General features: G+C 43.7%; 2 protein-coding genes across 17 annotated transcripts; both read right to left on the bottom strand.

Moving 5' to 3' along the window:
* Positions 1 to 44463: 44463 nt before the first annotated feature.
* Positions 44464 to 47189, bottom strand: RPL37A (ribosomal protein L37a). Its single transcript, XM_516077.6, has 4 exons — positions 47058 to 47189; positions 46533 to 46661; positions 45900 to 45982; positions 44464 to 44590 (listed from the first exon to the last, which is right to left on the bottom strand). Exons 1-4 carry the CDS (start codon positions 47058 to 47060, stop codon positions 44527 to 44529), a joined length of 279 nt encoding a protein of 92 aa, XP_516077.2. The 5' UTR covers positions 47061 to 47189; the 3' UTR covers positions 44464 to 44526.
* A 15684-nt stretch (positions 47190 to 62873) lies between these two features.
* SMARCAL1 (SWI/SNF related, matrix associated, actin dependent regulator of chromatin, subfamily a like 1) lies at positions 62874 to 133877 on the bottom strand. 16 transcript variants are annotated; one of them, XM_001153124.5, is made up of 18 exons: positions 133562 to 133877; positions 132317 to 132353; positions 130694 to 131562; positions 129901 to 129951; positions 125680 to 125913; positions 122515 to 122565; positions 117454 to 117640; positions 113362 to 113512; positions 110424 to 110582; positions 107430 to 107495; positions 98780 to 98920; positions 94897 to 95115; positions 81297 to 81367; positions 77904 to 78006; positions 70470 to 70652; positions 68712 to 68812; positions 67630 to 67726; positions 62874 to 63189 (listed from the first exon to the last, which is right to left on the bottom strand). In XM_001153124.5, the coding sequence occupies exons 3-18, from the start codon at positions 131502 to 131504 to the stop codon at positions 62950 to 62952; spliced, it is 2865 nt and encodes a 954-aa protein (XP_001153124.1). In that variant the 5' UTR covers positions 131505 to 131562; positions 132317 to 132353; positions 133562 to 133877; the 3' UTR covers positions 62874 to 62949. The 16 variants fall into 16 exon arrangements, 13 of the variants coding, with proteins under 13 accessions (XP_001153124.1, XP_009442518.1, XP_009442517.1 ...); XM_009444243.4 differs by having other exon boundaries at positions 133607 to 133811; XM_009444242.5 differs by having other exon boundaries at positions 133476 to 133775.
* Between the last annotated feature and the right edge of the window lie 10302 nt (positions 133878 to 144179).

Below are 144179 nucleotides of genomic sequence, written 5' to 3'. Positions count from 1 at the left end.
AAACATATTGCCCAACTGGATTAGGCCAATTTACATTCCTGTAAGCAATCTATAAACACATCGGGTTGTTCACAGTCTTCTAAACCTCTTCTTTTAAAATACCCAAAACATTTACTGTAAGCAACCTGGACTTCTCTGTAGTGGTAGGATTTAGCACTATTGATCCCTTTTTCTTGAAATTCTTGACTCCCTAGTTTTCTTCCCCTGCCTTCTGAGTTCCCCTTTTACATCTCTGATCTTCCCTCCACTTCATTGCCTCCCCTTTCCTGAGACCTCAAGATGCTGGATGTTTCCTGAGGTCCAGACCGCAGCGGTCTTCTCTCCTTTCTCTACATCCCATTTCTCAGAGGTCTTATCTACTCCAGCCATCCCCTCAGCTTCCTAACACCTCTAGTTCTCATTCATCACAAGTGTTGCAACCCTAGTCTCCAATTACTAATTAATTCCATGTGACTGTCCCATGGTTTCAAATCTCCCAATCCAACACCAAATCTACCACATCTGGTTCCCTCCCCTCCACCTTCACAGGCAAGCTCCCAGTTTCCGTATTTCTATTACCAAAGCTTGAAACTTCAAAGTCACCTTGGATGCCACACTCTGACATCTAAGCAGTCATCAGATCCAACATGTTATTTTTTTCTCAGTATCTCCTGGACTGTCTCTTCCTTTCCATTTCTAATACTGTCGCCCTTATTCACACTTTTATCATAAGGTAAGTCCTCTTGCCAACCAGCTCTCCCTGGCACACTCCTTCCTTTGATGGGCTTGAAGATGGATCTCTATAAATGCCCCACCACTTCCCTACTCAAGGCTCCTCTGCAGACCTCATCACCTGAACAAAGCCCATACTCCTCCCTCTGGCATCAAGAACTTCAAAGACCTGACCCCATTCTATATTTCCAGCCCTATCTTCTGGACCTGACCTGTATTTCTCTTAGCCTGTAATGTCCATTTGCTCTAAATCCTATCTATTCTCCAAATAATTCTCCTCCCAGAAGGTTTTTCTGGCCACTCCCACTTACAATAACCAGTTGTACTTAGGACAGTTGGGCTACAAATAATAGTTTGAGAAACACTCAAATTGGCCTCAACCATAGGGATATTTGTTAGCTCGCATCACAGAAAATCTACACACAGAAGAGCTGAAGGGCGAGGCTATAGCAAACACTGCTGCTCAACAGCATTTATTTTCCCCTTCCTCTTTCCTAACGGAAGTTCAGTTTTGCTCAAATCTCCCACTCCTCTTTTTGTTCAAGTCTACATAGTCTCGTGCTTCTGGGAGACTGACCTCATTCTTAGCTCTAGTGAGTACTTAAGGGCTTGGGTGCTGGAGCCTGAGTTCAAAACTTAGTTCTGCCACTTTCTAGCTGTGTGGTCCCTGAGCAAATTATTTAAACTCTGTGCATCCCAGCACTTTGGGAGGCCAAGGCAGGAAGGTCACTTGAGCTCAGGAGTTCAAGACCAGCCTGGGCAACATAGTGAAACTTCATCTGTGCTAAAAAATTTTTTTTAATTAGTCAGGTGTAGCGGTGCACACCGGTAGCCCCAGCTACTCTGGAGGCTGAGGTGAGAGGATTGCTTGAGCTGGAGAGATCAAGGCTGCAGTGAGCTATGATCGCACCACTGCACTCCAGCCTGGGTGACAGAGTGAGACCTTGTCTCTCTAAAAAAGCAAGCAAACGGCTGGGCACAATGGCTCACACCTGTAATCCCAGCACTTTGGGAGGCCAGGTAGGTGGATCACTTAAGCTCTGCAGTTCAAGACCAGCCTGGGCAATGTGGTAAAACTCCGTCCCTACTAAAAATAGAAAAATTAGCCAGGTGTGGTGATGCACTCCTGTAATCGCAACTACTCAGGAAGCTGAGGCACAAGAATCACTTGAGGCCAGGCACGGTGGCTCACGCCTGTAATCCCAGCACTTTGGGAGGCCGAGATGGGCGGATCACGAGGTCAGGAGATCGAGACCATCCTGGCTAGCGTGGTGAAATCCCGTCTCTACTAAAAATACGAAAAAAAAAAAAAAGAAAGAAAGAAAAATTAGCCGGGCGTGGTGGCGGGTGCCTGTGGTCCCAACTACTCAGGAGGCTAAGGCAGGAGAATGGCATGAACCTGGGAGGCAGAGCATGCAGTGAGCCGAGATTGCGCCCCTGCGCTCCAGCCCAAGACACAGAGTGAGACTCCGTCTCCAAAAAAAAAAAAAAAAGAATCACTTGAACCCAGGAGGAAGTGGTCGCAGTGAGCCGAGATCACGCCACTGCACTCCAGCCTGGGTGACAGAGTGAGGCTCCATCTCAAACAAACAAAAACTGTGCTTCAATTTTCTCATGTATAAAATGAGGATATTAGCAGTACTCCTAGAGCATTAAGGTTGTTAAGTGAGATAATACATGTAAAGCACTTAGAACAGTGCCCGGGCACATAATAACAGTTGTGTTTACAGAGCACTTGCTGTTTTTACCCTGACTGGGGTAAAACAATAATGGCACTCCCATGCTCTTTGCTATTGCCTGGTTTGGAGTAGCCATGGGATCCAGAGCTGGCCAGAAAGCCATGAGGGGAGTCCACTGAGGACCCTCTGAGGATATTGTCTTAACTCTTAAGGAGGAGACTTGAGATTGTCTGACTCTTTTATTTTCCATACCGTGCCATGTCGGAAGTCTGAGCATGCTGCCTGGCCCGTGCAGCCTGGGCAGCTGGGGCCTCAGTGTTGGCTGGGTGATGCCGTCAGAGACCTGGACGCTCATCTCCTTGTGCATCCCTCTTCCGTGTGCTGGCTTCTTCCAAGTGGCAAGTTGGTGACAGCAGTCCCAGTCCTCATGTTCTAGGCACAACAATCAGAGAAGTAGAGACTGCCCTTTCCTGTGGCTCTCTTTAGGAGCGAGAGAGGCTTTCCCATAGGCTCTTCAGCAGACCCCATTCTTACCTTATCAGATAGAACTGTGTCATGTGGCCTTTCTTAAAATGAGTGCCAAAGTAAATAGAGTTTTGTATAGTCCAGTCAGGGCAAGCCTAGAGTTGTGATGGGGTCACATCCCTGGAGACAACGAGGCAACTTCTAGCAGCATCTCTACTGGTTCCTTTGTCCATGGACAGTTGTGTCAAGATAAAGGATTTCCATGTAGGACTCAAGAGACCTAGGTTCCGGCCTTGGCACTGCTGCTAGCCAGCTGGGTGACTTTGAGCAAGTCACTTAACTTCTCTGAGTCAGTGTTTTCATCTAAAGTGAGAATGATAACTTTGCCTTCATATTGTAAGAATCCAATGAGAAGACGAGGCAGCACCTTGCAAGCTGGAAGTTGCTGTGCAAATGGAAGATGCTATGGATTTTAAGGGCTGCTTTCCTCCTTTAGGAATCCACTTTTAGGCAAGTGAACTCTAAAGCCAGCAGCCAACCAGCAAAGTGAGTCAAGAATCTTCGTCTCCTTCCTCTGGACTGCTCTTTTGGGCTGCCGCAGCTCAAACCTACTCTTGGGTTAGTAGCCCCACCACAGGTCCTCTGTCCACCCGGTAACCACACCCCGTAACCACAGGCCTCTTTTGGACTGAAGAATTTTCAGGGAAGAAAAATGCCTCACTTCCTTGAGATGCCCACACCTACCTGCCTCAAGTCTCACTGTCAGGAGAGCTGGGATGTTGCATTTTTATCTAGAAATTCAAGGCCATTTATCTATCTATCTTTTTTTTTTTTTTTGATAGAGTCTCACTCTCTTGCCCAGGCTGGAGTGCAGTGGCATGATATCAGCTCACTGCAACCTCCGCCTCCCAGGTTCAAGCGATTTCCCTGCCTCAGCCTCCTGAGTAGCTGGGATTACAGGCATATGACACCACACCTGGCTCATTTTTGTATTTTTGGTAGAGACAGGGTTTCACCACGTTTGCCAGGCTGATCTTGAACTCCTGACCTCAGGTGATCCACCTGCCTTGGCCTCCCAAAGTGCTGGGATAACAGGCGTGAGCCACCATGCCTGGCCAAGGCCATCTATCTTTTGACATAGACTCTTGAGATCTGTAAAGGCCAGGTAAGACAGGTTTCAGAAAATCATTGTTAAAAGCTTGAGCTCCAGAATGAGTCTCTGCATTAGAATCTGGGCCTCACTGCTCAGTGGCTGGTTGATCCAAGGCAAATCATTTAGCCTCTGAACCTCGGTTTCCCCATCATTAAGGTGGAGATAAGGATGTCTACTTCATAAAGCTGCTCTGAGATAAGATAAACCATGTAAACTACTTAACGCTATGCCTGACATAGAGCAAGAACCCACCAAGCAGAAGTTAGGCAATCTATTACATTTATAACACCTGTTGGGTGTTATGAAATTGGCCTAATTCTAGCTCCTCTCGAGCCCTTGAGGGGCTGAGAGCCTTGGAAAGAGAACAGGAGACCTGGGTTCCAGTCCTGGTGCTACCACCATGAGCTGTGTGGTCTTGGTCACCTCTAAGATTCCGCTTTCTTGTCTATAAAGTGGTAAGGCTGCATAAGGTGGTTTCTGAGGCCCCTCCCTATACTAACAAGCTCATGTTTGTGGTGTCCTAGTTCTTCCATGACAAGACTTCCAGAGTCTCCTCCTGTCTATCTGCTTTGCAGAAGTGGCTCCTGGAACTGTTCATGTCCAGGCATTTACTCCAGGGGACTCCTGGTCATTTTCAGGCATAGACACTGCATCTCCACATCTGTCCTGCTGCTGCCCTTTCCCTTTCATCTGGGGGTCCTCCTGGACTTCTGGGAATGCCATCCCTCCCTGCCCCCATCGTATTCCCCCAAGGCGTCTGTGTCCTCTCACTTTCTTGTCTTCTACCCAAATTCCTAGCTCCCTAAGCCAGGTAAAAAAGCGGTTTAGTTCGACCTACACTGGCACTTTCTCAAAACCTCCCCTGCCTCTGGCACATTCCTTGTGTTTCCGCAGGACCCAGAGAGCTGGAGAATTCCTCTCCCTCCTTAGCGTGGGTCCCCGTGTTGGCATGCCAACAGCCCCAATATTTAAAGCAATCATAAAAATGAGCTCAGAGTCCCATGCCAGAGCCTTGAAAGGAATTAGGCTAAAAACAGGACAAAGGAAGAGGTGAGGCCAAACAGAAAATGCCATGAAAGGCACTGCCCAGCATGGCCGGATCCCAGAGCCCTCCTCTCTGGCTTCACTCACCTATAGCCAGGCACTGTGCTAGGCACTGGGGATGCAAAGTTGAATGAATCATCCCTGCCCTTGAGGAGCTCCCAGGCCAGCTGAGAAAGCTATACAAACGGACAATCACAGTACAGTATGGTAAGCATAGACAAGATGCCACCGAAGGCACAAGGGAGCCATCAAAGCAGAGGGTCCTGGCTGTGCCTGGGGTCAATGATGCATCTCCTAGAGCCTTGATCTAGGCCTTAGGACAGGCATTCACACAGGGACAAGGCAGAAGAGGTGCTTCCAGAGAAATGCAGATGCAAAGGCACAGAAGCATGAAACAGGATGAAGGAGGGAGAGAAAGTGCACAAGTGTGACTGCTTGGTAAACTTGGTAATGATCCAGCCTCTCCATTGGGCATGTTTATGTACATGTAATGTACGGAGAATGAAATTAGACTCAGCCTTATAATTGAAGATTTTTTAAAAATGTTAAACTAGATGGACACATGGATGCTTGTGGGTGCAAGGAAATTACTGGGCAGAATGCCTTTATCAGAAGGTGCCTGGAGTGCATGCCGAGCACGGATGTGTATAGCGAGAGGGTGACATAGCTATGTGCCCACAGCACCTTTCCTGTGATCAGTCCCGGGAGACTCCCTGCTGGAGGGGAGATGGGGTTTCCCCAGTCACTTGAGTGAAGGAAGAGAATCAGCTTGGCAGGCTGGGAGAACTGGCAGTGCCCCAGACACCTGGCATAATGCAGGGGAAGGTGTCAAGGTCAAAAACGATGCCTGAGTGAGTTGTGACTAAGCGAGCCCCAGGGCTTCCTGGTTACCAAGAGGAGATGGGAGTGGTGGGCAGGCCCAGGGCCTCTCCTGCCAGAGCGCTTTCAAGTCCTCACAGCAGGCACAGAGAGTAGCTTTGGCTTGAGTCTTGGGGAGCTGGGCAGCCGCACTCAAGCCTCTTTTGGAAAGAAAGAAGTAAAATGAAAGTGACACAAGCAAAATGATCATCAGGTGCTATTAAAAGAAATTCGTTATGACTAAGACATCTGCAAATAATAATGGTGCTCATTTTCATCATCATCACCATCATTATCATCACCATTTTTATTTACTTAAGTGGTTCTAACATTTACTAAGCACTTATGAGCCAGGCTATATTAAACTTCACATGCACTTAACCTTCATAACAATCGGAAGAGATCAGTATTCTTGCTCACATGTTACTGAAGAGGAAATATCCCCTAGGAAGGCTATATTAAGGCTCAGGGTGCCCTAAAACCAGGCAGTGTGTATTTAAAAAGCAGAAAATGTTATGGGCTGAACTGCATTTTCCCCCCAAAATTCTTATGTTGAAGTTCTAACCTCCAGCACTTCAGAATGTGAATGTATTTAGAGATAGGGTCTTTAAAGAGGTGATTAAGTTAAAATGAGGTCATTAGGGTGGCTTTTAACCCACTATGACTGGTGTCCTTGTAAGAAGAGGGAATTTGGACACAGACATGTATACAGGAAAAGACCATGTGAAGACACAGGGAGAAGACAGCCATCTATAAGGCAGGGAGGGAGGCCTTAGAAGAAACCAACCCTGCTGACACCTTGATCTCGGACTTCCAGCCTCCAGAACTGTGAGAAAATAAATTTCTGTTGTTCAGCCCCCAGTCCATGGTGCTTTATTATGGCAGCCCTTGCAAATAAATCGAGAGAGCAATGACCCAGGAGTGCCTTAGAGAAACTAGGAGAAACAAGGCTGCAGGGACCACATGGCACCCATGCAGGGGAGCTGACTGCCTGCACGCCTTTGCCTTGCCCTCAGCTGTAGGACACCTGAGGACCCCTTAGCATCCTCAGCTCAGCTCTGAGAGCGATAAGCCCCAGAAGGTTTGGAGTTGTACAGCAACAGTGCAATTGATGGTGTCTTCCTTGACAAGATCAGGACTTGAAAGCAATAGGATTAAAAACTGGGGTTTAAAGAGATTAAAACACAAAACCTAAAACAAAGCAAAGCCAGCATAATCTTTCTACTCTATAGACCTTTAACCACCAAACCACTATGAGAAGTAGGGTCAAGGGGGTAGGCCAATATTTCCACCTGGCTTCAGAAGCAAAACCAGTGCCCAATAGGAGTTCACTTTCTCACACGAAATGGGCCAGAGCCCGGAGGATGAACCTCTGGGAGAGGCGTCATTAGGATGGGTCAGTAACTAGGTCAGCAGTCACTGTGTCTGGGTTCTCTTGGATTCCTCGAAGCAAGTTAATTATTAAAGGGAACAGGTGAAAATATAGTCTTGAGGTTTGATTAAACTAAAATTGGTCTAGTCAGAGAGTGGGGTGGGGAAGAGAGTTTCAAGAATTCCAATCAGCCCCCAATGATACTGCAGAGAACCAAGTTGCCTTGGAATCTGCAATCAATGCGGAAATCACCAGAAGGATAGAGGAGTGACGGCTCCGGGCTCCAGTGCAGCAGGGCCTAGAGAACGAGAAAGGCATCCTGAAACTTTAAGAAAGTTGCATCTCTGTGTTGACAGCAGACTTTAAAACAGGTACAGGCCACCAGGGCAAATAGAAGCCTGACCAAAGATGGGGAAAATAAGGAGGACTTTCTGGAGGAGGTGCTCTGGAAACTGGGCTCTGGAGGAGGAAGGAGATAGAGCTCAAAGGACAGAGGAGGGTGCTTTGTCCCATGGAAAGTATGAAAGAGAAACTCCAGTGGCTGGGTGCAGTGGCTCATGCTTGTAATCCCAGCACTTTGGGGGACAGAGGTGGGTGGATCACCTGAGGTCAGGAGTTCAAGACCAGCCTGGCCAACATGGTGAAAACCCATCTCTACTAAATACACAAAAATTAGCCAGGCGTGGTGGCACTCACCTGTAATCCCAGCTACTCAGGAGGCTGAGGCAGAAGAATCGCTTGAACCTGGGAGGCGGAGGTTGCAGTGAGCCAAGATAACACCACTGTGCTCCAGCCTGGGTGGCAGAGCCAGACTCAGTCTCAAAAAAAAAAAGAAAGAAAAGAAAGAGAAACTCTAAAGGTTCAGGGGACAGCAGAAAATTCTCCATGAAGAGTTTAAAGCTAGAAGGGGAGTCCTGGGTAGCACCTAAAAGGCATGTGTGTTTGTGTGTGGGGATGTATGTGTGGTGTGTGTGTGTGTGCATACATGCAGGTATGATGTATGTATGTGTGGTATATGTGGTATGTGTGCATGCATGTGTGTGGTGTGTGACGCATGTAATTTTGTATGTGCATGCATGTATATGGTGTGTGGTGTGTGATGTATGGTATGCATGTGGTATATGCTTATGTGTATGCATGTGTGTGTGCAGTGTGTGCATGTACAGATGTGGCATGTGCATATGTGCACACGTGTGGTGCATGTGTGTGGTATGTGCGCACATATGTGATGTGTGGTGTGTGTGCACTTATGTGCACGCATGTGTGTGGTGCATATGTGGTGTGTGTGTGTGTGCTCATGCACACACATCCTGGGACTTTAATGGTAAGGATCATCTGGCCGAATATCTCTGGTGAGGAGAAAGCAGGTGGCCCAGGCCAGAGCTAACAATAGCAGGATTTAGGGAGAACTGGGCAAGTTTGTCAGGGGCCTCCTGAAGCAAACGAGGAGCCACAGTAAAGGGTCTTGAAAGAGGCCTGCTGGATTTTCAATCAGACCTGCAGTGTCAAGTTTCAGCTCAAGTGATATCCAAATGTCTCATATTTCTATTTTATCATTTCCATATTTTCAGTGAGCAGAGCTTACCATCTGCACAATGTTGGGCCAAAGAAATAAAAACCAAGAGGAAATTGCACTACAGTGAGGCATAATCAGTCTGATCCGCCTGGGATGTTAGTGGAGACATGTGTGTCTTCACTCATCTGAGTATTAATGTCCTGACTGTTTCTAAGCAGGAAGTTTCCCATTTGGCCAGGCTGAAAGGCAGCTCCAAAATGGAGCAGCAGTTTTCTGTTCTCCACGAGCTCCCCTCCCCTACTCCTAAATCACGTCACTCCCCAGTCGCTGCAAATGATTCTCATGTGTTGACAGGTTACACAGTTCAAGACAAGACATCAGCAGGAGTCTGGGTTGCAGCAAGAACCAGATAGCAGAGCAGGGAAGCCATGTGAGCTGGCTATTAGGTGACAGGGGCAGGCAGTGACCTGCCCGCTCTTTCCAGCCTCTCCCTCCTGGGCCCTGCTGATGTGTCTGGTTGTCCTCTGCAGCCTAGTCCATGGCACATCTCAGAAAAGGCATGTCAACTCTTCAATCCTTCGTTTCTTCATACGAAAAGCAGGCTCATAACACCTACCTTGTAAGGCAGTAGGGAAGAGTGCTATGTTTCACAGAAAAAGATGCTAACAGAGCATCCAGCACACACTATTACTTAAAACATGCTTCAAATATAACAATAATAGTACACACTTATATCATGCTTACTACATGCCATGAGTGGTTTTAAGCACTTGATATTTTATTTATGTGTGTGTGTGCACACATGAACCAATTTAATCCTCACAACCCTGTAAGGCAGATTCTACTGTTATCCCTGTCTTACAGAAGAAGAAACTAAGGCACAGAGAGGTTCTGTAACTTGACCATGGTCACAGAGCTAGTAGAGCCAGGATTCAAACTCAGGCAGTCTGGCTCCAGGGACTAGGTGTAGATAAATAAATGAATTAATTAAAAGTTGATGTGTTGGTGGATGGATGGGCAAAGAACATGGATTCCCATGAACTCCAGTAAGGAGCAAGTTATCTAAGCAGCACATTGACAAGTTAAAGGCTCGAAATTCTAATCCCAGCCCCCATCAAGTCCAGGAACTGCAGTTGTTTAATGTTGCTACAAAGTGGCATCACCTACTCTAAGCTAGAGGTGAAGGCTGCTTCCCTTACTGAGACAGGCTTAGTATGCCATAATTTGGAAGGTTATCACTGGAAAGCACTCAGGTTATCACCTAACTCCTAATTTTATGTTTGCAGGAACTGAGGCAAGAGAGGGAAAGTGACCAGCCTAGGGTCACACAGTGCCTGTTCAGACGCGTGCCACTTCTATGCCCAGCACTGTTTTTATGACATAATTTGGCATCTCCTTCACACTAGGAAAGCAGAATCCGGAAGTTGGGGGAGGAGTTATGGACAGAAAAGCAAGATTGAAGAGTGGAATACACTGCCTGGCAAATTGTTTTAAAATGAGAAAGTCATACTTTGTTGCAAGGAAGTTCCTGTTTATGTAAGTCTGGTGAAGTCATCAGACCTTTTGCCTCTCCCCCGCCCCTCCCTGAGGCATCCGGAGGTCCACGGAGGGAAAGGACACTGGTACGGAATGCACCCTACACTCCCACGCTGCTTGCTGTTCCCCCAATACGCCTGAGAGCATTCCACATTCCCACCACAGCATATTTGCTCACGCTGTTCTGGGACTGAATCCTCCCATCCCTACTCCCATCCATGCCTGGAGTAACCCTCCCCAGGCTTCAGGGACAGCTCGAAAACCCCTTCTGTGACTCTTTCCCAGCCGTCAGAGCCAGGATGGACTTCCTGAGCTCCAGGGGCACTTGAAGCCAGTGAGGAAAGTTCTGGCTCCTGCATCAGCCAGGTCTGGATCTCTGTTCTGATTCTCTGTTCTCTGCTCACTTAAGTGTGACCTTTGGCAAGGACCTTCATGATCTCCCTGTCTCCATTCTCCCACTTATCAAATGGGAATAATAACAGTCCCCTCCTCATGAGGTTATATAATAAGATCAACATACATAAAGAAAGCATTTAGTACAGTGCCGGGTACTTAGTAAATGGGAGACATGATTGCCACTCTTGGAGGTCTTATTCCACATGCTTTTTTGATTTATGGTTGTTTGGATTTGTATCTTATGTCCCCTTCTAGAGAGATACCTATCTTTTGGCAGGAACTGTGTCAAGTTCAACTTTCCAATCCTGCTGCACTCTGAGCCTTGTGCAAAGTTGTGCTTTGTGAGCATGTGTTAAGTTGAAGTGAATTGGAACAAAAAAGATGAGTTAATTGTGGCAAAAAGCAGGGCGTTATAGTTTTTGTAAAAAGCCTATGATGACTGCCTTTATAAATAGACTTCAGAGGTTCTGGGTAGATGTGCAGAGTAGAATATTGCTTTCAGCTGTCATTACTAGTGTTCTTAAGGATGAGGTTGAGAGAAGCAATAATAATAACATCCTCCTATCAAGGACTTCAAATGGTCCATGTTAGGTTCTTTGTAACTTCACTTATTGCCTACTAACAACCTCTAAGGTAGACGTTATTATCCCTATATATGGATAGGAAATTGTCCCTATATATGGATAGATTCAGAGAGATTAAGTCACCCAACAAGGTTGGATAGCAAGCATAGAGCTGAGGCCGGGTTTGAATCCAAGCCTGTCTGACTCCCAAGGCCATGCTGTACCCTGAACAGGTCTGCAGTCCGCCTTCTGCCATCTGACCTAGGGCTTGTTTTGGTATGGCCATCAAGCCAAGGTGGGTTTTTACACTTCTAAATAGTTGAAAAAAATGAAAAGATTAATATTTTGTGACACATGAAAGTTATATGGAATTTAAATTTTAGTGTCCATAAATAAAGTTCTACTGGAACACAGCCACATCTGTTCATCTATACATTATATAATGTATAGTCCTGCCAACTATACATTGGCTGCTATAACAGAAGTGTTGAAATATTTGCAGGAGACACTGCATGCCCCTTAAAGCCTATATTCCCTATCTAATTTTTTCAGAAAAAGTTTGCCAGCCCCTGCCGTAGGTCATACTGACTCTTACAGACAAACTTAATGCAAAGAAAACTGCCCTTTCCATAAAAGTCATGCTACAAAAAGGGCACCCATCTCTGCAGCAATAAATCTTGGTCTCCAGATTCTGACTTGCCTTTATGCGTGCTGAGCCGCCTTGGTTCTTGCTTTCATCCAGCTCGCAATGTGATGTGAAATGAGAGCAGCCACCAGACTCTGCCAGGCAGAGACAACAGGCCACAGCAAGCCTGGAAGCAAAGGGAAAGGAATTTAGAGCCAGAAGTCAGCTCAGCTTCATTAATGCCTTCACCCCCTTGATTCAGGGTTTCCTGCCGCATCTTGTTCAGCTGTGAACGTGCCCAGGCCCCAAGCAGGGGCAGGAGGCTGGAAATGATGAAAGCACAGGGGCTTCAGGCTCCCCGATTCTTTATCCAGTCTCCACCCTGACCACTGGGCAGAGGCCTGGCTCAGCATATCTCTCCCTGGGAAGCCTCAGGCAATCCCTCTCCCTGAAGAGTACTCAGTCTGAATGTAGAATGAGCGCTTGGCCCAGCTGTTCCATCGCCCATCTGCCTCACTCACCTGTTTTCCTTCTCCTTCACACTGCACAAACACCTTTTGCCCCTCCATTGTCTCCCTATGGGGTGAGCTTTGTGGCATTCCTTCATCCAGCAAGGGCTTTTGAACATCTGTTGTGTGTCCAGTTTTGTAGAGACACAAAGGAAGTAAAAGTAACCCAGGAGGTTTCTATTTGTTTCAGGATACCAGGTATACACATGGGAAGCCACAGAATGATCCTTGAAGAAATGCTGAGCACCAGTTATGTGCTTGGTATGCTCCAGGTGCCTTCATAACCATGCTTTTGCTTAAGCCATAAAACACACCTGTGGCCCAGGCATCCTTATGCCCATTTTACAGATAAGAAAACTGAGAATCTGAGAGATTGCCTGGAGATCAGATGGCTGTTAAGGGATGGAGCTAGGCTTTCAATTCAGGTCTCACTGGTCCAAAATGCATGCATCTTTGAAAAACTGGGCTGCTCCCTCTACCAGGATGTCATTGGGTGCCTCGGGGTTACAGGATGGGGATTTTAAGACAAATTTCTTAGGGAAAACAATCTTAAGTCCTTACACAGCAGCAGAAAGCACACTGGAACACCAATAAAGAAATTCTAGACACAGCCTGGCCGATCCTATAGTTAAAAAAAAAATTCTTCTAGACCCAACTCTTCCTTTAATGAGTTATATGAGTTATATGTCTCTGGGTATGATTTCTTCCCTTCCCTGGGTCTTAGTTTCCACATCTGTAAAACTAAAGTAGATAGTCTGGACAAAGTGATCTCAAAGCATTGCCCACCTTCACTGCTTCTCTCTGTTCCTGCTGCTTCACAAATATAGTGCTTGGGCACAGGATTCAAAGTTCAGCTCTGGCCGTGAGTCACAAAACTCAATCCAGGTGCTTCCATCTGAATCTTGAAAAGACAAAAAAAAAAAAAAAAAAAAGCCCTAATAAAACTGATAGTCTGGCTATCTGGGTTCAAACCACAAAACTCAATTTTAAAAAAATAGAGACAAAAGATATTATATAGCTGCTATATTCCTTTCTAAATTCCTTCCTGCTTGGTTTTCATGGAACTGTTTCCAAGAATAAATCAGGCTTCTGTTGCATTTGCATTGCTGGAGCCTCCTGAAGCAGGAGATAAGAGGCAGCAATGTCAAAAAGGAAACTGGGGTGGTAGGGTGGGAGGTGGTGGCAGAAGGAGGCCTAAAGCTTGAAGGACAGGAAGGATTTAAACAAAGTGAGGACAAATCTTAAAAAACAAACAAACAAAAAGAGTAAAACCTCAAGGGCTTTTGGGGAAACTGTGAGGAGACCAGTTAGTTTTAATAGGAATTATCAGGGAATTAAGGAGAGACTAGAAATATAGGCAATCTTAAATGCTTTCAGCAAATTAAAAATGTGACTTAACATCCCAGTAGCTATAAGTACACTTAGCATCCAGATCTTGGTTTCTAGTAACACTGTCCAATATAAAAAGAACTAGCGTTCTTTGAAGAAATGTCTGATTCTAGTAGGACTGTAGCAAGAAATATACAAAATGAGTTTGGAATATCTTGAAATACCAGAAAATAAAGAAGTGATCAAAAATGAATTTTTTAAAAAACCTACAATACAGCTGGGCACGGTGGTACATGCCTGTAATCCCAGCACTTTGGGAGGCCAAGGTGGGAAGACCACTTGAGCCCAGGAGTTTGAGATCTGCTGGGCAACAAAGCAAGACCACACTAAATTATGTATAATTTTCCCCCTGCAATTTTCTTTTTTCTTTTTCTTTTCTTTGTTTTTGTTTTTGAGACAGGGTCTCACTCTGTTACCCAGGCTGGAGAGCAGTGGCTCAATCTCAGCTCACTGCAACATCTGCCTCCTAAGCTCAAGCAATCTTCCCACCTCAGCCTCCCAAGTAGCTGGTACTATAGGGATGTGCCACCACGCCCAGCTAATTTTTTTGTATTTTGGGTAGAGACAAGGTTTTGTCATGTTGCCCAGGCTGGTCTCAAATTCCTGGTCTCAAGCGATCCATCTTCTTTGGCCTCCCAAAGTGCTGGGATTACAGGCATAAGCCACCATGCCCGGCCCCCAATTTTTTTTTTAATTAGCCAGGTGCGGTGGTGCATGCCTGTAGTCCCAGCTACTCAGGAGGCTGAGGAACGAGGGTTCACTTGAGCACAGGACTTTGAGGTTGCAGTGAGCTATGATTGTGCCACTGCATTTCAGCCTGGGCAACAGATGTATGCTGTCTTAAAAAACAAAACAAAATGGGCCGGGCGCTGTGGCTCACGCCTATAATCCCAACACTTTGGGAGGCCGAGGCGGGCGGATCATGATGTCAGGAGATCAAGACCATCCTGGCTAACACGGTGAAACCCCTTCTCTACTAAAAACACAAAAAATTAGCCAGGCATGGTGGCAGGCGCCTGTAGTCCCAGCTATTCCGGAGGCTGAGGCAGGAGAATGGCATGAACCCGGGAGGCGGAGCCTGCAGTGAGCCAAGATCGCGCCACTGCACTCCAGCCTGGGTGACAGAGCGAGACTCTGTCTCAAAAAAAAAAAAAATCGTACCATAATGGGGATATGTCAAAGGGACGCAGGAGCCAACTGAAAGAGCTACCAATGAACAAAGCTGGAAAAAATTAAGCAATAAAATGAAGTAGTGTTGATTTGTAACCCAAAAATAATGTAAAATAAATATCCATACTGATACAAGTAACTGAATAAATGGAAAGAGAAAAAAAAATCCTATAGGAGAATCCCAAATAATTGATGTAGATATTGTACCCTCCAGAAGAGGGAACATAACTCTCCATTCCTTACATGCGGGCTGGGCAGAGTGACTTCCTTCTAAAGAGTAGGAAAGTGGGGAAAGAGTACCTCAACAGTGGAGAAACCAGATAAACACTGCTGAACCAGGTGATCAAGGTCAACGTAAAAGTGATAAATCATGTTCGTAACATGTGCCTTTGATATGATGTCATTAGAATGGCACTTTACCTCTGAGGTCCTCTTCCCAAAAACCCAAAACCCCAGGCTAATCATGAAACAAAACATCAGACTAATTCCCATAAAGGGGCTTCCTACAAAATACCCAGCCAGTGCTACTCAAACTGTCAAGATCATTAAAACCAAGAAAAGTCTGAGAAACTGTCACAGCCAAGAGGAATCTGAGGAGGCACCACAAGTCAATGTACTGTGGTACCCTGGATGAGATCCTCAAATAGAAATAGACATCAGGTAGAAACTATCAACTTTAGTACATAATAATGTATCAATATTGGTTCATTGATTATAACAAATAGAGCACACGAATGTAAAATGTTAATAATACAGAACATTATGTATATATGGAGGGCACATGGGAACTCTCTGTGCTATCTGCTCAAATTTTCCTTAAATCTAAAACTATTCTAAAAAATAAAGTCTACTAATTTTTAAAAAGTCTAAAAAATGTGACTTAGGAAACTACCATTAGCAGGCACTTGGTCAGAAACTAGGGTAAAACTCCTGCTCCAGAACCTTCCTCCCTGGGAAAGTGCAAGAGGCAGGCATTTTTCTCCTTACTGGGACAAGGCCAACACGTGGTGAGCTTCAGGGACCTGCTCACTTTTACCCAGTGAGCCTGTAAGCAGGATCAAGCCTTCCTTGTGCCCATCCAGACAGCTATGCGTGTTACCAAACTGAACTGGGTCTGTTTGACTGCATGCAATGAAAAGCCAAACATGGCTGGGCGTAGTAGCTCACGCCTGTAATCCCAGCACTTTGGCAGGCCAAGGTGGGAGAAATGACCAAGGTGGAGTTCAAGACCAGCCTGGGCAACACAGTGAGACTCTGTTTTCCCAAAAGAATTTTTTAAAATTAGCCAGGCCCAGTGGCATGCACCTGTAGTCCCAGCTACTTGGGAGGCTGAGGCAGGAGGATTGCTTGAGCCCCAGAGTTCAAGACTACAGTGAGCCGTGATTGTGCCACTGCCTAGGTTACAGAGCAAGACCCTGTATTTAAAAAAAAAAAAAAAAAAAATCCAAACACCAAAGCACTGGGTTTTTGTAGAAAGAAAAGTTTATTGCAAGGCTGCAGAGAAAGACAGGAGCCTGGCTCAAATCTGTCTCCTGGAGCTGGGGGCTGGGGCAGGTTTTACAGGCAGAAGGTAATGAGGCATGATCTTGGATCTTGCAATGAGGTGATGCCAGGAAGTGTAATCTAACTGGATCTTGCCATGGGATGATCTTTCCAGGGCTCAATCTGATTGGATCATGCCATGTGGTGTGCACTCTTATTTCAGTCCCCATTCCTGGGTCTGAGCACTTAGATTACATCAGCGTTGCATTTGGTCCATTTGGGTTTGCTTAGGTTACCTGCAACATGGAGGTAACTGAAATGTAACCATGTTATAACACAAAGTTGAACCAGATTGGGCTGGTTTTGCAGTTATGCATGTAGAACCACCTAGCTGATGGCTCCCTTGGCTTATCTAACACAACATAGCCTCAGCTACACAACAGCAGATTGGGCGGGATGGCAGAAGGTAAGAGAGTGTGGGACCACAGTCAGACTGATTTCCACTGTTGGATTACATCAACAAGAAGCCTCAGTTTCAACCTGTCATTAACATCCCTTTAAACTTCCTGATTTCTCTTTTTAACAAGAAAGAACACATCTCAGACTCAGACCTTTCTATAGGCAACAACATTCAGCACAAATTTAATAGTATTTTTTGTTTTTATTCTGACAGTTACATTCTATATGTGAAAAATATGCTAGCATTCAATTTACAATAGTAATAGAGTTATTTCCTTGGTAAATAAACTAGGTTAAGAATATAAAATAATCACTTTCACTTTTCAGTTTAGGGGAAAAAACTAAGTTTGAAAACAACTTGATGGTGAAGCTGTGGGTAAACATGCACTACCGTATACTGCTGAAGGGAATTAAAGTGGGTATCCCTTTCATTCAGTAATTCGGCAACACCTATCAAATTTGTAAATGCATTCACCTCTTGACCTAGTGATTACATGTTTCTATTTCTGGCAATTTTAGCCTTCAGATATGCTTACTGTACTAGTAAGCTCAGGCTGCCATAACAAAATACCAAAGACTGGGTGACTTAAACAACAGAAATTTATTCATTATAGTTCTGGATGCCAGAAAGTTCAAGATGAAGGTGCTGGCTGATTTGGTTCCTGGTAAAGGATGTCTTCCTGGCTTACAGACAGCCACTTTCTCACTGTGTCCTCACATGGCAGAGAAAGATCTCTGATGTCTCTTGCTTTTCTTATAAGGGTACCAGGCCTAATGGGTCAGGGCCCCACCATTATGCCCTCATTTAACCTTTATTACCTCCTCACGGGCCCTATCTCCCAATAGAGTCATACTGGGAGTTAGGGCTTCAGCATATTTGATGGGGGAACACAAATACTCAGTCTATAACACATGTATAAACAAAATGACATATGTTCAATCTTATTGACTGAAAAATCATAAAAGAAAACAGCAAGATTATTCACACTTTTATATATATATCATATATAAATCATATTATATATATATATATAATAGCACTATTTGTAATAGCAAAGATGTGCAGGTTAAAGCAACTCCATCTTACATGCTAATCCACCATGTTGACTTCTGATTAATCCCAGTTCCGGGAATACCTCTAAGATTTCTATTTTATCTACTGTTCCTTGTGTAAGAGCATGTACTTACCATAAATTCTGCACTTAGATCAAAACAACCTTGACCATAAATCCTGCCCTTAGGCAGATTCACATAGCATTCTTGCCTTTCCCTAAGGGGCCAACTTCAATTATCCTACACATTCCTTCTCTAGGGTATAGAAGCCCTGGGTCTGGGGGGTAATGGCCCAGGATCTACTATCTCCTGCTGAGACGATGGCTTCTGTTCATAAATCCCTATTAAATGTGAGACACTGGATTTATCAGCCTCTTTGGTCTGTCAGCTTCCTCAGCCTCTAGGAATACATTTACCTAAGATCTGCCCACTGTGCAAGAAAATAATAGGAACAAACCTAAATATTCATTAATAGAATGTCTGGTTTAAATAAATTCTGGTAGATGCATACAATGAAAACTGTGGCCGAGTACAGTGGCTACACCTGTAATACCAGCACTTTGGGAGGCTGAGGCAGGCGGATTGGTTTGCTTGAACCCAGGAGTTCAAGACCAGCCTGGGCAATGTGGTGAAACCCTGTCTCTAAAAAAAAAAGAAAAAATTAGCCAGGTGTGGTGGCGCATACCTATCCTACAGTCCCAGCTCCTCGGGGGCCGGGCTGAGGTGGGAGGATGGCTTGAGTGTAGGAGGTAGAGGCTGCAGTGCAGTGAGCTGTGATCACACCATGGCACTGTACCCTGGGTGACCAAGTGAGGAGGAAAGAAAGAGAGAAAAAGAGAAACAGAGAGAGAGAAAGAGAGGAAAGGAAAGGAAAGGAAAGGAGAGGAAAGGAAAGGGGCAAGAGGAAAGAAAGAGAGAGAGAGGGAGGGACCAAGGGAGGGAGGGAGGGAGGGAGGGAGAACAAAACAAAGAAACAAAAGGAAAAAAATTCTATGCAGCTAGTAAAAACCAAGAATGAACATGCTCTGTATGGAATACTATGGAAATATCTCCAAGGTATATGGTTAAGTAAAACAAGTAGGTCCATATCTATTTAACCTGCAAAACTTTTGTGTAAAGAAAGGTGGGAGCTGGAGATAAGAATATTTGCATGGACCAGGAGTAGTGGCCCTTTGGGAGGCCAAGGCAGAAGGATTGTTTGAGTCTAGGAGTTTAAGACCAGCATGGTAACATAGTGAGACCACTTCTCTACAAAAAAATTTAAAAAGTAGCCAGGTATGGTGGTGCACACCTGCAGTCCCAGCTACTCTGGAGGCTGAGGTGGGAGCATCACTTGAGCCCAGGAACTGTAAGCTGTTGCCAACCGGACCTGTTTTCAATAAAACAGCACAGCAGCTTTCCTGCAGCCTCATTTTCATTGAAGATTAAGGTGGGGGAGGAGGAGCACATTGGAGTAGGGGTTTGGTGCTGAGAATATACATACACTTCCAGGACTAGAAGTGGCCACATGGCCAGTATGAAAAGCTTTACAGTCAGAGTCACTCCTCTTTCCCTTGAGGGACCCGAGAGAGGACTGTGAGGCAAAACAGGGTCTAATTCTGTTTTACAGGACATGGCAGCACATGGACTCTTGTGTGACTGGCCCTACCCCTACATCACAGAGAGCACACAGAAACAGAACAATCCAATCAGACATGCATTTGCCTGTCTATGGTATGTACAAGTGTCAATGCATTATCCATTGATTCCATTGGTTTATCAACTTAATTAATTCTTCCACTTGCTCAGTGCCTAGCCTGTGCCTTTCAGGCCCCTCCAGCACAGGCCCTGTGACCACCCAGAAAAGCACTGACCTCAGCTTAGTCCATGCAGTCAAATATAGTAACAAAAACAGCAGCTAACACTCATGGACTTCTTTCTTGTGCCACGTATTTTGCGAAGCACTCCACTCTTGTCTTATTTAATTTTCAGAGAAATTTCTTGAGATAGAGATTGTTATTATCTCCATTTTACAAATGGGGAAACTGAGGTTTGGAGAAGTTAAATGTCGTCCCAGAGTCACACAGCTAGGGAGAGCCGGAGTCAAGAAGACAGAGGTAGTCTGGCTCAAGCCCACCCTCTGAACCGGTCCCCTCTACTGCCTTATTAGCTTCTGATGGCTATGACAGCTTAGCCGGTGACCCTTGCTCATGTTCATGGCAGGATGATCCAGTGGAAATCCTCCATTGGACTCAGGGCTGTCACTCATAAAGACCTGTCCTCAGGGGCTGCACACCTCCATTCTGACTCTGCACAAGTCCCCCAAGAACCTTCCATGCTGTGCAGCTGGCACTAATTCACCTCTGCACAGCTTCTCCTTTGAGTATCATAGACACCCTCAGAGGTGGACAGGGCGGGCCTTTGTATAGCCACTCAACAAATGGGGGAACAAATGGGCCTAACAGGGGTAAAGAGACTTGTCAAGGTCACTGCACGTGTTTGGTGGAGCTGGGATGCTAGCCCAGCTTTCTAAAGCCAAAGCCATCTTCTATTGCTGGTACCACAACAAAGAACTAACACAGAAAGTACGTAACAAAGAAAAGGAAGGAGACTCTCTAGGGTCTTTGGTTTTTTTCCTCCTTTCACCAGAGGTCTGAAAATAGTTCTCTGGAATTCTCCCTGCTATGGTCAGAATGTTTGTGGCCCTGCAAAATTTCTGTGTTGAAATCCTAAACCGCAAGGTGATGGTATTTGGAGGTAGGGACTTCGGGAGGGGAATTAGGTCATGAGAATGGAGCCATTATTAATGGAGTTAGTGCCCTTATAAGAGGCCCTAGAGCCAGGCACGGTGGCTCATGCCTGTAATCCCAACACTTTGGGAGGCCGAGGTGGGCGGATCACGAGGTCAAGAGATCGAGACCATCCTGTCCAACATAGTGAAACCCCCGTCTCTACTAAAAATACAAAAATTAGCTGGGCATGAGTGGCGCATGCCTGTAGTCCCGGCTACTCGGGAGGCTGAGGCAGGAGAATTGCTTGAATCCAGGAGATGAAGGTTGCAGTGAGCCAAGATCATGCCATTGCACTCCAGCCTGGCAACAGAGTGAGACTCCATCTCAAAAAAAAGAAAAAAAAAAAAAAAGAGAGAAAAAGAGGCCCTAGAGAGCTAGCTGACCATTTCCATCATGTGAGAACACAGCTAGAAGGCACCATCTATGAGCCAGAAAACAGGCCCTCACTAGGCATCAAATCTGCCTTGTTCTTGAACTTCCCAGCCTCCAGAGCTGTAAGAAATACATTTCTGTTGTTTATGAGCACCTAGTTTATGATATTTTGTTATGGCAGCCTGAATGGACTAAGACACTCCCTAATGACAGACAACAGAGAGATTCCTTCCCAGCCAAGACTCTCCTCCTAATCATCTGTTCCTTAGGGTTATACAGCTCCCAAAATTGGCCTTGTGTTCAAAGCAAAAATATGCCCCTGAGTAACACATACGCTCCCTAATTTTTTCACTTTGAGAGAGTTCACAGTCCCATTGGGACAGAAAGAACACCAAGCTAAAAGTTAGGCAAGGGGCCAGAGGTGAAGGACAGTTGAGAGGAGATGAAGAGGACTGCAAACCACATGAAACTTCTTTTTGGTTTTCCTAAAGTTCATCTCATGGGCTATAGACAGCCTGCTGGGTTTAGGGAGTGAGAGGAGGCCTCCATCTTCTGACCCTTCGTTTGGTCTTTTCTGCATTCTCTCCCTCACACTCATCTGGACCACCACAGTGTTAAGGGATGCCAGAATCCAAGGGCGGGGGATGAAGTGATAGGTGTGGGATTCATGGAGCTTTTTCATAGGAGTGAATTCTCTGCCAGAGGCAGTCTGGGTATAAATGAGGCCAATTGCTCATTCAGAGTTATTAGAGATGATGGAATAGTCCCAAAGACAGTTCTCAACAAAGCCCATCTCAGCATGGCTAGTCTATCAGTCACCTTACGTGACCTCGGGTAGGTTGCCTATCCTCTCCAAATCCAGTTTCCTCAACTGAAAAATGAAGCTAATAAGAACATCTATCCCCATGGTATTGGTAAATCAAATGAGACAGGCTGGGTGCTGTGGCTCACAACTATAGTCCCAGCATTTTGGGAGACCAAGGCAGGAGGATTCCTTGAGGCCAAGAGTTCAAGACCAGCCTGGGCAACATAGCAAGATCCCATCTCTACAAAAATTTAAAATACTAGCCAGGCATGGTGTTATGCATCAGTAGTCCTAGCTACTCATGAGGCTGAGTAGAAGGATTGCTTGAGCTCAGGAGTTTGAGGATGCAGTGAGCTATGATTGTGCCACTGCCCTCCAGCCTGAGCAACAGAGGGAGACCCTCTTAAAAAAAAAAAAGATGGAGACCAATCTAAGTTATTTGTAAACTGTAAGCCAACAGAGAGATGTCATTAGTCCTTATTCATTAATCACCTTTACCTCTAATTGGCTGTTGTATGCAAAGTGGGTACCAGATTCTGCCATAAAATTGTTTTATTGGAAGAGATAAAAGGCAACATAATTAAAAAAAAAAAAAAAGAAACATGTTAGCACAAGAAAGCAGTTTTGAAGAGATGGTCCTGAACTGAAGTCAACAGCAGCCTTGCAAAAGAAATGCCAAGTTCTCTAACCTTTACACCACACTTCAAAGGGCATTGGCCTCTGATTCACAGGTAACACAAATATTTTTTACTCCAATGTATTTCTTTGTTCAATAAGCTCAACCCATTTTTCCCTGGGCCCTCTCTACATGCATCAATATTATGGCTGTCTTTTGAGCAGTAACCTTCAAACTTCAAGTATGATCAAAGTATCACAGGCACTTGTTTGAAATGTAAATTTCTGGATCCCACATCCAGAAAATCTAGGGTAGAACCCACAAGTCTGCATTATGAACAAGCTCCCTGGGAGATTCACCTTTTCTTTAAGACTTATTCTGGTCTTCAAGAAAGACCTATTCTTTGAGACCCTCTGCTTACTTAAGTCCCAAAAGGCATGGACTGTGTCATTTAACTGCCTAGCACATTGCCAATGCCCAACACTCAGAAAAGATGCTCGATAATAAATAAGAAATACTAGGAACCCTAAATACTTGCTTCTAAAAAGATGTACGTTTGTCTCCAACATCATCATGACGATGACCAGTTGCATAATTCTCACACCTTCTTAAGAATGAAATTCCAGCAACCTCAGCTTTCCCATGCCAAACTTTTCTGACATTCCCAGGCTAGATTAAGTGACTCTCCTTTGTGGTTCCACAGCCTTCAGCCCATACCAGCACTTACAATATATTCTATGTATTGACTTTACTATTAGTCTCCCCCCACTGGAGGGAAGTTTTCCTCCTTCCTTAAAGATAAGTGCCCCCTTCTCTTGTGTTTCTACCATCTAGACCAGTAATTAGCACCAAACCATCAGATGTTAATGGAATGAAATGCAAAAGGGAATGAAATAGGATGGGATAGGTTGGAAACACTTTAAGAGGTGAGAGGGGAGGTGAACCCTCTGTGATGTTCTGGTATAAGGACATCCTAGGGTGAGCCACATGACAGTGTGATTAACATTCAGTAAGTGGAAGTTTTTATTTTGTCCATGGTTTGGGGATTTTGAGAAATTTTTTCAAGGAGTGGGCATCAATAGATGTTCCTGTTAATGCTGCAGAAGGGTCTTCTAGTTTTGCATACCAGTTTTGACATCTTGGGGCAGGTGTTTCAACTGGTTAATGCCAGGGGATAGCTCACACTAAGATCATCTTTGCTTAGATAGCAGATGGTCATAAATTATATTCTTCTTCACCAATATCTGATTACCTCCCTGTAAGAAGATTATGCTTACCCATACTGTTGAACTCCCATATGCCATGTGGCTTGCTTTGTTCATGAAATGTAGGCAGAAGTGATCTGAGTCACTTCCAAAGGGCTGGCCGTGTACTTCATCTACCTTGGTCCTGAAACAAGCACAGTAATAGGACCTAGTAGAGCCTACAGCTGACCCACAGTGGACATGGAATGTAGGCAGGAAGTGGACATTTGGGAGTTATTACTGAAACATAACCTGGCCTTTCCTGGCTTATGTCCCCTTATTTCCAATCAGTGGAAATGTTCATATACAATTAGTTTGCCTTTGTGACTTTAAGAAACATTACCTCTTAGGGCCTTAGTTTCAATGTCTATGAAGTGAAGACGATAACATAGTGATAAAAAATATCAAACATAAATTGATTGCTTATCATGTGTCTGGCTAAGCATTTTAGAAAAATTATCTCATTTTATCCTTATAACAACCTATGAGGTTGGTATCATTATTATCCTCATTTTATAGACCAGGAAACAGAGGCCTCGAGAGGTTAGGAAACTTACCCAGTGGGTACTAAGAGTACTTAGATACTAAGAATAATTACTGATAGAATGCAAATGGCCTGACACCAGAGCCCAGCCTCTTAATCTCCGTGTTGCACCAGGTCATCTCTAAGACCTCATCTGTCTGGGATACACCAAGAATCTGTGATATCACCATGTGGTAACGATTGCTCTAGTCTTCAATTTTTAAACCAAGACCTGTTTTCACCACTGCCCTACTCTTGAGGGGTGAAGACAACTCCTTCCTCAGCCTCTCAAGTAGCTGGGACTACAGGTATGAGCTACTGTGCCTGGCTAAGTTGGACTCTTGAGCTTCATTCCCAAGAGACAGATCATCAAGAGAGGGCCATGGAGAATGAGAATGTCCCCTTGAAAATATTTTGGGCCTCTGTCTACCAAAAGAAGGGCAATAATATGGAAGGACGCACGAGGGTCTGTTTGCTGCATGGTCTTTGTTGCGTGGTCTACCTGGGCACAGGATATGGGAAGTCTGGGTGTGTTCCACCAATGCTGTTATATAAAAGGCATAGGACTTCCATTCCTGGGACCATTATTGTTCCTTGCTCCTGTCTTAGGGGGCTGACGGGCTCCTGTTGTGAGGCTTAGTAGGATAAAATGAACAAAATTCCCTGGGACCATGGCCTGCAAATCTGAGTATAGAGCCACATCATGAGCCCAGCTTTACCTACCTTCCAGCAATATACAACTCTCCTCCTGTCCACACTACTAGTGTGTACAACCTGTGGATAAGCAAATACAGAAGGAGGGCAGCCGATGCCATCAACCACTGAGGATGAAAACTCAGCAGCTCCAGCAAAAGGACAGTGTTGAACTGCTGTTGGGATGTATCTGAGAATTTCACTTACCTGCCTTTTCCTCGTCTTCCATTAGCAGAGTTCATGGAGATTTGGTTCCATTTTGGCATCTCTAGAAGAGTAGAGTTGAAGCACAAAAGAGACAAGACTGGGGTTTTTTTTAGGGCCCTAGGCAATGACTTGAGTAAGCGCTTGTGTTTTACTACAGGAAAGTGCTCCATCAAGAGCCAATGGTCAACAACATCAGCAGGTCAGAGAGGGTCCTCCTCTGACCACCTCCCCCAGTGCCATCCCTTCAGATGCTCCTGGCTATACCTTCCTTTAGGGCCACTAAATTCTTACTCCAACCCCACAATTTCCTGCAGTACTCCCCACTCCCTGCAGCTGATTTTGGCCCTGACTCATTGGTGCTGACTCAACAAAGAAAAGCAGACCCCTTAGGCAGCTGGACAGTGGACCAGGGCCAGAGCCTGCAGGAGTGGGCGAGAGGGCAGGCAAGGCGAGAATCCATCAATCAGCCTGTCACCAAGTCTTTGCTGAGCCCCCCCTGAAGACTTGGACCCATGCCGAGCTACGCAGTGGGGGTCCCAGAAAAAGGAGAGAAGACAGGAGTCTTTATTTTGTGGCAACTATGGATGTGGAATTGGAGCTCCTTCAATTTGAGGGTCTCTAAGCACACACAGCCTGGCCCAACCCACCATCACTCACCAGAGGGAGGCTGAGTGCTGCCAGGAAAGGCCAGCCACAGTGGAGCTTAGGGAAGGTTGGGAGGTGGCAGCCAGGAAGGGTTTTGAAGCTGTATTTGCAAAGCTTTTGACATAAGATTCAGATAATGTCAGTTTTTTATAAGAGACCAGGTAGGGGTGGTGGTAAATGGAAATTATGGGGGTATTTTAAAGCCCCCATATCCACATCCTGGATACTGCCATTGCCACCAGCCTCCACATTTCTTTTCCCACAAGCCTGCTGGGTGTGGGGTACCTCCCTTGAGTTAATACATTGTGTTTCTGAAATGTCCCTGCTAAAATGAACCTACTATGTTACTCTGAGAGTGTCTTTCTAACCCCCTTTGCATTTGCAGAGGGGGAAAAACGACCACAGATGTGAGGGCACAGAACAGTGACTTTGGCATGAGGATTCACTTAGAATCCCAGAGCCCTAAGAATTGGAATCCTGACTCAATTATGTACCAGTTGTGTAACTCAACTTGGGGCAGTTCTCTGAGCCTTACTTTCTTCATATTGTAAAGAGGAAGGAATAGAGCAGCACGCTCACAGAGAATTGTGAGGACAGGCATAATTGCTAGCACATCATGGCCACTTCTGTTAGGAAATAATATACAACCATTATTGTAAAGAAGTAAAGATAGAGTGGGGAGAAATAAGCTCATGGTCTGAGAGCACCAGGGAAAATGTCACTCTCTCCATCTTCTTACCTTGATGGTCAAAACTCATCAAGGGCTCCCTCTGCTGTCCATTCTCTGCACTCATTTTCCTATATAGAAAGTGACACACTCATACTCCTGTTTGGGGCACAGAATGTGCACATGTCCTAATTTAATCAGTGGAATCCTGTTTGTTCTTTATTAACATCATCTTTCAAAAACATTCTTTCCAGGCTGGGCAAGGTGGCTTATGCCCATAATCCCAACACTTTCAGGGGCCAAGGTGGGAGGATCACCTGAGATCAGGAATTGGAGACCAGACTGGGAAAGAGTAAGACCTTGTCTCTACTAAAAAATAAAAAATTATAAAACAGCCGAGTGTGGTGGTATATGCCCATTGTCTCAGCTACTCAGGAGGGCTGAGGCAGGAGGATCGTTTGAGCCCAGGAGGTTGAGGCTGTGGTGAGCCATGATCACACTGCTTCACTCCAGCCTGGGAAACAGAGCAAGGCTCTGTCTCAAATAAATAAATAAATAAATAAATAAATAAAGTAAAAGACAAAAGAGAAAACATTCTTTCCGTTCCATTCTGTTGTTCTTCCCTTAATTTTATCCCTTTGTCTCATGCCTGGGTTGGCCCTCCCAATCACCAAAATCTGTCGCAATATGCCACTCTGCATCTGTATCTTATACTCTCTGAGGTTTTTTGTTTGTTTTTGAGACAGAGTCTTGCTCTGTTGTCCAGGCTGGAGTGCAATGGTGTGGTATCGGCTCACTGCAAACTCCGCCTCCCGGGTTCAAGCGATTCTCCTGCCTCAGCTTCCTGAGTAGCTGGGATTACAGGCACGCACCACCACGCCCAGCTAATTTTTGTATTTTTAGTAGAGACGGGGTTTCACCATGTTGATCAGGCTGGTCTCGAACTCCTGACCTTGTGATCCCCCTGCCTCAGCCTCCCAAATTGCTGGGATTACAGGCGTGAGCCACCGCACCTGTCCTCTCTGAGGTTTAAGCTAGTAAATGGCAGATCTGAAGTTGGATAACATAACTTCTAGGTCCAAAGCTCATCCTTTTCCCACATTATTATCCCTCTCTGAAGTGTATAATCTAGACATGACATTTAACTTATCTAAGCTTCTTTTCCTCATCTGTAAAATGGGGGAAACAATAATATTAATCCATGAGTTTGAGGAAAAGAGAAGGGGAGACAGTGCAGGGGGAGACACACTTGCCAACAGAAAGAGTACGATAAATACTAGCTACAGTATTCAGGCATGGTTTGTTCAAGTAACTCAAAGAAGTTCAGTACTGCTGGTGCTTAGAGTGGTAACAGGACCTGACAATAGATGCAGCTGGCAAGGCAAGCAGGGGTCAAGTCATTAAGAGCTTTGTAAAATATGGTCCCACAGTTACCCAGGGCAGAGCTGTCATGAGGATTAAATGAGTTTATATAGTTCAAGTCCTTGGAATGCAGCCTGGCTCACAGCAAGGTGCATGTGTTAGGTATTCCTGATAAAGCCCTCCCAATGCTAATCATGACTTAGAGACCAAAGAAGAGAAGCATATAAGCAGAACAGCCTTGAGTTGAAAGAATAGTTATTTTGGGGAGAGGTGTGCAAAAGACTTTCAGAAGAACATCAGGAAAGAGAAGAGCCAATCACCCCTATAATATTGGTCTTCAACCTTAACAAATTACATCATTTCATGTGTGAAGGTGTCAAGGTGAGGCATGCATCTTAAGAGTGCCCACTTGACAGAAAGGAATGCCTCTCCTCCTGGCTCCCCTCCAAGTTTCCAAGTTATGCTTCCACTGAGCATCCCATTGGCTCTGCCCTGTGGCAGTGCTGTCAGGGTGTCTCCCTCCATCAGTGTAACCTTTTGACCCACTTGCCAGGGTCTGGGCTCTCACTTAGCTTCCCTCGTCAGTTCATGTCTTCATTGGTCTACTCAACTACAAAGTCCAGTGTTTACGATGGTGTATTTAATACTGTCCTCCTATACCAGTTTTCCTTTTTAAAGGAAAAAAATTCTTGAAGACCCTGAAAATGAGGCCAGAGACCTAAACACTGTAATTTAAGAAACACCTGATAAAGTCTTAGTCAATGAAATATACTTTAATGATATATTATCACTGAAGTTTTGCTTTTGTATCTGATAATTTTTAATATAATCAACAAAATAAAAACACTAAATTCAACTTTTCTAATGAGCAGATCATAGAAAATATACCCAAGTTCATCTTCATTATGTATTTGTGGGTGGTTTGTCCCAGAAGACCTATACTTATTAACTCCTTTTGGTCTTTTTTTAAAAGCTTGGTCATATTATATTAATTTAAAAAGAACTTGGTATTTACTAAACTGTAATTTTACACAGGCTCGTATCCATTTTATATATGCCCTCAAGATGGATCTTCCAAACCTTACATTTAATTCTTGCCAGGCTATTTTCCTTCCTCTGGCTATGTTCTATCACCCCCTAGTGTTATATATGATGCTTACAGCCAATACATGTTGACAAATTTCTCCACTTTGTTGAAGGAATGAGTATCTGCAGATAAGTACTTTCTTGGTTTACAGATTAGGTTCCCCAAAAATGTATGAAAATGAACTAAGTTCCAAGGCTAAAGTGCACTATGTAAATCTTCAAAAACTAGAGGACCTATTGACTATACTGTGACACCTAGGTCAGTACACAAAACAAATAGTGAATATGGTGATATACATGCAACAGTAACTATTGTATTTCCCTCTTGACATTGTTATGAATAGCCAGGCACAGTAGCTCATGCCTGTAATCCCAGCACTTTGGAAGGCTGAGGAAGGAGGATCGCTTAAGCTCAGGAGTTTGAGACCAGCTTGGGAAACATAGTGAGACTTCGTCTCTACTAAAAATAAAAAAATTAGCCAGGTATGTTGGTGCATGCCTGTAGTCCCAGTTACTCAGAAAGCCAAGGCAGGAGGATCACTTGAGACCAGGAGTTTGAGACTGCAGTAAGCCGTGATCATGCCACTGCACTCCAGCCTGGGCAACAGAGCAAAGCCCTGTTTCAAAAACAAAAGAGACATTTTAAGGAATACATCAATGTTTAATGCCAGCTCAGGAAACAAAATGGAACAGGCAGGCTTCAGGAACAGAAAACAAATCACAAAGGTGTTGGTTCTTGTACAGTGTGAAAAGTCAATTTAAAAAAAAAAAAGATGAGCATTGGACAGGCGTGGTGGCTCATGCCTGTAATACCAGCACTTTGGGAGGCCGAGGCAGGTGGATCACTTGAGGTCAGGAGTTCAAGACCAGCCTGACCAACCTCATCTCTACTAAAAATACAACAACAACAAAAAATTAGCTGGGTATAGTGGTGCATGCCTGTAATCTCCTGTAATTGAGAGGCTGAGACAGGAGAATCACTTGAACCCGGGAGGCAAACATTATAGTGAGCCGAGATCACGCCACTGCACTCCAGCCTGGGCGACAGAGCAAGACTCCATCTCAAAAAAAAAAAAAAAAAAAAAAAGATGGTTAGCATCTATTACTGCTACCTCTTGAGTGCTGAAACATTTCTTAACATTTTAAGTTTTGCTTGATAGAGATTTCTATTATTTAGAAATTAACAAATTCACGTTTTCCAGCTTATGATGATTCCAACTTGCTGGGTTGTCTTGTTCATTGCCATTGTTTTTTTTTTTTTTTTTTTTTTTTTTTTTTTTTTTTCCAGATAGGATCTGGCTCTGTCGCCCAGGCTGGAGTGCAGTGGTGCAATCTCGGCTCAGCTCACTCCAAACTTTGCCTCATGGGCTCAAGCCATTCTCCCACCTCAGCCTCCCAAGTAGCTGGGACCACAGGCGCATGCCAGCACACCTGGTTAATTTTTCTGTTTTTTGTACAGACAGGGTTTCGCCATGTTGCCCAAGCTGGTTTTGAACTCCTGGGCTCAAGCAATCTGCCCACCTCCGCCTCTCAAAGCGCTGGGATTACAGGTGTGAGCCACCATAGCCAGCCCCTTGATTTTCTCTAGTCAGTGTTTCTCTAAGTTCTTCAATTAATTGTTCAATTTGCACCTCAAGAATATTTTCAGAGCCATTGCCACCTACTTATCTAGTGTTTCATATCAATGCCCCAGAATTGCTGAAAAATCATGCACGTTTTCCATATGTTTAACAATATATATGTCCTTCTTTGTCTCTAGTAATGCTTTTTTGCCTTTAAGTCCACAATGTCAGATATTAACACAGCTTTCATTTCATGGATCATTATTTCTTAAATGCCTGTTATATCTTTTTCCATCCTTTTACTTTCACTCTTTCGGTATCTTTATAACTTTGGTGAGTCTGTTTCCTTATATTTTATTTTTATATCTGATTCCTTGTGCTTTAGGTTTTTCTTTAATCCTTATACTTTGGGTATGCAATCCAATTTGACTATATCTTTAATTGACACACTTAGTCTATTTGTATGCAAAGTTATTACTGGCACATTTATATATAATACGTATATACGTGTGTATATATACATGTGTACACAGGCATATGTTACATACAATATGTAATATTGTAATACATATGTAATATGTACTATATTATATATATTACAAATGTATAAATTTAGATATAAATATATATAAATGTGCCAATAATATATATATGTGTGTGTGTGTATGTATATACATGTGTGCACAGGTATGTTTAAATCTACCTTACTAGGTACTACTTGTCTTACAAATTCTTTTTCTCTCTCCTCTGTTTTTCAATTCTATTTCCATTGTATTGTTATATATTACTTTCTATTATTTTCATGATTATCAGAGATTGCAACATATACTAACTTTGTAGTTTGACTTCTTCCAGAACAATGCAAGAACCTTCGAATATTTTAACACTATTTACCCTTTCCCAATTTATATGCTGCTGTAATACATTTTCGTTTCACTCCCCAAAGTTGTTGCTGCTACTATTCATGTGGTCTAAATTCACTTGTATTTACTGACATAGTTCCTGTTTGTTGACTGCCACTCCTTCCTTCAAGTCTCATCCATGGATTATTTGCCTTCTGTGTGATGTGTGGGTGTGCTAGTGATCAATTCCGTCAGTATTTTATTGGTGGTGGTGGCAGAGGTAACTGTCTTTGTTTCACCTTCATATTCTGATGTTATAATTGCTGAGTACAGAACTTGAAGCACTTTCAAAGTATAACTCTATTGTCTTCTAGATTCTATGGTTGTTAAGAAGTTAACTGTTAGTGTTACACCTTTTTTGCTACTAGCTGCTTTTATTATGCTCTTTTTCTTTGGTATTCAGTAATACTATGACATTCTTAGGTGTAACTTTAAAATTTTTATTTTGTGTAAGTTTACAGGGATACTTTAATCTGTGGCTTGGTATCTTTCATTGGTTTTGGGGGGAAAAAAGCCATTATCATCTCTCCTTTCTCCTGTGGGACTCCAATTATATACTATAACTGAGGCCAGGCATGGTGGCTCACACCTGTAATCCCGGCACTTTGGGAGGCTGAGGAGGATCGCTTTAGGCCAGGAATTTGAAACCAGCCTGGGCAATATAGCAAGAAACCAGCCCGGGCAACATGGCAAGATCCAATCTCTACTACTATTACTACTACTACTAATAACAATAAGCCGGGCATAACACACAGTAGCTTCTGGCCTAGCTACTCGGGGGGCTGAGGCCAGAAGACCACTTGAGCCCAGGAGTCCCAGGCTGCATTGAGCTATGATTGTGTCACTGTACTCTTGCCTGGGCAACAGAGGAGACTGTCTCTAAAAGGAAAAGAACTCTTAACTAGCTCCTATGTCTTGTACACATATTTGTTCTTTTCCTTTTTTGGTGCTTCTTTCTGGATATTTTCTTTTGATATGGCAAGGTATCTGAAGCACAGAGCTGAAATTATTGGATGGTAAAGGTGATAATCTGGAAAGACCACCTTTTCTGCCTGCTGGTTCAGCAGTAGAATGAGCTCAAAGTGATCAGAGAACTGACTCAAGATTTCAATTTAAATGGAACCAAGGTTGAATTCCCTGAGAGAAACATTACTTCCTTAGGAACTAGGACCTTCAAAGTCACCAAACTCAAAAGCAGGTCAAAAGCAGGGGAAATAAAAATGCTTCCAGTGGGTTAACTGGCAGAATTTTCAATGTAGTAAGTTCCACCTCCATCACTTGATTTCTTGACCTATCCATTCTGGCTATGGAAGAGGTAGCACTATATACTGATAGATTTAAGGTATAAACTACATCTTGTAGGACAGTACCTTAACCACTATATGGTATGGGATATCACACTGATGGATAAGGCATTCTGCAAGCCCATGAATGGTAATGCTGGCAGATACACTGTAGGCAAGAGACAACTCCATACCCATAATACATGTCTATCCCTGGGATGACAAACTGCTGCCCTTTGCACGATGGGAGACATCTAATGTACACTTAGGGAATAGTGTCACATTAGCTGCTCAGCATAGGCCTCTTTTGTTGCAGTTCTATCCACATATCTATGCTTGAAACATCCTTGTGTTCAACCTTGAAGAAGTATCCAGCCTTCCATTCTTGTTCCTTCCAAATCTCTGGCCAGCTTGTACGAACCCATTAGCCATTTCAAGGTGATGTGAGTATCTGGAGACACCACCCTTTTCTGCCTGCTCGTCAATCAATATAAGTCTCTACTTCAGACCATCTCTTCTTGCATGCAAAGGGGATACTATCTTAAGTTCTGCCCACTGGGAGGACTTCCCTTTACCACTGTCCTCCCTCTACCTCTGTCCGCTTTCAGCTGATGCCAGTACAGGATGTAGTTCTATCCATGATGCACTTTTCCCTCTTCCATTAGCTGACATAACAAACTCCCCAAGAAGACAACTGATTCCAGGAGAAACAGTGAGGCAGTAGGAGAATACACCTAAATATATTCCATGGGAATCTAAGAGTCCATGGGAATCTAAGCTTCATGCTTAAAACAGCATACTTGTATTTTCTGGATATTCTCTGGTACAATTTTGTATAAACCATTTCCATTTTGGAATGGAATGCTGTTGCACACATCTAATTTTATAATTTTATAGATCAGATAACATCAAGTTTATAATAAACAGATTCAGTTGCAAAGAAACGTGATGTTCCATGCTCAGGTATTCTACCAGGGTCTAGCAGCAAACCAGACCTAATTTTTAAATAGATAACAGATGTCAGCAGAAGAGGTCATTAATTTCAAATCCCTAGTGCACTACAATTTTTCTTTTGCAGCATCATAGGACATCTCTATCTGCCACTAACACCTCGAATCTACTTAGATTTGCTAGGTCATACAGACCAAGTGCCAGAACAACTTGGGACTACAACTTGGATCTGCTGCCAAGTCTGTTTTTTCTCCAGGCTCTACTGAAAACTCTGACAGACTCCACTCAAGTCTTACAGGTTACTCAGTAAATGGGACACAGAAGCACACTCAATGTGACTTACTTTGCAACCATCCCCCTCAACCCAAACGGACCCAGTAAAGATTATGTCTTTTCGTTGGGAATAGTCTACAGTGCAGCAACTTGTCTATCACTTTAGGTAGGAAATCCCCAAGATAACCTAAACACCATATTCATATCATACTGGGTATATCATTCTCAACACTTCCTGATCTCTTTAGGTCCACTTGTTATGTCATCAGTGTAATGGATCAGTATCTTCCCTAAGACACCAAAATGATCAAGATCTTTCTGGATTATATTATAATAGTATATGATGCCGGGCACAGTGGCTCATGCCTGTAATCCCAGCACTTTGGGAGGCTGAGGCAGGCAGATCACCTGAGGTCAGGAGTTTGAGACCAGCCTGGTCCACATGGTGAAACCCTGTCTCTACTAAAAATACAAAAAAATTAGTCGGGCATGGTGGTGCATGCCTGTAATCCCAGCTACTCAGGAAGCCGAGGCAAGAGAATTGCTTGAACCCAGGAGGCAGAGGTTGCAGAGCCGAGATCACACCATTGCACTCCAGCCTGGGCAACAGAGTGAAACTCTGTCTCAAAAACACAAAAAGGAATTAATACTGGAAATTTTTAAAAAAAACATTTGTTTACCAATTCATTTAAAAATAACAGTAACACCATTACGTTAACATCAATAACATATATGAGTTGTATATGAGTATATGAGTTGATAGCCCTGAAGTAAAACAGTGAAAGTATACTGCTGTCCCTGCAAGTGAAGATAAACTAGTTTTGACTACTTTGCAGATAGGGATGAAAGGAAAAAATACATTTGTTAGGTTAATAGGAGCAGTATGTCATGGCCAGAAGATATGTTGATTTCCTCCAATATAGATTTATACCCAGAATCATAGCTGAGGTTAGTTATGATCATAAGATCATTATTCATGAAAATTTCAGATGTTTGGATAAGCCATTTATCTGTGATTCACCCAGGGATTCCTTTTGTTTTACTGTGTGTAGGAGAGGCAACCCTAGAGGTTTGCACTTGATTTTCCAACCCTAATAGCCCTCCCTCCATGGGCCATGGGTCAAATAAAGGAGTTTCACCATTCTGGAATTAGGGTAAAAAACAAAGGATGGAGCCACCATTCCACATTATCCACTGTAAGATATTCAATCCAAGACATCATCTACCATCTGACCTCCAAAAGCTCCTACTCTGACCACAGTGAGTGGTCTCAGGTCCTCATGGGGAAGAGTTGGGGGGACTTTGCCCCCCAACTTGTATACTTGTGGCTCTGTTGTAGTGTTCTTCCATCAGTTGAGGGACAAAATCCAAGGGGCATTACCTTATAATTACATGGTTTATAAAAGAGTAAGTAGTACAAATACAACCTAAATGGTAATTCAAGCTTGATGTGAAGAACATTTGCCCTCCTAAAATTATGGATAATCTCTAATTTCCTATTAGAGATTTATCTCTCCTATGTCATCTGTAGTCTTGGTGGGACTGCCAACTAAGTGCCAAGGGCCAGAAGTATGGCCCCCAACTAGGCCACTGGACTCTTCTGTTCAGGTTTTTGACTTCTGAATACTGTCAAGACATAAAACAGACCAGAAGCTCAGCTCCCTACTGGGGATTCTTCTTTCACTCCTCCCTTTGCTATCTGTGAGAACGTCCTATTTTATTCCCCTTATAAACCTGATTCTTTAGGTTTTTTTCAATCCTGTGAAGCACTCTATTACCCTCCAATAAATACTTTTTCTGCTTTAGTTACCTGCAGTCAGTCTTTATTGCATGCAACCAAACACTCTGGCTGGGAATTGGGGCAGTGTTGTGATCCTGGCAGCAGGAGTCATGAGCTTTTCCCAAAGCTTAATGCTCTGCCTTAGTTTAACTCAGCTGCTGTGTCATTTGATCCAAATTCTCTAAAGATAATTGATTGGTTCCATTTACTCTATCAGTTGTCCATCCCGGGTCCAATCAACTGAGCATATTGAGAGTGTTCAGTTATGAGAAACAGAGTACCAAAGGCTGTAGATGACAGTAGTTTTTATTTTTTTTTAAGACAGAGTCTCACTCCGTCGCCCAGGCTGCAGTGCAGTGAAGCGATCTCAGCTCACTGAAACCTCCACCTCCTGCCTCAGCCTCCTGAGCAGCTGGGATTACAGGCACGTGCCACCACGCCCGGGTAAATATTGTCATTTTTTAGTAGAGACAGGATTTCACCATGTTGGTCAGGCTGGTCACAAACTCCTGACCTCAGGTGATCCACCCGCCTTGGCCTCCCAAAGTGCTGGGATTACAGGTGTGAGCCACCACGCCCAGACATGATTATGATGGAATCTCTAATGCATTCTACATGCCCTTCTTTCCTTACATGCAATTCCAAAGATGCCCCTAAGTATCATATGTGGACCCAAAAAAGCATTCATCCCTTCACTAATCAACCCAAATTCCCAATTAGCTACCATACCAAGATGCGATACCTTTGTAAGCTGCTTCTCAATCAGAGACTGGTAATGACTATCCTCACAATTCTGCAAAATATGGAGAGTTGATTGGCCCAAGGATACGCAAAACTTCATGTATCAAAAGGAGTAGATAATCTGATCATCAGAAAAGTATCAAGACTAGCTAACAGAAATAGGATGTATGATGTTACTAAACGGAGAACATGAACAAGTCACTAAACACTTACCAGGTAACAGGCAAAATGAGGAGAGACAGTAGTTTACATTCTTGTGACCATAAAATTGAAATGAGCCAAGACAAAAGTTGGAATATGACACAGATGGCTCAACATACCCCTTTCAGTAGTACCAGCAATTGTGCTTCCTCTGAATGCCTAAGACATTATAATAAAAGTTTTACAAATACTTAAAAATAAGTAGGCTGGGGGCAGTGGCTCATGCCTGTAATCTCAGTACTTTAGGAGGCCAAGGTAGGTCTATCACTTGAGCCCAGGAGTTCAAGATCAGCCTGGGCAACCTGGCAAAACCCCATCTCTACAAAAAATACAAAAAAATTAGCCGGGCATGGTGGCACCTGCCTATAGTCTCAGTTACTCAGGAGACTGAGGTGGGAGGATCGCTCGAGCCTAGGAGGCAGAGGTTGCTGTGAGCCCAGATCATGCCGCTGCACTCCAACCTGGGTGAGTGAGACCCCATCTAAATTAATCACCAAAAAAGTAAATTGTAATAGGATATGGGGACCACAAAATGGTCAGACCTTTTCAGGACATTTAAAATCTCCTTTCTAGTACTATCATTTATTAAATCATAAAATAACAGAGGACCCATTTTATCCCAGACCCTATTATGGGGAGTAGATTGCAAAAATGGCCATAATTCTGTATCTACATGCTTTGTAATTTGTAGCTTGTTGCATCAAGAAATAGAGTATATCTTCTTACTCCTTAAATCTGGATTCGCCTTGAGACTGACTTCTTTGTACTATACTGCACAAGTAATGATGTGTGAGCTTCAATTACCCTGCCACTGCCCTGTGAGCCAACCCAGGATAGCTGCTGAATGACAGACACATGACCCAGTCACACTTACTGCTCCAAATGCCACCCAACTATCAGCCAAATATGAGTGAGGCCATGCTAGACCAATCAGTTCCCCACTGACCTAACAGCTGACCACAGATGCAAGAGCAAGCCAAGCCCAGAATGACCCAGATTATCAGAATGACTTTTGAGTAATATTAATGCTTATTACTTTCAGTTCTTGAGTTCTGAGGTGGTTTGGATTTAGCAGTAGCTAACACAAGAGGACATAAAGAACTAAACCTAGTCCCTACCCACAAGGACTGCACAATGACAACCTATTGAAGTTTAAAATCTTCAACAGATCAACCTCTGATCTTAATAGAATGTAGAGCCCTAACAGAGGGTAGGCTTGACATTTTTCACGTCTCTCTGGTGCCATCCTCCTCTCTTCTCTATCTTGATCTCTGCTCCAGGAGGCTGACCTCTATGTACTATGTGAATGGGTTCTTTTGCCTACTGGTTGGGCTTGGTCACTGGAGAACAGTAGCAGATAAGGAGAATGAGGCTGGGATATTCATCCCCTTGGGTCACTCTCTGCATGGCCATATTTCATTGGTTGAATCACTCTAAGGTCACCCTTTCCACAGGACTTTCCTTAACAATTTCCAGTAACTACTCACTCTCCTCCCTTTCAGGCCACTCTACTATCTCCTATGGTTTTTCCAACATCCTGCACACACTTTTGTAAATGTCTTTATAAAAACCTTGTATTTTTGTAATTTGAATGTGTCATCTGTTCCCTGCTACGACACTGACTGACATATTACCCAACCAGGAAAATAGCTGGGGAGTCTGGGAGTTCGGGTATGCCAAAAATAGTATCATAAAAAGAAACTTTAGTTGATATGGTTTGGATCTGTGTCCCCACTCAAATCTGATGTTCAATTGAAATCTCCAATGTTGGAGGTTGGGCCTGGTGGAAGGTAAATGGATCATGGGGACAGTTTCTCATGGTTTAGCACCACCCCACTAGTGCTGTTCTTGTGGGAGTTCTCACAAGATCTGGTTGTTTTTAGTGTGTGGTACCCCCTCCTACCCACTCCCCCACCCCTACTCTTCCTCCTGCTCTAGGCTCCAGCCATGTGAATTCCTGCTCTGGCTTTGCCTACCACAGTAAAAGCTCCCTGAGGCCTCCCCAGCCATGATCCTGTGTAGTCTGTGGAACTGTAAGCAATTAAATCTCTTTATAAATTATCCAGTCTCAGGTATTTCTTTATAGCAATTCAAGAATGGACCAATACGGTTGTGTATAAAAGTATTGGCTGGCTGTGATAGCTCATGCCTGTAATCTTAACACCCTGTGAGGCCACTCACTTTATGTCAGGCGTTCGAGACCAGCCTGGCCAAGATGGTGAAACCCAGTCTCTGCACAAAACTTAGCTGGGCGTGGTGCCACATGCTTGTAATCCCAGCTACTCAGGAGGCTGAGGAGGATCACTTGAACCCAGGAGGCAGAGGTTATAACGAGCTAAGATCACACCACTGCACTCCAGCCTGGGGAAGAGTGAGACTCCATCTCAAAAAAAAAAAAAAAAAAGTGTTACCCTTTTACTTGCATGCCCCAAACTTCAGCTTACTCTGGTCTAGTGGGTGTAGACAATAAACCATGTAGCTGTAGATCCATGTGGTCAGTCTCCTACTTTTTTCACTGATTATTGCCTGGAACCATGAGGCACAGAGGTAGAAACTCGCTCTTCTAATGCTCTTGTAAATGGGCCTAAGACGGAAGTGATGTTGGCATGTTGCTGCTTACAGCATTCTCCCAGTCACTGCAGGTCCCAACCTTCTGTATCTGGAAAGACTGGGTGCAGCCAACTCAATGGGAAAGCAGAACAGAGAAGCTACAGGAACCAGCTCTCAGCCACCAGGAATTAAACCTGTCCTCAGTTCTTGTGGTTTCCGTTTTTTCAGAATGGCTTTTTCTATCTCCAGCCAATGCCCTCTAAGCAAATGACACCATCCTTTTCCCATAGTGCTTGGAACAATCCTTTTATGGTTCCTGTGCAAATGCAGCCAATACATCTCATTTTCTCTACAGCCTGAAGTAAGCCAGAGACTAAGTAATCAAAAATTACACTAAAATACTTGAGAAGCCCCTGAGAAAATAGGGTATTATTTGATCCTTAGCACAAATGTGCTACAATTTAACCCATGACAAACAGGCCCATAAAACAACTTCCCATAGACAATATAAACAGGAAAGGCAGATCCTATGGAAAAGAGGAAAATAAGCCTTCCTCTTACAAGGAATATCCTAAGATTCCAAAGAGATTTGAACCTCAAAAGTGTTTCCTATTCTGGGCACGGTGGCTCATGCCAGTAATCTCAGTACTATGGGAGGCTGCGGCAGGTGGATTGCTTGAGCTCAGGAGTCTGAGACCAGCATGGGTAACATGGTGAAACCATGTCTCTATGAAAAATACAAAAGGTAGCCAAGCGAGGTGGTGCACACCTGTAGTCCCAGCTACTGGGGAGGATGAGGTGGGAGGACGGCTTGAGCCTGGGAGGCAGAGGTTGCAGTGAGCTGAGACCACACCACTGCACTCTAGCCTGGACGACTGAGCCAGACCCTAACTCAAAAAATAAAAAAAAATAAAACAAATCAGGTGTGTATGCACATACACACACACAAAATGACTTCAAAGTATTTTCAAAGATCTTATTGACGCTCCTTGGGCCAAAAACAGAAAGGCTTCCTTGGCCTGAACCCTGTTGTCTCCCTTCCCCTGACATCATAACTCATGCTTTTGCCATAGGCAGTTTCCCTCCTGATTCCTTCTCCTTTGGCCTGATAGCACCCTCTAACACCCACCCACCACCCCATCTTTGAAAAACAGCATTATGTCCAAAGTGTTATTCGTCTTTCCAAGATCTACAGTTCCTGAACCTGTGAGTGTTCTAGATCCAAATTTAACTAATTTGTTCTGTTTGAGAGGAAAACTACTATATCCATCTTACAGATGAAAAGATTAGGCGGCACGGTGGCTCATGCCTGTAATCCCCACACTTTGGGAGGCCGAAGCGGGTGGATCACCTGAAGCCAGGGGTTCAAGACCAGACTGGCCAACATGGCCAGAGAAACCCCATCTCTACTAAAAATTAGCCGGGCGTGGTGGCATACACCTGTAATCCCAGCTACTTGGGAGGCTGAGGAAGGAGAATCGCTTGAATTCAGGAGGCAGAGGTTGCAGTGAGCCCAAGATCATGACAGTGCACTCCAGCCTCGCGACAGAGCAAGACTCTATCTCGGGGAAAAAAAAAAAAAGATTGAAGTTCAGGAGAGGATTAAATAATTCCTCCAAGGTCACACAACTAGTATAGCAGAACAACCAAATAACTCCTGCTTGACTCTAGAATCCCCTTTTTTTTTTTTTTTTTTTGGTTAAGACGGAGTCTTGCTCTGTCGCCCAGGCTGCAGTGCAGTCTCAGCTCATACCATTCTCCTGCCTCAGCCTCCACATTCTTAACCATTATGCTGGAGACAGTTCTTGTCCTTTCCAACTGCTGTTTGTGTTCCTGAATAAATTTGAGAAACATTTTGCACAGCTCTGGGGTTAAAAAGAAAAATTAGCATTCTGATTGGAATTGGCATGTATATATACATAATTACTTTAGGAGGAAATAACACTTTCACCAGTTTTCTAACTCAAAGAGTTTATAATTAAGCTTAATTAAGCATACTGTTTCCCTCCTGCTATAGTGGGACTTAAGGATGGTGATCATGTCCTGTCCATACTGCAGGGAGTGGTCAACAAAGGCTGGTTTAATGAACAGTCTCTACCCTCAACTAAGCCCCTGCTTCATTAAGTGAACCCATAGAAATACCTGTGGGTCTTTGTGTCAACCATACCACCCACTCTCCCGACACTACTCTGCTCTCAAGGGCCCTGACATACAGGGTTGATTGTGGCATGACATTAACTTGACCCTCAACTTATCTTGATGTACCCCAAAGCATATAGACAATGTTTCCATTCCCTGTTGATGAATTCTGACCTGAAGCGCTATCAACAAAATGGCTTTTAGTTTCCCAGAGGAAGACAGCCAACAGTAAAAACGTTGTACAGATTGCTTGGTTCTAGTTGCTTACATTCCCAAGTTGATGTATTTTTTCCAATCTTAAACAGATCCTCCCCAAACCCCTTCAGTCCCAGTTCTCCACCTCACCTGTTGCTGACAAAACAAAGCTCAAGCTTCCCCATGTCTCAACTTCATACCCAAAAGAAAACTTGGAATTAGACGTGATTCTGTATTGGCTAATCTGTACATTTATCACAGCCACCCGCCTAGTTAGGATACAATGAAATGGCCTGGTGAAAAACACAAGCCTAACTTACTTTTTATATCACAACACAATGTTCAATTAGATGACTTAGAGTCAAAGGCTCAGAAAACCACTGTGAAAACAAGCCAGGGGATGAAGTTGCTTAAATAACAAAACGAAGGTGGGCATCTTTAGCATGGGAAGAGGCAGGTAAGGAATACTGAGCCCATAAAATAGAAGGCAGACTGGTACAGCAGAAAATCACAGATAGGAGCCAGAAATCTAATCTTCAGCCCTATCTACATCACCTGCCTCCCTATCATCTTGGGAAAATCACTATTTCCTTAGGTATAAAAATATTTATCTCAGCACTTTCACTGGTCTGTAAACTGTCCCCCGCCCTTTCCTCTTAAACTGTCATAAAAAAGCAATACATGGCTGGGTGAGGTGGCTTACAGAATCCCAGCACTTTGGGAGGCCAAGGCAGACGTTATCAGTTGAGCCTGGGAGTTTGAGACCAGCCTGGTCAACATGGCGAAAGCCCATCTCTACTAAAAATAAAAAATACAAAAACTAGCCGGGATTTGTGGCATAAGCCTGTAATCCCAGCTACTTCGGAGGCTGAGGCACGAGAACTGCTTGAACCCAGGAGGTGGAGACTGCAGTGAGCTGAGATCATGCCACTGCACTTCAGCCTGGGTGACAGACACTCTCTCAGAAAACAAACAAAAAGCAGTACTTCACTGATTATAAAAACCGAAGTTTTCCATGTCTAATCATGTAACATAGCAGCTTTGTAAGACTCCAAATTAATAATCCAAACACCCAGCATATACTCCATTCTACTACCACGAATTATAAAGGAAACTGAAGCAGAGAGGTTAAGTCACTTAACCCAAGTCACCCAACTATCTAGGCAGTTTGGCTAAGTTGGTGTTCTTAACCACAGCATTAGACCATCTAATGCTCATTCAATTCCCTATGCTTACATGAAATCCTGGTCACTCACCTGGAGATCCTATGGAGAATTCTCCAGGAGATTCACCTGGAGAGCTGTGTCATTCCTATGAAGCCTGAAAATCCTGACTTGTCACTCCTGGTCCTACCCCTACTGACCCACAGTACTTGCTTCACATTACGAAATCAGTAGGAGTACCATTTTGTGACACAAATGAGATCCACAGATGAGTTACTGCTACGGATCTAGCAAACGCCTGACCCAGTGAAGTATTCTCCTGGGGTAGCGATGTTTCTGCCAGAGGCAATGCAGGAGGTACAGGTGAAGGGAGACATCCGTGCAAAGGCCAGTAATGAGCAAAAAAACAAGTTATAGAAGATAGGGGTCAGACCAAGTGAAATAAAGGTTTTTACTCTGTCCTAAAGATGAAGTAAATCCACATTCTTATCGAATTAAATTTGCATCCTTAAAGGACTACTGACTCTGGGATAGATAAAAGACATACCAATTAGGAGGACTGAGAAGTCCATACCACAGATGGTTGAGGAGTTAGACTAAATTGGCAGTGAATTAAGTGCATAAAAGTGTCAAAGGCAGGCCTAAAATAACTCGAATTCTCCAAGGCAATTCATTTTTTTGTTACTACAACCATCTGTCAATCTGAAATCAATCCTACGAATCCTTACGTGCAAACTAAAAACTGGAGCATTGCAGACGTTTGCAACATTTAATGTGAAATTAGTTTCATACTGTTTCCTGAAGATGCTGATGGTGTAGGTCAAATGAAACATCATAGAAGAGGCAGTATATGTATATCCTTTAGTATATCTTTTACCTTCAGAAACTTTTTTTTGGAGACAGAGTGTTGTCCTGGCTAAATAAAGTGCAGTGGCACGATCCTGGCTCACTGCAACCTCCGCCTCGTAGGTTCAAGTGATTCTTGTGCCTGAGCCTCCAAAGTAGCTGGGATTACAGGCATGTGCCACCATACCAAGCTATTTTTTGTATTTTTTGTCGAGACGGGTTTTTGCTATGTTGGCCACACTGGTCTCAATCTCCTGGCCTCAAGTAATCCACCTGCCTCAGCCACCCAAAGTGCTGGGATTTCAGGCGTGAGTCACCGCACCCAGCCTAGACACATTATAAAAATATTAAATGTAAGGCTGGGCGTGGTGGCTCACACCTGTAATCCCAGCACTCTGGGAGGCCAAGGCAGGTGGATCGCTTGAGGTCAGTTCAAGAACAGCCTGGCCAATGTGGTGAAAACTCCATCTCTACTCAAAATACAAAAATTAGCCAGGTATGGTGGTGCGTGCCTGTAATCCCAGCTACTCAGGAGGCTGAGGCAGGAGAATCGCTTCAACCTAAGAAGTGGAGGTTGCAGTGGGCCAAGACTGGTATACGGCACTCCCGCCTGGGTAACAGAGACTCCGCCTCAAAAACAAACAAAAAAAATTAACTGTAATTTAAAAACTAAAGTTTACAGTTGGCTCCAATGTATCTCAAAGTCAAACTGGCAGGAGCAGACTTATAAAAAGCTAACACACATATCTAACTTGGAAGACTTATATTCTCATGCTGCATTTTACCATTTGACTACTAAAAAAGACACTGAATTACAATAATCCATCTTGGCATGCTTTTCCAATACAACAGTATTTACACAATGCAAACATCAGAATGTCTAATAAAGTTAACAAGCCAAGGCAATTTTGTTACATAAATTAACCCATTTATTATAGGCCAGTGATGTCTCAAAGAGTAGAGGAGCGTCTACTGGTCTTTCAACTCCTTCAGTCTTCTGATGGCGGACTTTACCGTGACAGCGGAAGTGGTACTGGAAAGAAAGATTCAGTTTCCAACATAATTAAGCATGTTAACATAGAAAATGGCAAATAAGTAAATCTGCCTCGTTTTTGTGTTAAAGTCGCTTCCCAAATTTTCCTAGAAAGAATTATACTGAGATAGACTGCTCTACCAATACTTTGCTGCAGTCAATCCAAAGATCTAACCAACATTAGATTACTCCTCGGAAATTAGTGGCTTCTAAACTACATGATGGCATCCTTTAAGAGCCATGCCTTCAGGATCTTGCAGAATTAGACATACAATCTCATGCATCTGATTTCTCAACCAGAGTTGCTTTTTTTTTTTTAAAGTAACTCAGTTGTGGACAAGCAAGCTTTAACTCCCCCTACCCCATCCCATGAAAAAGAAATGGTTCTAAGAGGCTGACCTAAACTTATTAAAAGGGAATGGACAGATTACAAGAAATGAATAAATTACAAGATGATACAGTGAGAACGATGATTAAGGAAATAGAGCGGACACTAAAGTGCCTTTGGGAAAGACAGCTATTGAAATGACTACAAAAGTTTTACCACAGAATTCAGGAACTATACCTGAAAATCACCATCCTGTATTGTAAGTATATAAATAATTCACTTTCCTATCAGAACCAAGAAAGCACTCTAGTTCCCATTTTCCATTCTGCCCTAATAAAAACCCCCACAAGGAATATATATATATTTCAACATTTTCCACTGCTTCGGTTTAACTTTAAATTGACTGAAACTTTAAAATCCAATTCTTTAATTACACTAGCCATATATGTGCTTAGTGTATTGGACAACACAGGTCTAGACGCTAGTTTGTAGTATAGTGTTTGTAGTATCGCCCTGTCAGGTGATACTGAGTTGCAGATTCACAAACCTGCAGCAGTCTAATACTGTTCAGAAAGACGAAACTGTGGTGGTCCTGATGGCCTCAAGTTCCAAATACAGTTTTGAACTAACTGACCCCTTCACCTATTTTTATCAAAACTTGCAGTGCAAATCAACGTTCAGTAGATTCAGCCCCACTAATGGACCTGCACAGTATCATGACAATGTTCACAACAATGTGCCCAGTGACCATCAAATTCTAAAGTAGTCTGTGAATTAGATTTCCGACTTCTATTTTGGTAGTTTTGTGTTTACTCTTTCAATAACTGAAAATAAACCACCAAGGAAGAATCCTGAAAATACAAAGGCATCCTTATTCTCTCAGTCCTGAGAAAGTGTTAAAACTAGCCCATCCAGCAGCAACCTGGAATTTGGGCCTATGTGGTCCACACACTTCCAAATACCACAAGGAAATAGACTCACTTGTACGTCCAGGCACCGCCAGCCACTGTCTTCATGCAGGAACCACAGTGCCAGATCCCCACAGCTCGTCTCTTCATCTTGGTCTATAAAAGAGAACCAATTTTCACTATGAACCAAGTAAGTATTTTCTCTTACAAGCATCCAGAAGTCTAAATTTGGATTCACCTTATTGTCAGGGATGTGAAAGCCTCCCTTTCTCCCTCAAAAACAAAACAAGGATTGCTGTAATGCAGTATTTTGCACATAAACGTTCAAACCTTTATCAAACAAAAATCCCTCGCAGAACAAGTAGAATGGTATTAGATGCACAGACATCTTGGGAGTTGGTGCAGAAACATCAGTAGACAAAACTGATGGAATCATTTCCCACAAAGCAGGTTTGGCTTAGGCTGGGGGCACTCTGTCAAATGATTATTTTACCCATTAACTTTTAAGCGGTTTTCTTTAAATGAAAAACGTCTCACAAAATCTGAAGTTACCATCAACACTTTTATCTTAAAACTCGTAATCAACGGTATGAGTAATTCCAACTGCCCACCAGCACACGGCTTATAAAATACCTTGAAGTCAGGCCTCACTTGGGTAAGAAACCTGCCCTCCCTCTCCTCTCACCAGAGACTTTGCCTTACTTACTTTGCCACAGAAAGAGCAAGTGTACTTGGCGTGCTGGCTGATTTCAATTTTCTTCACCATTTTCCGGAGGGAGGCCCCATAGCGGGTCCCGTATTTACCGACGATCCCGACTTTCTTGGTACGTTTGGCCTGTTTAGAGTGAAGGGAGAAACCAGTGATAGTTAGACCTGGAACCCAGGCAGGCCCCGGAGCCTCCACACACCGTTCCTCCACCTCACTGACGTGTGACCGACATGTGAATTACATATGACCTAGTTTTCCCTAAATTCAACCCAACGAAACCAGTGCCCAGGGCTGGCCGCGCGCTCCGAAGGCCCGGCGTTAACCCGGCTGGAGCGCGCCAGGCCCAGCCAAGGCGCCCCCGCCCCTCTGCCTTGGGGAGCTTCCGACAATGGTGTCTCCTGCAAAGGCATGGAGACAGGAGAGAACACGGGGCAAGGCAGGAGAGGAGACGGGTGCGGGAGAAGAAAACAAGGACAGATGCAGGTAGATAGAGATCTAGGCCGCACAGAGACCCACACTCACCATGTCGCCGCGACCTAGGTCCGAGCCCAGAAAGGAAGACAGGCGGTGCGCAGGCGCGGTATTAGGCGGACGAGCGGAAGTGGCTGGTAGAGGCCTAGCTAGGAACTGAGCTCTATGGTTTGGGTGTTTTCCGGCGGCCTCCTGAGAAATGTTTGCGATTGTAAGGCGTCTCTCTCACCCAGGTTTACCCAGATTCGCAAACTATGGCGACAAACAACCATAGCAGAAGCATGTCCAGATTATTTCACATATATCACAAAATCCTGCAAAGGTACGAGTTCCTCCATTCGATGCACAGCACTTGGCTTGGAGAAGTGCATAAATCTTACATTTGTGGGGCCGGGCGCGGTGGCTCACGCTTGTGATTCTAACACTTTGGGAGGCGGGAAGGGTCAGGAGTTCGAGACCAGCCTGGCCAGCAGGGTGAAACCCCGTCTCTATTCCAAATCTCATTTATTTCCCCTCTGCATTATGCTCTCTAAAAGTGGCTGACTGTGCAGGATGCTAGCGACAGTGGTGACTAAAATCCAAGGTTCCACTCCCAGAACAAGTTGCAGGCCAGCTGCAAACGATCATATAGCCACATTAAGAAGTTAGACAGTTTCAAACTGGTCAGAGTTCTGAAGGAAAGGACGATGGTTCTGCTCGCGACTAATTCAGAAGAGCCTGGTGTTTCCTGAGGAAAGTCTGAGATTGGAAGGCTGGGGAAAAGTTAACAGTCACCTTGGAGTTTTGTGTTCCAGCTGCTGCATCTCAGTGCGGATGGCCTGCCTTCCACTTCATTTCAGAACCCACTCCCATGGCCCCACACTAGGCTGTTAGACAGCTTCCTGGTCCAGGCCTGAACCCTTAAACTCCAACATCTTACCCTTTACCCACCATCAATTCTCTGTCCCTCCAGGTCTCTCAAAGGGGTCAGCAGGGAAGAATTGGATTTCTGGTTGAGACCGGCGGTGGGGAGGGTGTGTTCTGGGACTAGACACATGATCTTTCTTGACGTAGAACACACACACTAGGAAGTTTGGTTGCCTTTTTTCAGGGGATGGCTAATCCAGAGGATAAGAAGCTCAGAAAAGTACTTGAATAAGAGTGTAAGAGAGAATCCATGATTTGAGGGCCAAGAAAGACCATGGGAGCTGAAAGGCATTGTGTGGCCCTGATTCCAATCAGAAGTCCGGTAACAAGTAGCTTCCGTTCCCAAAGCTTAATATTAACTGTCTCAAATAATTTTGCACCTGTTCACTTTTCCTCACAATTGTATTAAAGTCAACTTGCATACCTGGGCTGAGGTGGGAAGATCACTTGAGCCTGGGAGGTTGAGGCTTCAGTAAGCTGTCATCACGCCACTGCAGTCCAGCCTGGACAACAGAGTGAGACTCTGTCTCAAAAAATATATATGAATCAAATCAAATCAAAGCAACTTGCAAACAGCTATGTACTTCATATGGTTACAATTGTTGGAGGGTAACACATGGTAGGCACTGAGTATTTTATATGGATGTTCTCATTTAATTTTCCATTATCCTTTATGATAGAAATGATTATTATCTTCATTACTAAGGAAAAGAGAGGAAGTCTCATGTAATGATTAGGAACTTAGAGGCTCTGGATTCAGTCTGGGTTCAAAACAGAACTCTGCTATTTACCAGCTGTGGGACCTCTGACAAGTTATTATATACTTTTCTTTCTTTTTTCTTTTTCTTTCTTTCTTTTTTTTTTTTTTTTTTTTTGAGACAGAGTCTCTCTTGGAAAAGATTCTTTGAGGCCAGGAGTTCTAGGCAGCCTGGACAATATAGCGAGACCCCATCTCCACACACACAAAAAAATAATAGGCCAGGTATGGTGACACACATCTGTGGTTCTAGCTGCTCAAAAGGCTGAAACGTGAGGATTGCTTGAGCCCAGGAGTTCAGAGGTTACAGTGAGCTATGATCACACCATTTCACTCCAACCTGGACAACAGAGTGAGATCCTTTCTCAAAACAAAAACAAAAAAAGAAAGAAAAAAGAAACTCCTCTCAGGGAAGTTAAGAATCTTGCTCAATGTCACACAGCAATTAGAACTCAAATCTGGTCTGTCTGATCCCAAAGTTAGTTCTCCTAATTGCTAGCTTGTACTACGCCAAATCATAATATTTAGTGCACTGAAAAAGCACATCAGAAAACATAGTTGAATTAAAATCAGGTCCCTGGCACTCAGTCTGGGCCAGGATCTGTAACTACCTTGTGGTTTGACTTTAGGTAAGCCCCAGTCCCCACATGGAGAACCACCTCCCCACCTCCCAGCAGCCACCATCTTTATTTACAAGGAGCTGGACCAGGTGGTCTTCAAGGTCCTGTCCAGTTCTTCCCTCCTATGATTCCAGGAAGAGCTTCCAGACTTTGAGTGCCACTGGGGCAGTGACCCACCATGTGCTTTATGTCAGCACATCTTGCACATTTTTGTGGAATAAAGGTAGTTGTCTCTTTATCCTCCCCAATCTGTTATTCCAGCTCTGGCTGTGTAAATTCAAGGAGGAGAAAAAGCAAAAAGTAGTGGATAGTGGGAATAGTTAAATTGATTTTTGCATACATTTTTTGCATTTCCTAATTATCTTTTATAATGAGCATGTGTTTCTTTTATAATCTAAAAAAACTACCATTAAAAAAAAAAACCCCAAACATCTCCAGTAACGACGAGTATACCTACTGCCCCAGATCTCAGGGTTTGTTTTTATTTGTTTTGTTTTGTTTTGAGACAGGGTCTTGCTCTGTCCCCCAGGCTGGTGTGCAGTGGTGTGATCACAGCTCACTATAGCCTTGACCTCCCCAGGCTCAAGCAGTCCTTTCACCACAGTCTCCTGAGTAGTGCCCAAATAATTTTTTTATTTTTGTAGAGACAGTCTTGCCATGTTGCCCAGGCTGGTCTGGAACTCCTGGGTTCAAGCAATCCTCCAGCCTCAGTCTTCCAGAGTGCTGGCATTTCAGGCATGAGCCACCATGCCCAGACCCCAGATCTTGGTTTATAATATCATTCTTTAATAAAAGGAACCAGGGCCCCTTAGAGAAGTGACTCATTCTAGGACTGCAGCAGGAAATATACAAGGCGAGCCTGCAGTATCTTGTACCAGAAAGTAAGGAAATGTTCAGAAAACCCTACACTGATGGGGATATGTCAGAGAGACACAGGAGTCAACTGAAAGAACTCCGAATGGCCAAAGCTAGAAAATTTTGAGCAATAAATAAGGTAGTATTGATTTATAACCCAAGTGTAAAATAAATATCCATGGGTCCATGTGGATATAAATAAATGATAGACTAAATAAATGAAAGGCAAGAGGCAACTCTCTTTTGCAGAAGAATTTCTTTTTTCTTTTTTTGAGACCGAGTCTTGCTCTGTCGCCCAGGCTGGAGTGCAGTGGTATGATCTTGGCGCACTGCAACCTCTGCCTCCTGGGTTCAAGCAAGTCTCCTGCCTCAGCCTGCTGAGCAGCTGGGACTACAGGCATGCACCACCACACCCAGCTAATTTTTGTATTTTTAGTAGAGACGGGGCTTCACCATATCGGCCAGGCTGGTCTTGAGCTCCTGACCTCGTGATCCACCCTCCTCGACCTCCCAAAGTGCTGGGATTACAGGTGTGAGCCACTGCACCCGGCCAAGAAGAATTTCAAATAATTTATGTGGATATTCTGCTCTCAAGGAGGGTGAGCATAACTCCCCACTCCCTAAGTGTGGGCTGCACAGAATGACTTCCTTCCAAAGAGCACAGTATAGAAAGGGGAAAAAAGAGTAACTTTATAGCCAACACGACCTCAGCCAAGGTGATGAAGGTCAACATCAACAGTGATAATCTTGTTACTATGTCCCCTTGATGTGGAATGAAAATGGCACTTTGCCTCTGTGATCTTTCTCCCAAAACCCATAACCTCAGTCTAATCATGAGAACAATAGACAAATTCCAAAAGAGGGACATCCTTCAATATACCTGACCGGGGCTCCTTAAAACTGTCAAACCAGGAAAGCCTGAGTAACTGTCACAGCCAAGAGGAGCGTAAGGTGACATGATGACTAAATGTAACATGAAATCTTAGAACAAAAAAAAGACAATACGTTAAAAACTAGGAAGATCCGAATAAACTACAGACTTTAGGTCATAATAATGTATTAATCTTGCTTTATGAATTGTAACCAATTTACCATACTAATGTTAAGATGTTGCCGGGCGCGGTGGGTCACGCCTGTAATCCCAGCACTTTGAGAAGCTGAGGCAGGCAGATCTCGAGGTCAGGAGATTGAGACCATCCTGGCTAACACAGTGAAACCCTATCTCTACTAAAAATACAAAAAATTAGCAAGGCATGGTGGCACATGCCTATAATCCCAGCTACTCGGGAGGCTGAGGCAGGAGAATTGCTTGAACCTGGGAGGTGGAGGTGGAGTGAGTTGAGATCGTGCCACTGCACTCCAGCCTGGGCGACAGAGCAAGACTTCATCTCAAAAAAAAAAAAAAAAAAGTTAACAATAGAGAAAATTGGGTAAGGGTATACAAAAATACTGTCTCCTCAATTTTTTTATATAACTATAAAACTGTTCTACAAAATAAAGTCTATTTTAAAACAACCACCACCACCACCCAAGGAGGTCACCACAAGTCAATTCCATGAGGACAGGGCTTGTGTTGTTCACCTCTGCATCCCAGGACCTATACAAGAGCCTGACGTGTCAGCAGTAATATCTGTTGAATGGGGGACTGTTACCTTGCATGGTATAATGGTGATGGGTATATGAAGCGTTTCATGTGTTTGGGTTTCTCTGCTTTGTAAAGTCAGTCCAGTTATGTCAGAACTGAAAAAGGCTTTAGAGATAATGTAGCCCAAACTGGAAACTGAGGCCCAGGGGGGTCAAATGACTTGCCCAAGGTCACATAGCCATTAAGTGACACAGAAACATGTGTTCGCTCCACTGTATCACGTGATTCAAGTCTCTAAGTCTCTTTCCGCAGCTGCAAAATGAGTATACTGTACAATAAAGGGTCTCAGGAAGATAAAATACTTCCATGAAGTGTCTAGTGAACATTTTAAAATAGTGGCCAGTATGTTTGTTGAGATGCTGCTGCTGCTGCTGCTACCTGATTTCAACGTCTCTTTCTGCCTTTTCAATCCTCTCTCCTCTTCTGCCATACTCAAGGAAGTACAGAAGATCTGCCTTCTTCTTTCCCTTAAAAATATGCCCATCTCTTTTCTCCTTAATTTGTTTAGCTTGGACACAATGAAACCACTACAGTCATGGTAACTGATGCCGCTTGAGGCCCACAAAGGGAGTGAGATGTGCCCAAGATGTTTCTCTTCCACCACAGGCCTCATGCACCCTCTGCCCCCATAGGTTAGGGTGGAAGATGGCAAGGGGCCAAGGGAACAAGTCCCTCTTCCCTCAGAAGGGAAATGCACTGCATTTCAGGGATGTTATCTGGAAAGCTCTCCACCCAAGCAATGCCTGCCTCCAGAAAACTATAAATTAAAACAAAAATATATCCATGTTGATACAAACAAAGGAGACTAGTGGAAGGAGTCTTAAACAAATGCTCACCATGGTCCTCCCTTTTCAGACTGTGCCTCTTGGCCACACAGGATGGTGCTCAATTGAGCTGGGGAGTGGGTGAGTCAGCTTCATGCTGGGGCGGTCCAGGCAGAGCTGAGGTGAGCCATCCTGGGCTGGCACTAGAGCCTAATTCAGATCATCATTTAGCAAATGTGCTGCCTCCCCCACACCCTCCGCTGCAGAGCCTCCTACGTCTCTGGCCTTCAGGGAGGTCTGAGAGAGAGAGAGCAAGAGAAGAGGGAATGCATGAGTAGGAATGCAGTAAGCGGCTGAAAATGAGACACTCCAAAATAGGAGGAAATTGTTCATGTTCAGAGCAATTTTGTCAAAACTGAACAATTCTCTTTAAATAGCAAGCTTGAGGATGTACAAATAGCACTCATGAAATCAGCTCTGAGTGACTTCAGAGAATCGGCCCTCTCCTAAAGTCTCAATTTGTCTTTTCTGTGGGCTCATAAATTTCCATCCCTATTAGAGGACCATCCGGTGTGGAGAATGTTAACTATAATGTGTCCCCATAAAAGACTCAGTAAAAATCACTGCTGACTCACCTCTGCTCTTAAGGAGCCCTCAACATTCACTCTTTGCCTTTAGAAAAATAAATAAGTTAAAAGTCACCTCCAGAGAGGAGTTCTTGTAGCTGTTAACCAGTTCTCTTGGGGCATATGGAACATTTTATTCTTGAAAGAAATCTGAGGTGCAAGCATCATTCCAAATTCATCTTGTGCTGGAGACAGAAAGGGTTTATTGGGGCGTTGTTCCTTCACTTCGTGCCTCAAGAGAGCCTGCTCTCCACAAAGCCCCTGGGGGCCACAGACAAGAGTGGGGCCCGCACAGCATTGTTGAGAGTCCCGTGAGCCCAGAGCCACAGGCAAGAGCTGACCCAGCAGGAAAGGTGAGGCCCTCCAAGGCAGTCCTGGATGCCCCGAAAGAATAAGAGTGTGGGAAATGGACTCAGGCAACCCCTCTTTCCTTTCCTCCTTCTCCCCTCAAATTCCATTTAAACTCGTTCTAGTTATTAATGGACCCGTCAGAGAGCATTTACACAGGAAGTGCACACATAAAGACTGGAGTAGTTACTTGGCAACTCTTAAGTGGGATAAGGTATGTTAAAAGGAAAACTTTCAACAAATTAAATTTAACAGAGTTTAATTAAGCAAAGAATGATTTGTGAATTGGACAGCCCCCACAACCAGAAGAGGTTCGGAGCAGCTCCAGGGTTGCCACATGGTTGGTTCACATTTATGGACAGAACAAAGAAAGTAACATACAGAAAAGGGAAGTGAGGACAGAAAGAGCTGGATTGGTTGCATATTTGCCTTATTTGAACACAGTGTGAACGGTTGGCCACCTGTGATTGGCTGACATATGGCTGCGGTAATTGCCTGAGACTTGGCTACTTGTTACAAGAGTGGGTCCCAGTCTGTTTACCAATCTAGTTAGGTTATAGTTCACTCTGCACAGAGAAACCTTTAGGCGGACTTTAAAATATGTAACAAGGCAGCACTGGGTTAAGCTTAATTTAACGAGTAGCAGGAGGCGGAGGTTGCAGTGAGCTGAGATCGCACCATTGCACTCAAGCCTGGGCGACAGAGACTGACTCTGTCTCAATAAATAAATAAATAAATAAATAAATCATAATTTAATGGGTAGATCAATATGAAACAATGGCCAAGTACATCATGTGAAGTGAGTCATTTTCAGTATGAAGAATTTGATACAGTTTTTGTAAAAACAGATTCTATGTGTATTTTACATATATTTGTATGCATAGAGATAAATTACAAATGGCTTTATCTCAAATTATTTAGTTATTACTTCTAGGAGGTAGGGCTGAGGGAGGGAGGGAGGAGAATGCAGGACTCTTATTTTTGAGCTTATACTTTTCTAGATGAATTTTTTTTTTTAGACAGAGTCTCTGTCTGTTGCCCAGGTTGGAGTACAGTGTCACGATCTTGGCTCACTGCAACCTCCGCCTCCCGGGTTCAAGCAATTCTCCTGCCTCAGCCTCCTGAGTAGCTGGGATTACAGGCGCCCGTCACCATGCCCAGCTAATTTTTTTGCATGTTAGTAGAGATGGGTTTTCACCATGTTGGCCAGGCTGGTCTCAAACTCCTGACCTCAGTTCATCTGCCGCCTTGGCCTCCCAAAGTGCTGGGATTACAGGCGTGAGCCACTGCGCCCAGCCTTAGATGTATTTTTACATCAAGTTCATAATATTGGAAAGAAGGCACTGCAGAGCAGTAGGTGGAAGGACCGACCGTCTTTTCCATAAGTGGTGCCGAGCTAACTGCATATTCATATGGAAAAAATTAACCTTGGCCTTACCTCTCACCCCATATACAAAAATAAACTGCAGGTGGATTGTAGATCTAAACATTAACGGCAAAACACAAAAGCTTCTGCAACATACTATTTTCTTTTTCTTTCTTTCTTTTTTTTTTTTTTTTTTTTTGAGACGGAGTCTTGCTCTGTTGCCCAGGCAGTCTCGCCCTGTCGCCCAGGCTAGAGTGCAGTGGCACGATCTCGGCTCACTGCAACCTCTGCCTCCCGGGTTCAAGTGATTCTTCTGCCTCAGCCTCCCAAGTAGCCGGGACTATAGGCATGCACCACCACACCCAGCTAATTTTTGTATTTTTTTTTTTTTAGTAGAGATGGGGTTTCACCGTGTTGGTCAGATTGGTCTTGAACTCCCGACCTCAGCTGATCCACTTGCCTCGGCCTCCCAAAGTGCTGGGATTATAGGCGTGAGCCACCACACCCGGCATCACAACATACTATTTTCATAACCTTGGGGTCATGGTTACATGGATGTGTATTTTAAAATATTTTGTTAAACTAAATTGTTTTATGAACTGTTCTGTATATTGTATTTTGCCCCCAAAAAAAGGAGTTAAAAAAGAGAAAAAGAGCCTCAAAATCTGTTGAATAGGGGGTGGGAGAGAAATGTGTGCAGAGGATCTTGCAAAATCAGATAACTGTTGATTGTCATAATGCCCAAAAGACTGTGACTCACAGGCTTCTTAATGCTTTCTGCTATGGTCAGGAATTCATTTCCTTCACTGAGACTGCACAGGAAAACACAAAACCAAAACAAAACACAGGTAGAAGAGACTTCTCCAATTAACCCTCTTTAAACTTCCAAGCCACTTTTTATGTTGATAATTCTGAACTTGGTGAGAAGTGGGAGGATGGAGTAAATATAAGGTTGGACTTCATTCTCTCCCCTTCGCAAAAAAGAGGATAGAACTTCAAAAAGCGTTGAGGTTCTAACAGACGAGAACGAACAGACAAGACAACACCTCAGAGCCAGTGGTGTGGGGATGACACCTCCTGCTCAATTTCTCAGCTCTCCCACTGATCTAGAAAAAGGCTCCTCTGAAGCCAAGAAGGAAAAAGACATGATTAATTCAAGCACAAGTGGACCAAGACTAACAGGATTCTTTGCTGCCTCTTAGAGGTTTCCTTGATGCCAGCCCTAGAGGCAGAAATCAACCAGGATCACTCAGAAAACAAGATACCACTTAGTGACCCTGGTGAGGGAAGGCAGAGACCAGCTCCATGGGCCAGAGGGGACTTCTAGTAAAATCCTGTAAGGGTACAATTGATGGCAGGGACAAGAGTGGGAGGAGATGGGCCTAGATTTTCTTCATTTCAGTTGACGCTTCCAGAAAACACAGTTCTGGGGGTCTGGACTGTGCTGTGAAATGAAGGAGGAAAAGGAGTTAGTGTGGAAATATTAATACCACTTTAAACCCAGTGGTATTCACTCTCTATATAAATAAGTCCAAGTGTCTTTTGCTGAATTATACAGAACTGGTTAGGTGACTCTTAACAAATTTCAGAGTACATATGGGATGGTCTAACTTAAAATAGGCTACATGGTATAAATAAAATTTGCTTTGGAGGACCTCAGGGACATCTCAGAGAGTTCGTTTTTCTCCAGAACAGCTAAAACTGAGGTTCAACTAGAGGCCTCAGATGGAGGCCATATTTACTAAGACTACAGACAAATAATGGTTTTAAATATGAGCACCAGGCGGGGTGTGGTGGCTCACGCCTGTAATCCCAGCACTTTGGGAGGCCGAGGTGGGTGGATCACCTAGGGTTAGGACTTCAAAACCACCCTGGCCAACATGGTGAAACCCCATCTCTACCAAAAATACAAAAGTTAGCCAGACGTGGTGGCGGGTGCCTGTAATCCCAGCTACTCGGGAGGCTGAGGCAGGAGAATTCCTTGAACCCAGAGGGTGGAGGTTGCACTGAGCCAAGATTGCCCCACTGCACTCCAGCCTGGGTGACAGGGTGAGATTCTGCCTCCAATAAATAAATAAATAAATAAGAGCACCAAATTGCAAGGAACGAGAGCAAGGCCTCCCATTGGCAGCCACTAACCTGACTTCTTGCAGTATCATGAGGGCCATTCTGTGCTGCAGGTCCTGGGGTGAATACAACAGGAATTTAGTAATTTAATGATGATCAGTGATTCTCCATAGCAACACTGGGTATGAATGTCTCTAAAATCACCTGTACATTCACTTTTATTTTCAAAGCATAACCATTGTACTACACCCCATATACTCATTGTATCCTAACCACCTTCCTAGAGGAGAAACTGTTAATGGAAGTAGAGAATGAGATCCTAAGAGATCCAAGTCCATAGAGCCCACAGAAAAGCTGCACCAAAACTCTGGTGGGGGCTGAGTGAATAGCAGACAGGTGGAAGCATCTTGGGAGATGTCCACAGGGCCCGGGTGAGGGCTCCTTCATGTTTCTCAAGTCATGTGATTCAGATACACAGAGCAGAGGCTTTGGATGGGCACTGGGGCAGGTGAGGAAGAAATATTCCTTCCTGAAGTTCTCTCAAGATCTGCCTGTGATCCAAAATCCTTTCTGCTTCCTGGGCCTTGACTCATTCCAAAGATTTTTCCCTAATGAAGTGACTGTGTTGTTTTGATTGACAAGACCCCTAACACTGCAAAAATCCATGCAAACAACATGTGGGCAAAATTTATGTACAATTTTAGCATTTCTTTTCATACAGGGTCTGTCCCCATTGGATCACCTCCCATCACGCCACACACGACGTGAATGACTTCGTGCTTCTCCATACCTGCATTGATCTCTGGGTCCATTGCCAGTTATAAACCTCCAAGGGCAATAGCCATGAGGTGATGTACAGTCAAGCATCACTTAATAACCAGGATACATTCTGAGAAATTTGTCGTTAGGCAATTTTTTCATTGCACGAACCTCACAGAGTGTACTTACACTAACCTAGATAGTAGCATCCAGTAAACACCTGGGCTATATGGTCTAGCCTATTGCTCCTAGGCTACAAACCTGTATAGCATGTTACTGTACTGAATATGTAGGCACTTGTAACACAATGGTAAGTGTTTTTGTATCTAAACATATCTAAACATAGGAGAGGTAATGCATTGTGCTACAGCATTACAATGGCTATGACAGACACTAGGCAATAGGAATTTTCCAGCTCCATTACAATCTTAAGGGACCACCATGGTACATGCAGTCCATTGTTGACCAAAAGTTGTTATGTGGTGAATGACTATAATTGGCTTTTCAGAGCAACCACTCACAAGGGGGTGTAGTATAGCTTACTAGACAAAACTGCAGCCGCTGCTCTGTTTTTTGCTCTTAGAAAACTGAGTACCTGATTTGGACAAAATCATAATAAAATTTAGATAGAGCCAACATTTGTCCTCTGGAAGCTTCTGACAAGATACAAGTCACCGTTATAATAGTCAAATGTCAAAGTGGTATATCTAACAAAATTAAAACAGACAGCTAGGAGTGAGAAGATTTAAGAAAATTCAGGTGGCCCAAAGGAAAGCCAAGACAAGACATTCTCTCCCGGACTTTGGGCCTGGATTTTCATTTCAGCAGGTAATGAGGAGACCAAAGGCCTAGTTATTTATGGAGATCTGGGGCCACAGCAGAGCTCCTCATGGCAGGATAAGCCAGTGGAAAGCAGACTCAACGGTTAACCCCACAGTCCTCCTCAGCAAGCTGGGAGAAGCAACTGATGCCACTTAGATGCTTAGACCGGGCCTTCTGGGAGAGATCTGGCCCAAGGAGCAGCCGGCAGCTTGACACAGTGACCAATTGGAAGCACAGCAGCCACACGCCATGAAACAAGGTGATCATCTTCACTCATTTCCTGAGGCCAGAGCCTTCCTTACGCAGGACATGGATACCCCAGTCCCAGCTGTGCTGAAGTGTCAGGAAGCCTCCCCTGACCCCACCCTGAACAACAGTGAGGGGGGTTAGGTGGCCTCAAAAGATCTACTCTGTCAACTGGAGTTGTTGAGAAACTCAGGAAAGGGAACTAAAAAGGATAAGAAAGTGGTGCATTCCAGTGTCTTCCTGTTCTCTGTTGCAGAGAGCCAGCTGGTGGACTGCAGAGACAGACTTCCAGCCAGGGCCAAGCCCTTCAGGAAGGGAGTCATTTACCAAACTCAGCTAACAGACCACCAGGGCACCACTGGGTCTCCTGCTGGGGAACAGCACACCTATGGTTGGGCTCTAGGGGTGGGGTGGCCTGGTTGCTGGTTCTGCTCTGCCACTTCTTAGCTGGACTTGAGCAATTTGTAACATTTCTTGGCTCAGTTTCTCCACCTGCACAATCAAAATATCACTACCTTCCTCCAAGATTGCATTAAGTGTGACAATTTATGTAAAGCACTTAGTCCAGTGCCTGGCACCTAGTAAGTACTGAATAGTGAAAACAATTTAAGTCTAACAAATCCACACACCATGACGTCAGACAAATTAGGCATCTTTCATTGCTGCTGTGAAAATTGCGCTAACTCTAAACTCTAACGTACATCTGGCTCACTGTCTTTCTGTAAGACCAGTCAGAGCAGCAGCTCCTTCCTTGGTAAAATACTTTAAAAAACTCCCATTCCTGGCTGGGCACGGGGGCTCATGCCTGTAATCCCAGTAGATTGGGAGGCTGAGGCGGGTGAATCACTTGAGGTCAGGAGTTCGAGACTAGCCTGGCCAACATGGTGAAACCCCATCTCTACTAAAAATACAAAATTAGCTGAGGGTGGTGGCAGACACCTGTAATCCCAGCTACTCTGGAGGCTGAGGCAGAAGAATCGCCTGGAGGCGGAGGATGCCGTGAGCCGAGATCGTGCCACTGCACTCCAGCCTGTGCAACAGAGTGAGACTCTGTCTCAAAAAGCAAACAAACAAGAAACCCCGAAAACTCCCATTCCTGGGCACCCATTCTGATTTTCTTCCTCATTTACTTCCCTGCCCAATCGTCGTCTCTATGTTGCAGTTTGTGGGGGTCAGTCAGAACTGCTTTTCTTCAGAAGCCACTCTTAGCCGTTCAGTGACCTCATTCAGCTCATGCTAGGGCAGAATCCACAGCTCTTTCTCTGACGTTTCCACAGTGTGAAGACTCACACATCCAACTGCCTGCAGAACATCTCCACTTGGATCTTGCTAGATTGTGTGGGTTTCCCAGAAACAGACACCAAGACAGAGTTTGGGGCACAAGATAATCTATTAGGGATTAACACCTGTGAAAGGAAGGGGCTGGAGGCCTATTTGGCAGGGGGAAGAGGTGAACTGTGATATAGGCCTGTGGGAACCTTAGACAATCCAGCAGGGAGCAGGGGGAAGGGAGCAGGGAGCTCTGCAGCGAATACTGCCCAGGACATACATAGTTCCTGGGCTATATGGCCTAGCCTATTGCTCCTAGGCTACAAACCTGTATAGCATGTTACTGTACTGAATATGCAGGCACTTGTAACACAATGTTAAGTATTTCATCAGAGCTGCCCCGCATCAGGCCAAAGTGGCCCAGCCTTTGTGCCCCGACTTGCTCAGTCATGGATGCAAGCTGCCTTAAGAAGGGTGTGACCTCAGACAAAGTGGCTTTCTGCAGACCAGTTGTGGCCAGGTGGAAGCCATCTACCAACTTCACTCCCCACAGCTGAGCAAGTCCCTCCTTGAAGGGGATCTGGGTGGGGTGTCTCCAAGTTTGCTAGATTATCTCCCAGCCATTTCAAACTCAACAAGTCCATAACCAAACCCTTGATTTTACCTGGCTCCCCAGTGTCCCCTTCCCACTCTTTCTTCTCTTACCACTTTGCTCAGGCCAAAACCAAAGTCCAAGCCTCTCTTCCACAAATGCCCCTTGGTCAATCTATCTACACATTTCCTTCCATCGCTCCCTTCAGAATACGTCCAGAACCCAACCACTTCTCATCTCCTCCATGGTTCGACCCATACTCAGCCACACCCCAGCACCAACCCCACGGATAATCACAGTAGCTCCATAGCTTCCTACCTAAGCGTTACCCCTGCCCACTTTTCTTGCTCTATTTTCTGCACATGCATTGGCGTGAAATATTTTTTATTTTATTTTATTAAATAGAGATAGGGTGTTGCTATGTTGGGCATGATTATATTTTTAAAAAATAAAAAAGGGCCAGGTGCAGTGGCTCACACCTGTAGTCCCAGCACTTTGGGAGGCCAAGGCAGTAGGATCACTTGAGGCCAGGAATTTGAGACCAGTCTGGGCAACATAATGAGATGCTGTGTCTCTGTTTAAAAGATACATGTAAGTTTAAAAAATATTTTCATTTATATACAATCAGATCGCCTCATATGTCTGCTCAAAGCCATTTGGTGGCTCCCATTCATACTCAGAATTAAACCCAGATTCCTTACTGTGGCCTATCAGCCCTGCATCATTCTGTCCCTCTCCTCAACATGATCAACTATTGCTCTTCCCCACATGACATCCTACTCCCTCATCACTCTCTAAACCAGAGCTGCCCAATACAGGAGCCATCAGTCTCATATGGCTACTGAGCAGGTGAAACCTGTGGTTAGTCCAAATTGAGATGCTGCCTGTATGAAATACATTGTTTCAGACTTAGTTCAGAAAAGAGAATGTAAATTTTCTTTTTTATTTTTTTGAGACAATCTTCCTCTGTTGCCCAGGCTGGATTGCAGTGGCACGATCTTGGCTCACTGCAACCTCCGCCTCCTAGGTTCAAGTGATTCTTATGCCTCAGCCTCCTGAGTAACTGGGATTATAGGCATGTGCCACCACACCTGGCTAATTTTTGTATTTTTAGTAGAAATGGGGTTTCTCCATGTTGGTCAGGCTGCTCTCGAACTCCTTACCTCAAGTGATCCACTCACCTTGGCCTCTCAAAGTGCTGGGATTACAGGCATGAGCCACTGTGCCCAGTCCAAGAATGTAAAATTTCCCATTAATAATTTTTAAATATTGTTTGTAAATTGAAATAATATATTTAATATATTGGGTTAAATGCATTATTAATCTTTTTTTTTTTTTTGAGACGGAGTTTCGCTCTTGGCTGGGGTGCAATGTCGTAATCTCGGCTCACCACAACCTCCACCTCCCGGGTTCAAGTGATTCTCCTGCCTCAGCCTCCCAAGTAGCTGGGATTACAGGCATGCACCACCATACCAGACTAATTTTGTAATTTTAGTAGAAACGGGGTTTTTCCATGTTGGTCAGGCTGGCCCTGAACTCCCGACCTCGGGTGATCCTCCCACCTCAGCCTCCCTATATTATTAATCTTAAGTCTAAATGTTCTATTAGAAAAGTTACAATCACATATGCAGCTTGCATTACATTGCTAATGGACCACGCTGCTCTAAACCAGGGATTGGCAAACTATGGGCAGTGGACAACTTCCAGCCCACTGTCTGTTTCTGTACAGCTGGTAAACAAGGAATGGTTTTCACATTTTTAAATGGCAGAAAAAAAATAATTTGTGATACATGAACATTAATAAAATTCAAATTTCAGTGTCCATGAAGAGTTATATTGGAAAAGAGAACCTACAACCATTGCCTCTCCCACTGCGTAAGTTCGGCAAAGGCTCATGCTTTTGTCTTTTGTTGGATGAATGACTACCAACACCTAGGACAGTGCCTGCACAAATTAGGTGCCCTATAAATATTTGTTGAGTCACTAAATTTTAAAATTCTAGATTATGGGGACTGTGTAGGAAGGACCTCATTCTTTAGAGAACATGAATTACCCACTACTACAACTCGCTGTGTCCATCCCTAAGCCAGAAGAGCGGAGGTTAAGACCCCAAGCAAGCCCACACGTAATGACACAGGAATGGAAAGCTGATGCTCGGCCTGGTCTCCTGCTGAGCCTGGACACAGGCATAGGCACTGCTGCAATGGCAAGAGAAGCGCAAAAAGTTTTAAAACAAAATACATTATTTTATTTCAATTCCATGATTTTAAAATGCTTTTTATTTTTTTCTTTTTGCCCCTTTTACAGGGGAGACGTAAAGCTGTCCCAGTTATCAAAAAATTCAAATCTCCTTTTCTTCTGTGGACTGGCTGTCAATGAGCTTTCATCCAGGGTGTCTCCCATGTTCTGGGAACTACTTCCAGATGTTCCTGAAGCACTTCCTGGGTCAAAGGACTCTGCTGCTTCCAGGAGCTCCATATCACTTCCTTCTTTCTCAAAGGACTTCTGGAATAGGTCGTAGATCTTCTGCTGCTTTGGGTCCTTCATCAGAGAAAGAAAACAAAAGATAAAAGGAAGAGCCCAGGCTCCAACACTGACTCTCCTCCACTAGGGCTGATGAGAGAATATAAAGATGAGAGACCACACATTTTATGGTGTCAGGGAGCTACACGATGGCAAGTGTGCATCATCTTAGCAAACCATCACTAAAGCAGCCTCACTGTTTTAGTGTCTGACATCTTACCCTCTCTGTGCTCATTGAGTTAGGAAAAAGAAATGGTTGTGAGTGCAACAGAGAAGCTGCTCTCACGCTATAATTTACATTGGAAATGTTTTCTCCCTTTGAACTTTCCAAATCATTATTTCAATACTGAAATAGCACCCAAGATCTCACTTCCTCCAAAGCCTTTCTCTACTAAGGGTCAGTTAAGGTGTAATTCAACTTCTAAATCTCTATTTTAAAATTTATTTTTATTTTTATAATTTTTTAAGAGATGGGATCTCACTAAATGTTGCCCAGGCTGGTCTCGAACTCCTGAGCTCAAATGATCTGCCCACCTCAGCTACCCAAAATGTTGGGATTACAGGTGTGAGCCACCATGTGCCCAGCCCCCCATACTTCCAAATCTCTGTGTTCAGCCATGGCTTATACCTAATTTTCAAAGTAGTTGAAAAAACATACACACATTTAACATATTCATAAGTAGATATGTGTACCTATTCTGATTACCTTAAATTACAAATAATCAAAATACCCACCAACTGCATCTATACATTGATGACAATGGTGTAGTGTTAAAACCATGCCCAGTGGATACAACCACAACACACGATCACTATCACCCCTCTGCCGATTTTTCCTACATCTAAATTTCCAACTTTGACCATTTTTCAATTTAGAGGTATATTTTCCATATCTCCACTGACATCCCACAGTTTCATAAAACTAAACTGGTTTAAAATCAAATGATCTTTTGGCTGGGCTCAGTGGCTCTCACCTATAATCCCAGCACTTTAGGAGGCCGAGGCGGATGGATCGCCTGAGGTCAGGAGTTCGAGACCAGCCTGGCCAACGTGGTGAAACCCCATCTCTACTAAAAATACAAAAAATTAGCCAGACATGGTGGTGCGTGCCTGTAGTCCCAGCTATTTGGGAGGCTGAGGCACAAGAATCACTTGAACCCACAAGGCAGAGGTTGCAGTGAGCCATCATCACGCCACTGCACTCCAGCCTGGGTGACAGAGTGAGACTCTGTCTCAAAAAAAAAATAAATACATAAAAATAAGGCTGCTGCGAGGGCTCACGCCTGTAATCCCAGCACTTTGGGAGGCCGAGGTGGGGGGATCATCTAAGCTCAGGAATTAGAGACCAGCCTGGGCAACATGGCAAAACCCCATCTCTATCAAAAATACAGAAAATTGGCCGGGTGTTGGCAGCGTATGCCTGTAGTTCCAGCTACTCGGGAGGCTAAGATGGGGGGAATCGCTTGAGCCTGGGAGGCGGAGGTTGCAGTGAGCCAGCATAGTGCCACTGTACTCCAGCCTGGGTGACAGAGTGAGACCCTGTCTCTAAATAAATAAATAAATAAATATAAAAAATCAAATGGTCTCTCATCTCCTATATTCTCAAAGCAGCTTCTCTTCCCATAAGTCTAGTTTTTATAGTCTACCTGCATTCTCGTAGTCTCCCAGGTGGAAATCATCCAGGCAAACAGAGTCCTCGGCTCATGCAAGTTTGTTCCCCCCATTAGTTCCCTCCTCTCTCCTTCAGGCACCATCTTTACTTGGGCCACATCACTTGGTACTGCATGGATTTGCAACAGCTCAACTGCGCTTCCTGCCTCAGGCTCCTTCCCATTTCAAACAGCCTACAGATCTTGGCCAGCTGATTTTTACCCCCAGGCTCTCCTTTAAAGATTTTTTTGGTCATGTCTTTGGGCTCCGCTGTCCCTACCTCATCAAGTCTACAGTTGCTCCCCTGGCTTTTCAGGCCTTTATAGAATTAGGTCTCAACCTACCCGGCCACTGTTCCTCACTATTCCTTAACCAAATCCCTTCACATTGGTGAAGTAGAGTTCCTTGAAAATTGATCATGACAGCCTGTCATGTAAGAACTCCAGATTATTCAATTAACCTGCACCCGAAATCTCCTAGCCTTTCAGGATCCCAGCCTTGCAGAGAGGGAAATGACATGAAAGATCATCAAGGCTGACCCCCAAATAACCCACATGTCCTCCTCCAGGATGCCCTCATCAGCCTCTTTCTGAATGACTGCAATGTCAAGGAAACGCCACCCTGCAAGGCAGCCTATTCCAAGTAGAAAAAGCTGCTAATGTGCATTTGATTATGATGATGGCAACACTGTATGCTGACTCGGGGCATGCATAATTAATTGGAAGCGAGTTCCAAGATCAGATTAATATTTCATTTCCCCTCTCAGAAGGAAGGCTATCTCAGTGAGATATAACCTCTTCTGCTTTTGTCTCCTATATTGGAAGCAACATTTTCTTTTTCTAGTAGTTGATAAAATTTTCAGCCCCATCTTAATTAAAAAATAAATTGATATAGTTATTGATCAAAATATTGATAAAACTCATTTATATTACCTTGTACTTATATTTTAGGTAGAAATGCTTAACCAATTTAGAGTAAGAGAAAGGCAAGGAGGAATAAATGAGTTCAAGTGAGAATCCTTTAAAAATAGGCTTTCTTTTTTTTCTTTTTTGAGACAAGGTCTATCTCTGTTGCCTAGGCTGAAATGTAGTGGTGTGATCTTGGCCCACTGCAACCTCTGCCTCCCAGGTTCAGGGAATCCTCCTGCCTCAGTCTCCTGAGTAGCTGGGAATACAGGCATGTGCCATCATGCCTGGCTAATTTTTGTATTTTTTGTAGAGATGGGGGTTTCACCATGTTGCCCAGGCTGGTCTCAAACTCCTGGGCTCAAGTCATCTGTCCGCCTCAGCATGGGATTAGAGGCTTGAGCCACTATGCCTGCTCAGACTATTTCTTTTCAAAAGGCTTATAATAACCTAGGCTCTGTTACCATTTACCATTCAGCTGAACTGGAGAGTTCTTTAAAAAGCTTAAAAATAAGGTTGTTTTAAAATTGGCTTATTAACTATATATGTCTGAAAGGATAATTTGCAGTCTGCATTTAAAAATATGATCTGAGTCTTATTTATCCCAATATTTAGCAAATAAATCCTTGCAAAGAAAGAATTTATTTGCTAAATAAATGTAAGTGAATGAGCAGATCCACAGAGTCTTAAGTCTTGGTGTCAACGATAAGATTTAACTCAACTTCTTATTTATTTAAACTTTTTTCTTTCTCTTTTTTTTTTTTTTTTGAGGCAGGCTCTTGCTCTGTTGCCCAGTCTGGAGTACAGTGACCATCATGGCTAACTACAGCCTTGACCTCCTAGGCTCAAGTGATCCTCACCTTTTCCTCTGGAGTAGCTGGGACTACAGGTGTGCACCACCACGTGTGGCCTAACTCAATATTCTGATGGTGATTTCACAGGAAGGAGGAGGTGCTTCACTTTCCTGATAAGCTACCGTAAGGCCCCTTTCTGCATGAGGCTCAGACCTGGTTCAAACTCTCCTGGCAGAAACAATTCAACCATGAGCTATGCTCGAGGAGGGCATACTCCTAGTTTTCAACTTCTGGCCAACAATCCAAGCTGGGGAAGGAAAACAAGCTTTTGGAAGGCTCTGGGTCTCTTGCTCCCTCCACTCTGTTTCACTGAAATGGGGGAGGAAGAGTCTGTGGCAGCCACTGGACTGCAGCACTGAGACCAGGCAGGCATGATGGGCCCAGGGCTGTCCTGTTCAGAGGCAACAGCCTTCCCCCTCAGCACCTTTGACAAGGCCTGCCTGGTCATGGAGGGATGCCTCTTATACTCCTTTACAACAAGGGGCTGAGCTCAAAGGAGGAATGCTGGGCCAAGTCAGGAAGCCTTCTTCCTTGGGCTGGCTTCACATGCCCTGTGACTTTGTGCAAACCTACTATACTGCCATGTCTCAGTTTACCCCTCTATCAAGTGGGGAGACACTGAGAATAAATAAAATGACAGAAGGGAAAATATATTCTATGAAGCCAGTACCCTATTTTAAACACTCCCCATTCTGTGCTGGGGATGCATTCCTGTGGCAGCCCTCTGTGTGGTGTTGCTGTGTACTTTTTGAAACAATTCAACATTTGCCATGGGGAGTTTTGTCAGTTTCTAATGGCCTGCTGGAAGAGGCAGCATTCAGAGCCTGTGCGGGAATGTCAGCAGCTGTAGGAGCTAATGCCATCATTTCCCCATAAAGCGATGCATGCATGGTTCAACTGAGAATGACTGCAGGCCATTGTTTTCAGCTCTGGGGCTGGGGGAGGTCCCTAGGAGTGATTCACATCCTCCTACTCAGGACCCAAAGACTTGGCAGACAGCTTAATGCCTCCCTCTGCTCCAGGGGTGAAGAGCCATGTGCTGGCATTACCTTGTAGAGGTAATCAGTGGATTCTGTCATTTCTGAAAAATTGGTCTCAGAAAGCCCGGCTTCCGCCAGAACTTTAATCTTCTCTTGAATCAGGGGCCTGTTGGGGAGAAATGAGCTGCAGTGAATACAACCTGCACAGAACCACCAGACTAATGAAAATGAGGCCACCCTCCTTGTTCTTATGGGACAACGGCTTGTTTACAGTTTCACATCTCTGCATCTCTCAAGGTGCAAACACCCATCTTGAAAAATTTGCCCCCTCTCATTTGTAAAAACTCCAATTTAGGGCTAAGAATATCATCAGGTTCAATATTCTTTCTAATGGAAGATGTGTAGGCAATAAATGCTGCCTCATTTCAACACAATTTTGAATCTGGTGGTATTATGAGCTGCCCAATTAACAAATCCACTAAAAAGAGGGAAGTAGGAGTGACCCCCACACATTGCAAAGCCTTAGTCATAAGGCTGGAAACAGAGACAAGCAGTGGAAACAAATGAGATAATCAAGAAATTTTGTATCAGGAAGGGGGAGATAAGGGGAAGAAGCTTTTTGAGATTTTTCACTTAGGTAACAGACAGAAAACCCCAGGGTTGAAAATCTTACTCCAGCTCTGCTAACGAAGTACACTACACGGTCCAGGGTAAGCCACTTTCTCCCTGTGGTCCAGCAGCAGCAATGTAAGATGTGCCCACCAGATAAATGCACATCATAAAAGGTAAAAGACTGTCACCCTGTCCTAACAAATGCCTTCACAGCTGGGAACAGGGTGTTTTACAAACTAAATTCCATCTATATTTTGTCATAATCAGCACTTCTCCCTGCCTCAGACCAGCAGCAAAAGGAGCCACAACCCCTTATTGCTATAAGATTCCGCATGCACCCTGCAAGCCACCAGTGAACGCTAGTGAGGGAGGCCAAATATGGTCATGATGAAAGCAGGAGGGCATTACTAGTCAATTTTCTATAGATCCTTAAAGACCTTACTTAGCAAAAGCAGAAGCACTTTGGGAGCAAAGTAAACATATCATCAGTTTCCACCCTTGCTCGACTCCAACTGCCAGGCCACCCAACCAAGCCATACCAAAGGTAGTCATCAGCTGTGCCCTTTGCCACGAGGTAGTGAATGCCCACGGAGCTGGTCTGTCCAATGCGGTGCACGCGGTCCTCAGCCTGGATCAGCACCTGTGTGTCCAGGAATTGAGACAGGCAGGTAAAGGCCTGAAGCAGTTCCATCCACCATAGCAGGTATGGTTCCTCTCCACCCCATTTCCAGTCCCACCACAACCCTCCCTCCTCAAAGCACTTCACTGTCTCAGACCTAGAAATAACCTGCACTTTACCATCTCAGACCTACAAATGACCTGCCACTTTAACAAAAGAGAGAACCCAAAACAGCCCAGGCTGGGGAACTGGAATCTGAAGCAGAAGATCTGCAGGTGGCTGTTCAGTGCTGGGCACTGAGCTAGGTGCTGCAAATGAAGAGGCACAGGCTCTGCCATCAGGCTGCATGGGGAGGGGCTGGTGATGGAGGCCTGCACGCTTCCATTTCTTCACTGTGTGAAATAAAAAGTTATCTTCTAAATAAATAAAAACATCACACACAAGGGAGAGGCTATCCATGATTTGGGCATAGGGTGGTGGTTTAATATAGTGGTAAGCCTTATAATAAATACTTAAGGGCTGGATGTGGTGGCTCACGCCTGTAATCCCAGCACTTTGGGAGGCCGAGGCAGGCAGATTGCTTGAGCCCAGGAGTTCCAGAACAGCTTGAGCAACATGGTGAAACCCCATCTCTACAAAAAATACAAAAATTAGGCATGGAGGCATGCACCTGTAGTCCCCTGCTACTCAGGAGGCTGAGGTGGGAGGATCACCTGAGCTCGGGAAATCAAGGCTGCAGTGAGCCAGTAAGTCCCTGCAGTCCAGCCTGGGTGACAGAGCAAGACCCTGTCTCAAAAAAGCAGAAGAAAAAAAAAACCACCTAACATCATGAGCATTATTTCTTGTATAAAATGGCTTCACCCTCAAGGTCTACCCATTATTAATGTAGTCTCTTATGTGTAGCCAATAAAAACCACAATATTATTAAATATTATATAAATATTAAAGGGGATATAACTTTTCTGGAGATTACCAGAAAAATTTAAGAGTTCAAACAAATGTCTTATCTCTGTCCTCAGTTGGTCAGGTGAGGCCAATGGTGGTGTCCAGGAAACCCTCACTGCTGTCACTCTGTGTGAGGTCCATTGTTAAAGCAGCTCACAATGATGGCTACTAAAGGGGGCACAGGCTGGAACGTGAGGCCTGGGCTGCAACCTGGTGCCACCAAGTGCCCTCTTCAGTTATGGCAGTGCAGTCCTGCCTCACCCCTTGAGCTCTCGGTGCCCTAACTTCCTTCTATGAGACATGAAGTCAAGATTCCTTCTAGCCCTGGAAGACTTCAACCTTCCCGTTGATAAAATGGAGTCGATAATCCTACAGGTTGCTGTGAAAATCTAGAAACCAGCCAATTGCCTGGCGCGGTGGCTCACGCCTGTAATCCCAGCTACTCGGGAGGCTGAGGCAGGGGAATCGCTTGAACCCAGGAGGCGGAGGTTGCAGTGAGCCAAGATCATGCCACTGCACTCCAGCCTGGGTGATAAGAGACTCTGTCTCAAAAAAAGAAAAAAAGAGACTAGTCAATCAACATAGAAGTGCGTAAAGGAAGTGAAAACTGACTTGTGGGAAGTATAATGAATGGATAAAAAGGAAACCACACTTTCCCCGACCGACACTCACTGCTTCCTGCCCACAGCCATGAGCATGCCTGGGGAGTATCTGAGTCTTCTGCGTCTCTTACCCCTGGGTTCCAAAACAGCTCAGCAAACACCACCAGGTCAGCCGAGGAGAAGGTGAGGCCCATATTGGCAGCGGTGATGGACAGCACGGCCACGGCATGCCTCTCCGACAGTTGGAACTGCTGGCACAGGTCCTCCCGCTCAGCTGATGAGGTGGAGCCATCGATGCGGATGTGCTGCACGTGCTGCAGGAACAAGGGGCAGAAGCAAGGTGGGCAACAGCCCCGGGGGATTCTCAGCAAACCACACCCAGCCACAGCTCCAGCACAGAACCAGGTTCCAGCTCAGCAGAGGCCCCTGCCTTCAGAGCTTTTCTTTTCAAATTGACACTGGTATTGAGATGACTGCTTATACTCAGGTGCCATTGTAAGAAATAATAGAGATCCCTCTTAGGCCTTTGCCCAGATTCCTGCAGTGGTAACATTCTATAAAAACTATAGTATAATACCGCAGCCAGGATGCTGACTTCTATACAATCCACTGATCTTCAGATTTCTTGTTTTACTTGTATGTGTGTGTTCTACACAATTTTATCACCTGTGTAGGTTTTCATATATTCACCTCCAATGTTAAGATACTCAACAATTCCAGCATTGCAAGGATCCTTTTACCTCCCTCCTCTTTCCACGGTCCTTAGCTCCTGATAGCCACTAATCTGACCTGAATTTCTAAAAACATTTTTTTCTCTTTTTCTTTTTTAAGATGAAGTTTCACTCTTGTCACTCAGGCTGGAGTGCAGTGGCATGATCTTGGCTCACGGCAACCTCCGCCCCCTGGGGTTCAAGCGATTCTCCTGCCTCAGCCTCCCAACTAGGTGGGATTACAGGCGCACACCACCACATCTGGCTAATTTCTGTATTTTTAGTAGAGGTGGGGTTCCACTATGTTGGCCAGGCTGGTCTCAAACTCCTGATTTCAGGTGATCCGCCTGCCTCGGCCTCCCAAAGTGCTGGGATTACAGGCGTGAGCCACTGCACCTGGCCAATTTTTTTTTTTTTTCAAGAATGTACTATAGGCCAGGCACAGTGGCTCACGCCTGTAATCCCAACACTCTGGGAGGCCAAGGCAGGTAGATCACCTGAGGTCAGGAGTTTGAGACCAGCCTGGCCAACATGGCGGAACCCCACCTCTACTAAAAATACTAAAATTAGCCAGATGTGGTGGCGTGCGCCTGTAATCCCAGCTACTCAGGAGGCCAAGGCAGGAGAATCACTTGAATCTGGGAGGCAGGGGTTGCAGTGAGCCAAGATGGCACCACTGCACTCCTGCCTGGGTGACAGAGCGAGACTCTGTCTCAAAAAAAAAAAAAAAAAAAAAAAAAAAAGAATGCTATACAAATGTTATATAAATTGCACAGCATATAACCTTTTGGAATGGGCCTTTGCATTCAGCACTCTCTGGAGATTCATCCAAGTTGTTACCTGTATCAATAATTTTCTTCTTTTTATTGTTGAGAAATAGCCCACAGTATGGATATACCATAGTTTCACCATCCATCTGTTGAAGGACATCTGAGTTGATTCCAATTTGGGGCTACTACAAATAAAGCTGCTATGAACATGTGTGTACAAGTTTTTCTGTTAACCTAAGTTTTCATTTCCCAAAGAAAAATGCTCAAAAGTCAATTGTTGTGTTGTATGGTAACTGCATGTTTAGTTTAGTTATTTTCTTTTAAATGGCATTTATTTATTCTTGCTAGTGATAAACATGATAAGGAAAATAAAAACATTTAGTAATCTAACCAATCTACTTTTTCCTGTCTCTTTTTTTGATGTGTATGGTATATACATCTTTTAAATAAAAAGTTTTATATCCTGTTTTCCCCCAATAAAACACATTATAAGTAAAACTGTATTATTAAGTGTTCTAAAATATCATTTTTAATGGCCCTTTGTCATTATGCAGCAACAGCATAATTTAACCATTCTATTTCTGCAGATTTAGGGGTCTCAAATTTTTCCTAAAAGGATATGTTGGTAAATGTCCATCAACAAGTGAACAGACGATGTACAATGGGATGTTATTTAGCACTAAAAGGGAGTGAACATCTGCAGGTCTAGATAACCTAAAAAAAAAAAAAAAAAAGGAAAACAAAGGAGTGAACACTAAAAAGGAACGAGACACACAACATGGATAAATCTCAAAAAAAAAAAAAAAAGTACATCCTGAATGTCCTTTTCTCCACATTTATATTCCATTATATTCCATATTTATATAAAATTCTAAAAATCTGCAAACTAATCCTTAGTGACAGACAGTAGACCAGAGGTTGCTTGAGGATAGGAGGGTGAGGGAAGGGGCAGGAGGGCGTCATTACAAAGGGACATGAGAAAACTCTGGGGGCGGGGGCAGCGGGTGGCAGATATGTTTCCTATCTTGATTCTCATTAATTGTACACATTATGTGCAGTTTACTGCATGTCAATTATACCTCAATAATGCTATTAAAATGGAAAGTTTTTAAGAGGATGCCAATTTTTGGTGATTTTCTTAGATTGGACTACAAACCAAAGTACGATAGCAAAAAGAAAAAACTTAATTTAAGGCTCTTGATATTATTGCCAAATTGCTTTCCAATAACTAATGTATTAGCATGTCCATCTTGGTACACTTTCATCAACAGTGAGCACCGCACATTTTTAAAACCTCTACTGACTTGATGGGGTAAAAAAAAAATTTTTTTATTTTTCACTAACTTGATTACTAGTGAAATTGGGTGTTTTCATTATCTTTTAATTGGCTACTGGTGTCATTTCTTTGATGAACTATCTATTTATACAGGTTGCCCCCTTTTTTTTTTCCTACTGGGAGTTAGGAAATACCTTTACATGTAAAAACCATTATTTGTATGTCACAGAGGTGGCTAATAGTTTCCCTAGCTTATTTCCTTCTATTACTTTTCTATTGTTTTCTAAATGCTCCTTTATTTTTAAAAATGTAATTTTTCTTATTATAAAAATAATACACACTCATTGCAAAAATACAGAAAAACTAAAAAGATAATGATGACTACTTAGAGATAATCATCATTAATGTACTGGTATATATTAATCAGGCTTTTTTCTATGGATGACTATTTTATTTATTTTATTTTATTTATCTTATTTTTGAGATAGAGTCTTGTCTCTCACCCAGGCTGCAGTACAGTGGCAGGATCTCGGCTCACTGCAGCTGCTGCCTCCCAGGTTCAAGCAATTCTCGTGTCTCAGCCTCCCGACTAGCTGGGATTACAAGCATGCACCACTATGCCCAGCTAATTTTTGTATGTTTAGTAGAGATGGGGTTCCGCCATGTTGTCCAGGCTGGTCTAGAATTCCTAACCTCGGGTGATCTGCCCGCCTCAGTCTCCCAAAGTGCTGGGATTACAGGCGTGAGCCACTGCGCCCGGACAACATGACAATTTTTAAAAATTATTATACATACAACAGCTTTTTGTCCATAGTATGGACATCTTCCGATAGCAATATATACTAACCAGATACCAAGACCTTCAATTTTGGAGTTTCTTCAGGTTCTTATAGGGTTCAATGATCTCCAAAGTTAGGAACCACTGATCAACATTATATTTTATGGCTGAATGGACTATAATTTATTTAATAGTATATCTGTTGATAAAAACTTAGATTTTTAATTATTGAATATTATAAACAGCATGCCTAATATTCTCATTTATAAATCTGACTAGTCTGATGATTTCCTTAGGATAAATTCCTAGAAGTAAAATTTGAAAAATTGAGTGCACGCCTTAATTTACTGTCAAACTGCCCTCCGAAAATGTACAAATGTACAAGAGAATCATAGCCACTGTGGGCTGGGCATGGTGGCTCACGCCTGTAATCTTAGCACTTTGGGAGGCTGAGGTGGGTGGATCACCAGAGGCCAAGAGTTTGAGACCAGCCTGGCCAACACAGTGAAAGCTTGTCTCTACTAAAAATACAAAGATTAGCTGGGCATGGTAGCAGGCACCTGTAGTCCCAGCTACTTGGGAGGCTGAGGCAGGAGAATTGCTTGAAGCCAGGAGGCGAAGGTTGCAGTCAGCTGAGATTGCACCATTGCACTCCAGCCTGAGCGACAGAGCAAAAACTCCACCTCAAAAAAAAAAAAAAAAAAAAAATTTAATCACTGTGTATGTGTCACAGAAAAAATACATGTGTTTAGGTAATTCAAATCAATTTTTCCTTTGTAATTTCTTTGTTTTTATGCTTAGAAAGTCATTCTCCACCCAGTGATCAGCTATTGTTCGTCGGTATTTTCTTCTAATACTTTATGGTTTCAAGGATCTTTGATTCACCTGGAATTTAATATAGTAAACAGTGAGGTAAAGTTTCATCTACCCTCCCACCCCCCAATTATTTAGGCAATTACCCAAACTTTGTTGAAGAAATTGAAAACGGATTTGTGACAATTCCTTGATCATGTATTTGCTTTCCATTTATGGTGAAGGTCCATGTATTCTATTCCACCATCTGGCCATCTCTCTGGGGCCAGCACGGCTGAATTTTAATTATTGGTATTTTATAACAGATTTTAATATTTAATATCTGAAGGGACAAGTCTTCCAACATTGCTCTTCTTTTTCATAGTTGTTTAGATATCGCTCCTGCTTTTTTTTTTTTTTTTTTTTGAGATGTTCTTGGGAGTAACAGTATAAAGTTCCCTTTAAAAAATCCAACTGGAGGCTGGGTGCAGTGGCTAATGCCTGTAATCCCAGCACTTTGGTAGGCTGAGGCAAAAGAATTGCTTGAGCCCAGTTCTAGACAAGCCTGGGCAACATGGCAAGACCCTGTCTCTACAGAAAAATTTAAAAATTTGCAAGGCGTGGTGGTACATTCCTGAGGTCCCAGCTACTAGGGAGGCTCAGGCAGGTGATCACTTGAGCCTAGGAGGTTGAGGCTTCAGTGAGCAGCATTCGTGCCACTGAACTCCAGTGTGGGAGATACAGTGAGACTCTGCCTCAAAAAAAAAAAAAAAAAAAAAAAAAGATCTAGTTGGAGTTTTTATTAGAATTCAATTAAACCAGCTGGGCCTGGTGGCTCACGTCTGTAATCCCAGCATTTTGAGAGGCCAAAGCGGGTGGATCACTTGAGGCCAGGAGTTTGAGACTAACCTGGCCAACATGGTGAAACCCCGTCTCTACTAAAAAAATGCAAAAAAATTAGCTGGGTGTGGTGGTGCGCACCAGTAATCCCAGCTATTCAGGAGGCTGAGGCATGAGAATCTCTTGAACCCAGGAGGCGGAGGCTATAGTGAGCTAAGATGAAGCCACTGCACTCCAGCCCCCGCAATGGAGCGAGACCCCCCTCCCCAACAAAATAAATTTAAAAAATAAAAAGATAACTGATAAAACATTAATATCCAGAATTTATAAAGAATTTTCCTAAATCAGTAAGAAAAAAAACAATCCAACAGAAAAACAGGCAAAGGATACAAACAGAATATTCACAGGAGACAGCTAAAATGGCCATAAATAAATAAATAAATAAAATGATACACATTTTACTGGTAGTCAGGGAAATGCAAATTAGAGCAAGAATGAGATGATATTTCATTTCTCTGGATTGGTAAAATTAAAAAGTCGGATAATACCAGTGTTAATGGGCACACAGAACAGCAGGAATCCTTATATGTCGTTAGTGAGATTATAAATGTGAATGACCACCTTGGAGAGCAATTTGACAACACTTAGTATGAAGATGAACCTATTTAATAACCATGCAAGAGCATGCCTGAATATGCCTCCCCTACACAAAGCACATACACAAGCCATAAAGAAATGCATAGATACAAACATACACCTACTATAATATTCACACGATAGCAACCATCAGCAGGAGAATGGATAAACTGCAGTATAGCTATCCAATGAGATACAATTCCAGAGTTACAGTGAATGAACTATACGTGTAATGCAGTATAAAGAAATCTCCATTGGGAGGCCGAGGCGGGTGGATCATGAGGTCAGGAGATCGAGACCATCCTGGCTAACACATGGTGAAACCCTGTCTCTACTAAAAATACAAAAAAATTAGCCAGGCACGGTGGCGGGCACCTGTAGTCCCAGCTTCTCGGGAGGCTGAGACAGGAGAATAGCTTGAACCCGGGAGGTGGAGCTTGCAGTGAGCCAAGATCGTGCTACTGCACTCCAGCCTGGGTGACAGAGCAAGACTGTCTCAGAAAAAAAAAAAAAAAAAAGAAATCTCTAAAACAATGCTGAGAAAAAAGTAAGTTGCAGGATAATTACAACGTGCTGTCATTTATTTTAAATTTTTAAAAATAAGCAAAAAGGAGATGATAAATTGCTTATGGATACATACTCCTAGAATATAGTATAACAACATGGAGGGCAAGGATACCCATTGCCTTCATAATAGTGATGTTATTGCTGGAGAGATGGAAGGGGAATAAAGTTAGAATACTGAGGGGACCTAAGTATTTTATTATTAAAAAAATAAACCTTCAGGCCGGGTGTGGTGGCTCATGCCTGTAATCCAAGCACTCTGGGAGGCCGAGGTAGGTGGATCACTTGAGGCCAGGAGTTCAAGACCAGCCTGGGCAACATGGTGAAACCCCATATCTACTAAAATTACAAAAATTAGCCAGCTGAGGTGGTGTAGTCCCAGCTACTTGGGAGGCTGAGGCACGAGAATCACTTGAACCTGAGAAGCAGAGGCTATAGTGAGCTGAGATCCTGCCACTGCACTTCAGCATGGGCAACACAGCAAGACTCTGCCTCAAAATAAAAAATCTAAAAAAACCTTGAAATAAATTCATTTATTAAATCTGGGTGGGAGATACATGGGTATTTGCTGTATATTTCTCTGTACTCTTAAAGTACATTCAAATGTTATATAAATATAAACGATGAGGGAAGACAAAGAGCAATTTACAGCCTTAAATTTAACCAAAAATGAAAAGGGGATGAAATGTGTTCAGTTTTCATAAACATCCTTGGAAATCCTTCTAGATCCCTTTCGTTCAATTTCAGGAGAGCCATAAAACTCTCTACTAATGTCTGCACACTGCCATGTGCAATTAATAAAAGTGCTTTGACAGTGCTGAGGAGGAATGAAAGGAAGGAAAAGAGGAAAACATTCACATAAATACTTGTCTCCATACAAAAGGACAATTTTGCTATCTCCTCTCTTGCCAACTTTGTAATTATTTATGCAGAATAATGGAACAGCCCCTGGGAGATGTTCCTAAAGCAAGACTCCTGGGATATCTATTTGGAGCATGGAGGAAGTTAAAATGACATGGCTGGGGAAACATTTTGACCCCACTGTGGTTCTACAAGCAAGAAGAACTCTTCTTCAGAAAGTCTTCAGCAATGCTTCCTGAAGCCATCGGTCTCACTTTGCTTGGATCTGACCTAAGCCTGCTTAGAACAACTTGGGACATGGCAAAAGTAGCCCATGGTGAATTTCAAAGGGAGCTCACCTTTCTCTCAAGCTCTTGCGTAATTGCGTCCAGGACCACCTTATGGTGTGCAAATACTAAAAACTTCTCTCTTCCACTTTCCAGTAGGTCCAAGATATATTCACTGCATTTGACAATGACAACAAAACAGATTAAACATACACTCCTTATGTTTTATGTGTCTCTGGTATGTTACTGAAACATTCTTATTATCTGGGATCATAGAAGATGATCAACAGTTTTCACTTTACCTCCGACTATCATTATAATGTGTTTTAAATACAAATTAGAGTGTCCTCTGTAGATCTGAAAGCACTTAGGGAGGGGACTAAGGAATTAATGACAGTACACAAATTTCTAGAAGCTAAATATTGAGACATACATAATACTAAAGAGACATTCCAGGAAGGATCTCCAGCTCCTCCCACTTTAGACCTCAAATGACAGGGCCAGTAGTTAAGTCAGTTAATTCTCTTCCAAGGCAGAGGACTATGGAGAGAAGGTTCTCATTTGTTTGGCCTCCCTTTAATTTACATCTCTCTTCCAGCCACTGTGTTTTTTCTTAGCTTCCCACCTTTTTTTTTTTTTTTTTTTTTTTTTTTTTTGAGACTGAGTTTCGCTCTGTCGCCCAGGCTGGAGTGCAGTGCTGAAATCTCAGCTCACTGCAACCTCCACCTCCTGGGTTCAAGCAATTCTCTTGCCTCAGCCTCCTGAGTAGCTGGGATTACAGGTGTGTACCACCACGCCCAGCTAATTTTTGTATTTTTAGTAGGGATGGGGTTTCACCATGTTGGCCAGGCTGGTCTCAAACTCCTGACCTCAAGTGATTTGCCCACCTTGGCCTCCCAAAGTGCTGAGATTACAGGCGTGAGCCACCGCACCCGGCAAGCTTCCCACCTCTTATCTTTCGCTTGGCCTTAAGGTGGCTACCCTCAGGGAGCAGTGGGGTGGGAAGTCACCAGGTTAACAGACCCTGGCTAGGTGCCCCCTCCCCTGGTAGCTCCCTGAAGAGGGATCACAATCCCAAAGAAGAGGTAAGCCCAGTACAGGCAAGTGAGCTCCTTTCCTGAGGCCATTGCCAGCCATGGGTGCATCTGGACAGGGAACAGACTCTGCCTTCCTTAAAGAAGGATACGTCTCAGGTGAGGGAAAGGTACATGGACTGCCCTGTAAACATCCAAGAGTCATTTCAAACAACACTATGACTGACCAGGGCACCAGATTTGAGTTCAATTTGTGAATTGTTGATACTAATAGAATTTACTTTAATTATTTTGAGAGACATAAAATTTGCCATGATATAAGCAAAAAAGTTTACGGCTACAGCATCAAAAAGTCACAAGGCCACAAAATCCACTTGGTGAGCTCATAAAAACCACAGGCCCCAATTTTCCTAATGCCTCTTTCCCCTCTATATCTCATACACAGCTTTGTTGTTCTATAACCTTCTACAAGTTCCTAGGCTGGAAATATCTGCCTGCCACAATAACCTTGGCTTTTATATTAAAAGATGCCCATTAAAATGAAAAAACAAACAACAGCAAAAAAAGAAAAGAAAAACAACTAGCTGAGGAAACTGGGGTTTTGAAGACGTACAATCTAATTTCCACTTACTAGCTGTGTGACTCTGAGGTCCAGAGAGTCATAGATTTACTCAGTGTTTGCATTTTTAAAAATGGAGCCAGTGTGACTTACATGATCTCACAAAGATGCTGTAAATGTGAAATGAGTTCACAGGTGTAAAAAATGTTTGGAAACTACAAAGCACTATACAATTTATTGTATAATAGAATTTTGAGAAAGTATGTATAAGGTATGACCAAAGTTTATTTATGAGGTGGTAGAAAGACTTAAAATTTCTAAGGGAAATGGGTGGCTCTGGGCGCAGCATCTGAAGAGAGAGGCACCTGGTGGACTCTGAATTTGCAGGTCCTGAGCTGAGGGAGCAAGGGAGAAACGCACACCCTTGCCATCTGTTATTCCACAGCACATGAGAAATGGGTCAGCGGGGGCAACTCAGATGTGTTTCTGGGAGAAAATTTTCCAGGCCATAAAAACCACATCTGGAGTTCATTAGCTCTGTAACAGCGTCATAAATGAAAAGGGCAGTGCCCAGGAAGTGAAGGGGAGAGGCCAGCACTGGGCAGTCTTTCCAGGGGGCATTGCAGATCGAGTGGTGTGGGGAACTCTCCTGCCACAGTGGAGGGTGTGGAGAGGTAGGTGGGCCAAGTACGAGGGTGGGGCAGATATATTTCTTAATTTATCCCCAGATCTCAGTCCCCACAGCCAGTCTGGCACCACTCAGCCCTACGGAATCCATTCTCATTGTAATTTCATCAGTTGGACCATTATCCTGCCAGAGCACCACATGAATGTTAAACAAAAAAAAAAATCAGGCAAACTGCACATCATTAGAATTGCCAGGTTTCTACCCCAGTGATATTTAAATAGGAGTGGGTTTTTCTTTAAGAAAGGCATACAATTGAGATTTTGTCATGAATAATTGTAAGAATAGAAATTATTACTTTAGCTTTAATTTATAAGGTGGAAATAGAACTAGGCGTGACAACGGCCATATGCCCATATCTTTTGAACAAACTTTGACATTTGTCTTTTTATTTAGGTAAGTAATGGATGACAATTCCTGAGCTTGGGGAAGACCCAAGTATCCCCATAAGGCAGCTTTTCCTTCTAATTTTTTTTTTCCTAAAGGCAAATGATCACAGAAAAACTCTAGAAAAACTCTCCCTTTTGGTGTTGGGGACAACCCCACCCTCCTTTTAAGGAGCAGCAGCTCCAGCCTACTTGGCTCAAGACAGGATCTCTTAAAGACCCAAGTACATCCTAGTAGTCGCTCCAGTTACCGGCCAACTTATGCCTTGTGTGTAATTAACGGCAGGGCGCCCTAAACTTTTACTTTTTTCATTTTTCCCTTGAGACAGGGTTTTAGTCTCTTGCTTAGGCTGGAGTGCAGTGGCACCACCTTAGCTCACTGCAGCCTCGACCGTCCTCCCTCCCAAGCAATCCTCCCTCCTCAGCCTCCTGAGTAGTTGGGACCACAGGTGCATGCCACCATGCCCAGCTAATTCTGTTCATTTTTTGTATAAATGGGGTCTCACTATGCTGTCCAGCGTGGTCTCAAACTCCTGGACGCAAGCAATCCTCCCACCTTGGCCTCCCAAAGTGCTGGGATTACAGGCGTGAGCCTGGCCCCTAAACTTTATTTTCAAGGCAGCTATAATTCTACTCACTGATCATCTGTTTTATTTTTTCCTTCCTCAACAAAAGGCACATTTAATAATTTCTGGTCATTTCTTAGAAGCAGTAAAATCATTCAGGCAGAATAAAGTAATAAGTTGTTTTTTTTTTTTTTAAGATGAGAGAGAGAGAGGTCGACACTTAGTGACCACTTACATGACAGACGGGATTTTAGCTTCAGCTGTTCTGTTGAAGAAGAGAATGAGGGCATCTTTCTGCTGCTGTTTCTGTTGAAAGATAAGTTAAGAATGTTAAGTGCCCCAGTCTGAGAACTCTGGGATGAGTGGATCTAATTATTGCTCCTATGCGCTTTACAAATCTCAACCACCCGTCACCAGAGTCAAGAGACCCTGGTGCTGACAATGATTCCCCTTTCACTTTGGCCAAGTCAGAAGAACTGCCTGGGTTGGGTTTTGTCCTCAGAGACGGCATTAGAGCTACTCTGCCATTGTCCAAGAACCGTTGCAAGAATCCAAGAGGCAAGGAACACAAAAGCTCTTTGGAGACGCATTTCAGGTAGGGCTTCACCATACACACCAGACCCATGTGAACCACTGAAATGTGGCCTTGGCTAAGCATATCTATTTACTACAGCCTGGTGACAACTTACATGTGACATTTCCCCAAATTGCTTTTTGCTTCCCTCTTTTCTTCTGCCAAGCTGTGACTATACCTGACTTACAGAGCTTACCTCTGTCCAAGATTTACTGAATCAATTCCAATGGACCCTGACTAGTCTATTTTACTATCATTTTATTTTATCTTATTTTTTTTTTTTGAGACAAAGTCTCGCTCTGTCTCGCCCAGGCTGGAGTGCAGTGGCGCGATCTCGGCTCACTGCAGCCTCTGCCTCCCAGGTTCAAGCGATTCTCCCGTCTCAGCCTCCGAGTAGCTGGGACTACAGGCGTGTGCCACCACGCCCAGCTAATTTTGTATTTTTAGTAGAGACAGGGTTTCACCATGTTGGCCAGGCTGGTCTCGAACTTCTGACCTCTGGTGTTCCACCCACCTCAGCCTCCCAAAGTGCTGGGATTACAGGCATGAGTCACCGCACCTGGCCCATTTTAGTATCATTTTAAAACCATTATTCAGGTGTTCTTGGTCTACCTCCCACATAAGGTAATTAACTTCCCAGAAGAAGAAACGGTGTTTTCTTTATGGTTTACATTTAAGTGACTCCTAATAAAGAATGCTAACACAGGAGATGCTCAAATCATTTCATAATAATGTGAGATAACATTTACTGTCACTCTGGCCTCCCAGAGATCATACTCTTACCATCATTGGTAAGAGTGTCCCCCCAAAATTCATAATCTGAAACTTAATTTCCAGTGCAGTGGTGGTGGGAAGTGGGGCATCTGGGAGATGCTTAGGTCATAAGGACAGAGAGCCTGTTTGTTCCTTCCGCCCTGTTTGAAACAGAAACTGGGCCCTCACTAGACACTGAATCTGCTGGCCACTTGATCTTGAACTTCCCAGCCCCTAAAACCGTGAGCAATACATTTCTGTTTATAGATGACTCAGTCTAAAGTATTTTGTTACAGCACAAATGGACCAAGACAGGTGGCCATCTCCTTTCACCAGCAAGCATAGTACAGGTGCACCCCCCTTCTTGTGCCTGGCCTCTGTAAGATCTGTGACTGACAGGACAGCTTCCCCAGGGAACAAAGACGTGATTCAACAGCAATAACATCTATAGCCTTGAACCTGTCATTCTTGAGATCTTGATAACTCAGGAAAGCAACCACAGCCAGACTGTACCTAAAACTAATAACCATGGATGGAGGAAAAAGCTATCTGGTTAAAACAGCTTCTTGGCTTTGGGGTTGTTTTTATTGTTTTTGAGACAGGGTCATGCTCTGCCACCCAGGCTGGACTCGATCATGGCTCACTGCAGCCTCAGCGTCTTGGGCTCAAGCAATCCTCCCACCTCAGCCTCCCAAGTAACTGGGACTAAAGGTATGCACCACCACACCAGCTTTTTTTTTTTATTTTTTGTAGAGACAGGATCTCACTATGTTGTCCAGGTCCGTCTCAAACTCTTAGGCTCAAGTAATCCTCCCATCTCGGCCTCCTACAGTGCTGGGATTACAGGCATGAGCCACTGCATCTGGTCAGCTTCTTAGCTTTGAATGGTATCTTTCCTCCAGGACTTTACGGGAAAAAAGAAAGATGCTGAGGAACCCAGGAAGCTGTGGGGTCACTGATTAGACTGTAAATCCCTTTCATATCCTACATGTGTCTTGGCAGCGGCAGCCACTTACCCTCCTATTTTGTATCACGCTCTGGAAACACACACAACTTTTCACTTGTGGCTAGTGAGCTCAGACTTCATGAAATCCATTCATGGACGTCTAACGGTCCCCAGGAGCAGGCTAGGCCCTCCAACCCAATGCAGTTTCTAGTAGCCAAAGGGGCAGGGCAGGCTTACATATGATGACCTCACTCGCAGCATGTGTGCCTCCATCAGACTGCACCCCAGTTGGCCCCCATCTTCAGTTTTACTCGTGTCCTTCAGAGACAGCCTACCCCTCCCACCTACACTCACTCATGCCTTACTCCCTAATAAGAAAGAAAGAGGGCAAAACAAACAGATGGAAAACTGCTAAGAAGCACTTTCAGGAATCTTACCCTAACATTTAGCACCTAGAGTTGATGAGAGTGTGAAGAAACAAACACTTTTATTATACATGACTGGTGGGATGGTACACTGGGCTAGCCCTTTTGGGGATGATGCAGCAAAACATACCAACCCCCTTTGAAATATGCCAAAACCCTATCATCCAGCAACTTACTCCTTAAAACTGATTCTCATTATAAAATCACATGTGCACAAATTTCTATGTAAGCTACTTTTTCAGTACAGTATTACTCAGAATAGTGAGCATTCAAAGTAACTTAAAGGCCCAACAAAAACGATTAGCAAAATTACAGCCGTGTGAGAAAACACTATGCAGTCTTTAAATATTATGGTTTTTTTTTTTTTTGAGACAAGGTCTCTGTCTGTCAGACTGGAATGCAGTGGCACAATCACAGCTCACCTCAGCCCCAAACTCCCAGACTCAGGTGATCTTCCCACCTCAGCCTCCTACCCAAGTAGCTGGGACTACAGGTACACAGTACCATGCCCAGCTAATTTTTTTGTATTTTTTGTAGAGACAGGGTTTTGCCATGTTGTCCAGGCTGGTATCAATCTTCTGGGCTCAAGTGATCCTCCTGCCTTGGCCTCCCAAAATGTTGGGATTACAGGAGTGAGCCAGCACACCTGGCTAAATATTATGTTTTAAGAGAATATTTAACAACATGGAAAAGTCTTCATAAGACAGTAACCTGTTTTCCTTCCCACTTGACGTGTTTGTATGATTCCAGTTCTGCTTTTAAAATATACATATTGCTTATTGCATATATAATATTTTATATATATTTATATGCAGATACATAAAAATATATCTTAAAGCAACATATACACACATAATTATAGAAAAATATTCCAATTATATATGCCAAAATTATGGTTGTATAAAAGATGATTCTTTTTTTTAAATTGGTTAACTTTTTATTATCTTGTTTGTACTTTTAAAAAGTATAGTTACAGAAGCAGCACATGTGCACTATAGGAAATTTTTGAATTTAATTAAATCAATTTAATTACCATCAGTGTCCACCAATGCTCATTACCTTAATGTTTACTTTTCCAGTTCTTTATACACATACACACACATACACACACACACACACACACACACACACCTCTTTCTAGTTTTACATCAATATAAAATTTTATTGTACATACCATTCCTCAATCTGGTTTTGTTTTTTTAGTAACTTTCTCTTTCAGTACATTTTATCTCATCTACTGCTGAGACTGTGTTCAAAATTCCCCTAGTTGACCCAAAAATATTACATACAATTCATTTGTCCATTCAAATATCAAATGTAAGGATGATTCTTTTTTTTAATATTTTTTTATTACACTTTAAGTTCTAGGGTACATGTGCACAACATGCAGGTTTGTTACATATGTATACATGTGCCATGTTGGTGTGCTGCACCCATTAACTCATCATTTACATTAGGTATATCTCCTAATGCTATCCCTCCCCCCTCCCCCCACCCCACAACAGGCCCTGGTGTGTGATGTTCCCCTTCCTGTGTCCAAGTGTTCTCATTGTTCAATTCCCACCTATGAGTGAGAATATGTGGTGTTTGGTTTTTTGTCCTTGTGATAGTTTGCTGAGAATGATGGTTTCCAGCTTCATCCATGTCCCTACAAAGGACATGAACTCATCATTTCTCATGGCTGCATAGTATTCCATGGTGTATATGTGCCATATTTTCTTAATCCAGTCTATCATTGTTGGACATTTGGGTTGGTTCCAAGTCTTTGCTATTGTGAATAGTGCTGCAATAAACATACATATGCATGTGTCTTTATAGCAGCATGATTTATAATCCTTTGGGTATATACCCAGTAATGGGATGGCTGGGTCAAATGGTATTTCTAGTTCTAGATCCCTGAGGAATCGCCACACTGACTTCCACAATGGTTGAACTAATTTACAGTCCCACCAACAGTGTAAAAGTGTTCCTATTTCTCCACATCCTCTCTAGCACCTGTTGTTTCCTGACTTTTTAATGATTGCCATTCTAACTGGTGTGAGATGGTATCTCATTGAGGTTTTGATTTGCATTTCTCTGATGGCCAGTGATGATGAGCATTTTTTCATGTGTCTGTTGGCTGAATAAATGTCTTCTTTTGAGAAGTGTCTGTTCATATCCTTTGCCCGCTTGTTGATGGGGTTGTTCATTTTTTTCTTGTAAATTTGTTTGAGTTCTTTGTAGATTCTGGATATTAGCCCTTTGTCAGATGAGTAGATTGCAAAACTTTTCTCCCATTCTGTAGGTTGCCTGTTCACTCTGATGGTAGTTTCTTTTGCTGTGCAGAAGCTCTTTAGTTTAATTAGATCCCATTTGTCAATTTTGGCTTTTGTTGCCATTGCTTTTGGTGTTTTAGACATGAAGTCCTTGCCCATGCCTATGTCCTGAATGGTATTGCCTAGGTTTTCTTCTAGGGTTTTTATGGTTTTAGGTCTAACATTTAAGTCTTTAATCCATCTTGAATTAATTTTTGTATAAGGTGTAAGGAAGGGATCCAGTTTCAGCTTTCTACATATGGCTAGCCAGTTTTCCCAGCACCATTTGTTAAATAGGGAATCCTTTCCCCATTTCTTGTTTTTGTCAGGTTTGTCAAGGATCAGATAGTTGTAGATGTGTGGTATTGTTTCTGAGGGCTCTGTTCTGCTCCATTGGTCTATATCTCTGTTTTGGTACCAGTACCATGCTGTTTTGGTTACTGTAGCCTTGTAGTATAGTTTGAAGTCAGGTAGTGTGATGCCTCCAGCTTTGTTCTTTTGGCTTAGGATTGACTTGGCAATGTGGGCTCTTTTTTGGTTCCAAATGAACTTTAAAGTAATTTTTTCCAATTCTGTGAAGAAAGTCATTGGTAGCTTGATGGGGATGGCATTGAATCTATAAATTACCCTGGGCAGTATGGCCATTTTCACAATATCAATTCTTCCTATTCAGGAGTATGGAATGTTCTTCCATTCGTTTGTATCCTCTTTTATTTCGTTGAGCCAGTGGTTTGTAGTTCTCCTTGAAGAGGTCCTTCACATCCCTTGTAAGTTGGATTCCTAGGTATTTTATTCTCTTTGAAGCAATTGTGAATGGGAGTTCACTCATGATTTGGCTCTCTGTTTGTCTGTTATTGGTGTATAAGAATGCTTGCGATTTTTGCACATTGATTTTGTATCCTGAGACTTTGCTGAAGTTGCTTATCAGCTTAAGGAGATTTGGGGCTGAGATGATGGGGCTTTCTAGATATACAATCATGTCACCTGCAAACAGGGACAATTTGACTTCCTCTTTTCCTAATTGAATACCCTTTATTTCTTTCTCCTGCCTGATTGCCCTGGCCAGAACTTCCAACACTATGCTGAATAGGAGTGGTGAGAGAGGGCATCCCTGTCTTGTGCCAGTTTTCAAAGGGAATGCTTCCAGTTTTTGCCAATTCAGTATGATATTGGCTGTGGGTTTGTCATAAATAGCTCTTATTATTTTGAGATACGTCCTATCAATACCTAATTTATTGAGAGTTTTTACCATGAAGGGCTGTTAAATTTTGTTAAAGGCCTTTTCCGCATCTATTGAGATAATCATGTGGTTTTTGTCTTTGGTTCTGTTTATATGCTGGATTATGTTTATTGATTTGCGTATGTTGAACCAGCCTTGCATCCCAGGGATGAAGCCCACTTGATTATGGTGGATAAGCTTTTTGATGTGCTGCTGGATTCAGTTTGCCAGTATTTTATTGAGGATTTTTGCATCGATGTTCATCAGGGATATTGGTCTAAACTTCTCTTTTTTTGTTGTGTCTCTGCCAGGCTTTGGTATCAGTATGATGCTGGCCTCACAAAATGAGTTAGGGAGGATTCCCTCTTTTTTTATTGATTGGAATAGTTTCAGAAGGAATGGTACCAGTTCCTCCTTGTACCTCTGGTAGAATTAGGCTGTGAATCCGTCTGGTCCTGGATTTTTTTTGGTTGGTAAGCTATTAATTATTGCCTCAATTTCAGAGCCTGTTTTTGGTCTATTCAGAGATTCAACTTCTTCCTGGTTTAGTCTTGGGAGGGTGTATGTGTCGAGGAATTTATCCATTTCTTCTAGATTTTCTAGTTTATTTGCGTAGAGGTGTTTATAATATTCTCTGATGGTAGTTTGTATTTCTGTGGGATCAGTGGTGATACCCCTTTATCATTTTTTGTTGCGTCTATTTGATTCTTCTCTCTTTTCTCCTTTATTAATCTTGCTAGCGGTCTATCAATTTTGTTGATCTTCTCAAAAAACCAGCTCCTGGATTCATTGATTTTTTGAAGGGTTTTTTGTGTCTCTATCTCCTCAGTTCTTCTTTGATCTTAGTTATTTCTTGCCTTCTGCTGTCTTTTGAATGTGTTTGCTCTTGCTTCTCCAGTTCTTTTAATTGTGATGTTAGGGTGTCAATTTTAGATCTTTCCTGCTTTCTCTTGTGGGCATTTAGTGCTATAAATTTCCCTGTACACACTGCTTTAAATGTGTCCCAGAGATTCTGGTATGTTCTGTCTTTGTTCTCATTGGTTTCAAAGAACACCTTTATTTCTGCCTTCATTTCGTTATGTACCCAGTAGTCATTGAGGAGCAGGTTGTTCAGTTTCCATGTAGTTGAGCAGTTTTGAGTGAGTTTCTTAATCCTGAGTTCTAGTCTGATTGCACTGTGGTCTGAGAGACAGTTTGTTATAATTTCTGTTCTTTTACATTTGCTGAGGAGTGCTTTACTTCCAACTATGTGGTCAATTTTGGAATAAGTACGGTGTGGTGCTGAGAAGAATGTATATTCTGTTGATTTGGGGTGGAGAGTTCTGTAGATGTCTATTAGGTCCGCTTGGTGCAGAGCTGAGTTCAATTCCTGGATATCTTTGTTAACTTTCTGTCTCGTTGATCTGTCTAATGTTGACAGTGGGGTGTTAAAGTCTCCCATTATTATTGTGTGGGAGTCTAAGTCTCTTTGTAGGTCTCTAAGGACTTGCTTTATGAATCTGGGTGCTCCTGTATTGGATGCATATATATTTAGGATAGTTAGCTCTTCTTGTTGAATTGATCCCTTTACCATTATGTAACGGCCTTGTCTCTTTTGATCTTTGTTGGTTTAAAGTCTGTTTTATTAGAGACTAGGATTGCAACCCCTGCCTTTTTTTTGTTTTCTATTTGCTTGGTAGATCTTCCGCCATCCCTTTATTTTGAGCCTATGTGTCTCTGCACATGAGATGGGTTTCCTGAATACAGCACACTGATGGGTCTTGACTCTATCCAATTTGCCAGTCTGTGTCTTTAAATTGGAGCATTTAGCCCATCTACATTTAAGGTTAATATTGTTATGTATGAATTTGATCCTGTCATTATGATGTTAGCTGGTTATTTTGCTCTTTAGTTGATGCAGTTCCTTCCTAGCATTGATGGTCTTTACAATTTGGCATGTTTTTGCAGTGGCTGACACTGGTTGTTCCTTTCCATGTTTAGTGCTTCCTTCAGGAGCTCTTGTGGGGCAGGCCTGGTGGTGACAAAATCTCTCAGCATTTGCTTGTCTGTAAAGGATTTTATTTCTCCTTCACTTATGAAGCTTAGTTTGGCTGGATATGAAATTCTGGGTTGAAAATTCTTTTCTTTAAGAATGTTGAATATTGGCCCCCACTCTCTTCTGGCTTGTAGAGTTTCTGCCGAGAGATCAACTGTTAGTCTGATGGGCTTCCCTTTGTGGGTAACCCGACCTTTCTCTCTGGCTGCCCTTAACATTTTTTCCTTCATTTCAACTTTGGTGAATCTGACAATTATGTGTCTTGGAGTTGCTCTTCTCAAGGAGTATCTTTGTGGCGTTCTCTGTATTTACTGAATTTGAATGTTGGCCTGCCTTGCTAGGTTGTGGAAGTTCTCCTGGATAATATCCTGCAGAGTGTTTTCCAACTTGGTTCCATTCTCCCCGTCACTTTCAGGTACACCAATCAGATGTAGATTTGGTCTTTTCACATAGTCCCATATTTCTTGGAGGCTTTGTTCTTTTTATTCTTTTTTCTCCAAACTTCTCTTCTTGCTTCATTTCATTCATTTGATCTTCAATCACTGATACCCTTTCTTCCAGTTGATCAAATCAGCTACTGAAGCTTATGCATTCATCACGTAGGTCTCGTGCCATGGTTTTCAGCTCCATCAGGTCCTTTAAGGACTTTTCTGCATTGGTTATTCTAGTTAGCCATTCATCTAATCTTTTTTCAAGGTTTTTAACTTCTTTGCGGTGGGTTCGAACTTCCTCCTTTAGCTCAGAGAAATTTGATCATCTGAAGCCTTCTTCTCTCAACTCGTCAAAGTCATTCTCCGTCCAGCTTTGTTCCATTGCTGGTGAGGAGCTGCATTCCTTTGGAGGAGGAGAGGCACTCTGATTTTTAGAATTTTCAGTTTTTCTGCTCTGTTTTTTCCCCATCTTTGTGGTTTTATCTACCTTTGCTCTTTGATGATGGTGACGTACAGATGGGGTTTTGATGTGGATGTCCTTTCTGTTTGTTAGTTTTCCTTCTGACAGTCAGGACTCTCAGCTGCAGGTCTGTTGGAGTTTGCTGGAGGACCACTCCAGACCCTGTTTGGCTCGGTATCAGCAGCGGAGGCTGCAGAACAACTAATATTGCTGAACAGCAGATATTGCTGCCTGATCGTTCTTCTGGAAGTTTCATTTCAGAGGGGTACCTGGCCGTGTGAGGTGTCAGTCTGCCCCTACTCGGGGGTGCCTCCCAGTTAGGCAACTCGGGGGTCAGGGACCCACTTGAGGAGGCAGTCTGTCTGTTCTCAGATCTCAAACTCCATGCTGGAAGAACCACTACTCTCTTCAAAGCTGTCAGACAGGGACATTTAAGTCTGCAGAGGTTTCTGCTGCCTTTTGTTTGGCTGTGCCCTGCCCCCAGAGGTGGAGTCTACAGAGGCAGGCAGGCCTCCTTGAGCTGCGGTGGGCTCCACCCAGTTCGAGCTTCCCAGCTGCTTTGTTTACCTACTCAAGCCTCAGCAATGGCGGGCGCCCCTCCCCCAGCCTCGCTGCTGCCTTGCAGTTCCATCTCAGGCTGCTGTGCTAGCAATGAGCGAGCCTCCGTGGGCGTGGGACCATGTGAGCCAGGCACGGGATACAATCTCCTGGTGTGCCGTTTGCTAAGACCATTGGAAAAGCGCAGTATTAGGGTGGGAGTGACCCGATTTTCCAGGTGCCGTCTGTCACAGCTTTGCTTGGCTAGCAAAGGGAATTCCCTGACCCCTTGCGCTTCCCGGGTGAGGCGATGCCTCGCCCTGCTTCCGCTCACGCTTGGTGTGCTGCACCCACTGTCCTGCAAACACTGTCCAACAAGCCCCAGTGAGATGAACCCGGTACCTCAGTTGGAAATGCAGAAATCACCCATCTTCTGTGTCGCTCACGCTGGGAGCTGTAGACTGGAGCTGTTCCTATTCGGCCATCTTGGAACTGCCCCAAGATGATTCTTTTTTATAGTATAGTAATAAAAATAACAACTAACTCTCATATACCACTTATTACAGGCCAAGCAGTGTTCTAAGAACTAAATATGCATTAACTCATTTAATAATCAGCATTGCTATGAGGGAGGCACTATTATTACCACTGCGCAGATTAGGAAACCGAGGCAAAAAAAGTCAAGTGAGTATACTTGTCACACTGCTACTAAACGGTAGAACCAGAATTTGTAGCACTTAAAAGTGCAGGCTCTGAGGCTCAAATATCTGGGCTGATGGTGAGAATTTAATGACCCAATACACGTAAAGCATCATGCCCAGCACAGAGCAAGTATTCAATAAATGTTACCGATTGTAAGTATTTTTCTTTATTTTGCAGATTTTATACAATAGATATCTATTTTAATGTGGGAGAAATCAATAGTTTTAGCTTTAAAAAAACTCCCCCAAACTGTGCAGACCTAATACTCTCTATTAATGATCTTACTTCTTTTGCCAGCTACTGGCCAGGAAATTTTAAATAACCTGCATTCTTTGTTCCTGGCTAGACCTTAATTAAATTAGATCCAATGGAGTTTTTAAATTTTTCTACATTGGAAATTTGAGTGGATTGTCAAATGGCAAGTGAACTGATATTGTTACCAGGAAATCTGTATGGACTTGTTCCATTTCTCTGTTACTGGTCTTGAGGATGAAAAAATGGCTTTAGACAAAAGATGATTACAGTCAGCTTTCCTTTGCCTGTGAAGCGATATCCATTATTTCAGCTGAAAAAATGAGAAAAGTCTTTGATTATACATTATATTCTATAAATTGGCTCCTTCACCTCGGCTCCTGTGATATAAAGCTTTTTAAGAAATGTATTCTTCCAGATGGAAAGGTGTGAAGGAACAAAGAATCAATTCTTGACAGGCAGGTCAGCAGTGCTTGGCTGGAGTCACCATGATTTGCAAAATTGCAAGGAAACTTGGGACTAAAAAGTAACTTAAAAAACTGGTGGCAGTGGAGAGAGGGGACTTTCTATAGATCCACAGGGCCTCCTTATTCGACTAAAACCATAAAAAAAATAAGTCCCCATTTTAACCCTTCCAACTCAGGATTTCATAGCTGGCCAGGGTCTGGAAGACATGCCTATGGTCATCTAGTCCAGCCTCCAGCTGATGCTGACTCCCTTCCTGAATTAAGTTAAAGCAATGATCCTGATCAGATCCATGGTTTAGAAATGCACTAAATCAATGGCTTTAGAAATCCAAAGGTTCTGATGGCCCAAAGCACAAACACACAAATCTGTTTTCTACTTGGATTTTCCATTATAAAAATTGATTTCTATTAAGACACAAAAAGGCATCAAGTTCTTAAGGAATTATTATCTGAAAGAATTTAGTGTCTGGCTTCAGCCATCACACTGATGGTAATCTGTATCAACTCAATTTCTATCTTTCAGGGATAAACGTTTAACTTTCCTAAGACTCCAAGGAAGCAGACAGCAACTCTCAGGTGCTGGACTGAGAAGAGCTCCAGGCTCTTTCTCAGCTGGATTCTTGAAGAATGACACTGCAATTTAGGCTTCATTTTCATCATCTGCAAAATGGAGTTAACACTGTGGTGTTTACAAAGCAAAGAGGATAATCACCCAGTAGGCAGGATTCTGGGCAACTGGCACTATCCTTACGTACTTTTCCACAACCAAAAGGGAGTTGTGGCTCCATTTCTAAGCAAGAAAATATAAAAATATCCTCAAAAATACTGGATTTGTACAGCTACCTAAAGTTATAAAACACCCAACATTCCTAAATTCCATAGTACCTCCTAGTTAATTCCATAGCATCACCAACAAGCTCAGAAATCAAACTCTCAGGTGACATCTGAAATCATCTTTGAAAAGAGCCACTCCCTTTACTTGAAGAACTATACAAGTTGGCAGAAGTTTACAAAATGCTTTCAGATCTTGTTGCACTAAGCACAAAATTTCTACTGCTTTTCTTTTTTTCTTTTTGGCCATACTACACAATTCACAGTTGTGTTTCAACAAGTTAATGTGCTTTTCCTCCTTAATTCAAATGCCCACTAATTGCTTTTTCAGGTGTCTACCTTGGCTGTTCTGAAACTGGTTCAGGAGGTGAACCAGATATCGGTGAAGGTGTTCTCTGGGGAATCTCACGAAACACTAACAGACTTACTTCCATCTCACACACACAAGGAACAACTTTGCTGGCAAAAAAAATAACATTTTATAAATATTCAGCTCTTTGCATCTAAAATTATTGCATGTCTGAATTTTTCCATTAATATTATATTTGCTATACCAGTTCACTGGTTTTCTTGTCTGGTAGAGTTCACCAGTAGACGAAAGTTATTAAGAAAAAGTTATAAGAAAAAACTTCAAATTGAGAAAAAATATTCTACTCATTGCATTTTTATCTCTAAAAATAAACAAAAGACCACCAAGATTGATTTTAGTGACAAAGCTTCCTGGTTTTACTCATGATTCCACTGAAATATAATCTGAGAACACTGGTCTATATGTCTACATCAACGTTGTTTAACTTTGAAAACTCCACAATAAAGAGATGATGCCTGCTCACTTACTCCAGACCATCCAGATTATTATATGTAATACAGCATAAATTCAATACAGCTTGAAAATTTGCCAGTGCATCCTCTATCCTGTCATTTCTTAAAAGTTATCAATGAATCTTGCTCATCACATGGTAAAATAACATGAAAAACATGCATTCTGTCTCTTGTCATTCTTATTTATTTTGTAACCTCCCAGAAGGCTGAGATCTATATCTAAATATCTTTATACAGGGTAATATCAAGCCCAGATAATGCTTCATGATGTTGAAAAATATCAATGACTGTTATTTTCTTAGTAATGGGAATTACAAGGTTTTATCTAAGAGGACAGAAACAGAGCTGGTGTAGATTATAGCACTTAGCACAGTATGACACTAAAGACAGAAATAAAATAAAAGTGTTTGAAAAGATAAAACCATCATAGTGAAAACAGTCCTGAAATATAGGGGCAAGAGGCTTGGTTCTAGCCTCAGCTCTGTGGTGGAGCAGCTAAGAGACCCTGGGCAAACTACAATCTCTGTGAGCCTCAGTTTCCCTCTCTGTAAAAAGGGGGATGCCAACTTCCTGCCAACCATAAATGCCTGTAATAGGGATTTAAAAGGTTAGGAGGGTTTGAAAACTCTATTTTGTTATATGAATGTCGACTTGTTATTTTGACTAACACAAATGACACAGTATGGTTAAAGGATTAACATATGTATCAAACATGTTAGGACTAATTTTCTAACAACTGTTACTAGACTGATGCATTCTCAAAATATAGTAGACATAAGACATAATTTCCACATTCTTTGAGGGATTCAGAATATTGATCACCACCCTGCTGTTGCCTGTGCTTATCTTTATGGCCATCCATCAACAGCGATCTATACAAGTATAAAACCACAACTTAATATGAGATTTTTCAAAACTGACTAGGTAGGCTGAGGAATGAAATGGACTTGCTGTTCTTGCCTAGGGAAGAGGGAAAAGGTTACAGAAAGGAAAGCTGAGAGAATGCCAGGTCATTTTCAAGGGCCTCTCATGGAAAGGAACACCTAGACATGTCTGCTTCCAAATCTGTCTCCAGCCCTGGACTCACAGTTTTGTCCTTGGTGGTCATTTCCTTGGCTGCAGCATCCAGGGCAGCTCTGGTCCTGGCATTGATCCGTCCTGGGGCAATCACCACTATCTTGCGCTGCTTGGCAGGCAGCTGGGAAAGGACGTCGGACTTGAGGCGCCGCAGCATGACTGCTTCCTCCAGCAGGAGCTTCAGCTCTCCCAGGTTGGAGGAACCTGAGTAGTCCCACCCCCAAGGCATCTGCAGAGAACAAGACAGCGACAGCCCCGTGAGGCTCCTTTCAGGCCCAGTCCAACAGGGACTTGGGATCCTGGGAGGTCCCTCTTCTCACAACCACCCCTGGCTTAGCTCAGAAAACTTCAAGTGACTTACAGGGACAAATAAACCCCCAATAAAACAAATGAGAAATGGAAAGGAAAAGAGAGAAAAAAGTCAGGAATGAGATGAATAAAAAACACCTATCATGGCATTCTACAATTTGGCAGTGAGCTTTCTTTTCCAGCAGCAAATGCCAGAAGTCAAGCAATTGGGTGTCCATTTTATTAAAAAACAAACAAAAAACTTGGCTTGTCAGACTATTCCTGTACACTAAATACTAAATCTTCCCTATGGCTTATCCTACAGAGTCCGTTGCACAATGTAATAAAATAATGTTAGTAACATCTTTATTTGATGAGACTTACAGGGATTTTAAAAACTGTTGTTCCGCAGTATGGATTACACCAGCACAAACAAGTACAATATAATAAAAGTAACTGCAGTGTTGTTGTAGATGGCAGCTGGGGTTGGCAGGAGGAGCCCACCACATAGGCTTCTGGCAGTCTGGCTAAGGGCCTAGGCAGTCCTTCATAAACATGGCTCCCTCGTTGAGTAGCTCACGGGAGGCAGTGATCTCAAATGTTCATTCCCCATCACACGGCTAGAGAAGCCGTTACCGGCCAGACGCAGTGGCTCACGCCTGTAATCCCAGCACTTTGGGAGGCAGAGGCAGGAGGATCACTTGAGGTCAGGAGTTAGAGACCAGTTGAGGTCAGGAGTTTTGCCAGCATGGCAAAACCCTATCTCTACTAAACATACAAAAATTAGCCGGCGTGGTAGCATGCACCTGTAATCCCAGCTACTAGGGAGGCTGAGGCAGGACAATTGCTTGAACCTGGGAGGCAGAGGTTGCAGTGAGCCGAGATGGTGTCACTGCACTCCAACCTGGGCAACAGAGCAAGACTCTTCTCAAAAACAACAACAACAAAAAAGAAGCCAGTACCATTAAAAACCCTATCCCTCACCAACAATCTTACTGGAAATGGAACTGATTTCTACAGTCTAGTAGAAAATCAGGGAGCCAGTGTGCCTGCTACTTTGTCTTTTAAGGAGCTCATCTCCCCTCCTGGCTGATGAGCTAGCTACCTGAGGGTAGGGGCTAGGTTTTCCCATTATAGAGGGCTAGAGAGCCTAGCATAATAGTGGAGACAGAATAGGTGTCTCATAAACCTTTGCTAAATTGAGAGAAGGAAGAGATGGTCAAAGGTGGAGGAATAAAATGTTGTAAAGCTGTTTCTTCTTTTTAAAAAATACTCTGAAATCAACTGGAAGTTCTCAGCAAACGCCTTCAGATAGTTAGTGGTTTGCAAATGAGCTCAGCATGAGGTTCTCTTTTCAGTGGTTTCTTAATGCATGAAGCTGGCAAAAAAAAAGAAAAAGAAAAAAAAAGGCAGCCCTGGCTTATGGATTGTATTAAATAAAAACCATGCTGAGAACAAGTGGATATCATAATTAATTTGGATATTGCTATGGCTTAAATGTGTCCCCCAAATTTCACACGTTAGAAAAGTAATCCCCAAATTCATTATGTTGATTGAAGGTGGGGCCTTTGGGAGGTAGATAAGGTCATCATGGTGGGTCCCCCATGTTGGGACTGGTAGCTTTATAAGAAAAGGACCAGAGACCTGAGCTGACACATATGCTCTTGCCCTCTTCTCCATATGATGCCTTCTGCCATGTTATGAAGCAGCAAGAAGGCCCTCACTAGATGCCAGTGCCATGCTCTTGAACTTCCCAGTCTCCAGAACCATGAGCTAAATAAACCTCTATTCTTTGTAAGTTACTTAGTCTGTGGTATTTAGTTACAGCAACAGAAAACAGACTAAGACAGATAGCATGCTCCTAGGTTCTAATATTGTTAGCTCTTAACCTTGTAGGTTAAAACTTAGTAATACCAAAATACCAAGTAATTTGTTACTTTTTTTTTTTTTTTTTTTTTTGAGACAGAGTCTTACTCTGTCGCCCAGGCTGGAGTGCAGTGGCATGATCTTGGCTCACTACAACCTCTGCCTCCTGGGTTGAAGCGATTCTCGTGCCTCAGCCTGCAGAGTAGCTGGGACTACAAGTGTGTACCGCTGCACGTGGCAAAAATTTTAAACCTGACCTTGGGATAGTCACAATCCAACAAGCTTTAATTGAAAAATTACCACATATCAGGCACTGGGTTAGGTGGAAAGAAAGATGTGAAGATGAGGAAGGCATTCTTTGTTGTATTGGGGAGGTGTATCAAGAAGGCAGGAAAAGGAGAATTCAAAGATAATGCCTTAGTTTCTGGTAGGAGAAACTACTGAGATGCTGGCCTAAGATGGGGAACATAGGAAGGGACAGTTTGGGGAGGAAAGGCAATGAATTTTATCTTTAGCCCCTTTCATCACTAGCTGAACATTATTATGCCATGGGCCCATATAGTCAAGAAAGAGAAGATCCTTTTTAGAAAGTGGACTGTTTGTGAATAGGACAGAAATCCAAATCATACATGAAGAGTTTTGAGGGACCATGAAAACTATACAGCATCAATCTAATCTGGATTGATCTACAGGGAAAATGAACTAAATATATGATTAAAGAAGTGTACGGCTTTTAAATACATTTAATAATTGGGAAATTTCCTGCCTCAATAACCAGCTAAAAATGGTTTGCAATTAACTATGCTAAGCACTACAATTTCCATTATAAGTACTTCATTTGAATGTAAGTGGATATTTTTAAAGTACTTGAAAACTTTTTTTTCTTCTTTTAAAAATTTAAAAAATAAGGCAGACACTCTTATTTATATCATGTACTTGCACAGCAAGGCTTTTCCCTCATAGATGGCTTGTAGGGTAAGTTGCAGCTATTTCTCCAAAGTGCCAGTACCTTTGTGACTTGATCACAAAACAAGAATCCCTAAGGTCTGAATTAATGTGGTTTTAAAAACAAGGGTTCCATGGCAATGCATTGGTGTTTACAGGGCTTCCCTGCCATTTTGGGAGAGCATTTCTGGAGTGCCGACTGTAGGTCCTGAGGTGCCTGCGCCATTGGCACTGCACTCACAGAGGCAGTTTGGGATCAGGCTCCTCAATCTACCTTTATCTTTTTTTTTTCTTTTTTTTTGCACAGGGAGGAATTTCCCACCTTTACTTCATACTCCTCCCATGCCAGGAGGAAGCCCTTACCCCCTCACCTACTTCTTCCCTCTGCCTGGGGCCTCAGCCTCACTCTTAGCTCACCTCAGTGCCAGCATCTTCTCTAGGGCCAGCACTTGACATGGACTTTCCTTTTATAGCTCCAGCACTGTGCCTCATGCAGAGCTGTGACCCTGGGGAAGAGCTCCACATACCTACACATCAGCCACTAGTCCCTTTACTGGAAAACGATGACTTCGGATAACCATAACCATTAAAACTAGATTTAAAGGGTAAGATGACCATTTTCATCTTACCCCTGAGGTCATTCCAAGGCCATAGTAAGAAACAGAAAGACTAAAATCCATTCCCCTGGCCAGTGCTCTTCTGACCATATCATGGCCAGAGAGAAGGAAGAGAAAGATAAGTGTCAAAATCAGGGTGAGAAATGGGTGGGCTGGGAGGGAAGAGATAATACATACCCGTTTGGCATCACAGTAGCGAAGTCCAAAGGCATGAAACTGGGGGAAGAAAGTTGGCTTGACTGCGATGATCTGCGTGTAGAGCTCTGCGGGCCGGGACATGGCTGGTGTGCCCGACAACAGGATCACCCTCTTGGCAACCTAAAAGACAAACAGCCAAAGGTGCTCTGAACACAGGGAGAAGCACACAGGAAATGTTCAAAATGCCCCAGTGAGGGAGGAGCTGGATGCCCCCAGAAAAAGACCGCGTGCGTGTCGCGAGAACCTAATGGCATTGCCAATGCAAGCAGTTAGATGGCATCTCCTTTTCTTTAAATCCTCCCTGCCTGCCCTCTGCTGAGCTCTATCCTAGTACTTAACATATTACATTGAATTATAACTTTTCTGTCTCCCTTGTTAGACTGCAAGCCTCTTGAGATCAAGGACTGGGCTGTATTCACCTTTATTTTCTGTAGCATATGCCTGACGCCAAGTAACCAATAAATGTTCACCGTGTGCTGCAAAAAATTCACAAGGAAGCTAATTAGTATCCTGGAGAACACAGAGTAAACTCAAAGAATCCAGCATTGGACAGGAAGTGGGAGAAGACAGTGGCAGGTCTGAACTTCCTCCAGAGTGGATCTGTGACATGCAAGTTGAACTCAGATAATGACAATTACAATCAGCCCTCTCCCATTCCCAAGAGGAAGTGTCAGGGGTTGCCAATGTATATGTCTCCATGTGACTTTCTTTAAAGGAAAATAAGGCCTTTACTAACTCAGCTTCACAATGCTTCAAGCCTACAGATCCTGACTCAGGCTCATTTTGCAGTTATTAACAATAAGAACCTTAATAGGTGATACCTGGTTCCATTTTCCCTAAACTCAGCCCAGATCTGCAGCAGCCTGCTTAGCATGGGCAAGATGGGAAAAAATAGTTGGTCAACAGCAATGACAGATTCCAAGTTCCTCACTACCCAGACACCAACCTGACCCATGGGCATCAGACCCAAAGATCCCACCTCCTATTATTAAGATGGGAAAGAGGGTGAGAAAAAAAAAAAAGGAGACACTTCCTACTGTATTAGAACACAGAATCACTACAAATTACTGGAGGTAAAATTCACTTCAGCTCTGGGAACGGACCCTACCATGGAGCTCAGTTGTCTAGAAACAGCTTGTTAACCACTGTAACCTTGAGTTAATGACAGTAATACAAGGCAATTGCATGTAATAAATCACCTAGGAGAATAAATTAGGTTTACAGATGGATACACTGCCTCATAAAAATAAATAAAGGTGCAACAGTGAAAAGAAAAATCATTCTTTATAAATATACAATATACACAATTATCTAAACGCATTTGTGCCCTCACAGCAATCGCCAATATCTAATTCCATTATGACGGGAGAGCTATGAATGTCTCCAGCTATGATTTTCCACAGTTCAATTACCTAGGCCTTCTAATTTCCTGCACGGTTTAATGCAGACTCATTAAAATAACAATGAGCTGACGTTGGTAGCATCTCTTGCCTTGGCTTTAAGATCATTTCAATGAAAAATGGAAAATGAAAAGTTTTATCAAAAAGAGAAAATCTCCCCATCACCCCAAACCTATTCTTCATGTCACTGTGCTGGCCTGGGGATGGAGCCAGGGCAAAAACATTTCATGAATCAGATGATGGAAATTAACTCCAGGGTCTTCTGTCAGATACTTATAGGATGTAGTTAGTATTAAATCGCTTCTCCCATACACTCCCTAGACTAGAGAGTGATGGGAGCGTTGCCAATGGGTGTTTGTGGGCATCAAAAAGGCAGAGGCAGCATTACAAAAAAAGAAAAAGACCAGCTTTGAAAAGAAACCAGAATGGCATCTCGTCTGTAATGGGGTGATTTGGCCTGCTCCCAGCTCAGCCCCAACATGTGTGTATGTCATCACTATCACCCACAAGGGCTTTTAACACATGCCCAGCTGCAAAGGTGTCATATGTCACCCTCCACTTCTGAAAACTTCCAAATCTAGGAAAACATAAATCTATAAAACTCCATAAATCAACACCAAATTGAACAGTTTACAGTGAACTCCCCCACCTAAGGAAGAAAAGCAACACCCAAGAAATCGACGATAGAACAATGTAAAAAAATACTTTCTGTGTGGTGTTAGAAAGATAACATGATTCACATGTGCAGACACTGTTGGGATCAGATGACCCTCAAAGATAGGCTTAGTTTCTTCATGGCTTGGGGGTGGGAAAACCCTGCAGAATAGGTTGAGTTCGTGTATACATAATTCACCACAGAGAATTCAATGTCATAATTGAAAGTGGATAATCTATACATAGTTTTAAAATTAAGAGTTGACCGGGCATGATGGCTCATGCCTGTAATCTCAGCACTTTGGGAGGCTGAGGCAGGCGGATCACCTGAGGTCAGGAGTTCGAGACCAGCCTGGCCAACATGGTGAAACCCTGCCTCTACTAAAAATACAAAATTAGCCGGGTGCAGTGCTGCACACCTGTAATCCCACTACTCAGGAGGCTGACGCAGGAGAATCGCTTGAACAGGGGAGGCAGAGGTTGCAGTGAGCTGAGATCATGCCATTGCACTCCAGCCTGGGTGACAAGAGTGAAACTCTGTCTCAAAAAAATAAAATTAAATAAAAAATAAAATTAAGAGCCAAGAGAATGTTCTACTGTAGAAAAAAGAGCTAAAGTCTTAAGTTTATATAAGAAGCAGTCCAGAAATTCTTCATCACTTTATGTTATCTCTTTTTTTTTCCAACTGAGCCAGTAACTTGCTTTACTGAATTATTCTGATGGCCTGTAACATATTTTGCCAAAACCCCAGACTAGGAAAAAAATCATGTTCTCCAAAGCTCAGTCCAGTCTTATACCCAGAATTATTCCTAACGGTACTCTAAATAAATTTACACAATACCATATATTCAATTTAGAAATAAGACATGAAGAAGGCAGGTAATATCAAAGAGAAGGTCAAGTCCACACTGCTGGAAAGTCTCCATACTCAGTAACCCTGATGTGGCAGGGACATTGAAGCTGTGTTTTAATTAGTTCAGAGGTCATGATACAATCTTCAGAAATAAGGATAGTGGCAAGCATAGCTTGAGGACAAGTGACCAAAAGTACACAGATCAAGAATAAATGTGGGATCACAGTCACTATACAAGGAGCTACAAAAGAGACACCTGCAGTTAAATCGAAAGCCTAAGGGCAAAAAGAAAAGCTCGACATTCAGAAGAAAGCCAGTGCTTGGAGTCGGGGAGGGAGACCACGGGTGTATTCTTTACTCTGCTCCTGAGTGGTGCCCCCCAAAGCAAACCAGGCCAAACCAAGAAAGCAGCATAATTATGGCCACTGCTGACCACAGGCTGCCCTAAGTATTGGCAGAAGGCCACCTACCACTCAGTGATACTTTATCCATGGCCTCTGAATCTCTGGTTAGGTCAGCTTATTTCATATAAATGGTTCCCTCTAGGTTCTAGCCTATGTTCCAAAAAAAAACAAAGTTCCAGTCACAAATCTGAATAGTACTAACCTTAACTAAACTGATTTGCTATGATAACCATAATGCCTTCAAGCTAAGTGAGTATTGCTGCTGTAACATAAATGAAATTATCATGCCACATATAAGGCAGTTCTTGGGTAAGAACAGACAGAATGAAGACAGTGACTGCATGTATATTGGTCCAAAAATACCAAAATATTATAATAAGAATACATCAAATGGTATAATTATAGCTGATTAAAGCTATGCCATTCCAAGTTTTTTTTATTTTTATTTTTTGAGAAAGAGTGTCCCTCTGTCACCCAGGTTGGAGTGCAGTGACATGATCTCGGCTCACTGCAACCTCCACCTCCCAGGTTCAAGTGACCCTCCTCCCTCAGTCTCCCATATAGCTGGGATTATAGGCGCATGCCACCATTCCCAGTTAATTTTGTAGAGGTGGGTTTCACCATGTTGGCTAGCCAGTCTCCAACTCTTGACCTCAAGTGATCTGCCCACCTCAGCTTCCCAAAGTGGTGGAATTACAGACATAAGCCACTGCGCCCGGCCTAAGGTAGATTTTTTTACTTTGGAAAAGACAATCTATTTTACCATAGGTTTCAAACTCTAATAATTTCCTTTTTAAGTCTGATTATGTAACGAAAGTGAGGAAATAAATGAGAATGGCCGGACCCCAGGGGACTTCTATAGCCTCATCACACTAGGGAAGAAAACAGAATCTGCCAGCTGACACTGCTCTCCCCTCTGGCCTGATAGGCAAAAAGCCATCTCAGACACACAGGGATTGCATTTTCTACTCCCCACTTCTCTAACATATGAAAAAATGGTCATTGCAGTGTTGCATGTAATAGCTGCAATTTGGTTACAAATCCATCAAAAGAGAACAGATAATACATATTATGATAAATTTATCCAATAGAATGCTATTTGCAAGAATGCGGTAGAAGTCATTTGGAACAATATGGAATGATTTTCAAGATACATTATTAAGGGGATAAAGGCAAGTGTAAAACAATGGTTGTAAAACACTCTAAGGAGGCGGAAAGGAAACACACACACTCGTACTTCCATAGGTGCAGGCTATTTTATGGAAGTAAACCTGAAAACTGGTAACTATAGCTGCCTTTGAGGAAAGAGACTGGGGACTAGGGAACCTAGAGGGGTTGAAAGACTTATTTTTCACTGTCCATCCTTTTGTATCATTTGAATTTTTTTTTTTTTTTTTGAGACAGAGTCTAGCTCTGTTGCTCAGGCTGGAGTGCAGTGGTGAGATCTCTTCTCAGGGCAACCTCCGCCTCTCAGGTTCAAGTGATTCTCCCACCTCAGCCTCCCAAGTAGCTGGGATTACAGGTGTGTGCCACCATGCCTGGCTAATTTTTGTATTTTTAGTAGAGATGGGGTATCGCCATTTTGGCCAGGCTGGTCTCAAACTCCTGACCTCAGGTGATCCTCCTGCTTCAGGCCTCCCAAAGTGTTAGGATTACAGGCATGAGCCACTGCGCCCGGCCCCATTTGAATTTATCATCTATTTAAACTACTTTAATAACAAAGGAAAAAGAAAAAAACCTTATACCTTTTAGCTACTATCTCATCCAGCCAATCAACAGAGATATAAAAAGTACTCTCTACTTACAGAAAAAGAGAAACAGCTGCTTCTTAGGAAAGAATGGTAGGACTCTAGGGGCCTTTCCCTTTAAAAAATTTTAATTTTGTTATTACACTAGTTTAACAATAAAAGCCAGTGTAGTCAAAAGACAACTAAACTAAACCAAAAAACCCCAAACACACATCTCACTGTTTAAAAGAGTGCCAGTAATCCTGAGGGCGGAGTCATGTGGGAAAAAAAAAGCCTCTGATTGAAGACTGAATGGGAGTGAAGATTGTTATGCCTGGCCAGACTGGACTTCAGAGGCCTCCCCCAAAAAGGTCAAATGAAAACCGACCTGGCAATTCTGATTGTAGGAATTTGTCCTAATAAGATAAATATGCAAGGTACATACAGATGATGTTCACTTGCAGATTTATAATAGCAAAAATGGAAAACAATCACATGTCTGATACTGAGGATTAAATTATGGGATGTGTCTCCACTATGTAAATGCTCCATAGTTATTGAAAAATGATGATCTTGCTCAATAATTGACATGCTGGAAAAATAAGCTGTTAACAGTGGCTTTTTCTGTTGGAGGGATTAAAGGTAATTTTAACTTTGTTCTTTTTAGTTTCTATCTGGTCTACTTTCATATATTTATATATAAAAATAGATCTACCTCATTTAGGATTAGTAGCCCCAGCAAATAGTGCTGTGGGGGAAGAAAAATGTCACATTTCCCAGGGGACAGTGACACCAATTTCTTACAATCTAACACATCTTCTCTCTGCTGACTGCTATTGCTATTTACAAAATCCACATTTTTCTGGACACGATCTGGCCCTGCTATCCAACGAACTGTATGATTTAATCTAAATACCTCATTATGCCTATTTGCTGAAAATATGCTTGTAATATTAATTATCAGAATATAGTTCTAAGAGATGTTCATATTAGAGGAACAATCAAGTGGTATTAAATTAGGTCCTTACATGGCTTTTCAAAGACATACTTTACTTTTTCCCAACTATCTTATTATTCCAAAAACATTTAGATTCATTTCCTTATTTAGATTGGTGGTTCTCCATGGGGTTGGGGAAGGGCAAGGTGAGTAGAGAGTGATTTGTCCTCCCTCAGAGGACATTCGGTGGCATCTGGAGACAATTTTGGTTGTCATGACTGGGGAGGAACTGCTGGCATCTAGTGGGTAGAGGCCACGGATGCTGCTAAACATCCTAAAATGCACACAACAGCCCTCCAAAAACAGAGTCATCCAGCCCAAAATGTCAACAGTACCAAGGTTGAGAGACTCCAATCTAGATGAAAATACAATAAGACAGAGATGAAAGGTTCGGTTAACAGAATAGCACAGAATACTCCATCCCACTCCTTCACCCCCATCCTGCCACAGTCCAGCATTATATGAAGTCAACGTTGCGGAAGAGCGTGGCCTCAAGACACCTTCATAAACACAGGCCATGTTCATGAGGCTTATTTTAAAATATTAATTCATCCAAGTTCTACAGCAAATGCAGAGTAGTACATATTAGTTAGCAGTTTAAAGATTTCTTTTAAACATGTCACTCTGAAACACACTCAAGATATTAAAGAGGTATATGCTGCTTCCAAAGGTCTGGCTAAGAAGCACACATTTCAGAAACCACTATCTGGCTCAGCTTGCCCAGCCAGGCAATGACTACATTAACAAGTGGTTGCTAGAAGCTTTCACATTATATCTTTAATGATAGAATCTATCTATTGTGCATTTTCTTTTGTCTAAACAATCAAGAGTAAAGATTTAATTTAGTTATGGCTGAAATACTGAAACCAAAATACCAAACCCTATTGTTTTCCTATGGAAAGCATATTAAAGCCTCCCAAAAGAAGGGTCATCAACCTAGGAAAAACATTTTATTTAAATGTGTCCATCAATGGCTATCGACATATAAATATTTATAGGTAATACTGGCAGAGAATCAAGCTTTTTTTTTTTTCTTTTTTTGAGACAGAGTCTCACTCTGGCACCCACGCTGGAGTGCAGTGGCACAATCTCGGCTCACTGCAATCTCCGCCTCCCAGGTTCAAGCGATTCTCCTGCCTCAGCTTGGTGTGCACCACCATGCCTGGCTCATTTTTGTATTTTTAGTACAGACGAGATTTCATCATGTTGCTCAGACTGGTCTCAAACTCCTGGCCTCAAGTGACCCACATGCCTGGGCCTCCCAAAGTGCTGGGATTACAGGCGTGAGCCACCACCCCAGCAAAACCAAGCTTTTGCAGTAAAAGACTTTTATTCTTTGGTTTGGCACATGACATGATCCTGCCTTGGAAGATGTATCATATTCCGTTATTCCTAAACACATGAAAACTTGAAATGAGTGGACACTTACGTGTGTTTTGTGAGGAAATGTTAAGATTAATGTTCAAATGCTAAGCTTCATTAACATTCAGCGTATTTGTTTTCCCTAGTTTAGGTAAAAGTTAAAGCTTCTTTTAATCAATAAAAGCCATAGTTTTAAAATGCTGGTACAACACAAAGGTTGCTTTGAGCACAAGAAAAACACACACTTTGGTTTGCTCAGTCTACACAAACCAAAGTGGATACCTCCAAAGTCATCTGTGAGAAACTTCTAACTTGTTACGAGAGAAAAGGCTACTTTTCTAATTGTACTTCTCCTTCCCTCTTACAATAATAGGAAAAAAATCATCCCACCCCATAATGGAAGGAAATCTGGAGGCCTAACCTCTGTTGGGATGGGGGACTAAGAAACCAAACACAGAAGAGAGAGACAGATGAAATACAGAGCCTATATTGCACATCAGAACATGCTTAAAGACTAGAATCTGCATCACATACCCACGCCTGCTTGCTGTGAAGCCAGAACTCACACCCGCCAAAGCACTCAGAAATGAGTTTAGGCCACCACAGGGAGGAAGGGGGATGGCTGCCCCTTCTGTCAACCAAAGAGGCTCAGGGTAGCCACAGAAAACAGTATCAGCTTTTAACGCCCATCTTGGCTTTGCCAGTGTATCTCGCTGACCCCGCCAGCCCTTGCTCAGTTCTGTTTGTATTAGGTTGATGCAAAAGTAATTGCGTTTTTTTGCCATTACTTTCATTAATACAACTCATCTTCCCTGATTTCCAGCATCTAGACAGCTTTGCCACTACAAGTGACTTAGAAGACAGGCAGTTTTTTCTAAGCTAATTAGTGGACAAGCTGCTAGAGGCTCTCTCTTATCTAAGTAGGAAGCCAGAGGAGGATTCTGGAGTCCAATGCCCACCCAGCCTCAACAGTCTTGACCTTCGAGAGACAAAGGCAGCACTACTGACTACTAGTACTGCCTACTAGTTCCTTAGCAGGATGTTAGGAAGAAAGATGAAATTGGTACCACAGCCCTAAGGAGAGAGACAGATGCCCTAAGTCAATGCCAAGTCATGACCATGGCCCACAGGTCTATACTTGCAACCCCTGCTGGACTAGGACGACATGCAAGCCTGAGCAAAATATTATGGGATGCCAATGCTCAGTGGGCTCAGTTCTCAGAAGTACTCACCTTTAGGACCGGCATAGCTGCTCGACAGCGGGCAGTCCTACTGTTTTTGAGGAAGTGAGATTCATCCTGAAAAGAAGTAGCCACATAAGTGAACAAGGTCCAATCCTGAGTGGACAGAAATATGGGCCACTTTAGGCTTGACCCTGGCATGGCAAGTGCAAGGTGGATGCTCCCTTAGCACTTTCTCATTCAAGGAGATGGCTCACTGGGCCTAGGTCAGGACCCAGGGGTCTGGTGGCAGCTTCTCTACTGCATTCTGAGCAAGTTGCTTCAGCTCTCTGGGGACAATTTTCCATCTATAAAGCGGGATTCATGAATCCCTGCTCCGCCCACCTCAGAGGCTGCTCAAAGAAACCACTAGAAGGTGGTTTGCTGCTTTGTAAGAGGCACCTCCCACCTGTGGAGCACTAGACCAAGTGCCCCATAATGGGCCCTGCACTGGTGCAAAGCTCTGGGGTGTCCAGCCCCTGCCCTCAGGGGCTCAGGGTCCAGGAAGGATGCCAGACACACTGACAACCAATCAGGCTGTATTATCAGTACTGTCACTGAGGCGAGCGTAAACAAAGTGCTGGGGAAACTGAGAAACGGAAAGAAGACGATATGATTCCTATTCTCAAGGAACTGCTATGTTTAGAACATGAAGTCTGATTAACCACTCTGTATCTGTGCATAAGCAAATACATACATATATATATATATATAGTTTGTTTTTCTTTATTCTTTTTTTCTTTTTGTTGCATAAGCAAATATAGAGTTGATCATATTTTCTAAAGCCAAATGAGTAACTAATACATGAGTATTTAAGTGGAAATTTTCTAGTTTGGTACAGAGTCAAATTCCTTGCTGTGTGACTCTGAGCAACCACCTCTCTGTAATGCCAGTTTTGCTGTCTGTAAAATGGGTATCATAATTCCTTATGTATTAGGTTGCTGTGAGTCTTAAATGAGCTAACACATGTGAAGTCCTTAGCACAGCCCTGTTACTCAGTAAGCACTCAATGGTATCAGCCTTCCTATAGCTGGGATACCAGTGAGATCCCAACGCTGTCCTTAAAGTGATCTATAAGAAATCCCCTATTCCATTTCAGCTATCATGAGCAAAAAGGGCCACAAAAGCACAGCAGAGGGGAGTGTGAAATAACCCTCAAAATATCAAGAAAGTATCCTGTCCAGAAAGCTGGAGTGTTACGGTCATATGCCTTTCTGATCACGAGACCTCATTACAGTCAAGTAAAAGGTATTTATGGAGAAAAAACACAGAAAGTACAGAGGATATGGAAGAGAATAGGCCCTTTCAACCAATGGGTAAAAATGTGCCAATACTGGAACAAATCTCAAAGAATGGTTTAAACTGAAGCCTCTTCTGAAAAGTGTGACACTTCAGAGCCATCACTCTATTCTTTCCTACAACATTTCTCTGAAAGAAAGAGGACAGAGCTCTTACTTAACTGAAGAACAAACCAACAATGGTGGTAAGTGGCTTGCCAAAAATCATACGGCAGGTTAAGTGATGGGCCAGAAAGAGAAGAACATGAATTCTGAAGGCAGACGCAACCCAGCTTTATTCAATAACCTCCAACTTGCTAGCTTTGTGCCTATGGGCAAATTTATATACCCACTCTCACTGCCAGTTTCATCAGCTGTGAAATGGATAATTCACAAGGATAAAAGATATAGCCTACTCAGGGGCCACTGGGAAAATAGATGATTATATGTCAGTACCTAACACAAGGCAACACTCAAGAATTAAAAGCATTATTCTTCCCACACACTCTAGAGCCATCCCCATCATCCTGGGAAACTTCTTGTACTGTTTTCATTTCGCATGTATGCTGACATCTTTTCAAAGCCACACTTGAATTTGTGCCGAACCAAAAATGACTCCCCCAAAGACTCATTACCTATATCACTTTGCAAAACTATCAACACTCAAGTTTGCTTATGCTAAGAACACAGTGTGGTTCTCATGTCCAAAACAGAATAATAGATCCCCTGAGGTCAGTAACGGTATCTTCTCCTTCCTTTCTCTAAGCTCCCACAATATTTGTGTGAGTTACGTAAATATACTCAGTACTGACAGAGATGGCTGGGTACCAAGTCTGTCTAGACTTTCCTTAGGAAGTATGTGAGGAGTTAAAAGCAGGAAAGCCTGCAATTGAAAGATATGTTGTCAAATCTGGAAGCAGGTCCAGTCAGACCTTCTTTAAAAAACAATTAGAGGCCGGGCAAGGTGGCTCATGCCTGTAATCCCAGCACTTTGGGAGGCCAAGGTGGGTGGATCACCTGAGGTCAGGAGTTCGAGAATAGCTTGGCCAACATGGTGAAACCCCGTCTCTACTAAAAATACAAAACTTAGCTGGGTGTAGTGGCAAGTGCCTGTAATCCCAGCTACTTGGGGAGCTGAGGCAGGAGAATTGCTTGAACCCGGGAGGCGGAGGTTGCAGTGAGCCGAGATCACGCCACTGCACTCCAGCCTGGGTGACAAGCGTGAAACTCTGTCTCAAAAAAAACAACACAGAAAAACCTCCAAAAAACAATTAGAGTAAAAAGTGCTTTTGTGGGGTGGGGGTGTATCTTCACATTGGCTGGAAGAAAACTCAATTGTTTGAGTAAGATGGCACCAGATGTAGGCACAAGGCATACCCCCTCGCCGTCCAGGTTGTAGTACCCAGAGCCCCAGGTGGCCTGGGGTCCACATGCTGGCCTCCATCCATGAGTCACGCTGGGAAAGAGATGAGCTAGAAATCCCCAGCAAAGACTAATTAAATCACAATTTCAAAAAAAGCTCCCTAGGAGATTCTAGTACGTAGCCAGAGTTGAGAATGGCTATTTGAGGGGAATGAATTTCCAGTCCCCCACAAAATAAAGAGTGATTTCTATTCTTCTAGAAACTAAATGGGGCTCAAGGAGATTACAGACATGAAAGTTCTCAGAGCTTTTACAAAGGAAGTTTCCAGAGAGATAAAGTACTTAAAGACTTTGCCAAGTTTCTTACAATGATGACAACTTTAAAAGGGGTTTTTAGCTGTTTTTCCAACTTGCTAAGAAGGTCAAAGCTGACAATGTTGATCAGGCCAGCTGTCAGGCGGTCCTTCCCAGTCACCACGACGTTGATGCAATCTGGGCTCAGAGATGGCAGCCACCGAAGGAAGGCCTGTGGACGACAGGAGGGAACAAAGCTACAATGACCACCCAGCACAGCAGCTATTGGTTGTGACAGCAGCAGTCTCATGCCCATGAACAGCCATCACCTCTACCTTCCTCTCACCTACCTGTGCCCCTTCACTTGCCACTAACAGGACACTCCCTTTTTTTTTTTTTAAGAGTTGGGGGAGCCGGGTGCGGTCGCTCACACCTGTAATCCCAGCACTTTGGGAGGCTGAGGAGGGCGGATCACCTGAGATCGGGAGTTTGAGACCAGCCTGACCAACACGGAGAAATCCCATCTCTACTAAAAATACAAAATTAGCTGGGCATGGTGGCACATGCCTGTAATCCTAGCTACTCGGAAGGCTGAGGCAGGAGAATCGCTTGAACCCGGGAAGTGGAGGTTGTGGTGAGCTGAGATCGCACCATTGCACTCCGGCCTGGGCAACAAGAGAGAAACCTTGGGCCTCAGAAAAAACAAAAACAAAAAAAAAGAGAGTTGTGTTGGTCTCACTTTGTTGCCCAGGCTGGAGTACAGTGGCACCATCACAGCTTACTGCAGCCTCAAACTCCTAGGCTCAAGTGATCCTCCCGCCTCAGCCTCCCAAGTTGCTGGGACTACAGGTGCACACCACCATACTCGGCTAATTTCTTTCTTTCTTTTTTTTTTTCAAAGAGATGGGTCTCAGTATGTTGTTCAGACTGGTCTTGAACTACTGGCCTCAAGCAATCCTCTTGCCACAGCTTCCCAAGTTGCTGAGACTACAGGCCTGAACCACCATGCCTCGCTATCTCCCTGCCTTTGTCAACAGTCACTTCACAGTGTCTGGGTTTCACCTCTGTGATCTCTAACTAGATGGTAAGTTTCTGCAGGGAAAGAATGTGACTCTTTTTTTTTTTTTTTTTTTGAGACGGAGTCTCGCTCTGTTGCCCAGGCTGGAGTGCAGTGGCGCGATCTCGGCTCACTGCAAGCTCCGCCTCCCGGGTTCACGCCATTCTCCTGCCTCAGCCTCCCGAGTAGCTGGGACTACAGGCGCCCGCTACCACGCCCGGCTAATTTTTTGTATTTTTAGTAGAGACGGGGTTTCATCGTGTTAGCCAGGATGGTCTCGATCTCCTGACCTCGTGATCCGCCCGCCTCGGCCTCCCAAAGTGCTGGGATTACAGGCGTGAGCCAATGCGCCCGGCCAGAATGTGACTCTTTATAAGAGGAATTTTATGAACGACGTAGCAGAGCCTGGTACACTGAAGGCAAATCATAAACATTTATTGATGATGACGAGACTATTTATGTCAATATTTCTACAAGTCTACCTTCCCTCTCTGGCAATCTGAGCATCTCTAGCCAAACCCACCCAGGCATCTGGGTGCTCACCTGCCTCACATGGGGTGACACTGTTCAATACAGGGAGAGCTGGCCTTTTCTCTAACCTCAGGCTGGTCACCGTCTGGCTGACTCTTCCTAGAATTTCTGAGGGTGCTGTGGGAACCTAACGCACACAAAATATATACTGAAGATTACTTTCTACAGGCACTGGCAGAATTCACAAGACTTGGGAGGCCAAGGCAGAAGGATCACTTGACCTCAGGAGTTCAAGACCAGCCTGGGCAACATAATGAGATCCTGTCTCATTAAAAAACAAAATAAAAAATTAAAATAAAAAAAAAAGAACTCAGATCACCAGGACAGAAAAAAAACGAGGTGCACATTTTTTAGTGTTTTTTTTTTTTGCCATCTCTTCGGTCGGAACAGCACGTCTGGGCCTTGGACTGACCGGCAGCAGGAGGAGCTGCCTCCTCTGCATGAATGGCTCATGGAGGCCTCAGGAAGAAGCCCCAGGCTGACGTCAGTGGCATAAAGCTAGACAAAGCTGTGGACGATGGACCAGGTCTTCCTTCTTCACTGAGTTTGTTCATGGGCTTTTTATTCATTTCACAAAAGCACTCTGATTCCTGGATTTACAGCAAAAAAAGCTCAAGGGTGAGTGATACAGTTTTCTTGTCAGGCTCTGCATCCATAAAGCTACCTGGCAGACAGTGAACATCCCACTCACTGCCCCCTCTACAGAGTGCAAAACCCCTGAGTTGGGAAGTCAGGAGATGCCACATCAAGATCTGCCAGGGCTCCTCATTAAGAGGAAGCATGGAGCTTAACCTCTGAGATTCCATTTTCTCATCTATAAATGGGGTTACTATCTATTGTACCTACCGCACAGGACTGTCATGGGATTGAGGAAAATACAGGAGGTAAAAATATTTTAAAAATTAAGTGTGGGCCAGGCACAGTGGCTCCTGTAATCCCAGCACTTTGGGAGGCCAAGACAGGTGGATCACTTGAACCCAGGAGTTTGGGACCAGCCTAGGCAACATGGCAAAACCTCATCTTTACAAAAAGTACAAAAACTAGCCAGTCTCATAATCCAGTTTCAAAATAAATAAAAATTTTCAAAAAACAATAAAAAAGAAAAATAAAAAAAAATTAAGTGTGGTACAGATGAAAAGTATTATTAGCAGGGCACAGAGGTCCCAGAAGTGCCTGCTGACAGAGGAACACAAGTCTCTAAGCCGGTTTCTCCTTGGCTTTCTTCCCTCAAGGTGTAACCTGATTCTAATCCAGAAAACTCCCAGCCTGCCCTCAGGTGGCATCTCATCTCTCTTCCTGCCTTTGCCTTTACTTGAGACAGGATCCTTAAAGATCCCTAGGCCCTGTCTGCAAACCATTATTTTATGACTCTAACACTGAAGAAAACCTTCTCTGTGAAAACTGCAATTTGAAGAGCATTAACCTGCTCCCAGGTGAAGCGCACGGAGGATGGCACCACCACCAGGAGCGGCCACTCCTTCCGGTAAAAGGCTGCGATGCAGATGGCTTGGATGGTCTTCCCCAGGCCCATGTCGTCAGCGAGCAGCAGGCGGCCTCCTTTGGCTATGGCAAAACTGAAGGCAGACAAGGTGAGGACGGCACATTTCCCGGGGCATGAGTTCATCTGCCCTCGCGTCCGGTGGGTCAGCACTGCTGGGTGAAGGCCACTGCACTGGCCAGCCCGGGCCCAGCCCACCACCAGACTTGCTCCCCAGAAGGAAAGGTGCATGGGCCAAATAGGGAGCAGAATAAAAAAGAGAGAGAGAGAGAGAGAAAGCCCAAAAAGGAAAAATGTAGAATGTGGTCAAAAGGTAGGGAGAAGATCTGGAAGATGATTAGGTCGTGGAGGCCAAAGAAGGAAGTTTCCAGTGAGAGGAGTTGCCTCGGCCCACTGTAGGCAGGGCACAGGGGACGTACATGGAGGAGGGTGGTGGGAGTCCAGGACTAGCACTGAGGAGGGCATGCTTACTCACTCCAGAGTCTGCCTTGAAAGGAAGGAAAGGGTTGGGCGCGGTGGCTCATGCCTGTAATCCCAGCACTTTGAGAGGCTGAGTGGGGCGGATCACCTGAGGTCAGGAGTTTGACACCAGCCTGACCAACGTGGTGAAACCCCATCTCTACAGGCACATGCCCGTAGTCCCAGCTACTTGGGCGGCTGAGGCAGGAGAATCGCTTGAACCCGGGAGGCAGAGGTTGCAGTGAGCCGAGATCACACCATTGCACTCCAGCCTGGGCAACAAAAGCGAAACTCCATCTGAAAAAAAAGAAAAAAAGAAAGGAAGGAAGGAAAGAAGAGCTGGTAGGGTGAAAAGAAGGCTTTCTGAAGATTGGAGAGCACTCAGTATGCATAAAGGCAGAGAAAGGGGCTGGCAAAGACAGAAGATGCTGCTAATGAGGAGAGAGGCGGAGAAAAGGATGGGAGGAAGGGTGCTTGTCCAACAGGGAGCACCAACCTCAGCATTGAGTTTTTCACTATGGCAGCCTCCAGGACCCTAAAGCCCTTAAGTGCAGCATCCCTTGCTAATAGTTCATGAATAAAGGTGTATTCCACTATTTCAGAGCCAGATTGGCTGGGGTTGGAGTCCCGATTCCATCACTCAGCAGCTGTACACCTTCATGCACATGATTTAACCTCCCTATGCCTCAGCCCCCTCAGCAGTAAGAAGGGAGTAATAACAGTGCCTATCTCACGGAGCTGTGGGAGGGTTAATAAAGCTAATACTGAAAACAGTGGTTGGCAACATCATAAGTGCTAAGGAAGTGCTTCTATCATAACTACTATTCCACAAAAAGAAAAAGAATCAAAACACAAACAGTAAAAATGACTTGCTCGTGTCGCATGATGAAACAGTGAAAAGCTAAAAGGATCCCAAGTGCCAGATGTCTGGTCCTCTGTGCCAAATTCTAGTCTTCTTTCATCTAATCTCTGAAAAATAGATCATTTGCTCAGAATCCTGATAATAAGCCGCTGGGATAGTTCTTTCTCTTTCCTTCTCACACAGTGAAAACAGAGAATGTCACCTCTTCTAATCAGCAGCTAGCAGGGCGGACAAGAAGTCTAGGCTGCACTTGCCCTTTCTGAATTGCCTGGAAACACCGTTTCCAAAGATGGAAAACTGGGCAGCAAATCCCCAGGCAGCCCGAAGCCAGTAGAGTGTGGGGACAACAGGCATCATGGCGTGGCACCCTTCTGTTCTCCCTGCAGCCTGGGCGGGGGCCTGCCTAGGAGAGGGGGCAGCCCTTCCCAAAGCCCAGCTTTGGCGGCCTCACCCTCCACTGGGGAGGAACGGAGCCGAGCAGTGGGCTGCCTCACCTCTCCAGAACAGGCGCAGCCTCCTCCCTGTACACCCACCTCTATGAAATCTTCTGGACCATTTCTGGGATCAACCCACAACACAGACAGATGGGGGGGAGGGCAGGTGTGAAAAGATGTATTTTTTACCTCACTTTCTGATTTACAAAATTGGTGGCCAGCGAGGACAGGCAGTACCTAAGCAACGGAATCCATGGAGAGCCCCACGCCCTTTGAGCGTCTTTTGTTTCAGCCTTCTCAGCTTTACCATCTATAATTTCCAGAAGTTTGGTCTATCCGCATCCTTAGAGCAGAATGGACCCCCTGAATTTCACATTCTCTCCTTTTTCCCCTGCCTAGAGGGAGCCCAACTAAGGAACAAAGTGGCCAAAAAATGACAACAAAGACAGAAAAAGCCTGGATAACAGAGGAACAATAACATAAGTAAATGTCATCCTCCACAGGGTAGTTGAATATAATAGAAAAAAATGCCATACTCAGAAATTAATCAATCAGAAAACACAGATTTAAGCCCCAACTCCACTTCTGGCCGCTGAATAACTTTAGGCAACTGACTGTCTTTCTAAGCCTCAATTCATTCACCTGCTGAAGAGGGTGACTTGGATATTAGAAGATGCTGATATTTCTAAGAGATTTTGCTTTATAAATTAAAGGGTGTGTTCAATTGTAGTTCTTGCATTAAAGAAAACAAAACAAAACATAGAATTGACAGCCCTCCACCCCCAATGCCAAACCCCCACCTCTTCAGACTATGAAAGTTAAAATCTGAGTTTATTTAGAAAATTCTGAAGAAAGATTACAAGTACTTTAGAGCCACAGAGAGAGAAACAGATCTGCCCTGGGGCGCCTCACACACAGAGCCTCTCTCAGGGGTAATGGAGTAACTGGTAAAACCAGCACCCACCACGTGGGCCCAGGGATGGCTAACAGTGCCACGAAGAACTTGGATGCTGAAGGCAGGGGCTGCCCAGGGGGTGGGGCTGGGCAACCTCTACTGCAGCTTTAATAAAGAGGCCCAGAGAAAGAAAGATGAAAGGAAAAAACCACCCTGAGCCTGGTTAAAACAAGGCCCAAAGGACATCTCACCAGCTGGAGGATTGGAATGGCAATGCCAGAGGAGGTTTTGCAGAGTGTGCTATTTAAGAGAGATGGAAGGAAATGAAGAAAAGAATTAGGGGGAAGGGCTGGGGCCAGGTAACATAATAAAGTGCATTGTGCCCAAACGGCACACCGAGACCCAAATCCTGCGAGAGACGGTAGCCAAGCTTTCACCAAAATACCACAATCAGGCTTCGAGCAGGCAGGCTGTTGTGGTTTGTCAGTGCCATTGTTAATTTAGGTTCCTTCCCTTGCACAGGGCTCTATGTCCAACTACACTGTCTAATAACAGCTTCTTATTTCTAGACAGACTATCAAGACTTCCTCTTTCTTCTCCTTGAACTCCCATATTTTTAAGAGAAGACTAGTTCAAATACGGCATTTTGCTTCTCCCAAGAAATTCTGGAAAAAAAGGAAAGATCAGGATGTAGGTTTATCTTTTTTCTTCCTCTAATAAGAGCACCTTGACTTTCTTTTGGAGAACTGCCACCTCCCACTTTCAATCCCAGTAATTTAGGTGGGCAGGCCTTACCCTCTGGTTCTAGGGACAGGCCTATCACCAAGTCTAATCAACAAGACCTCAAGCCTCCGAGGCCACAATGACTGGCTCCAACACTGGTACCAGACTTAAGCCATTGCAGTGTTAGCCCCATTAGAAAAAAGGTGCTTCTGTGTGTTGCTAAGCTGAGAATGCAAGCTGGAAGCCCCTGGCGGCCCGAGCTGCCACACTTGAGTAACACCTGCTTGGGAACAGAGCAAACAAACAGAAAGCAGATCTGAGAGAGGAGAGCAGCCTGATGAGATCTTTAGAGATGCTGGATTTTCTCTTACAGGCACTGAGAAATCTCTTTCCTTAAGCTAATTTGAATTGGGTTTCTGCATAGCTGCAATTCAGAGTCTTGATTAACTCATGGAATTTGAAATCAATGGTTACAATAAAGCTTTGGTAACAGCACACCTGGCTGTTTAATGCCTAGACTCTTCTAAATTTTCATCTATCCATGGTAAATAAAAGTTCATACAACAGGAAGCATCTGAATGCAGTCTGTGGTGAGTAATGAAATTTGAGCAAGAGAGGAAGAGAGAGGAAGATCAAGAACCTACTTGACTCCAGCTCTCTGAAAGGGCATCAGATTAGACACGAGCTTGGGGTCCACTTCAGAAAGGTCTGCCTCTGGGACATCTGGCGTGAGACTGAGAGATGTCTTCTTGAGCTGAGAAGCAAACGCCAGGGTGAGAGTCATGGGCAGAGGGTCCAGCTGAACTTGTGGGAGGCAGCGCACCTTTGCAACTGAAAAGAAGAACAGAAGCATATGAGCTGGAGTGTTCATGCCCAAAAGATTTGGAGAAAGAGGAGCTTTGGGATATATATATTTCCTTCCAGTGATGCTGGTCCTAGGTCCCTCTATAATGGGTGGAGAAATCTCTTCCAGTCAGGACCATTAACCCAAATGGGAAAAATAAATTACTTGGGATCTACATGGAAATGAAAGCAAATGAATTGCACTGACCTTGCTTTTTGAAAGAATGTAGTCTCACCTGATTTTAAACTTCAAAAAAGAGGGAAAAAAAACCCTTTATTCAATAGAGAAACAGAAAAAGAATAAACCGGAGAGATAAATAAAACACATAATTCTTGGGAGAAGGAGGCTGAATTACAAATTAAAAATGCAGAGAAAAAATGACAGACCTAGAGACCCCTGGCAGTGGAACTACCGTTAAATCACTAACCATAGCCTGCTGTCCTGCAGGCTGTCACTTTCAGGATGTTCTTCCCTTTTATAATTTTCCTTTGAAAAATCTTATTAGAAGAGTAGCCATTATTTACAGATCATCAATTGCTCTTTATCCTTTACCTTTTCAAGGGCACTCTGGGAGTCAGAGTAACCCACCAAGAGGCTAATCGTCCTCCGGTATCCAGTAAAGGAAACTACAAAGAGAAACTGGGTATTATTTTACTTCTATCCAATATTATTTGAAATCCTAAGGCTGGTTCTCTATTTCATACACGTACATAAAACATGTGTGATCATATGTTTTCTTAATACCCTCACAAGTGATTCCAAAAGTCTTTTGCCACAACCATCAACTGGTTACCACTGTAAATACTGACGTGAACATGCAGGGCTGAGCCATCTACTGCTACCTCCAATTGCTTTGTATTTTCAATATATTTAAGTCCATTTCTCTCCTCCACTAAATATAAGTACCAGTTATTTCTGGAAACAGTTTCCACAAAAATAATCACCATGAGAAGAAATTAGGGAAGGTTGATGGCTTTAATACAAAACAGACTGTCCATATTGATGCAGAAATACATTTTATACCTCCAAATTAAATCGGAGCATGTTGATTTCTACACACTTCAGGAGGCTGAGCACTCCTTGTGCTTTCAGAAACCATTTTCATTTTAATTCTAGTGATCTTCAGAACTCAAATACCTGATGAAAGCTAAGAAAGGGCTGATGAACTGGCTGGTAGAAAATGCAGGGCTTTGTAAGCATTATGTTCCTTCGGCCATTTAAGAGGAATAAAACCAACATCTACTCTGTCTCCTACCAACTACTGTCTCCAAAATCCTATGCTGCTAGTTCAGCCATCTCAGTGTTCCTGAGAAAGCCACCATTCCCTGACAACGACTGTCTCTACTGTCCTTTCCCTGGTACTAGGAGATGACAGACGTGTTGTCTGGCTTCGTGAGTCATCTAGAAGTCATTTCTGTAAAATAGCTCTTTGCCAGAATGCTACTAGCCACATAGCAGAGATGCTAATGTTTTCAAATAGCAGCTGACAAGACAAGATTGTTGAGAACCCTTCTGGACTGACAGCAAGGGGAAAACAAAAGGACTTATGCCAATTTCACTGGGGGCAAAAGGCCTGAGTCACTTAGAAAAGAGAGAGGAGGAAAGCTTAGATTCTCCTTACTAGAGAAAATAACTCCCACTGCTTCACCAATGAGCATTCATGGACTCAGGTCTTATTTTCATTTCTTCATCAGTTTCCTATGCACACGTTCACTAACTCAGGGTCATCGATCTAATTTCACTCATGAGGAAGGAGAGCATGGGGTGAGGAAGGAGGTGCGCATTCCCCAGGTTCACAGTACTGGCGGAGAAATCAGAACTAAATTGGAACTGGGCTCTATTCTCACTGCTTCCCCTCCCAGCTTCTTAGTTTAGCTGGCTTCTAAATTCCATAATGGGTCATTTTACAAAGGCAGATGGCAATTTTACTCTTATTTCTGTCACTGACTTTACTGTAACCTTGCAATGCTCCCAGTAAGGAAAGCCACTGTTTCCCTTCTCTGGGCCCAACCTTTTCTCAGTCTTATCTTCCGTGAGACACTGTCATGATGAGATAGCAGGTAAAAACTCTAAATCTAGAATCTTCACTCAGGATCCATGGAATCATCTTTATCAAGTGCAAAATCTTATTTGTGGCCATTATATGCATTTTTTTTCTGGGTGAAGAATCCATTCTTTTCATCAGATATTTCAAGGAGTCTGTTGTCTGCAAAAAATCAGGAACCACTCTACAATGCTATGTGAGTCACAAGTCATGGTTTTTCAACACTACATTTATCTACTAATGCTGTAAATGTCCTTTTTGTCGTTCCATAAAAGTCAAAGACTTTATAGCTAACATGTGTGTGTTTCCTGGTTGAAAGACAAAAGCGAGAAGGAAAGAACTCACTTCTATTTTTCTTAAAAAATTCAGCTTTTGTGGCTGGGCACGGTGGCTCACGCCTGTAATCCCAGCACTTTGGGAGGCCAAGGTGGGAGGATCACTTGAGGCCAGGAGTTTAAGACCAGCCTGGCCAACATGGCAAAACCCCATCTCTACTAAAAATACAAAAATTAGCCGGCCATGGGGATATGCGCCTATAATTCCAGCTGATAACAGCAGGAGGCAGACAACTTCCTAGGCAGACAGGGGTGGGCCCACAGTGAAACCCAACCTTTAAGCCAAAGACAGACTGAAACCTGAAAACCAGGCTGTCAGTTCCAGGTGGAGTCCACAACCCAGAATAAGAACTGCCTCAATGCCTTTTAGCCAATTGAATGGTGCTTTTTCCAGGCCTGCCTATGGACCAATCAGCACACACACCCCCATTCTGAGCCCATAAAAACCCTGGACTCAGCCACACGTTGGGACTACCCACTTTGGGTCCCCTCTCCACTAAGAGCTGTTCTGTTGCTCAATAAAACCCTTCTCTGCCTTGCTCACTCTCCAGTTGTTCATGTAACCTCATTCTTCTTGGACGCAGGACAAGAATCTGGGACCCGCTGAATGGCAGGTGAGAAAAGGGCTATAACACATTCCTGGTCTGCTCGCCAAGCTGCAGGCAGTGACATGCTCCTGTTTGCCGAACCACAGGAGTGAAGAGTGGCAACCTTTCTGGGAGCCCAGACCTTGGGACTCCCTCAGCCAGAGCTGTAACATGCTGTAACACCCCCTTGGGGCTCCATGGTTGCTGGTGTCTTCAAGTTTTCAGGCACCAGCACATTCCCATCATCCAGATGCTGGTGCCCAAGGCAGAAGCTGCTTGTGGTATGCCTAGTCCAGCTGCAGCCTCATACAGAGCTGGTGCCTGTGCCACAGTCTGGAGCTGCCCGCTCTGCTGCGCCAGACTCTACACTCACTTGCTCACAAACCCTCTGCTGCTCCATGCCTAGCTCACCCTCAGTGGGTGTGGAATCTGGACTGGTAGCATGAGCCGAGCGCAGCCTGCCAGGTCGAGTGGGCAGAGCAAGCCCAGTGGCGAGCCCAGCTGGCAAAGTGGCACCAAAAGGATTCTGTGTATAGCTACTTGGGAGGCTGAGACAGGACAATCGCTTGAGCCTGGGAGGCAGAGGTTGCAGTGAGCTGAGATCATGCCACTGCACTCCAGCCTGGGTGACAGTGAGACCCTGTCTCAAAAAGAAAAAAAAATTCAGATTTTGCCAAATAATTCCCTCTAAATCACAAGTTCCAAATAGTAGCAGCCAGAGAGTCTCAAGATCACCGTGAGCCATTCTTTCTGCTTCAGCCAGCATTTATTAAGTTACCATCTCATATTCAAACCTAATCATGTAGTTCACAGCAAGTTTTGCTCAAGGAACCAAAGGCTCTTCCTTTATATTTAATTCCTATGTCAGGAGAGCAGATAGAGATTAAAGACCACCGCTTTTTTTACTAAAGGGACAATGGGACCCAGAATGTTTAATTATTTACCCAATGTCACATCATAAGTCACATAAGAAGGAGACAAAAGGAAGGAACCCAGTTTTTCCCTCACATTGAAGCCCTAGCCTGCCAGGGAAGATGGCCAATGACTCAGAGCTCCCAGGGTTGGCTCGTGTCTGTCCTGGCCTGATTGGTACCCACAAATGACTCCTTCCTTGGTTTGGGAGGCCCAACAGGCCGTCAGGATTAGGAGAAAAGCAGAGGAACATAAGCCATGCTAGCTGCAAACCCAATGCAGAATTGTTACAGCCAGATAGATAAGGGACTGGTATTCTGGTACAGTCTGAGATATGACCATATTTCCTTTTTCCAGGCATATTAGAATTTATTGCCCCATCTAAGCAAAACACAGAGAAGAAAAATGATAAACCCAAACTGGCTTCCTCTTCTTGCACTTATGCTATTTGTACACATATCCCTTTTCCTTGGTCAGTCTGTAAAGCGCTTGTTAAAATGCCTAAGTCCCTGGCCTTGACTTCTGCCTCAAACAGAACTCTATTATGAAGTCCATTCCCAGTGATACTCTCCTATCTTTCTTGATCATCCCAGTTCTAGAAGTACACTGAGAGCCTATTCTTAGAAGTAATCTATGGTCACTTCCACCTAAGCTAAGCAATCCTAGCTCACTTCTGATTCCTAAAGTCTATGTACCCACGCTTCTAGCACTTCTATGACAGCAGGAAGGTTTCACAGGCCTGGGAAATTTCACTACTGCCACCTCACCCTTATGACAGAAGAGGCCCGGCATTTGTCTGGGCTGTCATAAAGCCAACATCTCAGTGGATGTGGACAAGGCTGCATCCTCACCTTTACTTACCCTGTACTCAAGCATCCCACCACAGCAAAGGGAGAAGATTCTTCAAAAATACATCAAATTTAAGGTGAATTATTAAAGCTTAACAATAGCATGATATAAAACAAGTAAGGAAGGCTTCTCACTTAGTTTACTGTGCTCTTCTAAGAGAAAGCTCCACTTCCTGGTCTTGACATCTGCAATGACAAGAAATAAATAAGCAAATAGGACACCCTGCCCTTCTGCTACGTGATCACACTTACTCATTTATTCCTTGATTTCATAAACTTCCATTAAGCTTAGACAATGTGGCAGCTGGTCCTGCACCTAGCACTGCGGATACAGAAATTAGGAGAGTACTTTCCCTGGAGGCTTCCCCAGTATACTGGGAGGAAAAAGAGGCAGAGATGCTGACAACACTGGGTTGTAAGGGTTGTGATAAAAGGTGCCACAGGATACATGGCTGGGGAGGGTCTAGCAGGTCAGAAATGCCCTGAGTGACAGGGGTGGTAACTGTAGCTCACACCTAAGCAGCATTCGCATTCAGCCCGGCACTGTGCCAACACTCAGTGGCACCCTCTCATCTGCCCCTCCCAAGTCTGTAAGGTGGGCTGTTGTTAACTCCATTTTACACATGGGAAACAAGTTGCATGTGGTCAGTGGTCAAACTGCCAAAGTTTCAATTTTGGCTCTGCCTCTTGCTAGCTATGTCACCTTGGGCAAGTCACTGTAACACCTCTCCCTCAGTTTCCACATCTGAAAAATACAGATACTACAACCCCTACCTCACGGGTTACTGTGAGGATTACATGAAATTAAAGGAAAATGCTTATAAAAGTATGACTGGAAAACAATGAGCACCCCAAAAGCCAGTTATTATGAATTATTGTTAGTGGGATTATTACATCATCTGCTAATCAGCATAGTGTAGTATAAATTACACACAACATCAACTAAGAAAGGTGAGCATCTTTCTACCCAATGGTGGCTGATTCTTTAAATAGAGGAATTTCTCTACTAATCTATCTTTTGAAAAATCAAGAAAGCTTGGTCTCAGTAAATGCTATCTGGGCAGCAAAAGTTCATTCTTCACTGTATGATTCCTTCAAAAGCAAGGTGGTCAGAAAAAGGCATCATGGACACAGAGTCAGTTTCAGGAAAAAGCGAGGTCGTCCAGGTACAACCTGATGGAAGGAACAAAGCAGACAGACTAATTGTAAATGCAGAACTAGAAGGGGAAGGCCCTTTCTGACAACTTGATTCTCACAGTGGCACAGCAGCAAACAGGAAAAGATGTGAACAACAGCTAAGGCAAAGGAACCAATCACGGTTTTTGGACACCTGGGTGTGAGCAGGATCAGTATCCATACCTTCATGGTACCCACTCCCAGAATGCAGACCATGTCAGGAGTGTGATCTCACAGGCTGGTGATAGACACATATCACTGTATTTGCATTTTTTATTTTTGAGATTGTCACCCAGGCTGGAGTGCAGTGGTGCGATCTAGGCTCACTGCAACCTCTGCATCCCAGGCTCAAGCGATTCTCCTGCCTCAGCCTCCTGAGTAGTTGGGATTACAGGATGGCACCACCATGCCTGGCTAGTTTTTGTATTTTTAGTAGACAGGGTTTCACCATGTTGGCCAGGCTGGTCTCGAACTCCTGTGACCTCAGGTGATCTACTCACCTTGGCCTCCCAAACTGCTGGGATTACAGGCCACCACATCCGGCCCGTAGTTGCCTTTTAAGGGCCACCCCAAGCTGAAGCCAAACACCTGAGGGGGCAGGAAAGGCAAAGGATCTAGACTGTCGTGGAGCAGCTCATCTCACGACCTGCCTGGGCCTCGCACAACTCCCCTGTGCCCTGCTCACCCGTCTGCCCTCATCAGTCCAAACTGCATCCATCTAAGGATGATGACGTAGCAACCAGCATCAGCCTCCTCCGGAACCCAAACCCTGATGAAAGCTCTTGTTAAGCAAGCAATTCTAGAGGCTTCTTCCAGGACGATGCTTGAATGTGAGGTCTCAAAGGCATGAGGTTTTAAGTATTTGAGTTCTACTTGATTAAGAACAAGATTAAACCAATTCAAGAATGGGGAAACACTGATCCATAAAAACTACATAGTTTTTAAAAAACAATGTGGCCCAAGCTGAGAATGACACCCAGGAGTCTAGAATCTATAGCTGCTTCTCCCCTATTCTGAAGGGGGAGCTTTTGAAGAACCTCATGAAAAAATAAAGCAAAATGGCCAGGCACGGTGGCTCATGCCTGTAATTAATCCCAGCATTTTGGGAGGCCAAGGTGGGTGAAGAAGTTCGAGACCAGCCTGGCCAACATGATGAAACCTTACTTCTACTAAAAATACAAAAATTAGCCCAGTGTGGTGGCAGGTGCCTGTAGTCCCTGCTACTCGGGAGGCTGAGGCAGGAAAATCACTTGAACCCAGGAGGCAGAGGTTGTGGTGAGCCAAGATTGCGCCACTGCACTCCAGCCTGGGCAACAGAGTGAAACTCCATCTCAAAAATAAATAAAATAAAATAAAATACAGCAAAACTATTCTGTTGTGGCCAGTAGATTTCAAGACTGGCTTATAATTAGGCTTATCTGAAGATTAAAAAAACCAAAACAAACAAAAAACACCCCGACAATGTCCAAGCCCCACCTCTGACAAAATAAACAACATCTCTGGGTAAGAACCAGGCATCGGTGCTTTCGAAGTGGCCCCGTGATGCTGATGGGCAGGCCGAGAGCAGAACTACCAGCATTTTCAAACTGTGGCACCATCACCAGCAGCAGCACCAGCTCAGGGAACTTGTGAGAAATGCAAAATTTTGGCTCCATGCTCAAGTTCCAGAATCAGAAACTCCAGTAGTGGGGCCCAGCTAGCTGCGTTTTAACAACCCCTGCAGGCAGTTCCCTGCATGCTCAAGTTTGAAAACCACTAAGTTTGCATATGGAAAAGCATTTATTTTTATGGCAACCACCTGTTTTTCTGCTCTGCAAAGGCCAAAATAAAAACAGATGGGTTTTAAATGGCTGAAGCAGGAATTTACCTGCTTCTACCAAGAAGATATTGACCAGGGGGAAATTATGAGGTCTTCTCTTTGGGAGGCCTTATGACAAAACAGCCACCACTGTATGTTTACTATCTGGAACAATTAACGTGTCATCTTTCTATAGGAAGAGGAGCAGAACAGGAAGTCTTTCCCAAGAAAGTAATTTTTGAATATTCAAGGTAGAGAAAAACACCTTATGTTGAGATCACAGACCACTACACATTCTGGGAATCAGACAAAGACAAATTACTTGCCATATCTTCTGGAATCCATCTGTTTAAAAAGCGCAATAAGGTCCTGTGAATAACTGATGTCTGCCTCGAAGTAGGCCCTGGAGATGAGCATGCATCGCCCTTTGACAAACGAAAGGGATGGAGCTGATGGAAGGCCGGCCTGTCCCTCACTGCTGGTGGAGGGTGACTCGCTGCTGCCATAGGCCCATTCCAGAGGCTGCAGGTTGACCGTGGGGAGGCTCTGGGCTGCTTTCACTGCCAAAGAAGAAGAATCGAACAGAAGTGATAAAGCAGGGGACTATGATGTGGCTTTGAAATACAGGCAAGGGAAGAGGGAGAAAGTGGGGAAGGGACATGGTCAAGAGGCACTAGGTTTGGCAGGAAGGCAAGAAAAGGCACTGTTAGATTAGGAAGACTTGAAAGTGTTTTTTAGTTGGGGCTTTGGGAATTTCAATATTTGCTGAATGTAACTTTCCATCTCCTTAAGTTTTTCTTTTTTTTTTTTTTTTTTTTGAGACGGGGTCTTGCTCTGTCACCTAGGCTGGAGTGCAGTGCCATGATCATGGCTCACTGCAGCCTCAACCTCCCTGGCTCAAGCTATCCTCCACCTCAGACTCCCCAGTAGCTGGGACTACAGGTGTGCACCACCACATGCGGTTAGTTTTCGTATTTTTTGTAGAGACAGGGTTTTGCTATGTTGCCCAGGCTGGTATCAAATCCCTAAGCTCAAACCATCTACCCACCTTAGCCTCCCGAAGTGCTGGTATTACAGGCATGAGGCACCATACCTGGCCTCCCTACATTTTTCACATCAAAACATTTAAAATTCAGAAATTAACAAGGGGAAGAGGAAGCTCGCCAGGATGAATAAACTTATTAGATAATTTCTGGCACGGTGTTGGAGAAGCCACTGAAGTCAGCACACCACAAATCACCCAGTTAAGCCCACTCCTAGGTCGCTACTCTGTCTACTGCTCAGAGAACAAAGGAGTGAGGACCAGGATCACCAGGTCACAAACACACAGTTCTGAACATTATTTCATCTACTACAGATGCATTTTATAATGAACAAATTCAGCTGTGTAACACTAAGCTGTCAACAGACACACACTGGAGTGAAAGGAAAAAAACCCTGAGTAAAGAAATATAAAAAGAACCCATGCTTTAAAAAAGTACTAAGACCACAAAAGAAGAGGGTAGAGATGTAGCCAATTCAAAACAGGAGGAAAAAGACTAAGAAACATTTGAAGAAATGTTCACCTTCACAAATAATCAGAAAAATAAGATACTTTTTTACTTCTCAAACTTGCAGGATGAGAAACAATTAGACATCCATATTGCTAGTTGGGAATAAAACCTGCTGGAAAACAATTTGGCAATTATAGCAAGAGCTCTAAGAATAATGATTCAACTTCTGGGAATCTATCCCAACTACCAGTTGAAAATACAGACAAAAACTTAGGTACGAAGGTGTTCCTCTACAGCTTTAAAACTGGAAAAACTGGCAGCCAATTAAAATCAAGCAGGAAAAAATAAACAACAGCAATTTAAGCAATGTATGACACATTCATAAGACAGAATGTTATACAGCTATCAAAATTTATTTTGTATTAAAAATTCTGGAAAAGACAAAAGTAGTTCAACAACACGAAACCATTTCTTGAAGGTCAAAATGGCCCATTATGATAATGGACACATTTTCATCACTTAGAATTAACTGTTAACATTCAGTAAAGTAAATATGCTTTATGCTGGAGTATTAAATTAAAAGGGCAAAGTACAAATTATATGCATATATAAAACTTTATATTTTAACGCATAGAAAAAAGGCTGGAGGGAATGAAACCAAAATGTTAATAATGGTTAGTTGAGTGGGGAGATTACGGGGGATAGTTTTTCTTCTTCACACGTCAAAATATGTTCTACAGTGAGTATGTGGTAGGGTTAATGAAGCCAAATCCAGAGATATACCTAAAGCAAAATGACAGAAAGACTGACACAGAGACAATTTTATATGTTATACCAATAAAAAGCCAATCATGACACACAATCATGAACCTATCTGAAACTTAGAAATACAAGGAGAAATTCACAAATCCATAATTATGGCAAGGAATTTCAAGGTTTATCTCAGCAGGCAAAAGCTCAAGTGTGTAACACATTGGTAAAGATGCAGAGGAGCCAAACAATTAGAAAAATTCATCTAAAAGCTATATGGAGAATTTTTTTTCTCTTCTATGAGCTTCATTGAGAAGTATATATGGAGAATTTTGTATCCAATAAACATGGTTTTCAAAACATGTGGAGCATTACACAAAGCAATGATAGTCGGGCACAGTGTCTCACATCTATAATCCCAACAGTTTTAGAGGCTGAGGCAGGTAGATCACCTGAGGTCAGGGGTTCAAGACTAGCCTGGCCAACATGGAGGAAGCCCCATCTCTACTAAAAATATAAAAATTAGCCAGGCATGGTGGTACACGCCTGAAATCCCAGCTACTCAGGAGGCTGAGGCAGGAGAATCACTTGAACCCGGAAGCCAGAGGTTGCAGGGAGCCAAGATCGCACCACCGCACTCCAGCCTGGGCGACAGAGTGAGATTCTGTCTCAAAAAAAAAAGTAACGATATCACACAAAAAACCTAAATGAATCTGCAAAAGCAGGAGTCATCTAAGTCACCATGCACCGTGGTCAGAACAAGAGTAAAAAGACAAAACAACCGCAACAGGGGAAACCACTGGTTTAAAATCACCAGCAATGAGAATACCAGGTGTCAAAATCTGCAATCTTTATCCAGAGCCTTGGGTCTCCCCGTTCCAACACCAAATAAATCGATTAAAAAATGAGCCCTCGCTAGACGGAGCTAGCAGCAGCAGCGTTATGGGTTGAATTGTGTCCCTCCAAAATTCATGTTAAACACACAGCACAGGACCTCAGAATGTGATTGTATATGGAGATAAGGCCTTTAAAGAGGTTAATAAGTTGAATGAGGTCACCAAGGTGGGCGATAATCCAATGACTGGTGTTCTTCTAAGAAAAGGGAGAGACCCTAGGGATTTGCACACACAAAGGAAAATCCACACAAGGACACAGAGAGAAGACAGCCACCTGCAGGGCATGGAGAGAGGCCTCTGAAGAAACCAACCCTACCTATCTCAGGCTTCCAGCCTCCAGGACTGTAAAAAATAAATTTGTATTGTTTAAGCCACCCAGTCAGTGGTACTTCGTCACGGCAGCCCTCGCAAACTAACAACACTAGCAGCTACCAAAGAAAGATATCGCCTAATGTACACATTTCAAGAACTGGAGGCCAAGGAGAAAACCAGGAAATTCTGCAGGGAGCTGTCCCATCACTGGCCCAAACCACCTTTCCCAGAGACTGTACTGGTGCCTCCAGATAATCCTACCTCATACCCCAAATCTGCAAAGTGACCTAAGCATACATCCTTATCTTTTCCCTTCTTAAGCTGGGGGGAGGAAGAGAGGGTGTAGAAATGGCAGCTGGGGGAGAAGAGTAAAATAAATGGAAGATGAAAACACAAAGCTGACGCTTTGACACAGGTGTGCAAGCTCCATGTACCAGGATCAAGTGACAAAAACTTTAGTGTATGACAGTTTTCTCAGAAGACAGAGGGACGTAACCAGGTGCTGACTATGACCAGACACTGCATTAGCTGGAACTTGCCTGGCCAATGCCCCCTCCTTGCATTTTTGAGTAGTTAGCTGCACAGAGAGTACTCTGAGGATCTGTGCTGTTTGCTGAACTGTTACCTTCCTGGGAGCAGGGGCTGGCAGGCTGCCTGAGCTGCCTGTCACCGCCGGGGCCAGCATAGTCTGGTGGGAATGTGTAGTCTGAAGTCAGACTGTCAGGGTTTGAATCCCAGTTGTACAACTTATTGGCTATGTGACCCTGTGTTACTGACTCATCCTCCCTGGGCCTCAGTTTCCCCATCTGTAAAAAAGTCATTATTAAGGAATAAAAGTCAGCATAAGGGGCTTAGAATAGCCTAATGCATAGCAAGCATCATTTAGTGCTAGCTTTTGTTAATACTACCAACGGCCTTCACCCACAGAGCTGCCTCATTAGGCTAGACAGAGTGGGAAGGAGTGTGGGGGGGTGCCCTGAAAGGGTTTTCACCACCTGTAAAGCCATGCACACCATAAGCTAGACTACATGTGATACTCTAAAGATTTTCAGCGCCAGTGTCACCCTCCATGAGAGACAACCATGTGTCTACTTACTCAAGGCACTATAGTCATTCATGCTGAAGTTCCACGTCTTGGTGTCAGGATCTGAAACAAAACAGAGGGCTGATGACTGTTGACAATTTGTACTTAGGCACTCAACACAAGCTTGTCTTCTAAATGAATGAATGAAGGATGCCAAGTTCAAAACAGCTGACCAGCAAGCCCCCACTGATCTATAAAAATCTCTGTAGAGGACAAAGAGTAAATATAGATAATTCTTTTATTCCATGTAGTGGAAACCAACTCAGGCCCTGGGAAGTTATGAACTTCACCTAAGAGGACTGGGGGCAGAGTAAGGACTAGAATCCAAGTTCTCCAGGTCATAGTGTGGTCAGGCAAAGCAGTATGAGGAGTAATGGCTCTGGCCTGTAATTGAGTTAGTCACATCCTGACGCTGCCTTTCCAGACCAATGAAACTGGGCCTGTCACTTAATCTTGCTGAGCCAGTTCCATCGCCTTAAAAACTAAAATAACATCTACTTATTTCAAAAAAACTGCTGTTCAGCTTAAGTGCTACAATGCATATAAAGCACCTGGCAGAGGAAGCGTCTTCTCAGTAACATTCAACTGTTCTCCAGATGGCCATGTGACAACCATCAAGTTTAGCAGCTGTTTGAGGGAATGACTATTATGAAGGGAAACAAGCTAAAATTGAAAAATTTTTAACAACTGGATGGACAGCATGTGCCAATGCACTCTCTTAATATTTATGAGAAACTGTTAGATTAAAAGAGACTCCAAAAATAAGAAAAAAAAAAAAAAAACAGCTGAAGAACGAAGACATTACCATAATTCTTGCTGGGCAGGGTCTTAAACACTGCAATGAGTTCCGCATTGTACCCAATCAACACCTGGAAACGATCGCCGTTCCTTACGCACTTTCCCTTCTGAGAGTTCACTCCTTTTTGGACTGAGGACCCTGACTTCTGTTGGAGTCTTCCTTCTGTCCTGGGCGTTACACTCTCTGAGCTAGAATGGATGTAAGAAATGTTCTGCCCCGAAGGGGAGGCTTTTGCTGTCTTGGCCTCTAACTTAGCATCCCTGGGAGGCTGTCCAGAGGAATGAGCTGGTGTCTCTTGGGAACTCTTTGGTTTGGCCAGAGGCTTATGAGTTGGGTTAGCAAAGGGTGTGAACCTGATCTCAGGTGAAGCCTGAGCATGACCTTGACCTAACTCATAACTCAAGAGCTGTTGTTTAGGGACCTCTGGAGGACTTTGTGCCAAGGGAGGAGAGATTCCAGTGAGAGCCATTTGACTACGTGGACTGTGGCCTGGGCAGGCTGTGGGCATTTCTTCTGGCTTTTTCCATATTCCCTTTGCCTGAAAACTGTGGGAATCATGAGGTCTTTGGTCAGCATTAGATGAGCTACTGAGATTCTGTTGCTTGAAAATGACACCATGGCTCACTGGCTTACAAGACTCCCTTGGGAAATTTTGGGATGGGCCTTGCTTGGCCTGGAATGGGTTGCCAGCAATGGAGATGCCCGAGCTAGTCCTCTGATGCTGTTCTGCCAATAACTTCTCAGCTCTGCGGGCCAGAGCCTTTTGTCGATTCTCTTCAATCTTTTTCCTCTGCTCCTCTGTAAGAGGCAAGGACATTTTCACAGAGAAATGCTTATGCAGGAATGTCAACCTTTAATTGGAAAGTTGGCAAAAGCTGTGGAAGAAAGTAAGAAGAATGAAATGAACATTACATGTATTAATTGCCATACTCCAACCATGATTTTAACAAGCTTTTGTCCCAGAAAATGCATAATGAACACAACTAAAGGATGTATTAAAGTTTCTTTTATAATTGCACACACACTGAAACAGTAGGCAGCATATGCTGAAATAAAGACCCTGATCAAAAAGCAAAAAGCAGGTCGGGTGTAATCCCAGCACTTTGGGAAGCTGAGGCAGGTGGATCACTTGAGGTCAGGAGTTTGAGACCAGCCTGGCCAACATGGTGAAACCCCATCTCTACTAAAAATACAAAATTAGCCAGGCGTGGTGGTGCACGCCTGTAATCCCAGCTACTTGGGAGGCTGAGGCAGGAGAATTGCTTGAACCTGGGAGGCAGAGGTTGCAGTAAGCCAAGATCGTGCCACCGCACTCCAGCCTGGGCAACAAGAACAAAACTCTCAAAGAAAAAAAAAAAAGCAAAAAGCAAATCCAAAGCTAAAAAGGCATTTCAGAGGCAATATTTCTCTCCTTCTCACATGGTAACTCACATGGTAACTCAATGGTTCGAAGCACTGCCAAAATGGTGAGTAACTCTTCTGATAACTCACATGGCCCAGCCAAGGTGAGTTATCAGAACCTAAGAAAGTTATGCATTGCAACGTAAATCCATCAGATAATGAGAAAGGTGACATTTTTAACCAGAAAGCATAATAGATTAGACTGAAATAGACCAAACAACCACATACCATGGCGTGACACTTGCTAAAATAGTCTTTTTCCAACCTAGAAGAAGGAAAAAAGCATTAGCCTCCCATAGACTGCACACTGAATTCTCCCCTCACATTCACCCCTTTTTATCATTCCTGGCAAATCAGTCTGCCTGTGGCTCAGTGCAAGCCAGAGCAGCTGGCCTTAGGACCTGACTTCCAAAACACAACACACGGAGCAACTGACTGACTCTCCTGGGAAAATAAGGAGCAGAAAAAAAAAAATTATGTGTTCACTGTGCAAATTAAGATGCTACATAAAGATGTAAACAAAAAAGAATAAAATTACTCTGTAATCTTACCAGCCATCAATAACCACAGTTGAAATTAATAATTTAGAGTATATAGTTCGGATTTTTTTCATCCATAACAAAATGGCACATATTTAGGAGATATAAGAATTTATTATAAAGTAGGATCATTGTAAACATTCCATATTGCACCCTGATTATTTTTTTCCATGAATTTACCCGGAACATTTATTTTCCTATGAGCTGAGACATGTTTACAATATTTTAGAAGTAGGGGGCAGGACACACCAATTTGTCTGGCTTGGTTCAGACTAAATAGGCTGCATCTAATGTAATGCTATGTAACGGTTAGAATGATGATGTAGGGGTACTCCAGTAGCATTGCTTAGGCCTCTGGGCAGCTATAGGGTTCAAAGGCTTCCTTCCCTGCTGGGGCTCCCTTTGGCCAGAACCCAACCCCCCTCCCCCCTCCCCCACCACGAAGTATCTATCCCCGGAGAACTTCCACCTTCTCCAACCATTAGCAGTTAGGAAGGGGTGAAGAGGTTAGGAAAAGGTTTTGCAGGTGCACAGCAGAAGCCCTCAGTCTCTCTGGGTAACACACTCCTGCCTAAGTTTCCAACCAGGGATCTCCTGCACCTCCAAACTCCCCAGATCCCAGGCCTGGTAAGCTGTCTCCACTAACCAGAGAGACTCGGCCATAAGACCCACTGATCAGCCCCAAACCATAAATCCATTCCGCCACATGGACGCCCCTCTTCCCCTCTAGGCAGCGACCTCTGCCCCCCGCCCCCCACGCCCCGCATTTCGGGGCGAGCCTCACCCAGCCTCAAGGTAAGCGGGCGCCACGCCCCACTCCCACCCCTACGATCTCCACTTGGATTCACCCTTCCCATTGGCCCACTTCCTCCTCCAGGCTGGCATTGGTCTCGTCCGCCTCCGCCGCCTTCCTGCCAGTCTACCACTTTCTCACCCAGGGAGGCCTAGAACGCGAGCCGCATTCGCCCCCGGCCCTGACCCCAGGCGCGACTGCAGAGCCTCCCGAGCAGGACCGGTCTTCCGAGTGGACGGTTAGGCCACGGGTATTCAAGCGCTGCGAGTTCGCCAGCCTTATTGTAGCGGCCAGGCCTGAAGGGCTCGGCCACCGCTGAACTACATTTCCCAGCAGGCAACGCGGCCGCAGTTTCGCTTCCAAAAGTAAGAATGATGAGACGAGAATGCGAGCGGGGCTGCAGTGTCTTCTGGGATTTGTAGTTCGGGCCGGGAGCCTGGCGAGTAACGGGAGCTGCAACGTCATGGACGGGGCGAAAGTGGTGCACCCTGGAAGTTGTAGTTCTCCAGAGGTTTAGCCAAACACTAGGTCCTGAAAGCCTAGGACGTTGAGGTTTCCAAACCCGGAGTCTGCTGTCTCCAGAGGGCATCCCAGACAGCCATACTAACTTGGCAGCTCTTAATAAAAAGTATCTCCCCGGGGCATCCATTCCTGGTATTGCTATACTTGCCATTTAAGCCCCACCCGCTGCGCCCGGCTGCCATCATCGTCATCATTGTAGTCATCAGTCATTGTGTTTAGCATAAATATGAGTTACCTCATTTAACCGCACTACAACCTATGGAACACATTCTTGTCCCCCTTTTACAGAGGGAAAAACTAAGACAGCTATTTGATAATATTTCTCAAGGCTTTATTAAGCTAGCTTGTGATTCTGATTCCATAGCCCCTCCTCTTGAGAGAAGATTAGTCATGAGACTTAAAGAGTCACTTTACCCCATCCTGAGCACCAACATCCTGAGCCATCCTGAGCACCATTGGTGATAAATATAACATTTCTCTATCAGTGTGCATATGAATGTTGCTATTGTTCTATTTTCAAACATGACTCATTTAAAAACAAACAAGTCTACTAAAGGATTTGAAAAAATGGACCAGACATGCTAAGAAAAAGGAAGTACAGCAATGTGTGTAGTTTGATTTTTTTTTTTTTTAATCCTTACCTGTACATGTATGTAAACTCATAAAGGTCTGGGAAGGAAACTTAAAAAGTCACCAAACTGTTCAGGAGCAGAGTGGCATGAAATACACTTTTCAGCTTTTTAATCTCTATTTTTCAGAATGATTTGAATTTTCTAAAATAATAATGTAGAATTTATGTGACTTTTGAAACAATAAATAATCTCCCTTCTTCCTTCCTTGCTTTTTTTTTTTTTTTTTTTTTTTTTTGAGACAGAGTCTCACTCTGCTGCCTAGACTGAGTGTAGTGGTGTAGTCTTGGCTCACTTCAGCCTCCGACTCCTGGGTTCAAATGATTCCCCTGCCTCAGCCTCCCAAATAGCTGGGATTATGGGTGCATGCCGCCATGCCTGGCTGATTTTTGTAATTTTAGTAGAGACAGAGTTTTACCATGTTGGCCAGGCTGGTCTCGAACTCCTGACCTCAAGTGATCCACCTGCCTCAGCCTCCCAAAGTGCTGGGATTACAGGTGTGAGCCACTGCGCCCGGCCCATTTGTCTTAAATGACAAAGACATTGCCTGTCTTAGGGGATCTGTGTGAGGTTTAGTAGTAGAAAGTATTCAAATCTCAGCTCTACCCCTTTTATTGACCCGACATACCCAGTGATTGTGCCTCCATTTTCTCATCTGTAAAGTAAATGTAGAAAACAATTACCTTGGTAAATCTCCTTGTTAGAATCAAAGCAAGGTATTATGAGGGGAAGTGCTTAGTGAACTGTGAAATCCCAGAACAGGTAAGAGAGGGATGTTGTTATTATTTGAGGTAAATCTCTTATATCGTCCATTTCTCTATACCTAGTGCTCATTTCCTACTGTATAGTGTGAACAGAAACTAGTTAATGAACACCTGTCCCTGCCCTTCCTGTCTCCCAACAGAGTCAGTTAATTTGCTAAGAAAGCTGGGTGCCGTGCACTTGACTCATGCCTGTCACCGATTCATATGACCATCACTTCGCTTTCCTGGGCCTCAGTCGTCTCACCTGTAAAATGATATCCTGCTTTGACATATGCTAAGAGGGCCTGTGGACCAGTGGATCCTCATGTTAGATCCTAGAATTCTTATAGATTCACAGATCTTACCCCAGAAATTCCAATTCAGTAAGTCTGGAATTGAGTTAGAAGATGTGATTACCTTTCTAGCTCTCACATTCTAAAATTCTAAGAATAGGAAATTAAAATATGCCTTTGAGGCTGGGTGTGGTGGCTCATGTCTATAATCCCAGCACTTTGGGAGGCCAAGGCGGGCAGATCACCTGAGGTCAGGAGTTCGAGACTAGCCTAGCCAATATGGTGAAACCCCATCTCTACAAAACCCCATCTAATACAAAAAGTAGCTGGGCATGGTGGTGCATGCCTGTAATTCCAGCTACTCAGGAGGCTGAGGCAGGAGAATCGCTTGAACCCTGGAGGTGGAGGTTGCAGTGAGCTGAGATCATGCCATTGCACTTCAGCCTGGGCAACAAGAGTGAAACTCCATCTCAACAACAACAAAAAATGCATTTGGGGGGAATAATCATCTTCAGAAAGTAAACTAATTAGATCCCACTCAATAGTTGCATCTTTGCTTTGTCAGTAGCATCGTTTCCCGAGGTCTTACTGTATGCAAGGCTTTTTAAAAAACTGTATTTCACCAGTTCTTAAGGTAGATTATAATGAAAATTCATTTAGTAAAAAAAGATTAAAGGCCTGGAAGAAAACACAGGAAACAAGGAGTGAAAGGAGAGGTGAAGACAGCTGTAGCAGTCAAGCTCCAATTTGACTTTGAGCTTCCTAGCAGATAAGCAAAAATGTCCAGAAGTCATATAAGACATTCAACCAAACACAGCACAGCTGCAGCTCCCAAACACTGGTCACCTGAGCAGTGCCAAAATGGTTCAAAGCATCACCTGGTTGCCTCAGAAACAAGCAAACAAAAGGATAATGTAATGAATATGTTGTAAAACTAAATTTTTACAATTATAAAATCCTGAGAGTCTATTTAATAGGTTTTAAAGTTTAACTGGTTTTTCTTTAGTAAAGTGATGATTATTATAAATACCTTTATTGGGCAAAATAAAAATTTGTTTTTTTCTTCCAAAACTTAATCCAATAATGTTTAGTCAGTGAAATCCAAAAAGCTGGCAGACACCACCATAAGGGAATCCAAAGATGAGTAAGGTCCAGTTTTTCTCCCTCCAAAAGGTTACAGTATTTGGAGAACAGAAGACAAATAACTAGAACAGCCAGATTTAACAAATATCTCAAATATTTGTCCCAAATATTGTGTGGGACATACTTACACTAAAAATGGATTTAAACATATCTGAAATTCAAATGTAACTGGGCATACTGTATTTTACTCGACAGCCTCCTATTATTAGTAGCTCAGGACTTAGTTGAGCAGCAAGCAAATATGCATTGATAGATGATTCATGGATGTATTGACACATTGCATTTTAAAGCTAGAAGGAGCTTTAGAGACCATCTGGTTTCATAGGTGAGGGAATAGAGGCCAGATCGGCTGCCAGTCCATATGGCACCTATGTTAGTCTGCTCAGGCTACAAAAAACAAAAACAAAAAAAAACAAAAAAAAACACCACCATAGACCGGGTGGCTTAAACAACAGAAATTTATCTTCTCACAATTCTGGAGGCTGCAAAGTCCAAGATCGAGTTGCCAGCCATTGATTTCTGGTGAGGACTCTCTTCCTCTCTATGTCCTCACGCAGTGGAGAGGGAGAGAGCACAGCCCCCTCTTGTGTCCCTTCTTAGGACGCTGATCCTGTCATATCGGAGTCTTGCCCTTAGGACCTCACTGAACCATCATTCCCTCCTTGCAGGTCTTGTCACCAGATATGGTCACAGTAGGGGTTAGGCCTTCAGTATGTGAATCTCGGGGGGACACAGTTCAGTCCATAGCAGCACCTTTATGTGTTGTAAAAACACACCCCTTTCTCCCAGGAAAGCAGCCTGGCTCCAGGACCCACTGCAAGCAGAGCATTGCCAGCCCCCAGTGGGGTGCCCCAACCAAGTGGCAGTCTTGCTGCTTCCCCAGAAGAATACCTCGATTTTGCCAAAGCTACTTCCTCAGGTGGAAGAACATTGATTTCCCATCTCTCTGGAGTAATCATCCCTCCCCAATTCATGCAGACTTGGAAGAGTGTTAATCAAGGGGCCTCATTCTCGGGGAAGTCAGTGGATGTAAGATACGAGGGAAAACACCAGACCCCCTCCTTCTGGGAACTTAATCTACAAGGATATGATACAATGAGAAAAAGACAACTGAACTGATATAGCCCAGCAGTGGCTTTGAATGGAGCCTGTTCCTTAGTTCCTGTCACCCAGCTTCGAGAGTCACCCTGACCCTGTTATTCCTGAGCCTTGATTTTGATTTTGCTATTCTGTGAACTGCCCTTAGCCTTCCAGTGAACTCTTTATTTTTATTTTTGGAGTGGGGAGACTCTAATTAACCAAAGTCAGTCTTTGTTGCTTGCATCCAAAGAACCCCGACTTCTTTTTTTTTTTTTTTTTTTTTGAGACGAGGTCTCACTCTGTCACCCAGGCTGGAGTGCAGTGGTACAATCTTGGTTCACTGCAACCTCCGCCTCCTGGATTCAAGCAATTCTCCTGCCTCAGCCTCCTGAGTAGCTGGGATTACAGATGCAAACCACCATGCCCAGCTAAATTTTGTATTTTTAGTAGAGACAGGGTGTCACCATGTTGGACAGGCTGGTCTTGAACTCCTGGGCTCAAGTGATCCACCTGCCTCAGCCTCCCAAACTGCTAGGATTACAGGACTGAGCCACTGTGCCTGGCCAAGAACCCTGACTTCTAACTCTCAAATCAAAGGAGTTTTATCATCCCTCCCTCCATTTTCCTTCCTTCTTTTCATCCTCCCCTGAAATATGCTGAACTCTCAATAAGCTGAAAATTTACTGTAAAATACAGGTGCAAAAAGGCAACATTTACAAAAGGATCCAAATTATGTGAATTTGTCATTCTCAGGTTCAACCAAAGTCCCTTAGGATTCCACAACATCATCTCTAGGTTATCTTTGATTTTTGGTCCCTTGAGGACAAGAGTTGCATCTAAGACATATTCTTTCCAGTCTATAACTCTTAATTATCCACCTTGTGTACTCTAGGGTCCTCAAAGTGTAATAGCAGCGCTACGAATACATTTCAAGAGAATCTGTCTCATTTTCTTTTCTTAACCCATAAATTGAGATTTAGAAAGGACCTTAGAGAGCATTAATCTCTCTTTAGAACTAAAGAAATGGAAGCATAGAGAAGTTAGCTATGCCTGATGTCATAGACCTGGCACAGGCCAGGCTGGAATGAGGCACCTCAGTCCCCTAGTAGGGCTCTTTCTAGATACTAATTAAATGTACAGATAGTGATTGCATGCTTGCCCTTGCCTGACAGTGTATGTCTGGGCACCCTAAAGTAGTTTCAAGTCCCTCTCTCTGGAGCTTACCTGATAGTGATGTAAGTACAGGGCTTCCCTCTTCCCTCAGCAAGGATTCCCTAGAGAGCGCTTGACAGCCCTTTGGGGAGAGCTTTTTTGACAGCCACCCCTAGGGCATGTCATCGCTCAGGTTAATTACACCTGGAGTGCTGTGATGAGATTCAGGAGCAGATGCAATACTTTGGGTGGAAAAGGAGGCTATTCCCTCTCAGATGCTGCCAGTTGGCAAAGACATTTGCATATCCAAAGCACAGAGGAGTAATGTAAAGGTTTATAAGCCAAGAAATTCACCTTCCTTAGCGGTTGTTCCGTTCTGATGGACTTAATTGCTTGGAGTCTGACAGTTCCGTTTTTCTTCCTCCTCTTGTCTGCCTTCCTCTAGCCCTCCTTCTCCTTCGACTCTAAATGTCTTATGAGACAGAATCTTCGTGTAATTTCTTTACACCACGCATTCCATGGCTTGGTATGAGGGTTCTCCTAGTGTCTGAATTTCTCTAACTGGTCTTGGTGGCTGTGATTAGTTCACAAGCCTCTCTCTCAAACCTGGCACATTTTCTGCTGGGATGGCTTTGTCTGTCCTTTGCTAAAAGCACCCACCTAGACACCCTGCTCCAGTGTTTTTAGACTTAGGAAATTTTACTTTTTTCTGTTTCTTCAATATTGCAAATTCCACTTTGTTCATATTCATCCATTCATTCTTTTTTCAACCATTCATTCTTTTTTTTTTTTTTTAGACAGGGTCTGAGTCTGTCACTCAGTTTGGAGTGCAGTGGTGTGACCTTGTCTCACTGCAAACTCTACCTCCCTGGCTCATATGATCCTCCCACCTCAGCCTCCCAAGTGCTGGGACTACAGTTGTGCACCAGTATGCCCGGTTACTTTTTGTATTTTTAGTAGAGACAGGCTTTTGCCATGTTGCCCAGGCTCGTCTCGAACTCCTGGCCTTAAGCGATCCACCCGCTCAGCCTCCCAAAGTGATCCCCCAAAGGGATTACATGTGTGAGCCACCACGCCCGGCCTTCATCCATTGATTCTTATATTCACTTAACAAAAATTCAAGGACCTACTATGGGCTGCACGGTGTGCAGAAGCACCAGGGCTGCATTGCTGATGTCACACTTTTTAAATAAAGCTTACAGTTTAGTTAGGGAGGCAGATCCCCCCACACAAAAGAAACAAAAAGAAACAAATCAGCTAAATGATAAGTGCTGTGAGGGACCTAAACGGAGAGCCCAAGAGGACACTTAAGAGGGAACTATTTCAGAGTGGTCAGGAAAGGTGTCCCCAGGGGAGACCTGAAGGAGGAGAGGAGGCAGCCATGCGGAGCTCAGAGGGAAGCGGGTTCTGAATGAGCTGCAGGGGCAAGCAACATCGAGCCCAGGCAAGGAAGAGCTGAGCTGGGCATGTTTGAGAAGTGGAAGCGAGGCCGGCTTGGCTGGAGGAGGTGCGAGAGGATGAAAAGGACACAAGATGGGGCCGGGGAGAGAAATAGGACAGATAACGTCCAGGTTCTTCAGTACCACGCAAAGACATTGGGAATTTGTTCTGAGAGCAGCAGGAGGCCCCTAATGAGATGCAAACCAGAGTGGAGTAACTTGTGTGTCTCAGGAAGCTACTTGCTGTTGTGTGCAGAAAGCCCCACAGAAGGGCAGAGTGGGGATAGGAGGACCTCTTAGGAAGCCGTTGCAGGAGTCTAGGGAAGAGATGATGGTGATGGAACTGGATGGACAGGTCAGAAAGCTATTTGGAGGTAGCTCCAGCACCATCTCTCTATCTCAGAAAGCCTGAATGTCTGAGTCTAGCACATGCACATAAAGTGATGTGGCACATAAAGTGATGCACATGCACGTGCAGGGCTCTACTGCTCACCCCCTGTTGGCCACAATAGACATGAAGTTGGCTTAGAAATTCAAGTTCGGCTAGGCGTGGTGGCTCATGCCTGTAATCCCAGCACTTTAGGAGGTGAGGCGGGCAGATCACTTGAGGTCAGGAGTTTGAGACCAGCCTGGCCAACATGGTGAAACCCTATCTCTACTAAAAATACAAAAAAAATTAGCTGGGTGTGGTGGCACATGCCTGTAATCCCAGCTACTCAGGAGGCCGAGGCAGGAGGATCGCTTGAACTCGGGAAGTGGAGGTTGCAGTGAGCCGAGATCGTGCCACTGCACTCCAGCCTGGGTGACAGAGTGAGATTCCCCCCAACCCCCCCCAAAAAAAGAAAGAAAAGAAAAGAAAAAGAAATTCAAGGTCATACACTAAACTTTCTTTTTCTTTTTTATTTTTTTGAGACACGGTCTTGCTCTATCACCCCAGGCTGGAATGCAGTGACATGATCGTAGCTCACTGCAACCTTGAACTTCTCAGCTCAAGGGATCCTCTCACGTCAGCCTGTTGAGTATCTGAAATTACAGGCACACGCCACCAAGCCCGACTAACTTTTAAAATTATTTTTTGTAGAGATGGGGTCTCACTATGTTGCCCAGGCTGGTCTTGAACTCCTGAGCTCAAGTGATCCTCCTGCCTTGGCCTCTCAAATTGCTGGGATTTCAGGTGTGAGCCATCACATTGGGCTGAGCTTTCTTATGGACCATTTATTCCTGCATATGAGGCAGCTTCTTTACAGAGACATAGATTGGAAAAATTATGTTCTTTCATGATTATTAAGGGAGAATGAAGGCAAAGGGAAGCCAAGTAGCTTGTGCAAGGATATAGAGAACGCTGGAGCCCAAACTTGATCTCAGGCATCCTAGTTGCTTCTACTCATCCAGCAGGCCACTCTGTAGCTCCAGCAAGTGGAGAACCATAAGCCTTTGATCAATAGTCTACTCTTAATATATATAATTGTATCCACCACACTGGAAATTGCCTAAGTGTTCAAAGTGCATTTTTGTCTACAGATGTGAAATGTTAAGGTTGGATTAGAATTGGCTGTCTGCAATGTCCCTGAGGACCACAAGGGGGCGAATAGATAGGCTGCCTGTGTCCCTCTGTCCCTCTGTCTCACCTGCCCCTCTGTACTCCTTAATTTTATTTATTTATTTATTTTTTTGAGAGGGAGTCTCGCTCTGTCGCCCAGGCTGGAGTCCAGTGGTACAATCTCGGCTCACTGCAACCTCTGCCTCTCGGGTTCAAACGATTCTCCTGCCTCAGCCTCCCAAGTAGCTGGGATTACAGGCACTCGCCACCACACCCGGCTAATTTTTGTATTTTTAGTAGAGATAGGGTTTCGCCACGTTGGCCAGGCTGGTCTCGAACTCCTGACCTCAGATGATCCACCTGCCTCGGCCTCTGAAAGTGCTAGGATTATAGGCATGAGCCACCGCACCTGGCCTACTCCTTAATTCTACATGTGTATGCTTTGTCTCTTTGTGTCATTCTTTTTCATTTTATTATAGTAAATTATATCTATTTACTTTTTATCTTTCTCTTTCTCTCTCTCTCTCTCTTTTTTTTTTTCTGTGCTCCTCTAACCCCCCATCCAGCTGCCCATAGCATGGAGCTAAAGCTTATTTCGCCCAGTTTGCCGTATGTGTTAAATTGCTCCTGGTTTTCAGTTCTCAAAGGGTACAAGTGAAACATTTCATATTTCCCTCCTCTAGCCTTTCCTCACGCTGATTTGATGTTTTCTTATATGGCCACCAATTGCCTTCCTCTTTTCTAGCTGAGTGGTCTTCAATAGAAAAAGAAAGAGGGGTCTACCCCTGACTGAAATAAAACAGCACACACAAACAAAAGGCCAATCAGTTCTTAAGGAATTTCCTGAGTAGGGGAAAGGAAGGCTTTGAGGCCTGCATCCTGTCTCTACTGTAACTAAGATGGCACCAAAATAACCATCCAAAGTGTGGGATTCCTGTGGATCTGGGCAAAAGGCAATTCCTTCCTTCCCTTTCTCCAGCATTTCACATTTCTTATTGTCAGATTATTCTCTTTAGTGTTTGCTCCAAATTATCTGCAAATTCTGTCCAAATTCTCTGCAAATTTGTTCTGTCCGTGGGGGAAAGATAGATGGAGGGGCTGCTAGCTATTTTGTGTTCCTGTTGACTTGGAGGACTTACAATCAGCCCCTTGCACAGAGCCAGGCTACAAGCTGCGGGTTCAGACCTCAGGGTGGGGAGGATACAAGGCTGGCTTTCTGCCCCAAACAGACCTATTTATATCTGCATTCGATGGAGGCACAGCCCAGACTAAATCAGGGAGAAGGAACGGTCCCATTCATCGCAAGGATAAATTACCCTAATTGAGTGGTTAAGAGCCTGACTGATTTCTAGATACTTTACAGTAAGGGACCTGCTACTCCTAGATGCAATAATAGAAAACCACGGGCCATCAGAGCCATTTGGGAAAGAGCATTAGCATCCCGTCTGTTCACATCCTTGGTCCTCAGCACTGGTTTCCAGGAAATTAGCTCCCTTTTAACAATCAGTGCAATATTATTTGAGTTTTTACCTTAATTTTCTCTTGTACGTTTCTGAAAAAGCAGGGTCTCTTTTTCTTATCCCTACATGTATACATGTGCAGTATATGCCTTTTATTTTTAATTTTTTTCATTTTTCCATGTTACGACAGTATATGCCTTTTACATTTGACACAAATCTCTACTCTGAATTACGAAGGTAAATCCCCACATCCCTCTACCCTGCCTCCGTAAAACAGGCAACTCTGGAATTCCTCCTCAGCACCCCCTCCAGCTTGCTATAGGCACAGACACCTCCGCTTCTGGAAAAAATGAAAACTTAGTTATTTACTTTTTGAAAAATGTAAAAGTCCTGCTTTATGCAGTCAGTTGGAGAACTGGCTTTTAAAAATATTATTATTATTATTTTTGAGACAGAGTCTCACTGTGTCGCCCAGGCTGGAGTGCAATGGCATGATCTTGGCTCACTGCAACCTCTGCCCCCCGGGTTCAAGCGATTCTTCTGCCTCAGCTTCCTGAGTAGCTGGGCTTAAGGCATGTGCCACCATGCCCAGCTATTTTTTGTGTTTTTAGTAGAGACAAGCTTTCACCATGTTGGCCAAGCTGGTCTTGAACTGCTGACTTCAAGTTATCTGCCGGCCTCAGCCTCCTAAAGTGCTGGGATTATAGGCATGAGCCACTGTGCCTGGCAAAACAAAAAATACAAATTTTTAAAAAACT

The sequence above is a fragment of the Pan troglodytes genome, chromosome 13 (assembly GCF_028858775.2).
Source record: "Pan troglodytes isolate AG18354 chromosome 13, NHGRI_mPanTro3-v2.0_pri, whole genome shotgun sequence".
NCBI classification, from domain to species: domain Eukaryota; kingdom Metazoa; phylum Chordata; class Mammalia; order Primates; family Hominidae; genus Pan; species Pan troglodytes.
Note: the sequence above shows the minus strand (reverse complement) of the source record. Positions and strands in the feature narration are given on the sequence as shown.

Excerpts from the sequence above, each read along its gene's own strand:
- SMARCAL1 (XM_001153124.5), bottom strand. The coding sequence starts at position 131,504 with ATGTCCTTGCCTCTTACAGAGGAGCAGAGGAAAAAGATTGAAGAGAAT. Across the intron at positions 78,007-81,296 it reads GCTAAAATCCCGTCTGTCAT|TGAATATATCTTGGACCTAC; the intron begins GTAAGTGGTCAC and ends TGTCAAATGCAG. Across the intron at positions 67,727-68,711 it reads ACAGCTGATGACTACCTTTG|GCCCCTGATTCAAGAGAAGA; the intron begins GTATGGCTTGGT and ends TCTCCCCAACAG.
- RPL37A (XM_516077.6), bottom strand. Across the intron at positions 45,983-46,532 it reads CTTGCTCTTTCTGTGGCAAA|ACCAAGATGAAGAGACGAGC; the intron begins GTAAGTAAGGCA and ends TCTCTTTTATAG. Across the intron at positions 44,591-45,899 it reads GGCGGTGCCTGGACGTACAA|TACCACTTCCGCTGTCACGG; the intron begins GTGAGTCTATTT and ends CTTTCTTTCCAG.